The following is a 123,032-nucleotide window of genomic DNA, read 5'->3' as shown; positions in this document are numbered from 1 at the left end:
TGTGCCAAAGATGAGAAGAAAGCATCCTGCTTCATCATAAAGTACCCAAAGTGTGACAGTAGTATCATTACCCCACTGATGACTAGGAAGCTAACAAAGTACCTTAGAAAAAATCTGTACGGCCCAGATGTACTTAATGAACTTCTTTCATACATGCCATTTCCTTTCCCCTTTAATACCACGTGCAGCACTATTCTCAAGACCCACTCTAAAGACTCAGGCTCATAGCTCTGGTTTCTCCTCAAAAAAAAACTCTCTCCCCTATCCCTCCATCCTCTCTCTCTCCCCCTTTTTCCTCCTCTCCCCTCTCCCTTCCCACACATACCCATTCTGCTGCTGAGCCACACCTCTAGTCCATCTGCTTCCTTTCTTACCAGGCCCAGCTCAGAGACAATCTTCTCTTGTAAGATCAGTTTACCCTTTTTCTTAGTCCTCCCCAGTTGCCCTCTCATCCCTGTTTCAAACATCTCTCCTCCAAGTACAAAATTCACAGTAGTTTCAGACTACAGCCCAGCCAAAGTATTAGATACTGAAAATAGCGTAGACCCTTTTCTCATGCAACGTTTCTCCAAAGCACTTTCCTCGCAGTTGCGAGAGAAACCCATACAAACTTGATGTACACTGGAAATGAATATAGCTTTAATTGCCATCCTAAGACACAGAACAAGCTAAAGGTGCACAATAAGGAGATTTTGAGTCATAAATGGTCTAGTTACATGATGGAATGCACAGCCTTTTAGATCACGTTCTTAAGAACAAAAGTATAACCCCTCACCAGCTGCAGCAATCAGAAGAACGGGCCCTGCACCCCGCCTGGGCAGCACTGTAGACAGGGATGTGGGTGAGCCAGCCCTGAGGGTATGAGGGGCATAGCTGGTATCACTTCCCTCATTTTCCATGTGGTGGTGAAGGTGAGGGAAAGATGCCCTCCCCCCTTGCCCTGTCACCTGTGATGGGCAAAGGAGCTGAATCACTTCCTTACCAGCTGCAGCGCTCAAGAAAGTAGGCCCTGCACCTCGCCTGGGCAGCAGAGTAGAACTGATCCTATTGGGTACCGGTGAATCAGCCGGACAAAGCAAGCGGGGGAGATGCGGCCCAGCCCCTCATCTGCCATATGATTGTGTGGGTGGGCGAGAGATGCTCTCCCTACTCCCCCTCATGCCTCCACCCTCCCACCCCTCACCACTTATAGCAGGTTGGGAAAACTGGCCCTGAGGTCATATAAGCGGGAAAGCTGTCCCTGCCCCTCACCAGCTGCAGCCCTCAGGAGAATGGCTCCTACACCTTCCCTGGGCAACACAGTAGAACTGGCCCTGATGGTGCAGGTGTGGGAGACCCAGCCCTGAGGGTGTGAAAGCAGAAGTGGCCCTGCCCCTTGCTCATCGCTTCAAGGGGTGACCCAGCCAGGGCAATGCTGGAGAGCTCACCCTGGTGGTGAGGTAGAACTGGCGAACTGACCAACCCTGCACCTACCCAGGCCCAGAACTAGGGTTATGGGTTGGCTCACCCCAAACATCTACCCCATCTATGATCTACAGGAGCAGGTGAAGTTGTTGGTCCTGAAGACCCAAAGCTGCAGGATCTCCTTAACACAGGGCAACAACAGGATACCAAAGAGGAGTCCCAGTGAGGGCCCAGCATCAATAGTGTAGCAGAAACCAGAGGCCTCAAACTAGACCAAAGACTCTTTGCAATGAATACATGCAAGTAACAGTATATGGATTAAAGGGTTTACTGCATGACTCACTGAGTTACACTACAGCTTCCATGATGAGATTTTTTTTCCTCTTAAATTTTATTCTATTTTGTGGGGGTAGAAGTTGCAAGGACAGAGGGTGGATACAAAGGGAGGGGAAATGAAAGGGATCAAGACGCATGATGTGAAAGACACAAAGAATAAATAAAAAGAAAGTTTAAAAAAGAAAGAAAAAGAACAAAAGTACTCACAAGTGGCTGGAGAGATGAGCCAGCAGTTAAGAGTATACAGGCTGCTCTTGCAGAGGAGCTGGGTTAAGGTCCCAGTACACACATTAAGTGGCTTACAACAGCTTTTAATTTCAGTTCCAAGGAATCTGACACGGTCTTCTGGTTTAGTTGGCACCTATATACACATGATGAGCATAGTATCCATAAAGGAACACACATACTATTAATTTTACTAACTGTATATTTTTAATTAATCTTTAAAAACACAAAAGAAAATCTCACAGTGGTGTATAATGTTAACACACGTGAAATTACAGTCTAGATTTCTAGAATTTCTCCGTAGATTATAACTCTCTTTCATCTGCTTATTTCCATCTTAGAGTTTAGAAGAAACCACTGCCAAATAGAAACCAGAGGGAAGGGAAAACCCCCTTGTCACATTACCTTAACAGACCACTCATTTTCATGACTCCCCATTCATTCCTATACCCAGTCAGTACTCATGCAATACTGTTAGGATAATGTGTGATTTTTTTTTTAGCCTTCTCCTTTATACTTCTCTATATTTTCCTATACAAACTCTACAGCGTGGGACTGGGGAGATGGTTCAGGAGTGAGAGCTATTGCTATACAAGTATGAGGACCAGCGTTTGGTTTCCTAGCACTCATATAAATGTGGGATGAGCATGCGTGGCAGACAGCCTATTGGCAGAAACAACATCCCAAGGACAAACCAGCAAGTCACCCTAGACAAATAAGCTCTTAGTTCAAGTGCAAGGCTGCCATCATTTATGAGGTGATGTGGCCAAGGAAGACAGCCAGTGTTAACCTCTGCCCTTCATACCATAGGCACACATGTGGACATGTACCTGCCCAAACACATGCACACAAACACACCCCCACACACACCTTACTTAACATAGTATCTTATATTTATTGAATGAACAAAAATATACTAACAGAAATTTTTTTCAATTACATGCATGCTCCTTCAACTATAACCCTCAATACACATTTTGCATATGATACTCTTATTATTACCAGTCATCTGGGCCACACTTTGTCTCCACTATAGGATTTCTCAGTAGTTAGCTAAGCATAGTCTCCCACTGACACAGGGGGAGCCTCTCATTCCTACTTCACTGGTGAACTACGGGGCCATGCTCATTTTCCCACAGCTGGCTTGGCCTTCACAAGTGACCCCGAGGGTGACTTCCTGACCCTGACCAAGTTGTCTCTAGGTCCGTCACATGCCTCACTGGTCTTCTTTTTCTGAAGTGTGGACGGTTCACATATTCTCCCCTCATACCTTCCACATGTTGGTGACAAGACTGAGTGACTAGACAGTCTCAAGAGAGTCTCCCTGAATGGCTTCCAAGTTTGATGAAAGACTGGGTATATGACCACTCCTCACTGCTAACAGCGTAAGAATCCTCCTGAGCTTAATAAAGGCTTAGTTCATGACTTTCTCAGAATGTCTGGGAATGACTCATCACTCATGTTTGGCCCTTTCATTTCATTTCCTTTCATTGATTGATTGATTGATTGATTATTTTCTTGTTTTTACTTCCTAACCAAAGCTTCCCCTCCCTCTCCTCTTCCCAGTCCTCCTCCTACATCTGCTCCCCACCCACCCACTTCTCTTCCTCTGTTTATCCTCCAAAAAGAGCAGACCTCCCATGGATATCAGCCAGCTATGGTATGTTAAGTTGCAGTGAGACTAGGCACCTTTTCTCCTATTAAGGCTGGATAAGGCAATCCGGCAGGAGGGAAGGGTTCCAAAAGCAGGCAATAGAGTCAGAGACACCTCCCATTCTCACTGTCTCACATAAAGACAAAGCTACATAACTGTAACATATATGCAGAGAGCCTAGGTGAATCCCATGCAGGCTCCCTGGTTGTTGGTTCAGTCTCTGTGAACCTGTGAGTCCAAGTTAGTTGATTCTGTGGGGTTTTTTGTGGTGTCCTTTACACCACTAGGTCCTACAATCCTTTCTCCCCCTCTTCTGCACAATTCCCCAAGCTCTGCCTAATGTTTGGCTGTGGGTCTGCATCTGTTTCCATCAGTTGTTGGATGAAGCCTCTCTGATGACAGCTGGGCTAGGCAACAATCTTGTTTGTCTTTCTGGTTATGGGTTACCTCACTCAGGATTGCCAGTGAATTTCCAGATGTTACTGTTTTTAACAGCTGTTGTATAAACATACCACATTTTTTTTTTATCCATTCTTTGGTTGAGGGACATCTAGGTTGTTTCCAGTTTCTGACTATTATGAATAAAGCTGTTATGAACATAGTTATACAAGTGTCCTTGTGGTATGGTGGAGTTTCCTTTGGGTATATGCTCAGGAAGGGTATAGCTGGCCTCCCTTTCTTATTTTAGCGACTGTTTCTGAGAAATTAACCTTTGGTTGCCAAGGCTACCTCTTAGAGAAAGTATGTTTATCACTCAGGAATATTGGTCCTAATTATTTGAGGAAATGCTGTACTGGAGACCATAAATTCGTTAGCATATTTTGTTGTTTTAATATTTAATATTTTCAAAGATTTATTTTTAATTATGTGTAGTTGTGTGTTTGCATGGGATTATGTGCACATGAGTGCAGGTGTCCTCAGAAGACAAAGGCATGGATCTCCTGGAACTAAAGTTACAGATAGTTGTGCACAGCGTGACATGTGTTCTGGCAACCAAACTCAGGTTCTCTGAAGTGCAGCAAATGCTCTTAACTGCTAAGCCAATTTCCCAGACCTTATATTAGTATTTTAAAACTAGTATTTTATACTTTCAAATGGTCTCCACATTCCTTAATCTTCTTCTAGCTCAGGAATTGGATTCAGGTGAAGAGGTTCCCGATTTGTGCAGCAGATTCCCATCTGCTATCCCGTTTGTGAATCTTCAGAACACTGGTATATTTTTATTGTGGCCACAGTGACTGCATCCTCCAAATGCCATAGAATTCAACAAGGATAAAGCAAAGGCAACAAAAAGCCACCTCTGCACTCATAGGGAGGGGTTTTGTGAAATGCATGTGGATGGATGCTCAATGCCTCATTTCCCAACACAACACCTCAGGTGACTGTTTTGGTTTTCATTATTTCACAAATGAAGAGACATGAGTTCACATAGTTAATATGCTCTGACATACAGACATCAAAACCTGTAATCTACTTTAGACCTTGTAGAAAGGAAGCAAGTCAGGTCCAGGAGGTGGATTATTGCAGCCTTCTCTCAGAAAATGAGGGCTTAATGAACCAGCGATATTCTGATTGTGGGCAAACCTTTCCAAGGCTCAAACTGAATGGCACTTTAATAGTAATGTTGCCATTACCTGCAGTGTTTCTTTCATGGTACTTTGAGCCTAAGTACAATTTCCACAGAATTCTGATTTCAAGAACCCTTAGTTCAGAAATATGTTGGTGTAAATGACCTTGGAGGTTTGATCACATGTCCACAGACAAGACTCCTGGACCAAGACAATGACTGTTCCCCCTTACTCTCCCAGCCTGGTTTGATCCTTGAAGTTCTCTGAGGGCACAGGCAGTCAGGCCCTCTTCCAGAAATAGTGACAGGTTCTGTCTAGACCTGTCTTTGCCTCCAAGCAACGAAAACACCTGAGCCCATTAAGGCTCTAAAAAAACCAACCACCTCATTAAACAAAAGCTGAGTGTTTGCCACGGTTTGAGTGTGAAGCGTCCCCTCTAAGCTCATGCCTGATTTCCCAGCTGCAGCTGCTGACTGGGGAGATTAGAGGCCCTTTAGGAAGTGAGACCTAACTGTAGGAATTAGGTAACTAGGGGGAGGGAGGGTCTTACATCCTGACCCTGTTTTCTGCCCTCTGTTTGCTTTTCATCTGCTGTCACAACGTAGCCAACCATAGGCTAGGCTACAAACTCAGTCAAGAGCTGCAGCCCCCATGCTTCCCTACACGGAACTGACCTAAAATAAATCTTACTTCTTCTAACTTACTTCTGTTAGCTATTTCATCTAAATCAGAGTGTGGCGGTGTTTGTGTATCTGTCCCAAAACAATCTATGGTTCTGCATGAGTCTCTTTGTGCTACATAAACTATATGAGAGCGGTGCTTTGAATGAGAAATGTCCCCATAGGATATGGCATTTAAACGTGTGGTTCCCAGTTGATGGCGCCGTTCGGTGGAGGTTTAGCAGATGCAGCCTTGCCGAAGAAGTACAGCTCTGGGGGTGGGCTTTGAGAATTTAAAGCCCAGCCCCACTTTGCATTTGCTCTCTGCTGGGGGCTTTCATTTTGAAGATGTGAACTTGCAGCTTTGCCACCAGGATGGATGGTTTTCTGTTTGTTTTTTATTTTATTTATTTATTTATTTATTTATTTTTTGCTTGTTTGTTTGTTTGAGACTGGGTTTCACTATGAAGCTTTGGATGGCCTGAAAATCACTATATAGACCTACTCACTACGCAACTCTGGATATCCTTGTCCGCACAGAGGTCCATCTACCTCAGCCTCCTGTGTGTTGGGATTAAAGGAGTGCACTACCATGCCTGGCTCATCATGGACTCTTATCCCTCTGGAACTGTAAGCCCACATAAATTCTTTCTTCTCTATATTGTTACCGGTCACCATATTTTATCACAGCATCAGACAAGTAATTAATATGATAAAGTTAGAAAGTTGAAAAACTATCTGGAGATTGAAGTGGTTAATTTTGCTTCTGCAAGGGAATGGACAGGAACAGAGGCAGACAGGAACATTAAAACTTTCAATTCAGAGTTACATTCAGCCATTTTTTTTCTTGTTTCAATTCTTATTAAAAATGTGATTCCAATTAGTAAAACAAGAGGCCATGAATTTGAAAGAGAACAGGAGAGGGTATATGGGAGGATTTGGAGGGAAAATGTCATAATTATAATCTCAAAATAAAGTAATAAGCATGCTATTCGCTTCCGGCTTTACTCAGTTGTTCACTATGTAACTCTGCACATACGGCTCTTGCAGAGCTTGGTTCCTGGTACCCTTATTGATGACTCTCAACTCCCTGTCATTCTAGCTTGAGTGTCTGACACCCTCCCCTGAACTCCAAGAGCACCTGCACTCACATGCACATAACCACACACATATACACAGTTTTTAAAAATAAAATCTTAAGGGCTGGATAGATGGTTCAGTGGTTAAGAGCACTGGCTGCTCATCCAAAGGACCTGAGTTCAATTCCCAGCAACCCCATGGCAGCTCACAACTGTCTGTAACTCCAGTTCCAGGGGATCGACACCCTCACACAGACCTACATGTAGGCAAAACACCAATGTACATAAAATCTTAAAAGTGACAACCTTCACAAAAAGGAATTTTGAATTTTCACTCAAAAAAAGGGAAATCCTCATTCTAAAATCAACCATCAGAGAATATCACCAGTGAATCACACCATTCACCATCTTAGCTTTTTTTGTTTTTAATTTATTCTTTGAAAGTTTCATACATGTATATAGCATTTTTACTCATTTTCATTTCCATACCCTCTCTCATACCCCTCCCTCTTCTGTTGAAGCCCTTCATCACAAGAAGTCCCCGTTTTTTTTCTTTATTCTTCTCTCATACAGTACATCCCAACCACAGTTTCCCTTCCCTCCATTCCCCTTAGTCCCCTACACATCTTCCCTCTCCCCCAAATCCACTGCTCCTCCATTTCCCTTCAGAAAAGAACAGGTCTCCCAGAGATATCACCTGAACATTGAATATCAAGATACAGTAAGTCTAGGCACAAACCCTCATATTGAGGCTGGATGAGGCAGCCCAATAGGAGGAAAAGGGTCCCAAGAGCAGGTATAAGAGTCAGAGACACACCACTCCCACTGTTAGGAGTCCCACAAAAACCCAAAGCTGAACAACCACAGCATGTATGCAGAGGACCTGGTGCAGACCCACGCAGGCTCTGTGGTTGCTACTTCAGTCTCTGTGAGCCCCTAGGAGTCCTTGGTGTTCTTCAGGTGTCCTGGACCCCTCTGACTCCTACAATCCTTCCTCCACATCTTCTGCAAAGTTCCCTGAGCTCTTCCTAATGTTTTGCTGTGGGTCTCTGCATCTGCTCCCATCAGCTGCCAGAGGAAGCCTCTCTGATAACAATTGGGCTAAGCATTGATCTATGAGTATATAAGAATATCATTAGGAATCATTTCATTGACTTTTTTCTTTTATCAGTCCTGTTTGGTTCTACCCTAGGTTTTCCCAGGTTACTGGCCATCCAGGCAGTGCTGGCATGGGCTCCCTCTCATAGGTTGTGCCTCATGTTAGTCCAGTCATTGGTTGTTCACTCCCACAAGCTCTGAGCCCCAATTGCCCCAGAATATCTTTCAGGAAGGACAGGTTGTGGGTCAAGGGTTTTGTGGCTGGGTTGATATCCCAGTACTATCACTGGAAGCCTTGTCTGATTACAGAACATGGCTAGTTCAGGCTCAAAATCCTCCATTACTAGGAGGAGTCCTCCCTAGGGTCACCTCATAGGTTCTAGGAAGTTTCCACTGCACTAGGTTTCCACATCATTCCCTAAATGCCATCCCCCAATTCAAGTTGTCTCTCCCTGTACTCTTTCCCCCCATCCCTCCCTTTCCCACCTGATCTCTCCTGTTCCCATCCTCACCTACCCCTAGTCCACCCACAAAATCTATCCTATTTCCCCTTCCCAGGGTATCCATGTGTCACCCTAGACCTCTCCTCTTTATCTAACTTCTCTAGGTCTGTGGACTGTAGTGTGATTATCATTTACTTAACAGCTAATATACGCTTATAAGTGAGCATAAATCATATTTGTCTTTCTGGGTCTGGGTTGCCTCTTAGCCCTTTTTTCCCCCCAAGATACTCATCCAGGGGTTATTAGGATCATTGCTGCTCTTCCAGAGAACCAGTGTTCAATTCCCAACACCCAAATGGCAGCTCACAACTGTCTTTAACTCCAGTTTCAGAAGACCCAATGCCCTCTTCTGACCTCCACAGGTACTGCACATACATGGTGTATAGTCATATAGTTAGGTAAAACATAACAGGAAAAAGACCTATGCACATATAAAAATAAATATTTGTAAGGTACTGATCTAATTTTTAAAATGAGTGAGTCCATGAAGTTTAAATTATATGTAAGTGTATGAAAATAGTGAATGGTGACCTCTGTCTAAATTCAAGTATCACTTCCCAGAAGTAACCAGGGTCAATAGTTACTCCACATTGTTGTCTACATAAACTGAAGGTTAAGGATTTGGAAAAACGTTTTAGTACTTGCTGTACAAGCATGAGAACTGAGTTCTGGTCATCAGCCATCTATGTAAAAAGCTGGATATGACAGCATTTGCCTGGTGCTCCCAGTACTAGGGAGACAGAGACAGGGGCATCCTTGGGGCTTGCTAACTAGGCACTATAGCTGAATCACTGAGCTCCAGGTCTCTAAGAGTATGGTAAAGAGTAGAAGAAATCTGATGTACACATGCATACACACACACACACACACACACACACACACACACACACACACACACACTACACATATTTTTAAAAAATGTGTATACAGGGACGTCCTAAGAAGATAATCAGGAGGCCTTCACGATGGAGAGCAAATCTGGTTGCAGGATTTGAAGTCAGGAAATAGTTCTCTTTATCCTCCATGGCTTCTAAGTTAACCTTGTGCAAATTCCTGCATGTGAGAGGAGCTGCATGCAGCCTATAAAATGCTACAGGAACAGCAGTCATTCATATTTCCTCGGAGGTTCTACTCCTTGTTTTGTTGGTGGTGGTTTGGTTTATGTTTGTGGTATTTCCTGATTTGGTCATACAACTTAACTCTTGTTCTTTACAAAGTCACTGAACCCAGTTAGAGCCCTCTATCCTAATGTTCTTTTAATGATTCCCTATTGCTTCCGGAAGAGAATAAAGACCAGATAAGAAGGTGAAACAGGCCTGCAGGAAACCCAGGCCAGAGGTTCCCAAAGAATCAAACCATTCTCACAGAACAGAACCCACTGAAGGCTCATCCTACTCTGTGCCCTTAATTGGACGAAGACACAGAGGCAAGGATACTATATGACCCGAGAACAATGAAACATTCCTCTCTTCTATGCAGGATGAGTGACTTCTGCTCATTTATGTCACCCAGAAAACCTCTCTCCTACAAAGATGGTTGAGATATACAAACACAGAACCAGCACTTGCTTTCTTGAAACATACAAATAATGGGTCCTCACATCCTTAGTTGGTATCCAGCACTCACCCAAATCCTAAGAAAGCTTCTTTGTGCGCCTGGGAAGGAAATTGGTCTCATTGGTAGAATGCTTATTTAACAGGCATGACATCGTTCTGGGTTTACCTCCGGCAACATAAGAATAGATGAAAGAATGCATGCGTGAATGAATAAAATGAAAACTTCATCCAATTCTTTGGGTATCATTAGTTTTGCTGAAGCAAGAAAAAGTATAATTTTTTTGTACTACAGTGTGTTTCTGATGATGTTCATTGATGCATCTTGATCACACGGGAAAACTAACTTCGTAGGAAGAATATTAAATGGTACTCTGATCTTCCAGAAACCCCTAAAAATGCTTGTCATGGCATGCTTCATATTCTTCCATTCCCAATAAAGAATTTCACTACAGTGTAGTAACTTCTATGTGCATCTTTTGTCCACTTTATCATCAAACTTGTAAAACAACTAAAATTAATGTTTTTGTCTCCAACACATGAAGTTGAGACTTGCCCAAGTTTATTTAAAAAAAAAATGTTTAAAGAGCTGTACAGAGGTCTTCAATTTCACCCCAAGAACACCCTGTCACAGGGAAAATGATCAAGGAAAGGTCCAAAAGCTTAGTTATCCCCTCAAAATATATATTAGAGGACTTAGGAGCTCCTAGGAAATTGACATTTCTTGAGCCATGCAGTTAAGAGCATCCCCAGTCTGGCTCAGTGGTTAAAAGAGTGTACCACTCTTCAGAAGGCCTGAGTTCAATTCCAAGCACCCATGTCAGGTGGCTCACAAACAGCTGTAAATCCAACTCTAAAGGGATCTGACACCTCTGGCTTCCACTGACACCCACACTCAAGTGTACATGTCCACAAACATACACATAATTAATCCTGCATGAAGTGAAGGCTTGCCCAAGTCAGCTATCTGTGTCTTTTTAAAGACCATCCATACATGTTCTCATTAGAGATGACCAGAGTGAAAGAGTCATGACAACAGGCAAAACAGGACCTGGGATCAAGTCCCTCCTCAGCTACAATTGATTGCTTAGTTGCTTTTCCACAGCAAAGGATTGTGGGCCCTCAGGCCCTGACTCTTTTAAACCACTTTTTAACAGCCCCCTTCTCTCACTGTCACCATGTTGGATTCACCTTATTCCCTAAACACTGGCTCGGTCTCATTATGAAATTCAAGTTTGCAGCATCACCTCAAGGCTTCCCAACAGCACTAGCACTTCCTAGAAGGCAAAGAAGCTGCAGCTGTAGAAATAGGGAGATGGCCCAACAGTTAAGAGCACTTGCTGTTCTTGCAGAGGAGCTGAGTTTGGTTCCCAGCACTCACATCAGGGAGTTCACACCGCCTGAAACACCTCTGCAAGCACTGTTCACCGGAGTGCAAAAATGTATGCACACACACACATGTAAAACATCAAAACCCCTACAAAGCCACTGCCCTGATGTGACAATTGTGACTTTGATTTCAACACAATAGGTCACTGTCAGACCCTATGGCATTACTTGACTCACCACCAAAGCATAAACTTTGAGGTTCCAGCTAAGAATAAGTGTACTTCTACCAGATGTCCAGAACTATCTCCTTCCCAAGACTACTAAGGCCTGGGCCTGCCTCCCCAACAACTGCCCTTTTCTTAGCTGCTTCTCCATTTGGGGATAATTTCTATCACCAGAGATGAAGGAGGAATTGTTCTTTGTTTTGAGGTCAGATTTTCAGGTTTGTGTAGCTTAAACTACAGTGGCCTCAAATTCATGACCCTACTGCTTCAGCCTCTATAGTTCAGGGATTATAGATGCGAACTACCACCTCCAGCTTCAGAGATATTCTAATAACAACACAAGAAGAAAAAGGTTCCCGTCGCTTACTCCCAGAGGATTCTGAATCCAATTCTGTAAAGAATATAGCTTAAAAACCATCCAGTATAGCTTAGAAATGATTGACTATTATGTGACTTGGAGTAATGTAATGAATGTGAGATAGAAGTTTGCCACCAGGTAGCTCAGGTAGCCTGGGATAGGCCTTGATGTGTTAATGAACTAACCTCAAGGTGGTGCTGATATGCTAGAGAACCAGCCATAAGCTGTGAGCAAAGCTACAGGTCCAATAAAGTAATAGTCTGTGTTTATACCCACTGGTGAGAGGACTTGAGAACGTGTGCATGGCCTGGCCTCAGTGATCATCACTGACTGGACCCACACAGGCCTGCCTGTCAGCGTTAGCCCCTGGCCTATGCTCTCAAGGATCTCCAGGACCTCTACCAATGCCATCCTCCGAGGGTGCCACAATTGAAGGACTTTACAACCTACATGGGTCGAGTCTGCAAACTTCAGAAGCATACTCACTAGAGAAAATCCCCCGGTGGAACCCTGCAGTAGCCTTCCTGCCCAAACAACTGTTCCTTGCTTGGTGAGATCCTGTTTAACTTTTATATTAACATGGTATTATAAGGAAAGTTTGTGTGAATAAACAGAGCACATTCAAAATACAAATCTTGAGGAGATATCCTAATTGCTGAGTGCCTTACAGCCCACAGGCCCTTACTCCCTCTAAAACTATGCAAATGCAATACAAATCTTGAGGAGATATCCTAATTGCTGAGTGCCTTACAGCCCACAGGCCCTTACTCCCTCTAAAACTATGCAAATGCAATACAAATCTTGAGGAGATATCCTAATTGCTGAGTACCTTACAGCCCACAGGCCCTTACTCCCTCTAAAACTATGCAAATGCCACCATCACTACCTCATCACTACCTGGAATGATGAGGTTGTTAAAACTCATTCCAGGAGGGCTCCTGATGCAAATCACCTTCTGGAGCAATGGAAGGATCTTTCTACTGACACTTGGAGGAGACCCAATCTTGTGTTGGTGTGGGCCCGGGGTTCTGTTTATGTCTTTCCTCAGGACAATGGGGTTCCTCTTTGGATTCCTGAGTTCTGTGCACCCTGTAGCTGCTACTGAAGTAAAACATGGCAGAGACCTATTGGGCCTTCGTGAAAAACTCTCCTCTTCTGATGCCAATGGAGATTGAAAGCCCAATATGGGCAGCCTTGGCAAGCATTAATGTAAGCCTAGGAACTGTAGTCATGCGGTTGGATTCTACAGAAGGTAATGGATGGTAACTGCTTTTTCAAGTATGTTCAAAATCGTGTCACCCAGACACCTTAGAGAATAAGGATAACCCTGAAGGTCACTGACCTCCATTTGTTAACAGTAGCATGCCAACTAAGCCTTTTCATTTTCATAATCCTCTTCAAGCTGGTGTAGTACCTACTTTCCAGGAATGGCTCTGTGCAACATTTATTGGCCTCCTGAAATTCATTTAGCCCCCTTTGAAGATACCTTAAAATTTATGAGCCTGAATGTAGCCATTATAAGACCATTAGTTATGCTCCTTGTGAGCTGCCTGTTTTTTCTTTATAGTTCTTAAGTTGTTCTTTTGCAGAGCTACCAGCTTAAAATCATGCTGGGATCAAGAAAAATGGGCCTTGGCAGTTCATGTTCCTGGAGTGTGTCCATGCCAGTGGATGCCCACATGCTCCAGAAGAGAATTTGACATCGCTGCTGCCATTGTTGCTGTTATAGCAGTGGCGGCCACCGCTGCTATTGTTTCTGGGATTACCATTTCATAATTGCTTGCTACAGCTAGCACAGTGGAGACCCTGGCAGCAAAAGTAGCTACCACAGTTAATTAATTTTTCATTCTATTCGGCATGATAAATTTAATTCAATAGTTATATACATTTCGATTGGCTTTGAAAATTATAAATTTATAAACTCAATTTCCATTTGCTTTTGGTATACCATCTTACAATGACCCCAATTTGCAGTAAGGCTCGTTAAGAAAGGGAATGGCTCAGTTGCCTTTAGCCTACTGGCTATGGGTGGGTTAGGGCTTCTGTTGGTCTTTTCTGTATTGAACACACAGACTGCAAGCCCAGCGCCACTTTGAGATCTTTGGCAACAGTTAATTCTGCAGCTCACACACGATTGAGCCTGTATGATAATGAGTATTCAAAGATGGGTAATGCCTGGGGGGCGCTCACCAACCTAAGACAGAGCACCTGTGTGGCCTGGACAGGCATCTCCGTGACGGGTAAGGTGACCTGCTGATGTCCCACGCAACCTAAGTCAGAAGCTCATTTATTAGTAAAAGGGGGACCTGTAGGTCCCTGGTCCCCCTTTTGGGTAACTGTTGCCTTGCTTGCTGACCTTGACCTTGATGTCCTCCCTATGCTAATTCCCTCTCAGGTTTCAACCTCCTGAATGCTTAAGGGAAGTTCCTTGTCTGTATATCCTACATAATGGGTGTTAACAGCTTAGATGCAAGATTGTAAAACATCGATAGCAAACTTCTGCCCTCCAGGGTTCTCCCATTGTGCTGTAAGCCTGTATTTAAGACCTCCTCCCAGCCAGGTGGTAGTGGCGCACACCTTTAATCCCAACACTCAAGAGGCAGAGGCAGGTGGATCTCTGTGAGTTCAAGGCCAGCCTGGGCTACAGAGTGAGTTCCAGGAAAGGCACAAAGCTACACAGTGAAACCCTGTCTCGAAAAAACCAAAAATTAATTAATTAATTTAAAAAACTCATTCCAGGATCTATGGATTAAAGCCTGTTTCACTAACTCAGAACCTTTGCTTTTTTCCACTGAACCTGCTCGTGTAAAAAACAAGTTTTAAATAACGGCTTCAAAAAGAGGCCACTACAAGAGACCATACAGCTTTTAACTGAGCACTATTGGATGAGTTACATAAAGATACACAATTGCCAAAGAATGTAAGGAAGGTTTTCAGTTCTTTTAATACAGAATATGATATGGAAATAGCTTTTTAAGGTATAAGCATTAAGAGTATCTTCAAGCAGACTCTATTTAGAGCATTACTTACAAACACTATAATTAGCACGTCTATGAACTGTCAATAAATGGATCAAACATTTGCACAACTTCCAGATGAAAATGTAAATGGAACCCTCAGTCACTATTATTTGTGTGTATGCACCTGACCCTGATTTAAAACTCACACATTTGATTCCCCCAAGAACGGTTCCTGACTATAGAAAGGCTTCTTACATCCAATGTAAACATGTTAACTATAACCAAAGTTTGTGGGGGGGGCGGGCAGTAAAAAGAAATGTCTTTCATTCCCACAATCAGTGATGTGGGTATAGCTACTTGGCTTCCCAATGGCATCTTCTCTTGTTTTTTCTAGGCTGCTCCTTCTAAGTTCACTATGTGTTCATGAGGACTAGGACTCAGGCTTCTACTTCATCTTTCTGGGGTTCTAAAAAGGAGAGGCCACATTTTAATGAGCATCTATACCTCAATTAACTTTGCTCAGCAGCTCCAAACACAAATATTCCTATTCTGAGTCTCCAAAATAGTACTACAAAAATAAGCATGAGATTGCAATGGCTGTAGACTCAGTCATCCAACTAGTAATCAACCCCAGTTGAGAGCACAAAAGATGAACATTTTCTTCTTTTCCTGTACATAAAGCTCTTCTCAAACAGCTGCTGTTAGGATGCATACTCCAAGTTCACACAGAAATACTGCCTGCCTTACACACAGGCACTGGGTGTAACTCAATACTGCTCCCTATTCCCCACTCCACCCCAAATGAGATAAAAACCAAATGCCATCCAGTAAGCAGAACACCTACTCATTTAGAGCTCTTGAGTATCTGGAAACCCCCTTACATCATATTGGCAAAGTAGAAAGAGCCTGATCAGAAAAGGAGAAAGCAATGAAATCAGTCAGAATGTTTCAGTGAGGTGCACAGGCTTGTGATTCCAGCACTGGGAAGGTGCAGGCATGAAGGAGGATCAGGAATTCAAGGCTAGCCTGAGGCTACATAGCCAGTTTGCAGGCCAGCCTAGGCTACATGGGAACCTTGTCTTGCAAGAACAAGTTTCTTATTCAATAACGAATTCATAGTTCATTGTTTTACTTTAAGAAAAATTACAGCGAAAACAGGTTAGGAAGGCAGCAGAACCTATAAGACAAAAATACTCAAAGCCATTGAATCAGTTTAAACATCTGAGTACTGATCACCAACTCTGGGGAACAAGCAGCAGTGCATCATGGACAGTCACTGAGGACAATTGTGTCTCATTCTTGAGCCCGATGACAGGAATAGGAGACTGATCCAAAAAGCACTGTTAGATGTTAGACATTTTCTTTTTGTTTAAAAACTTCCAAATTTTTAGAAGCTTGTTTAACACAGTCACTAAATATGTGTGCCCACGTATGTATGTCATTTTTGGTACTTCCCCAGTAAAACACTATAAAAATCTAGTTCAATTTATTATGTCTTCACCACTCACAATCAAACCGAAGCTGTATCAGAAAGGACCACAAGATGGAAATTTCTTGCACTTAGCTAAACACTTTTTTATTCCACAAACATTTTTCTTAGAGTGAATGACAATCATTGTAATGTAATTAGACAAAGACACCTTGACAAGGGGCTCTTGGTTTTCTATCATTTTACATAGCCACATTAAGTGGAAATTTTTAAATGGTTTTCACTGACGTTGTTTAATTTAAAGAATAATTTGGCAGTGATGTGTTAAAACACAAACACAGGCACAGTACTCTAAAGATTTAACATAGTATCAAGGATAGATTAGGATTCTTCTTAGGACCTAATTTACAAACATTCTTTAATACAGGTCACAAGTAATTTACAAAATGAACAAAAAACTTACCCCTGATGCTAAACACAGTATTTTTTAAATGGAGAATGACAATTTTAATTTATAAAATCTTCAAATTTAAACTCAGAAACATTTCTCATTTTAAGCTGCAGTAAAATAGTAAAACTTCCCAAAATATAGTTGAACTTACTCATTTTTTGAGACAACAGGAGGCCATATCAGATCACTAACTGGAGCACTAACAAGGCAGAGCCCTGTGGCTGACAGCAAGCATGAGCTCATGGTTTCTGCCCATGGTTTCCTCTGATCTCTAAAAGGACATGGGTTTGTACCACTCATAACACAGTTCCGAAAAGTAAAGAACACAGCACTGGTGATGTAGCTCTGTGGACAAACGCTTGTATATTGGGCCAAACACACTGGGTGTGGCTCCCAGCACTACAAAATACACAGATTAGTAAGGCTAATCTATATTTTGAGAAACTAAAGACTTACATAAGATGACTATTCAGAACGCCATGTCTGTGGCGAATTTTAAAGCACACATGCATATATACATCTTTAGCTGCTCATTTAACTAAAAAGCTTATGTCCCAAAGATTTATGTCCACTGTTAACACTGGACAAGATGTTGACATATCCCTACACACTTAAGGGAAGTTGATTAAGTTTCTTGTCCAGAAGTCCTAATAATATATGCAATTTCTTGACAACCTGAACATGTCCTGTTCTCTTTGTTCTTGCTTCTCATTTTTATAAACACCAAGACTTAGTGACAAATTATGAAATCATTTCATCCTTTATGAACTTCACTGAAGACCAAAGAAATTTGTCATTTCACATTAATTTAGCAAATAGATTTTATAGCCAAATCATTGCAACATAAAAGACATGGCAGCATGTCACTAACAATTACATAGTGATTCACAAAAACTATACTATTCACTTCAATTAACAAAATAGTGCTTTATAAAAAATACGTTCAGAGGATGTTTACATTCATTTCATCTAAATGTCAAGGTTGTAAGTCACCACAGTCAATGTAAAGACAACATTAACTTAAGGTATGTGACTCTACTAGATTACTCGAGGTTCAGGTTTCTCAACAACTCATTTTGGTGCTTCTGAATGTAACATATGAAAGAAATAACCTGCCTCCCTAAAGTCTTCTGACTTTACTATAAACAAGGCCCAAAGCTGCCACAAGTTTTACAGGAAACAAAGACCTTAGATAAGTTAAAACGGTGCTGTTAAACGACTCTAATTGAGAAGGCATCTCTAGTTCTAACAGCTAATCACCACAAAGCACACTCCTAAAGCTTCTTCAGCTGGTACAGGAATAGCTCAGTCTTAGTTCATGACAACGGAGTCTCGGAACTGGAGATGGCGACAACACAGAGTAGATATCTTCTTGTCAAGAGAAAATTAAAAGGAGTAGGAAGAAAGAGGGTGAGTCCATGCAATTGTTCTACTCTCACATGGGTAAAGATGTCAGTTGTCTGACAGATTCCCTACACAGGCTGGTACACTGACTTTTGGAGCATAGATGCAATCAGATCCAAAAAATGTAGCCCCATGATCTGAACTTAGTTAATGTGGATCTCAGCAAAACTCTCCAGGCTTCATTCCTGACCTGTTTGAGTAGGACTTTAAACTCTAACAAGAGGCCAGGTATATCCCTTAAAGTAACTTCTTCCCACTGAGAAACTTAAAACTGGGGTTGGGCACCATCCCCACTCAACTTTAATTTAGTCACATCTGAGTTTTGTCTGTTTTTTTTAATTCCTCAGGCAACAGCAACCAAGGTTGGGATCCACTTACGGTTAAGGTTTCCATGGGATATGACTTCTGTATACAGCATGTCTACTGTTGAAAGGTAGCATCCTGACACTCTGGGGACTCCTCATCTAGCTGTTAAATGTTCACAAAGCCATTACTGTGGTGAAAGCCTCATGTGACAAGAGTTTTCCTCTGCCATCTGGTACAGTTACTTCAATCAAGACAAGAGAGAATTCCTAAGTTGAAAACACTTAACCTGTACTCAGTTTCCAGTTAAATCTAGACTTGGGCCAATTAAAGGAGTACATACCACTGGGGTAACCACGAAGGCTTGCCTTCCAACAGCACTCTGAAGATTCTCAGAGAAAAGACGGGTGGGGGGGGTGGGGGGTGGGTAGTGGGGAGGAGGTCATGCGAGAGAGCAGTGTGAGAGGCAATCAGAACACTGGGAGTGAGAAAAGTCAGAAATGGTAACATTTCTGAAAGGCAATGGGTCGTCCAGAACTCCTGTGAGAGACAATACTGTGACAGTAATTTATCCGATTAGTTGTACAGAGATAAAAGTCTACCTCTTCAACACAGAATCAGAAAGTCTGAATTCCAGCTCCTACTCTGCCAACAGCTAATACTTATGTCTAGTATTTAATGTCAAAGCTGAAACATACTCTGGCAGCTCTTCTAAAAACACAGTAGAGAGACTGGTCCACAAACACTGTAATGAGCATTTTCAGGAATCTGACACGACCAAACCTTGATGTTCATTAGCTGGCAGCGGTGGCGGGTGAATGTGGGTTTGTGTTTAATGTTTTAAAAGAAGTGTAAGAACTATCCAGCTTTTCCACTGTCCCCTGTTACGCTGTCTTGTTTATAACTAAGAATGCACCTAAGCATGTGGCTCAGTTGGTAGGGTGCTTGCCAAGCATACACATGGATCTGGGTTCAATCACCAGTACAGCATAAACTGGACACAGGAGTACATACCTCTAATTCCAGCACTAGGGAGGTGGAAGCGGGTCAGATGTTCAAGGACATCCTCTAATATATGATGAACCTGAGCTACATAAATTCTGTCTCAAGGAGAATAAGAATGAATATTTAGGGTTGGGTTTGATGTTGGAACTTCGTAAGATGAGGTAACTGGATTGAACATGACTTGTCCAGGTCCACCCATCTACTTAACAGCAAGGCAAAAAAAAAAAAAAGAAAGAAAAGAAAAGCAAGATGGACAGTGTTGCCTATTTCACTTGAATATCCTTATTTTCTATATAAAGTAGAATTCAGTTATTCACTGAAACTGGCCATCAATAGCTAAATCAAACAGAGCAAGGAAATCAACTTTTATGATTTATGCTTGCATGCAGTTACTCCAAGATGGAGAGAGAAAACAGTACAATCCTGTCACTAAGATACATCTAAAAACTTGCCTTCAAAATTACGTCAGGCTATTATATCCAGCAGACCTGACCATCACTAACAGGTCCATTAAGACAGGGCTAGGATTTATTTACTTGGTTCTTGAAATTTCCTATCTGCCAATTTTGGAATAAATTACATTTTCACTGATCTCACTTCCTCTAATAGTTACAAAGAAACAAAATACAATTACATAGAGAAGTGTCCCAAGTAAGAAATGGAATATGTCAAAACAGCCCACACTATCAAGCGGTAACTATTACTATGAACAAAGTCTAAGCAAAAAATAAACAACCTGTAAGGTCATATGATTTGAGGGCTGGAATACACGTAATAGAAGGATGGCTATATCCAAGAAAACCTGGCAGTTGGTTCTTAAAGTCACTGATAACCATTTTCAAGATGAGTCTGTCACCTTGACTGTAAGATTTCCAGCAGCTCAGATGAACTACTATGACATTATCAAGTAAGCAATACAGTACAAGACAAAAATGACCACACAAGAAGATTGACAGTAAGATGAAAATAATCTCTCAATCCCAGAAAGTTTCTATGTCATGTGCAGGTATGTTTTGAAGAAATTATTTTTTTCAGAGTAAAGGTATGTTTTGAAGAAATTATTTTTTTCAGAGTAAGGATTACATAAAAAGACATTTAAGAAAATGCATGAGAAAAACACTAAATACATTTTAATTCCAATAGGTCTGAGATTTGAGGATCATAAACACCAGCAATGTCCAGAATGCAATGACTACAAATGAGCAGCACTTCTAAATGTATATAACCACCTGACCAGTTTTAGAGTATGGCAATAAACAGTGAGCCACAAAACAAACCTCAGGGAAAGAACATTCATATTCTTCCGAATTCCTGCTGTTTATACCAGACATTTTTGCTATAACAGGAAGGGTTTTCTGTATCGAACATGCACTGACACCTTGTCAAGCATTTTATACGGGTTAGTTCCCATTCAGAAATAACACAACTCTCAATCTGCTTAAATCTATCACATCCTCCTGTTAGAAGGAAATACTTTGTTCAGGTCTGGATGTCTGCTACAGAGGGACCTTTCCCTCTTGGTTCAACAGGAGTTCCTGGCTATCCTCTGAACTGGCCAGGAAAGATGATTTCTGCTATATATCCTTTTGTTTTAACACTGAATCCCAAATAGAAATTGGTACTAGGCAACAGACAGCAACCTGAGCTAAAAGCGGGTCTTTTTACTGCCTTTCCCAGGCTTGCATGAATGTCATAAAGAACCTGTAAGGAGCTTTTGGCAATGGTACCAACTCCTGCACTGGCCTTGAACTCTTCCCAGAAGCCGGCAGAAAATGGGCTGGCAAATACTTGACATGAGTTGAGACTTCTGTGCAGGAAGCAATAAGCCTGTCTGCAGATCAGACCTAGGTGTCGTTTACAGCTCTTTCCTAAATAATAGAAATATTTCCTCTCCCACTTAGATGTGGTGGGGATGGATCATGGCTTCTGGGACCGAGTCCTCTGAGCAGGCAAACAAAAAGAGCACATTCTCGTCTTAACCTTTTCTGAGACAGCCTCTTTTGGGGAGAGAGTAAGAACTCTTTCTACACAGCTGCTGGAGCTAGTGACACAAGGCTGGGAGGATCAACTCCTAGTTTATATTAACAAGATGGACGTGAAAAGCATGGCATCTGTATGAAACAGGGTTTGAAAGGCTGACAGCACTCAGGTCCTTCCTGCCATGGCTGTGACATCATAGTCACACTCTAAGTACTTCCATAATAAATTCCTGGTGTTCTACATTGTGGAAGAACCTTACATTTTACTCCCCTAGTATCCTGCCTAAAAGTGTCTAAACAGCTTTCTTATTCCTTTCTATGGTATGTACAGCTCTCCCTCACCCTTTGGAGAAATAAAATTACTTACAGGAAAATTCGGATTCTCCAAAAGGCACACATAGTATGCCATACTGGTAATTAAAGGATGTCTCTAATAGCAAGCAGACAGAAGCCACAGTCACCTATTGTCGTAGACAGACATCAAGAGTTCATACATAAGAGAGTGAGGCAAAAGCAAGAGCAATCTGTCTGCATGTGCAATGGGCCTTGATTATTTACCCATACATACAGACTCTTCATTCCCTTTAATCATGCCTACTCCACACTTAAGCCGAGTATCGCTGCTATGAGAACTCAGATATGAAGGAGCTGCTTCAGCAACATTGTTCACAGCACTGCATGTCATTAACAAGTGGTTTCTAATGAGCCTCAACTGCACACACTTCTTCAACAATAACACATTTATTACTCCCACTCAGTGGTTCCCGGGGGCTTTGACGTTAGGTCATACATAATTCTAGAAATTCCAGGAATCTTCTTTATCTCCGTGACCATCTTTAGCACCACCTGTTTACAAAACAAAGATTACAAGAAAGAATTAATAATAATAATAATAATAATAATAATAATAATACATATGATTCAATAATCCTAAAGGGCTTATTCTTGCACCTTAAAATTTAAAGGAACTATTTTCGTTATCATTCTCCATATAAGAAGAACAGCTCTGATTAAACTTAGATTATTTTTCTCTATAGGTATAGTGACTTAAAGTCAGTAGTACTCCTCAAAGTGTTTGACATGGCAACAGCATCCAAGCAATGTCACTTTATAACATAATTCCAACACTACTAAATGTCACACGAAGCACTCTAATATCCTTTGTCAAAGACAGCTTGATCCCTTGACTGCCTTGAAGATCTGACAAAATGGGCCATAAGAAAAACAGATGCTAAACATTCCCCAACCAGCCATCCAGCAAGACCCTGCCTAGCTCACACTAGAGCACTAGAGAAGAGCTCAACTAATTAAAGTCTCAGTTCAACTTTTCACTGCTGCTGTATAAATAACTCCTTTGGAACACTTTGGTGGAAAGACAAGGAAAGTGGTGAAAAAATGGAATTGTAGGGTTCAATTGCTACAGTGTTTGCCTAGCATGCACAAGACCCTGGCTTCAATCACCCACAAGGTAGCACATTCCTAGAACCCAGCACTTGGTAGGAGAAGGCAGGAGAATCAGAAGTTCAAGGTTATCCTCAGCTAGAAGTTCAAGAACAGCCCAAGATACATAAGACTCCATCTTTAAATAAAAAATATAATTGTTAATACCATCAAATCTCATTCTTGTTTCTTAAAAAGGCCAACTCGTCTCCACTCCTAGGATTATGTCCTTTATATAAGAAAACTATTTATAGCAACTAAAAGTCAGCAGGACTAGGTTACTTTCCATGTCGTAACCAAAATAAGCAGACATTAGGAAGCTGTATTAGATGTAAAGTCCCTTTTAGCTACACTGTATTAAATAATAAATAAGTGAAGACAGAAAGGAAAAATGAGAGAATCTATTTTACAAAAAAATCAATCCTAAAAACAAACTTTGTCACAGCCTATTTGTATCACTGTACTACATAATATATGAGGCATTGGTGTGTATATTGGAAGCAACATAAATTACCTCTACAGGAATCTCATTGCCAGGTGTTGCAGGTATACCAGTCATGAAGTCACTAGTAATAAAGGTTCGAATAACCACAGATCTCTGGCATGAAGGCTGCTTCTGAAGAGGATCTCGATCGAAATGTAGTGGGGTCAAAATCACTGGCATCTGGCTGATTTTCCCAGCATACCCTAGAGAAAGGTACATGAACTGCTTATCATCACCACACTCTGGAGAAATACTCTAACCTAGCTCAAGGAAACCCTGCAAAGAATCTCCAGCATCTCTCTCTCTCCTCCCACCGCTTGCACACATTGAGACACACTCATCACACACAGAATTCAAATACAGCACTGACAGTGGATGAAATAGGACTTTTATTATGCAGATGTGGTAGTTCACATCTGTACTCTTGGCACGTGGGAGACTGGGACAGAAGACCTCCAATGTGAGAGCTACCCGAACTATATACTGAGAGCTCACCACAAAAGAAAATAAGACAAACATAAGCAAAAACATTTTTGTCCATGGCAATGTTGCAGCAATGAGAGACACATAGAGGGAGAGTCAACTTGTTATTCCAAGTAGTCCAGCATTCTATACTGTAAACATCAACTTAGTGAACACCAGTCCACTTTCCCAGGGGAAATATAAGGATAGGAACCTATAAACCTCTGGTCAAATTTTACTCGCTGTAAAACCAAGCTTTAAGTGTATTTCTGTTTAAAGACACCTAATTTAAGATTTACTTTAGATCTATCAACACTGAACTCACAATCAATGACTAAGACACCTGCCTTGACTTATTTAACACATGACTCCACAGCTTCCTCGTGTTCAGGGGTCCAGCTAGCTCTTCAGTATTACACTGCAGGATGATTTCTCAATAGCAAAATCATCAACAAACAACGCTGAAAATGTTGAAAATACAACAGCAAGGAGACAGTGACAAGAACACTTGTCTGCAAGCTGAAACAAGAAGAGTTCTGCTGTGGTCCACCTCAGCTGCTCTCAACACAAGCATGGCTATGCACATTTTTTTTGCTACTCTGGGTGTCTGTAAATGGCCACAAAGATACACTAATTTTATTTGAAAAGCAATATTATAGAACCTCCTATAACAAAAAGCAAGAGCTACATCCTACTGCTAGAAATTATTAAGGGCAAACATCTGAAAACCTTGTTGTAGTGTGCAGTGATAAAGAGAACGAGCCACTTACCAGACTCCCTGAGAATGTTATGGGCCTCAAAGTCAGCTTGGCGTAAAGTACTGAGCACCCCCGTTGTCAAGAAAGTGGGAGTGACATCTGTAGGAGGTTCTTTAACTGGTGGGCCAAAGATATAGACAACTCTAGATGGAAACACATCAGAGAAAACACAGCAAGGTGAGAAATTGTCTTGGAACTTTGGTTCGCCTCAGTACAGTTCAGGGTGGCATGTTCCTGTGGATTTGGAAGTCTGGCTTTCCCAACTCTCTCCTAGGCTTTAACATCCCAACTCTTCCAGATTAACACTAACAGCTACATTTCAAGTTTCTATAGTAAACTAAAACCAAAAGAAGTTGTAAGCAACTCTTGTTGGTTAAGCAAATAATATTCATGAAAAAAACTGGAAAGAGACAACTCTGCAATAAGATTTAATAAGCACTTCTGACACTAAATGAATTTTTTAGTAAAAAATGTTAAATATTCTTTATTTGATATTATTGACAAACCACATTAAACTGCCTTTCTGTAAGAGGAAGCACTTTGAATTCAGGGGATTCTAATTAATTGGCATAGTTAAGAATAATACAGATGGATACTACTTCACCTTGAACCATTGCCTGTGAGAGGCCAATGATCAAACAGACAGACACACAGGGGAATCCTGCTTGGTTCTGAAACAGTGAGACTTCCCCGGGAATTAGTAAGCATATTGACATAACCCATGACATAAAACTAAGTATTACCCAGTCTCTGAGGTAGCATCCTCCATCATTGTGAGGAAGTAAGCATTAGGAGTTAAGTCCAGCCTTATCTTACAAAGAGAAGCAATGACTGTAGTTATAGAAGTAGGATTGCTACTTTGAGAGACCACATTCACTTTATTACAAGTCAATTTCACTGACCTCTAAACTGTCAAATAAAAACTTTCTATAAGCTTTTCATGCTCTGAATTCTGGTGTACAAACAACATTATGGTAAACATTAAAAGACACACAATATTTGTTTTGTAATAAACAGGCAGTAGTTATTAATCATTAGTAGCCTTTTTAAAGATAAGCTGTTAAATCTACATTTTCTCCCTCTCCTGTTCCAAGGATACACTGCTGGAATTCTCAAGATCCTCCATCTGTGTAAGAGAATCCCGTGGCCTGACGTGTCTCCTAACCACAGACCATGGAGATTCCATCTAGTCTTATGCTTCCCTCCCTTTCCCACAGTGCAGCACTGGGCACAATTCTAAATAAAAATTATATTGCCTTTCTCAACATTATTCAATTTTAATTAGCTTTTCCAAAAGCCAACACCACCACAACCATACTGGTCCAAAGCCATACACCCAGTTCTCTAGCCCACAGATGCACCAATCTGCTGCTGTCCTTGTTAGGGTTTCTAATACTATGATAAAACACTGTAACTAAAGACAACTTAGGGAGGAAAGGGTTTATTTCTTATACTACCAGGCAACAGTCCATCACCAAAAGAAGGCAGGGCAAGAACTCAAGCAGAGATGAAACCTGGAATCCAGTAAGTGATGCAGAGGCCATGGAAGAACACTACTTCCTGGCTTGCTCAGTCTGCTTTTTTACAGCACCCAGGATCAACAGCCCAGAGGTGGCCCCTCGATGGGCTGGGCCCTCCCACATCAATCACTAATTAAGAAAAATCAATATAGGCTTGCCAACTGGAAGTCCCTCTTCCCAAATGACTAACTTGGGTCAAATTGATATAAACTAGCTAGCATAGCTATCTTTAAAAAGAATTATTTTTCCAGATAAATATATGTCATATCACATATGGAAGTTAGAGGATATCCTGTGAAAGTTCCTTCTCTCCTTTTACCACGGAGTTCCAGGGATCAAACTCAGGTCATCAAGGCTTAGTGGCAAGTACCTTTCCCCACTGAGTCATCTAGCTAGCCCCCAAAATTGTTTATTCTTCAAATATTTTTCTTAAATAAGCAAAATAATTGTACTGTGATGAATGACCAAAATATGCAATATTAAATATTCCCCTAACCAAGAAAATTAACCAAAGTACATAATTACAAACAGCTGCTAACTACAGAATCATTCATCTATTATTTCTTATATACATGTACAATTAAGCCCTTTAGCCATTAACCAAAGACTAAAATACATATTGTCCCCGCTCCCCCCCAATTATACTTCATCCACACACCCATCTCCTCTGCTACCTGTAGAATGTACCTGTTAATGTTATGACACATTCGGGGTATAAGCTTGGCAAGGAACATAAGAGATTCCCAGTCAGGTTCATCTTTACTGGAAATTCCACACACATAACTGTAGGAACGACAGTCACCCTGAAAAAAAGAAATGTAATCAATTTTAACAGTTAAGTCAAAGATGGGTTAGAAAATTTTCTACAGTGACACTATTAGTAGTAATTTGTCTTTTTCTTTTTAAAATATATCTAAAAAGTATATCCTAGGTATTCATCTAGTGATACAAGTAAGTCCCAAATTAAAACACCCTTTATTAAAACCCATATGGATCAATTCAGTAATAAAGGAACTCTCATGGACATTTCAAGAATTTATATGAAACACACCAGCGGTCCACTTGGATGTCATTCCAAATGGCTGCCCAACTATGGCAAATAAGTACATTTAGTTTGATAGGTAGATCTACCATCTGTATTTATCGATTGGCTAAATAAGTCTTTTTTTAAAAAAATAAACTTAAAGTATTAACTTATAAATAAACAAATAATGGAAACAACTTAAGTATTCAATCAAACTGATTACGAAGGTAACATATGTACAATGAAATACTATTCAGCCATTCAGAAGATGAAATCCTTTTAACAATAAGGGTAGAACTAGAGATCTTCACTTACATGAAGATGGGCACAAAAAGATAATAAGTAGCACAGGATGACACTCGGTGAATCTTAAAACGTTTATCTTATGGAATTGGGAGTGGTTATCAAAAGCTGAATAAAATTGGGGATTCAGGAGATGAAAGAAGGATGAGGATGGGTTGATCAAGGATATAAAGTTACAAAGTTAATGCTGAATAATCTGAATACATAGCAGTAGTAAATTTACATGTTTCAAGAGCATTACTTAAATGTAGTAATACAATGTGTACGTGCATCAAAACTTGGCAGTAGCTGGGTTTGGTGGCAGGAAGGCAGTACTCCTCCACAGCACAGATCTGTACTTGAGAAATAACCCCAAAGAGAGCAAAGGACACCCTAGAACGTACAATGAAGAATCTAAGGGGGGTTGGAGAGGGGGAGCCTACACCAACTGCAAGGTTTAGTTGGTACTACAAAAGGAAGTCCCTGAAGGTGGGCAGCTCTGGATGACATTTGCCCACCACACCTGCTTGACAACAGGAGACATAGAACACATGCTTCGGTACCCTTCTCCAAGCTGAAAATAAGAGTTTATTTTTATCTTTCTAAAACGATTTGCTTTTTTTTTTTTTTTTTGGGGGGGGGGGGGGTTGTCCAGAGGCCACAGATACCCTGAAGCTGGAGTTATAGGGCGTTTTGAATAGCCTGACATAGGATCTGCTGAGGTCCCCTGCAAGAGCAGCAAATGTTCTTGGTTATTGAGTCATCTTCCCAGATAATATTTTTCTTTTTCTTTTTTTTTTTTTTTTTAAGTTTGCCCATCATGGTGCTTCCCTTTTTCTTTTTACTACATTTCAGTAGGTTTTTTTAGTACTTTTTTTTTCAAGGAGTGATTATTTATTTGTTCCTTTTAAAGACTTGTTTTTAACTGGACTCAATCTTAGAAGTAGAAGCTCTTCAGTGAAGGACAGATTACACCTCTAACCTGTTCCTGGCCTTTTTCTTTGGCTTCTTTCATTCTTAGTCAAAAGTTTAACATATTCTGCAGCCTCCTCATTTTTCTTAGTACATTGTTTCTTCAGAGCAGTACATCAGCACTTGTGTTGTAGGACACATGCAGTAATAAGAGAATAAATTTCAGGTGCTTTGGTCCTGGGCTTCTTACCTTCTTTGTTAAAGGACCTCCTGACAAAATATTGGCAGACATCATCTTTAGAGAGATTGAAGAACTTTTGGATCCTGCTAGCTCTTTTAGGCCCTAACCACCAAGGCACAATAGCATCTGTCAGTCCAGGAATATCATTCTCTCCCTCTCTCCCTCCCTCCTTCTCTCTCTCTCCCTCTCTCCCTCCCTCCCCCCCCTCCTCTTTCTCTCTCAATAAACAAGTTGAGAACACTCAGACTAGCATCCACAATGCATCCTCAAACAGACATGTACTTCCTCTCCAGTTTTCCTTAGTCTAAAACAAGAACACCCCTTACTCAACAGCTGGCACACTCTGCTGTGGGTCAAGACAACCTGCTTCATGAAAGGCCCTCATCTGTCATTCCCACCACTGATTCAGGCCACGGAACCCTTCCGCTCTTTACCCAGAGCATCAGCAGTTGCTCTGTGGCCATGTGTTTCTCACAGAATGCGTGAAGTTTGCATTCATCCTCCATTTGAATGAGTTTCTGACAGCCAATGGCAGGGAAGGATATTCAGCTTCATTCATCTTGATGCAGCCCACAGCCTAGGAGGCACCACAAAAAGAGAGCTGTTTCTTCTATTTTTGCCCCCATGTTTTATAGCAGTTATTCTGACCTTGTTTCACTGTGGTTCGGGGCTTGTTTTTCCTTTGCTTTTATGCTTTTTCTTCCTCTATGTAGACTTGGCTGTCCTGGGACTCACTGTTTGTAGACTAGGCTGGCCTCAAACTCAAGAGATCCAGATTAAAGGAGAGAGCAATCACAGCCCAGCTGTCTTTTGTTTTTGTTTGCTTGTTTTATGTTGTTGTTTGTTTTTTAATTCACCTCCTAGTTATATAAAATTGGTCACACATCTTTTCCCTCATTATTAGGAAATCTATTCTTGACTTTTCTCTGCTAGTTTTTAAAATAATCTCTTGTGCTTTTCCCCTTCACAACATTCTTCTCTATTTCTTATTCCTTTTATTTAACCATACTTTTTCTGTTTTCCTCCTTTCCTCCTCTTTTTATCTCATTCACTTTTTTCCTTTACCATAAATGATTTTTAATTCCATTGCATACTATACAATAGTTTTGTCACTTTTTTTCTTTTTATCATCATTGGTGACATATTAATGGGCTTTATTCAATTTTAAATATACTTTTATATACTGTATCATTTGATGTTAATACTCATAAAGCAGTTTGTTTTCTTCTCTAAGTGGTACTAAGGGTAGAGCCCTCAAGAGTAGGTTGCTCAACCAAGTGTGCTGGCACTTTCTTGTAATCCCAGCATTTGCAAGTAGAGGTAGGAGATGGCAAGTTCAAGTACAGCCTCCATTGCATATAGAGTCTAAGGCCAGCCTGGACTTTACGAGTCCCTTCGTCCCACCCACCCCCCAAAAAAAGACAAAACAAAACAAAAACAAACGAGGCTGTTCAGTAAGAAGAGATGCCAAACCAACAAACACATATATAAATACAACACAGGGAGGAAAGAAATACGAAAAAGGCAACACAAATCTTCCAAAAAGATCCAGACTCCTCACCTGCTGAACACAAAGGTACTGAAAGAGATGAAATGCCAGATGAAGATCTCAAAATCAACTAATATAAATGATCAATGACCTCAAGACATGCTGACAGAATTCCATCTGGGGGGGGAAGTACTCAACATAGAGGAAGAAGCCAGGAAAATGGACGAAGAAGTCAGCAGTAAGGAAGAAATACTCAATAAGGAAATGATGTGTAAACCAACTAGAAATGATGGTAATGACAAACTCAATCAAATAAAAGACACAGCACAAAGTATCACCAACAGACTTAGCCAAGCAGAATAAGAGAGAAGGTGGACAAGCCTGAGAAGTACTATATTCAAACACCAATAAAGAAATAAAAAAGAGCATGACGATGTTAAGCAACTCTTAGACATAAGATCAAGAGACAAACATAAGAAAATAGACCCAAGGACAGAAATCACATGAGTATCTTAAACTGATACAGAAAGTTTTAATTTTTAACAAAGAATCCCTTCATGATCTCTGAAGAGACTAGCAATAGAAGGAATATACTTCATTGAAATAAAGTTTATATATGATATGGTGGTTTGAATGAGAACGACCCCCAGACCCCTAGACTCATGTATTTGAATGCTCGGTTCCTAACTGAAGGAACTGTTTTCTGGAAAAGACTAGGAGGTGTGGCATTGTTAGAGGAGGTGTGTCACTGGAGAGGTGTGCTTAAAGATTTCAAAAGCCCATGAGAGGCCCAGTCTCTCTCTGCCTCCTGGATATGAAGGAAATGTGAGCTTTTAGCTACTTACTGCTCCAGGGCCATGCCTGCTACCATGCTCTCCACTATGATGGTCATGGACTCACCCCTTCAAACTGTAAACAAGTCCATTTTTTTTTTTTTTTTACATAAGTTGCCTTGGTCTTGGTGTCTCTTCAGAGCAATAAAAAAGTAACTAAGACATATTGCAAACCTCTAGCAAAGACACTAGAAAGAAATAAAAGGAACACAAACATGAAAGGAAGAAGTCAAATTATCCTTACCTGCAGATGACATGACCCAATACTGAAAAGACCATGAGACTACTGGAATACTATCAGATCTGATCAACACTTTCAGCAGAGTAATAGGATATAAAACCAACACATTAAAATCAGTAGCTTTTTTATATATGCTAATAATAAACTTGTTGACTAAGAAATCAGGGATAGGGAGTTGGGTCATGGGGATGACAATACTGACCCATTCACAGTAACTCCAAAAGAGCATAAATACCTAGGAACAAAACTAAGCAGGAATATATATAAAGGACATCCACAATGAGAATGAAGAGAACAAAGAAACAGATGACACTAACAGGTGGAAAGACCATCCATGTGTACAGTCTTGCAAAATAATCCTGTCAAAGTGGCTACATGGACAGTCAAGAACTTTCTGAAAATGACTCCAACACATGAGCAATAATGCGCACGAACTGACAAACAGGACTACATTAAATTTAAAAGCTTTTATACAGTATAGGAAACAAGTAGTGTGAATAAACAGCTTATGGAATGGGGTAGAAAATCTTAAGTACAACACCACACACACACATACACACACAAATCAGCCACTAAGTAAACGAGTTACTGAATTCAATTTTTAGAAAATTACAATCACTAGTAAATATTCAAAAAGGTGTTCAAAGTCCTCTGCTATCAGTTAAACCCAACTTTTGAAACTATATTAAGAGCCTGGAGTGGGTGGTGAACACCTTTAGTCCCAGCACTTGGGAGGCAGAGGAAGGCAGATCTACATGAGTTCAAGGCCAGCCTGATAAGTGAATTCCAGCACTACACAGAGAAATCGTGTCTCAGCAATACCACAGAGATATTCACACAACAGTGTTTACTGATCTACAATGCACAATAGCCAAGTACAGAAGTAACCCATATGATGAATGGATAAATAATTGATACTTACACACAATGGTATTTTATTCTATTATAACGAAGAATGAAACAATGACATTTTCAGGAATGTATGAAACTGAAGATCTTTACGTTATTCAAACCAATCCAGAGACAAATGTGGCATGTTTCCTCTCACGTAAAGAATCTCCCCACCCCCACCCCCTGTCTCTCTTATATATGAAGGACTGTGATTTGAGAGGGGCAAGAAGCATGTAGCTACAATACTGTCTTAGACATCCAGCTTACTTCTAGAGGCACATACACAATATCTCAGTAGCCAAAATACACAAGATTTTTTAAAAGTATTTACATTTTTTTTTTCCAGCAAGGACAGTTTACTTTGGCATTTAGAAAAAAATTAGACCTATGCCAGAATAATCATAACATGTGACTTTTATCTGGGCCTGTAAGGTTACTTGAACAATAACATTGGGTAGCTAACAACTAAGGCAACTTAACTTTGTTAAGAATATTAGAAGCCAGGCAGTGGTGGCGCACGCCTTTAATCCCAGCACTCGGGAGGCAGAGCCAGGCAGATCTCTGCGAATTCGAGGCCAGCCTGGTCTACAGAGCAAGATCCAAGACAGGCACCAAAACTACACAAAGAAACCCTGTCTCAAAAAAAAACCAAAACCAAAACAAAACATTAGAAGAGCCTGAGTAAATTTTCATTTTTCGGGGGGGTTGGGGGGAGGGGAGTTTATTGAAACAATCTAACTTCGTAGCCCAGATCAGCTTCAAATTCATGGCAATCCTCCTGCCTCAGCTTTTCAAGGGCTGGGATCTCAGGCATGAACCATCATACCCAGTTAAGTTTCATTTCAAAACAGAAATAAGGACTGGAAAGATGGTTCAGTGGTTAAAGAGCACTGGCTGCTATTGCAAAGGCCCCAGGCTCAGTTTCCAAACCCACATGTAGGTTAACAACCATCTGTAACTCCAGTTCCAGGGGAATCCAACTCCCTCTACTGGCCTTCGAGGATACTGAATTCAAGCAGTGCAGACATACATGCAGGCAAAACACCCAATCATATTAAATAATTTTTAAAAAGAAATCAGTCATCAAGCAAATGCCTCAAATGAGTATTATCTTAACAATTAAAAACTTCTTTGAAAAAAATCATAATGGGTAACTATTTTAACTCAATACCCTATCTAGCAGGAGTTGCAAATCCTTCAGGTTCTTGAGTAGACTCTCTTAGAAATGTAAATTTTTACTACTATTGTTAACTGTGGTGAGAATGAACACCATGTGTCACATAAGAACTGAGAAAAGTTTAAAACCTGTCTACACTTTTACTTTTATATTGCAGGCATTTGCCTGTAAATGTCAGAGAAAACCTTAAAATAAACCTATGTATGATAAATTTATCCATAAGCCACTGAAAAAAAAAAATCAGTCACACAATTTCCAAGAATCCTTCATAGTCATTTAAAAACATTAAGGTACAGGTGCAGCCTTTTAAAAGAAAGGAAAACTAGACAAGTGTTCTGTAACCCAAACTGGCTCATCAGCTCTAACAAGTTAGCTTTGTTCATGTTTATCTACATGTGAACACAGCTTTCAGGAGTTTGTTGGTTCTTCTCTTCGACCATTTGGATTACAGGGTTTGAATTCATCATCAGACTTGGGAGCATATGCTTTTCTACCTGAGCCACCATATGAAAGCTCAATATGAAAACTATACATGTATTTCAATAAAGGATTTAAAATCCAGACCAATGCATTTAAGACAGAGTATGCTTTAGCGTTAGACAAAATAGTAAAATAATATGTTCCTATAAATAATTCTACTATAAAAGGACACTATTAAATGCTTGGCCAGCACAATGGCAACCATCTTTAATGAAACCATACCCTCTGCTGTGATTCCTGCTGATGAGGATGACCCTCTGCACACAATGGAAAACTAGAAGGGGAAGGACCATTTTGAGCTACTGCTATTTTTCTAGTTTTCACTGAACAAAGTAACAGCACAGAAGGCTTCTTTAACTTCTTATGACCAGAAACTTCCTGAAGGGTCATGTCAAACTTAATGTGGTCATTTCATGAACAGCATTCTAAAACCTAACTACAATTATCCTCACATGCTTTTACAACTAGAAAGGCAGAAAAGTAACTGAAAAAGCTATGGATCACAGCTAACAAGAGATGCACAAAGATGAGATGATATTGGGCCTATATAATCTTTGATCACCTTACAACATTCAGGCATATCCAGCCTCTGACACTGCAGCACAATAGTAGTTATCGACAAAGCTAAGATTCCAATTACAGACAATTAAATTACAACAAAAGCACAGGCAGCTGAGATGGGTCAGCAGGTAACGTGGCTCACCACCCAAGCCTAACCACCTCAGCTCAAGCCCTGGAATCCATGTCACATGAAGAAAGAAAGAAATATGGCAGGATGCATGTGTAATCTAAGTACTCCTACGGGGGATGGGAAGCAGAGAGAGGAGAATCACTCGGTTCACAGTCCAGTGGTCCTGAAGTATGAAATGTGGCAGAAACAACAGACCCCACTCCACAACATGGAAAGAGAACTGACAGCCAAAAGTTCATCTACACACACACACACACACACACACACACACACACACACACTGTGGCATATGAGTGTACACACACTGCGATAAATCAGTGTGTACACATACACAAAAATTAAAAATAACTTTTAAAAAACCATAGTAAAATCTCAGTGCTTTAAGTAAGATTATGTTTTTGTGTTGTTTTAGTCAGTCTTTAATCACAAAGGCTTGCAGACCACAAGCTAAACATGTACATATCCATCTGATACCTTCTTGCAGCTAAAGAAAGACTTCTCAAGCCACAGTAGATCTCCTAAGTGTCCAGATAATAAATAAGGACCTGACCTTTTGGTCCTGCTTCTCAAAGAGAAATATATCAGCCAACCGTGAAGTAAATGGTTCTCTGAAATTTTTACTTTTGGTGGGAAGGGAAAAAAAAAGTTCTAAAACTACAAAATCTTGGCCTAAGCATTCAGTTCTTAAAAGCTCATTCACTCCATAACCACCTATAAAACTTTTTTATCTTTCTAAACCTGGAATATAATTTCACAATTAATTTTCCAAAGTAACTCCAAATTCAAACTTTGTGAAGACAAACAGCAGGAAGTTCCATCCTAGTGAGTAAACCCACTTAACTCACCTGCACACCCACAGTTTTAATTGGCAGCAAGAAAGCATTCAATGAATGCAAACTTGTAATTTGCATTAGCTTCTCCTGGTCCTCTTCTGTCGTGCAGGCTTTGACTCTTTGTAACAGTGTATGAGGCTGAGAAAACCAAACAGACATTTTTTTTCATGCTGTAAGAAATAAGGCCTTCATAGTCTTATGTACTTATACCAATTAGATTTTAACAGCATATCATGTAGTATGTGCTGTGTGCTACATACTACACTAGAAATTTCTGGGATAAGAAATATAAATTAAATTTACATACATTGAGATTTTTACTTTCCTATCACCCATTTTTTCCCATTTTATATTATTTTCCCCCTTTGTTCTCTTTTGAACTGGTGATTCTCCCAACTCATTTATTTCTCCTAGCTCATTTATTTCTCCTTTATGGGTTTGAAGTTAAATCCTTGATTTCTATTCATACAGTTCCCTTTAAGTATGAACATGGACACTGAAAAAGAATTGACCTTTCTGTCCTTTTGGCAATACAATTGTTTTTAATGCTTTATATTTTGTTAGGTTCTAAACAGTAATAAATATATTACTGTAGTTAACTATTTTATGAAGTCCATGTTTGTGTCCACTTTACTCATTTATAACTGTATTTGCTCACCAATCCCTCTTGCACATTGAAGATCTTCTATCTCACTGCTTTTCCTAAAGCCAGTGCCTTAGCAGTACTTCTCAACCACAGCTACACACCCCAGACTAACAATGTCAGAAATTCTAGAGATGGGCAAGTAGACACTTCAAAAGCTCCCTTAGGGCCAAATGTGGCACACACCTGGAGTCCTAGCACTTGGGAAAAAAAGGTAGAGGAACATGACTATGTCTTATAAAACAATTAGTATTTACACTTAGGCTTTCTTGTTCTCTGCTCCAAGAAAGGCTAAATAGTAGAGATGAGGAAGGACTGAATGCAGGTAACAGACACAAGTAATCAAAAAATACATGAAGTTAATTTGTATTTCATGGACTTCATTTTTTAAATAAAGCTTATTTTTAAAAAAGGAATAAAAAGAACAAATTTTCATCTCCTTCAGATTACTTCAGAACATTAGGAAAAAGCAATGCCTTCAATTTCTCAAGTCAAGGGCTATTGGTAGTGAATGCTCTCATCTAGAAATGACTTTATTTGCTCTAGTTTTTACGACAGCTTGGCCTGCACCATAGTCAACCCTCTAAGCACTGAGCACCTTGCTTTTGGTTTGCTTTCTGTTTTTATTTTCTCCCATACAATACATCCCAACCAAAGTTTCACCTCCCTCCACTTCTCCCAATCTCCCCACCACCTTCTCTTCTCCCCACGATCCACTCCTCCTCCATTTCCCTTAGAAAAGAGCAGGCCTCCCAGGGATATCAACTGAACAGAGCATAAGGTTACAGTATGACTAAGTACATATCAGGGCTGGGTTAAGTAGGAGGAAAAGGGTCCCAAGAGCTTTGAAGGACAGGGGATATGCAGTCTTCTTTGGTTAAATAGACAGCTCTTCCTAGTACTCTCCATGTCATGCTTTCTACACAGTCACTACAAGTAAGTATTGTTTTGAATTTTCAAAAACAAATTCATTTTAAAGCAAGAATATTAACAGCCATCTACTTTGTTCTTTGTATTGACTAGACATGTCAAGTCAATTATTACCTTCTTAACACTTGCAGAAAAATCAGCTACTATTTTCAAAATATTGTTGGTTTCAGGAAAATCTTTACAAATATAAGGTTCTTCAGCACATATTACTCTGATTGCCAGGCCAGGACCTACAGAACAACAATTTTGAGCATAAACTTTATAATTACAATTTTAATAGAAAATGGACACTAACTCTAAAACATAAAACCCTTTAAATAAACACAAGGTATTTAATTTTAATTGACTCCTAGCACTAAATTTCAAGTCTGAGAATGTAGTTCTTTAGTCGAGCCAATGTTTAGGATGTACAAGGACCTGGGCTTCAATCTCAAACTAAACCAAAAAAATACACACAAAGCATTTAATTTTAAGTGTTGGTATTAATTTCCTCATCCCAATTTCCTAACCTATATATTCTCACAAAAATTTTCACCAGGAAATATTTTCATTAACACTAATGTGCCAATTTACTGAAAATCTCTTTATTAAGGGAATTTTCCATCATATATAAATGTAAACAAAAATAATGAAGCACCTTAACTCATATACTATTTAAAATTTTTTTAAAAAGTGAAAATATTGCTTAATGTCAAGATATGAGCTACCACTTCTAGTTATCAATTATGCAAGCCATTAAATAAATGGATGGATGGATGGATGGATGGATGGATGGATGGATGGATGGATGGATGAGTGGCAGGGTGCAGAGACAGCTCAGCAGTTAAAAGTACTATTGCTCTTTAGAGGACTGGATTTCAATTCCTAACACCACACATACAGGGGCTCTGTCTGATGCCTCTTCTGACTTCTTTAGGCACCTGGCATGCCCATGGTGCACACACATACATGCAGGCAAAACACATAAAAAAAATAAATCTTACAAAAAAACTAAAAGAGTAAACAAAAGGCATGAACAAATTTTGTTGTTTTGCTACACAACATGGAAAAAAAAAGTCACTTGAGATGTCTATAAGCAAAATGTAAGCCATATTCCATTAGTTGCCCTCAGTCTCATTCCTAGTTTTAGAATAAACAACAAGATTAGTTTTTAAAGCAGCTAAAGTGTGTTTTCCAATGAAATTTCACCTGATTTAAAAAAAAGTATCACATAAGCCTACCTAAAATGATGACCAGAGGCACAGGGCCAACTTGCACCCACCATCTTCTGCCAGCATACACTTAGGGACTGAAGATCTTGAATTACTAGATTTTTCTATCAAGTGCTAATTATTTCTAACATTGTTTTATGAAGGCAATGTAGCAGTTAAGAGTAAAAACTCTAAAATGGTGTTTTCTGCCTAACTTTTGGAACCACCCTCAAACATAAGTTTTCTTAACCATAAAACAAGATTATTATTTTCGTGTGTGTGAGAGGATCAAATAAGACAGTATTTTAAGAACATTTAGTGGTGTGTGTCACATCACATGGTACTTCCAAAATGCTAGCCCTTATTTTTTGACAAGATCTTGCTACATGGACCTAACTAGCCTACAACTTGGTATGTAAACCAGGTTATCCTTCAATTCATAGAGATCTGCCTGTCTCTGCCTCCCAAGTCCTGGGATTGAAGGAATGTGCCCTCCATGCTGGGGTATTATTACTATGTTTTTAATTAGACCATTCTTCCATCACCTATTACAGAGAGTTAAAACAGGTTTACATCTTAAACCATCTCAAAATAAAACAGATCAAGAGTCATAATGCTACCTTTAAATATCACTATTTTTTCTAGTATAGCAAATAATTATTTAAAACTTTCTTGATGTCCATGAATTAGTTACACAGAACAAACACAGTGCAAAGAGTGCTTTACATATGAATGAAATACTTCTTCCATTCAACAAGATGCATAAGAAAACTTAAGAGAAAGGAGTTGGCAGTGTCTACATGAGGCTGAGGTAGGGAAACGCCTGAGTCCAGGCCATCCAAGAACCTGGGGGGTAAGGGGGAGGGGAATGCAATGCTTTTTAATAGAACATATTCTTTTTTAAGAGACTTTAAAAGGCAGGTGAGGAGGGGCACAAGTTTTAATTCTCTCTTCTTTCCATGGAATACATGACATATATACACACAGTATTTCCGGTATAAAAACCCTAATCTACAACTAAGAATTATATAGAAATGTTATTAAAATCTCTATGCTCCACCGCCTCATCTGACAGCAACGTTACATGCCAGACTCCCAGGAATCGTACAGTATCTAAACACAAACACAAAAGAGAACGAGTCATGTACTGGCATAAATACAGTAGGCACTTCAAAGAATTTGTTCCCTTCTGTCACGTCACATAGTCCCTAAAAAGACAAACGATTCAGTGGCCTGAACTAAATCCACAAGGTCTACAAATAAACAAAACCTAAGTGTATTTTTACCTGGAAAAGGATGCCTGGAGACCAATTCTTCTGGCAGGTCAAGCTCTCTGCCTAAAATCCTCACTTCATCTTTATGAAAATCTTTCAGAGGTTCTATTACTTTTCCCTACAAAGAGAAAAAGGGACCAATTAAAAGAGTAGACTTTATCATTTAAAATATTTTTTCCTATGAGGCTTAGAAGGAATTAGATGAGCATTTTAGCGGCATTCATACTCTTTGGTAAAACATTTTTAAATATAAGCCTTGAAAGTCTTATAGAGAAAAACAGATTTGAGGGCTGGAGAAATGGCTCACTGATGCAGACATACATGCAGACAAAATATCCAAACATGGAAAAAAGAAAATCTTAAAAAAACCAAAAATCTGGGAAAACCCACCAGCTCTCATCTATTTCTCATAGGACACAGAAGACAACTGAGAAAATTAATGCTAGTGTTTAATTTTTCAAATGAGCTGGGTATGGTGGTACACATCTTTAATCCTAACACTTGGGAAGCAGAGGCAGGCAAATCTCTATGAGTTCTAGGCCAGCCTGATCTACACAGAGAAAGCCTGCCAAAAAAACAAATCAAAAACAAGGGGAAAAAAAAGACTTTTCTAAATGGTATCAAAAAAATGATAGGAAGAAATATATATATATTTTATTTTATGTATACAGGTATGCTGTGGAATAATCCTTCTGTACACTCTGAATACATGTCACTATGACTGGTTTAATAAACAAGCCAACTGGCCAATAGCTGAACAGGATAAAGTTAGGTGGGAGAGCCAAACTGAGAAGGCTGGGATGAGGAAGGGCGGAGTCAGAGGAGTCGTGAAAGGGAGAACAAGTCACATAAATGAAACAGAGAAAAGCCATGAGTCTTGGGGCAGCACATAGATGAACAGAAATGGGTTAAATTGTAAGAGTTAGTAACAAGCCTGAGCTATTTTTGGCCAAGCATTTATAATTGATATTAAGTCTCCAAGTCAGTTATTTGGGAAGTGGCTGCTGGTTATTTGGGAGCAAGCGGTCAGGACAGGAAAAGTCCGCCAACGTAGGTATTTTGTCTGCATGTATGTACATGCATCGCTTGTATGTCCATCAGATCTCCTGGAACTAGAGTTATAGAGGATTGTGAACTGCCATGTGGGTGCTGGGAACTGAACTCCAGTCCTCTGGAAGCAGTCAAATGCTCTTAAGTGATGAGCCATTTCTCCAGCCCCAGGAAAAAATAATTCTCATATTAAATTAAAACTCAGTATATGAGCAAAGGATATGAACAGACATTTCTCTGAGATATACAAATGACCAATAGCACTTGAAAAGATTCTGTACATTATTATAGGGAAATGAAGAGCCAAACCACGATGAGCTTAAGTGTGGCAGTGCACATCCGCAAACGGTACTGGGAAGGCCGAGGTAAGGGGAGAGAGCACATTCAAAACCATGGAGATCCTTTCTCAAAGAACAAAAAAATAGCAGAGATCTTACATCTCAAGGATAACCAAAATCAGCAGCAACACAAAAATTAGGATAGCTATTAAATACAAAATAGCACGTTGTAACTGGAGTTTTCTCTCCGGGTCCCGCCAAGCCCCGGGAGTTCCTCAGCCCACTTATAAAATAAACATACAGACGCTTATATTATTTAAACTGCTTGGCCATTAGCTCAGGCCTATCATTGTCTAGCTCTTACTCTTATATTTAGCCCATGTCTACTAATCTATACTTTGCCACGTGGCTCGTGACTTACTGGTACCTTACATCTTCCTTGTCCTGGCGTCGGCTCTAGCAGTCTCCCCTTCTGCCTTCCTGTTCCCTCAATTCTCCTCTCTGTTAGTCCCGCCTATACTTCCTGTCTGGCTACTGGCCAATCAGTGTTTATTTATACAGAGCAATATCCACGGCAGCACATGGTGGTCAGAATATACAAAAACTGCAACTCCTGTGGTACTTTTGGTTAAAAAAGTAAAAAGGTGCAACTACTATGGAGAACATGGAGGGTCCACAAAAGAAAATTAAAAACAGAACCGCCAGTGCTAAGTATGTATATTGAAGAACTAAAAGTCAGCTCTTGAAGCATTAAATGTATACCTGTGTTCATAGCAAAACTCACAATATCCAAATGATGGATGTACCACAAATGCCCACTGATGAGTAATTAAATAAACAAAACATGGTATACACATGCAATGTTGTATTACTTAGCCTTTGAAAAGAAGGCAATCCCACCATACAGTACACAACATTAAACCTAAAGGACAGTAGGCAAAGTATGAAATAAGCTAGTAACGACAAGACAATCCTGAAGAGGAAGAAAGGGAAGACACTTTTGTACAATCCCACTGCATCAAGTACACAAGGCAGTCAAACAGAAACTTAAAGTGAAAGGGTGGTTATAAGGCAGTAGGGCAGGAACAAAAGGGAAGGCGTTTGGTGGGTAAGTTTCAGTTCTGCAAACACAGCAAGTTAGAGAGCTTCTACTATTCTATTCTAGATGATGGGATTTATCTTATGTTTTATACAACAATTTTTAAAAAGACCGATAAGTCTTGATAAGACATGGAAAATGAGAACTTTTAACTCTTTGCAGTGGGAATGTATAAATTCAGCATTTTGGACAACAGTCTGGCAGGAAATCAAAATGTTAAAGAGTCATTGTATGATTTAAGAATTATTTGTTTTTCAAACATCTATAATCCTGGATTTTAACTTGGTATGTAGCTGAAGATGACCATGCAAATCTGGATCCTCCTGCCTAGACTTCCTGAGTGATGGGTTCACAGGGTTGCACCGTCACACTGTGCTACTCTAGCAATTCTATACCCAGGTGTCCACTAGAAGAAAATGCATGTTTACAAGCATTTGTAACCAATATTCATAACATCATTTCTAACAGCCCAAAAGAGCAATGTCCACCAACTAAAAATGTGAACACATATACACAATGAAATATTATTTGGCTATAAAAAGGAATAAGTTAAATTACACCATAGATGAACCTTGAAAATATATTCTAAATTATGGCACTCAGGAGGTAGAGGCTAGAGGGTCACCAGTCAGCCTCAGCTATATAACAAGTTAGAGGCAGGAGATACATGAGACCATCTTTTTAAAAGCAAAGCAAAAGGCCAATCATAAAAGGCCACAAACAAGATGTCTAAAATGAGGAAAACTACAGAAGCAGAAATTAGTGGTCTGAAAAGCATAGTAGCCTTTAATCCCAGCATGTGAGAGGCAGAGGCAGGTAGATAGCTGAGCTTGAGGCCTGCCTGATCTACATAGCAAGTTCCAGGCCAGCCAGAGCTACATACAGACCATGTCTCAAAAAATGAAAACAAACAAACAAACAAAACAAAAAACCCTAGTGGACAGTGTGGTTGTCTAGAGTTGACAGGGAGACGGAGTGGGGTAGAGTCAGAATGAAGAATGACTGCTAATGAGCACAAGATACACTGGGTTCCTTCTGAGGGTAATAGAATTATTTTGTGGAGATGGTTAGTCAACTGTGCAGTACTGGGAAGAAGAAAGAAAGGATGGGGAAAGGAAAATGCCCTGTGTCTGTGTATGTACACACACACACACACACACACACACACACACACACAGAGAGACACACACATCCTGGAAAAGTTCTCACAGCCTTTACCTCTTCCCTCAACTTTCTGATAAGCTCCGTGTCATTGTGGTGGGTTTTGATGAGTTCAGCTTTGCCACTAGCAACAAGGGATGCACTTTCGATTAGATCAGGCCGTAAAGTGCCTTGGGCAAGGAAAACCTCCTCTGGCTTCAAACTCATTTCTCCAATTACTTCATTGGCAATCTGTTACCAACAAAAACAGAACAGTCTTCTAAGAAATCAATCTTTTTAACAAAATTAATGAAATTTGAGTCTTTGCAGTACCGAACAGAAAATTAAAATATCAAACCATGAAAAACAAATTTCTTAAAACATGTACATTGTATGATTCAAAAATATATGTGAACATTCTCTTCAGTACTCCCTGAATATGGTCACTGGTAAACCCAATAGAAGCACAGTGCTAGCAGAAAGGTCCATTCCTAAATATCTAAAACACCAGCTTAGCAACATGCACACTTTTTACATCAAAAGATGCAAATAGGACACAGACCTCACCCTGCCCCCACCCACTTTACGTTTATCTTAAAAAATAAAATTAGCCAATTTTGTTGATAAACAGTAAACATTGCACACATTAAAAGAAAGGTACCTTAGCCAGGTGTGGCAGCATGCCTTTAATCCCAGCAGAGGCAGGTGGATCTCTGAGTTTGAGGACAGTCTGGTATACAAAGCTAGTTCCAGGACAGACAAGGATACAGAGAAACCCCATCTCCAAAAAAGAAAGAAAGGAAGGAAGGAAAGAAGGAAGGAAGGAAGGAAGGAAGGAAGGAAGGAAGGAAGGAAGGAAGGAAGAAAAAGAAAGAAAGAAAGAAAGAAAGAAAGAAAGAAAGAAAGAAAGAAAGAAAGAAAGAAAGAAAGAAAGAAAGGAAGAAAGGAAGAAAGGAAGAAAGAAAGAAAGAAAGAAAGAAAGAAAGAAAGAAAGAAAGAAAGAAAGAAAGAAAGAAAAGTACCTTAACAAAAGTATCACCAATGATTTTTCTTTTCTCCTCAGGACTTGTAGTCATATTTAATGTTTTGCTAATTCTTTTTCGTGGGGTCCTGTCTTCATCTGAGATTGGTAGAGTAGTTGTTCCATTGTAGAAAGAATGAGCAGCATTTATCACTGGGAGAGATGTAAGAAGTATTTTAAACTATTATATTTCTTTACATCATAAATATGTCAAGGCATAGAAAGAAAACCAAGATGGACCCTTTGAGATCCCTTACATTGCCCATATGTTCAAAAACCAGCAATAAACCAGGCAAGAGTTCAGATTTGGGAATTCATTAAGAGAACTCGGTAGCATTTAGATATGAGACCACACCACTGCCAATGGTACTGGTTGCTCTCCCTCTATTCAATGTTCCATAGAACAAGTCAACACTTGTTATATATACATATACAGTACATATGGCCCTAACACAGTCAAATGCAGTGGCTCCTCCACAGAAAACCAAAGTCCTCACAGAACAGCACACTAACCAGCTTCTTTAAAAACTGCTACCTATACATTTACAATTACCTGGATATCTCTGTATTTATTATTACATAAGACCAAAAAATCATGCTAGTTCAATGCAAAGTGTTTGCCTAGTGTGTACAAGGCCCTGGGTTTAATTCCCAGTACTGGCAAATGGGAAGCAGGTAAGGAATTCTGGAAGAAACTACGACCACTATCTGGTAGCAGAGCATAACTGCTGATATGCGTCAACATGAGATGATGAAGCAGCCTGCTATTTTAATCAGGGTCCATCCAAGACCTGTAGGCCCTTCTCTTAACCTAGTGTGTTACCCTCAAGCCCCTGCCTACCAACATTCGTACAGGTGAACAGAGCAAAAGAGGGAAGGAGGGAATCACCTTCAATGTAGCCGAGTTCTGTTTCTATTCTAGAGTAGCACCTCTAACCTCAACTACTGGTGCCAGTGTTGCAAGTCCAAGGTCTCTTAGGAAGCCCTCAGCTTTCTTCAGGTCAGGACAGTAGCAGCATGCTCTGCATTAAGGAAAACCATCTGCTTCCCATGTTTTCAAATAGTTCCTGCTCCTGGCACACACAGAGACTCATTCCTCCCACAATCCAATGTTCCTACTTCCTAAACCTCCCTAGAACTCTGCAGCCTACATCAGCTTGTTTCTTACTGGCTCCCTTCCCACTTTAGCCCAGACTTTAAATTCTCCTGATCCAAGTTTTTATCATTAAAATTTCTCTAACAGGAAGGCTCCCTTAGGAGCTCCCTTTAAAGCAAGTAGGGCAGTAACAAGAATTTGACTGTATACAAAAATGGTTACTACAAACAATACTAAACTAAAACTAAAGGCATCTCCAGGCCAACTCTTCCTCAGCCTGCCCTCAAAATGTTTACAGTAAACCCCACACAACAGAGACAACTAGACTGCAAAGAGGAAATTAAAGCTATCAACCTCTAGTTGCAGAGAGAGAGAGAGAGAAGACCTTAGTTATAAATTCCCAAACTATACAGTCCTGTGAAGACCCTGCTAGGTCCCAGCTGGGACTCTGGAAGAAGAATGACTAGTGAGGGCCCTTCAAAGTTAAACTTCATTAGCTTATCCGAGAGAATCCCCCTCAGACACCTGCATTTGACGACCTAGTGTTCTTCTTCTATTTGCTTATTCCCTCTCCTTGTGTCACTGGGCCTGTTTATGCCTTTGCAGTTTGCTGTGGGATGTTCTGTATGGCAAATGTGTTGCTCTGATTGGTTGGTAAATAAAACACTGATTGGCCAGTAGCCAGGCAGGAAGTGTAGGCGGGACAAGGAGGAGAATAAAGCTGGGAAGTGGAAGGCTGAGTCAGAGAGACACCGCCAGCCGCCACAATGACAAACAGCATGTGAAGATGCCGGTAAGCCACGAGCCATGTGGCAAGGTACAGATTTATGGAAATGGATTAATTTAAGCTGTAAGAACAGTTAGCAAGAAGCCTGCCACGGCCATACAGTTTGTAACCAATATAAGTCTCTGTGTTTTCTTGGTCAGGTCTGAGCGGCTGTGGGACTGGCAGGTGAGAGAGATTTGTCCTGACTGTGGGCCAGGCAGGAAAACTCTGGCGACAGCAGTTGGTCATGCTTCAAAAAGGAAAGTGACAAGGTAGGAGTCATCACCTTAACCTCAGCCTTGTAGCATCAATTCCAATTAAGTTAATAATGTAACTATGTACGTTGCATTTAGTCTACTATACCATAACTGTAGCCACTTATACCTTTTTTAGAGAATAAGAAATATCCATAAATATAATAAAGTTTATTAATGTAAATAAATAAGTTTATTAGTCATCATTGTCCTTTAAAGTAACAGTAAATTGCTGGGTGGTGGTGGTGCACACCTTTAATCCCAGCACTCAGGAGGCAGAGGCAAGTGGTCACTGTGAGTTCAGGGCCAGCCTGGTCTACAGATCGAGTTCTAAGGTAGCCAAGACTGTTACACAGAGAAACCCTGTCTCAAAAAACCAAACAAACAAATAAGTAAGAGTAACAGCAATTGAGGATCTTTTTTAAACTGTGTGTGTGTGTGTGTGTGTGCGTGTGTGTGCGTGCGTGTGTGTGTCTGTAAGCACTCAGGTATGCATGCAGACATTATGTGTCTTCCTCTATCATACCTCACCAATTTTTTAATATAGGGTCTCTCACTAAATGTGGAGCTCACTAGTTCAGCCAGACCAGTTAGCCAGCAAGCACAGGGATTACCCTGTCTCTACCTTCCCAGTTTGAGGATTACAAGCAAGCAGACACATCTGGCTTTTGAATATGGGTCCTAAAAATAAATTCAGGTTCTCATGCTCGTGTGGGAAGCACTTTACCAACTAAGGTACCTACAGTCTAGCTATGTTGCCTAAGATAATTCCAAGCTCCTGGTTCAAATGATTGCCCTGCCTCAAGTCTCCTAAGTAGCTAGGATGACAGGTGCACACAACAAGCATGTCTGGCTAATTACAGACTTTTAATCTCCATTCTCTGTATGAGCTTGGGTGCAAAACAACTGTATTTGTAGAAGAGCTTAGATACTCACTTGCATAACATAACGTTAGTAATGTTATGAAATCAGGGAAGGAGGGGAGATTTTGAAAGGATGAGGAAGACAGAAGAGAATAGAATAGTAGATGCTAAATGGTAACTTACCAATTTCAGTAACCTAGTATAACAGTAAATATTATCTAAGTTTTATATTGGACACTTCTTGATACTACACTTGATCTTAGTCAAAAGGCCAAGAAGCTATTGGACCTTCTTGAAACAGAGAAAATTATATATGTGAACTAAAAGGTATTTTCAGCCTTGACTTTACAGGGAAAACCAGGCTTGAAGAAATAATGCCTGGTATAAATGAACTTCTCATGATTAACTAATACCTTTGACCTGAATTCCAAGCTTTTTGAGGGCCTCTTCAACAGACTGGCTTTCTCGTTTTCTCATAAAGCCATTATCAATGTGCACAGCAATAACTTGATCTTGGTTCAAAGCACGATTCAACAAAGCTGTACAAACAGTTGAATCTACACCACCACTAAGTAAAACCTGTAAATGAGGGGGAAAAAAAATCAAACAGGAAAAACAAACAAAAAATAAATACTACCACCTTGTATAATTACTTTAAAATGTTGTATATATTAAAGATATGTACAGTAACTGAAAAAAGACTCTTAGTGATGTAATACACACATTATATATGTATCTTGTCAGCTGACAAGGCTAAGCAATCCAGCTCTGGTTTCTAATATTTGTAACGTAAGTTTGTAGACCACCAGGTGATCAACTGCTTACCAATACTTTCGATGTGCCTACTCTCTCTTTGATCTCTCGAATGCATTCAATTTCTCGGTTCTGCACAGTAAAGGTCCCACTGCATCCAGCTACATCATACAGGAAATTCTTCAGTATTACTTTCCCATTTTCTGTAAGGCCAACTTCAGGGTGAAACTGTACACCATATAGCTTTTTAGATTCATTGGCTATACCTTCATGGAGAAACAGTCACAAAACAATTTTTGTTCAATATACAACTAATAGTCATGATCCATTCCTCAAAATCTCTCTTATGTTAAATGTAATATGCCTTATTCAACTTTCAATTACAGAGAAAGAAAATATATAAGTAAACCTACATTGCTATAATCTTTATAAAGTATGCAGTACAGGGCAGAAGCTAGTATTTCACTAGCTTCTCACTTCTCTATCATTACTTTGGTTTTCTGATCTATTTAATATAGAGAACAACTCAGTTTTGGTTGTCAGTCCTAATGGCTTCCACATATACTTGGCAACCCCCAATTCCCAACATTTAAAAAAAAAAATCTTCATACATTAAACTTTTCAGTATTTTCCATTATTTCTTTTTTGAGTTCCATTAACTACAAATGCAGGTTGAATAACCCTACTCAGAAATGTCTCGGTTCAGAAGCGTTTAAGGGGTCCTTGTGTAACAGTTTCCAAGATTACAACATTCCACCCCCTTCAGGGAAGCTCTGTAGGCAGTAAGGTAAACAACTCAAAACAGCTTTGGAAGTCCCTGAAATTGACCAGATTCTCTAGACCTGCCAGGGCAAGCAATGAAAGCAGTCCCTCCAAGATGGGAGAGGCTGAGCTGCAAATGGACTGAGACTAGACCAGCTGCCTGGAAGAAGCAGAAACCAGCCCAGCGGCCTGGCCAGCCATTTAGAACAATTTAGGAACCTACAAAAGGCACTGTCCAACCTACTGAGATGCCAACAATCTGTGTGCAGTGTGCTCCAGGTTCCCAGTTTTATGAGGCTTTGGTGATGCAGCTGTCTAAGTTATTTCTATTCTTATAAGTAACCTCTCACTCATATTTCTGTAACCTCAGTGAAACTCAATGGTTCACTAAACTGAACTTTGATGGTGTCCATACTTTGGTCTGTCATGAATTCCCTATTTGGGGCGAGTAGAAGTGTATGCTGTGTCTCCTTAGACAAAGTTTGGTCACACATAAATATTTTGGTATTAACTTTTTGTACGAGACCCAAGTACAAACATAAAATTCACTGATATATATCACAGACAAGTAGTCTAAAATCACACAGTATTTTAAGTGTACTTGCATTCTGACTACAACTTGCCATTTGGGGGCACTCAAAAAACTTGCAACTTGTGATTTCAAGTTAGTAATCAAATAGTTTTGGATTGTGGGCAATTTCAGATATTCAGATTAGGGATATTTACTATATGATTTCACCTACTTCACTACAGGGTTTAACAAATCATCTGCCAAGCAACAGGTGTTGGGCTAGGGGCTTTAAATGGGCATCACTATCCTTACTTTATGCTTCATGCAGCAAGAATTTGCCTCAACTCGGGGCTGGAGTGATGGCTCAGTGGTTAAGAGCACCAACTGCTCTACCACAGGACCCGGGTTCAATTCCCAGCACCCACATGGCAGCTAACAACTGTCTGTAACTCTAAGATCTGACACCCTCCCACAGACATACACGCATACACCAATGCACATAAAATAAAGAGAAATGAGTTGTTTAAAAAAAAAAAAAGAAGAATTCGCCTCAACTCTTTCTTAAGTAACCAACTCGTGCCTGGCAGAGCACTTTAGACTTTATTTGGCTTCCAGGGTAGCACTCTTGGTTGTGGGGTGTTTACCCACCAACCCCACAGCTCCCCAGAGTTTTCTTGAGTGTGAGCAGCATGAAATATTAGATAGAAGGATTTATATTGCGGAGAATATTGTGGAGATAAACAGATAGAAAATAAAGGATAGCCTCGAGAGGGCCTGGAACCTTTTCCAACGGGCCCCAACTGTCTCTGCCCCAGGGTATTTATAGAGATGCCAAGGGGTGGAGCAAAAGACCTCCTCCCCCAGCACAGCCAAGTGCAGACCACCTCAGACACCAGCACTCAGGCCTGTGGTCCTAATTATCCTTTATGCGGACAGGCTGGGTAAAGCCATGAGGAACCCGAAAACGGGCTCCCACACTTGGTATACTTTTATCTCATTGTTTGCTCCTTCTTACTCTTCACCGCTGGTCCCTCTTCTCCCAGCCTATCTCTACATATGGAAACTGCCAGTACTCGGCCCTTAAATGTCTTCTCCATAAACTCTTAAGTGATCTCACATTCTAATAATCCTAATATTCCATTCTTAGGCTCATCTACATACCTGAAGGCTAGATTTCTCCTCTGAAGTCAAGATGTATTAATTGCCTACTAAACACCTTCGTTTTGATGTTTAATAAATCATCTTGAGTTTCATGCGCAAACCCAAAGCCCTGAGTTCTTTCCCATTAGGCAAATAGAAATTCTACCCATCTGTTATTAGAGCAAAAAAAAAAAAAAAAAAAAAAAAAAAAAACCCAGCATTTAAAACTTGATTCTTTTACTACTTGCTACTCCATACTCAATCCTGCAGCAAGAATTCTAATTGGTCTTAATAATAAAAACTCAGAATCAGATATCAGGGTAAATGCTAAAAGATCAGAGAAGTAAAGGAGCAGTCAAAGTAACCTCTTACCTCTCTGAATCCTCCTACCAAAAAGGGCAGAGCTCCTGTCTCTGCCCACCTTATATTCCTCTCTCTACCCAGCCATATCACTTCCTGTCTCCTGTCTATACAGACCTCCAGACCTCTATGGTTAACTAATGCCTATCCACCCTCTGATCTTCAGATAAGCTTTATTTGTTAGAGCACAAACAAAATATCACTATACAACCCAGTAACAAACCTTTGGTCTGTCCATTCAGAGCATTACCACAATCCAAAGATGTGACTAGTCCACTTCTACCAGCCTGCTCTAAACTTCACTTTTTCTCCTCTGATCACCAGAATACACAGCCTTCCTGCTTGTACTCTGACCTAGTTTATTTTTTTCTCATGGTAATATAATCCTGAAATTAGATCATGCCTATCCTTTACTCAGAACACCACCTACCTAGGAATAAAGCCAAAAAGCCTTACAGTCACTCAAAGACCCCACTACCTCATGCTCATGTCAGACTTACTCTTGCTCAGATCATGTGTATTCTACTTGATTTCTCACTACAGCCCCAGCTCAGTACCTCTGTCTGCCCTCACCTCTTCCTTCAATATCTAGGTAAAACAGTAGCATCACTAATCACACTAAGGCTCACTACTGCTTGCTTTTTCAATGTAAATAACCTCTGACATCTAATATATTCTTTGAAGGAGACACACACACACACACACAGTGACAGCTTCCTCCTAAACCACACCCACTTTCACCTGCACGGTCCTTTGCTGCTGTCCTGCCTGAGTCAGAAAGCAGTCACTTGAACCTCTCTTTCTCACTATTCTCGCCTTCTTGGGCTCACACACAGACACATACATTCATATGAATAAACTGTTTTTAATTTAAGTATTTTAAAGCATTATGTGGATTAGGAATAATTCCCTTGGTTAATAATGGATCCACATTGACAACAGCTATGAAAAAATAAGAGTCCACAAGCTGGCTCATGTGGGTAAAAGCACTTGATGCCAAACCCAGCAAACTAAGTTCAATCAGTGGGATCCAAACAGGGGGACGAAAAAACCCTTAAGTGGTCCTCTGACCCTTAGACACAATAAATGTAAAAAAAATAAATGAATAAACATTTTAAATGAAGACTTATTTAAAAGTATCTCATACAGAATCATGACTACGCTAAAAATTTAGTGAAATGTGCAAAATTTAGAACTTTTACCTGCCACGATGTTCCCAGAACGTGCTACAACCTTGAATCCATCAGCTACTTTGTCTACACTGTCTCCATGTGTAAGTAAAACAATTTCTTCCTTCTGAAGGCCCCTAAACATATAAAAAGAAAGATTTTTAAATTTACACACAAATATCTCAATGAGAACCATGATGAATATGTCATTGTCCTGGCGAGTTTTATGTCAACGTGACAGTGACACAGGGTAGAGTCACCAGAGTGAGGGAACCCCCATTGAGAAAAAGTGACAGTGACACAGGGTAGTCACCAGAGTGAGGGAACCCCCATTGAGAAAAAGTGACAGTGACACAGGGTAGAGTCACCAGAGTGAGGGAACCCCCATTGAGAAAATGTCTCCAGAAGGCTGGAAGCAAGCCTACAGGGCATTTTCTTAATTAGTGACTAATGGGGAAGTTAATCCATAATGCAGCCCGTTATGGATGGTGCTACCCCTGGGCTGGTTGTCCTGGGTTCTGTAAGAAAGCAGGCTGCACAACACAGAGGGAGCAAGCCAGTAAGCAGCATTCCTTCATGGCTTCTACATCAACTCCTGCCTCTAAGTCCCTCTAAGTCCCTGATCTGCTTGAGCTCCTGTTCTGACTTCCTTTAATCACAGTGATGTGGGAGCCTAAGCTGAATAAACTCTTCGCTCCAAGTTTCTTTGCTCACTGTGTTTCATCACAGCAATAGTAACCCCTAAGACAGTCATTTTGTTTAGAAATATGTTTGCTATAATGGTAGATTAAGAAAATTTAGGGGGTAAAAGTTATGTAGCAATGTTGTATGATATTTTGTTTGTGTTCTGACAAATAAAGCTTGCCTGGAGATCAGGGGGTGGAGCTAGCCACTAGTTAACCATAGAGGCCAGGCAGTGGCGACACACACCTTTAATCCCAGCACTTGGGAGGAAGCAGGAAGATCAGGAGTTCAAGGCCACCCTGGGTTACATGAGATTGAACAAGTCTAAAAGAGAAACAGAGCTGGACAGTGGTGGTACACGCCTTTAATCCCAGGGAGGTGGAGACAGGATCTTGGCCCTCCATTCAGTCTGAGGATTCACAGAGGTGAGAAATTTCTAGTGGTTGCTGCTCTGCTTTTCTAATCTTTTAGCTTTCACCCTCGATATCTGACTCCAGGTTTTTCATGCTTCATAGCAATGCAACACTGTTAGAATTTATATGTATTCTATTATATATAAAGCCAATAAAGGATATTAAGTAACAAAAAGGGGCAACTAATAAAAATTAAGAACTAGGGGCTGTACAGAAAGCTCACTGTATTGAAACAATCATGAGGATACAAGTTCAAATCCCCAGTATCCACATAAAAAGCCAGTTGCAGCCACATGTGGACACAGAACCCCAATCCTGTGAGTTAATGAAACAGGAAAAGTCACAGCTATCTCCTGGCTGCCAGACTAGCACCAGGTTCAGTCAGAGAACTTGGATCAAAGAGAATGAGGCAAAGAGTAAAAGAGTAGAGTGCCCAACATCCTTCTGTGGCTTCTATATATATGCACGCATGTGGGTACACCCACCCACACAAACACCATATACAGCACACACACACACCTAACAAATAATATTTAAACTTGAAAACTAAAGCTAATATATATGAACCTGATACTCTTAATTATACTAAAACAAAAAAATTACAGAGGTAATAAAACTGATTTCAACATTTCATTTCTAAGATTTTATCTTCAGAACAGATACTTCAATAATGACTTAACAATTCAGTCATATCAATAATGATACTGATACTGTTATTCTGCAACTATATGTACAGTATAAACATATGTAAAATACAGGTTATTATGTAACCAGTAAACAAGATTTTCAGATTAAGAGTAAGAGATATGGGGCTGGAATGATAGCTCTGTGGTTTAGAGTACTTACTTCTCTTCCAGAGGACCCACAGTCAGTTCCCATTACCCACATCAGATGGCTCACAGCTACTTATAGCTCTAGCTTCAAGAGACCCACCTGCTTCTGGTCTCAACAGATATACACGTTCATGGAATACATTCAAACACACACACACACACACACACACACACACACACACACACACACACCAATCAATCAATCAAGCTTAAGAGTAAGAAGCATTAACTATGTTGGAGAGGATGTGGTGTAAGGGGAACACTCCTCCACTGTTGGTGGGAATGCAAACTTATACAGCCACTTTGGAAATCAGTATGGCGGTTTCTCAGAAAATTGGGAATCAATCCACCTCAAGAACCAGCAATACCACTCTGGGGCATACACCCAAAGGAGGCTCAATCATACTACAAGGACACTTGCTCAACTATGTTCAGAGCAGCATTATTCACAATAAATAGCCAGAATCTGGAAACAACCAAGATGCCCCTCAACCAAAGAATGGATAAAGAAAATGTGGCACATTTACACCATGGAGTCTTACTCGGCGGTAAAAAACAATAACATCATGAAATTTGCAGGCAAATAGATGGAAATAGAAAAAAAAAATCATCCTGAGTGAGGTAACCCAGACCCAGAAAGACAAACATGGTATGTACTCACTCATAAGTGCATATTAGACACAAAGCAAAGGATAACTATGCTACAATCCACAGACCCAGAGAAGTTAGGTAACAAGGAGGAGCCTAAGAGGGACACACATGGATTGCCCTGGGAAGGGGAAATAGATGAGATCTCCTAGGTAAACTTGGGGGAGGAGGTGTAGAGGGGAGAGGATGGAGGATGGGAACATGAGAGATCGGGATGGTCAAGTTGTGGGATGGATGGAGAGGGAGAGCAACTAAAAAGACATCTTGATAGAGGGGGCCATTATGGGGTTAGGGAGAAACCTGGTGCCAGGGAAACTCCCAGGAAATCTACAAGGATGACCCCAGCTAAGACTCCTAACAATAGTGGAGAGGGTGCCTGAACTGGCCTTCCCCTGTAATCGATTGGTAACTACCCTAATTGTCATCAGAGAGCCTTCATCCAGTAACAGATGGAAGCAGATGCAGAGATCCACAGCCCAAGCACTGGGCCAAGCTCCAGGAGTCCAGTTAAAGGAGGGAGGAAGGGGTTGGTCAAGATAATGATAAGGGAACCCACAGAGACAGCTGACCTGAGCTAGTGGGAGTTCATGGACTCTGGACCTATAGCTAGGGAGCCTACATGGGACTGACTTAGGCCTTCTGCATGTGGGTGACAGCTGTGTAGCTTGGTCTGTTTGTGGGGCCTCTAGTAATGGGATCAGGACCTGTCCCTGGTGTATGAGCTGGTTTTTTGGAATCTATTCCCCATGCTGGGAAGCCTTGCCTAGCCTTGATGCAGCGGGAGGAGCTTTGTCCTGCCTTAACTTGATATGTGATGCTTTGTTGACTCCCATGGGAGGCCTTATCCTTTCTGAATGGAGGAGTGGATGGGGTGTTAGATGGGAGGTTGGGGGAGGGAACAGGAAGTGAGGAGGGAAGGGAAGCTGTGGTTGGTATGTAAAATAAATGAAAAATTTAATAAAAAATCCTATAATCTCTTATATTAATTAGAAATAATTATATACAGTGATTGTATCTTTCTAAAATATATTCATATTGCCTGACTGTTAACAAAAACACCTAGAAATAAGCACAATCCAGCAGACAAGGTGGAGCTCTAGTGCAAAAATAAAAACAATGGTGTTTAGTTATGAAGAGGAAATGGTTGACCCCTGTAACCCACATGGTGGAAGTAGAGAACCAACTCCCAGTTATCCTCTGACCTCCACACATGCCCCATGGCATGTGCACCCACGCGTGCGTGCACGTGCACACACACACACACAAATAGAATAACAAAAAAATGTATATGTGTTTATTAATAAAATATATGGGATTGGCAAGATAGGTGAGCTGGTAAAGGCATCTGCCAACAAGCCCAAGGAAGGCAAAAACCAACTCCCACAAGCTGTTCTCTGACATTCTCTGACACACACATGCCATGGCATACCCGTATGAGTGGACACAAAATTAAATAAATGTAATTAAAAAATAATACCTGAATATTGAGCACGTATTATCCATAGTAATATTGAAAACTCCATCTTCTCTAACACTTTTTTTATGCACTGTGCCTCCAAAAACCTTATTCATCATCTGTTGAAGAAAGAGTGAATATGTTAATGAGTCAAAAAGAAAAGTTTTTATGATAAAAAATTTATATCCTTTGCTTTCAAAATTTTTTGCTTGTACCATGAATGTATCAAAGTAAATAAGTATTTAATAAATGTAGGTAACTATAATTATTATATATAAAATTATTAAGAGACATGAATTTATAACAAAATTTGGCAAGGAATTTGACCTGAGGTTAATTTCTATTGAACATTGACAGACTTTCCATTTGGTATACTTTAATTCACATTAAAAAGAGAAATTTTGCCGGGCGGTAGTGGCACACGCCTTTAATCCCAGCACTCGGGAGGCAGAGCCAGGCGGATCTCTGTGAGTTCGAGGCCAGTCTGGGCTACCAAGTGAGTTCCAGGAAAAAGGCGCAAAGCTACACAGAGAAACCCTGTCTCGAAAAAAATCCCCCCCCCCCCCAAAAAAAAAAGAGAAATTTCAGCCAGGTGTAATAGCACATCTTTAATCCCAGAACTCTGGAGGCAGAGGTAGGTGAAGCTCAGTAGGTTCAAACCATGCTTGGTCTACATAGTTGAGCTCCAAGACAGCCATATAGCTATATAGTGAGACCCCCATCTCCAAAAAGAAAAAAGAGAAATTTCCCTCAAGTCAGAATTTAATTTGAAAGCACTTGCAAAGGTACTCAGAGATTTAAAAAGCCAGAACAGGTAAGAACTGCAGCAGCAACACAGGAGTTCTAGAAAAATGTCTGACAGCCATGAAGGAAAAATATATAATCCATTTTGATAAAACAAGTCTGAATGGTTGAATTAGAGAGTGACAGACAAGAGGCAAAACTAGACATTAGATAAGGGCAATGCAATGAAAGTCTTGTGTTGAATATAAAGGGCATTTGGGCATGGTGGAGCACACCTTTAAAACAGCACTCTAGAGGCAGAGGAAGGTGGATCTCTGAGTTTGAGGCCAGCCTGGTCTACAAAACAAGTTCCAGGATTGCCAGGGCCGTTATCCAGAGAAAACATGGGGGGGGGGAGAGATATAATTATAATAATAATATAAAGGACAAATATGTGTAAACCACAAAAATGGTCAGCTGCTATGGTATGTATACTTGGCAGAGCCATATCTGAATAGAATGGCAGAAGTCATAAAGCCAGCACAGCTGCTTGACAAAGATCCAGCAAAGCCGAGCCACATGATGGCTGCCATGCCACCTTTGGTTTTCATCTCCACCCGTTGCATACTTCAGAGACTTTTAATATTTCTACAATTTGAGGATATTGGATTGATGGAAAATTCCTTATGAATCATGTGTGCCATCTCCCAGAAATGTTACTTCTAAGCTTCCCCAGAAAAGTCCTGAACATACTATCGCCCCCATCCCACCCCACCCCCACCCCCGTTTCAGGGAGATATCCTTATCTACTTGAGGGTCTTCCTTATGCCTTGGAGGTTGTGGCACATAAAGAAGCCAGGTCTCTTCATTAGGCTATGAGACATTCTTGAAACTTCTGTCCCTGCACTTACACAGGAACAAGATATTCAACACAATGTAAATTCAAAAAGGTCAACAAGATTCAGTGGGCTAGAGGAGTTGGCCACAGTTCAGATTATAAGCTTCTTCCCACTGTGCACTCAGACAATTATGTGGCATACAACTCTGCCCTGATGAACAAAGTATGGAGTGGAAAGATGATGAAACAATGAGGTGTCAGGACTTCCCTCTCCTAGAAAAGTTAGCTTATATAGAGCCACTATAATGTCATATGACCAAGAAACAAGAGAATGACAGGATGAGACATACAGACAAATTCTATAAAGATATAAATGTGAACATTGTATTATGTCAGAATTTGAATAATAACTACAGCAGCTTTAGCCTGAGGAATTTTTCTGGGCGCTCTGAACACTAAGAGTTAATATTAATAATACACTGCTGGGGGGGGGGGGGGGTTTGCTTGAAGATTTTGTTTTGGTCTAGGTCTAGTATCCTTGAAGCAACCAAAGCAACCAGCCTGAGCACAGGCTGTCATATGCCTCTAGATTCTCAAAAATTGATTTATGGGGTTAATGAGTAAAAATGATAACTTTTTTTTTTTTTTTTTTTTTGGTTTTTCGAGACAGGGTTTCTCTGTGTAGCTTTGTGCCTTTTCCTGGAACTCACTTGGTAGCCCAGGCTGGCCTCGAACTCACAGAGATTCGCCTGGCTCTGCCTCCCAAGTGCTGGGATTAAAGGCGTGCGCCACCACCGCCCGGCGATAACTCTGTTTTTTAATGATGTCAAAACTTGAAAAAAAAATAATTGAAATGATAACTCTGTTCTGTCATAGTTTATTAATGATGACTAAAAGATGAACAAAAGGAAGTGAAGCACATGTCCAAAAACAAAAATGATATGATCTATGTTTTAGAACATCATGGATGTATCCCTGCTTACTAAATTCTGTATAAATAAAGAAACACTCTGGCTGCTAGGCAGGCAGGCTGCAAGATTCTCCAGACCACCATGGCCTGGCTCATTTCCTTCCCCCACTGTGGGGCGTTTACCCAACCACCCCCACAGTTCCCCAGAGTTTTCTTGAGTGCGAGCAGCAGGAAATATTAGATAGAAGGATTAATTGCGGAGAATATCGCAGAGATAAACAGATAGAAAATAAAGGATAGCCTCGAGAGGGCCTGGAACCTATTCCAACGGGCCCCGACTGTCTCTGCCCCAGGGTTTTTATAGAGACGCCAAGGGGTGGAGCGAAAGACCTCCTCCCCCAGCACAGCCAAGTGCAGACCATCTCAGACACCTGCACTCAGGCCCGTGGTCTAATCATCCTCTATGCGGACCTGCTGGGTAAAGCCACGAGGAACCCGAGAACGGGCTCCCACACCCCACCAACTCCTTATACCCTCTGCAGGACCCATCCACTGCCATGGATTACTCCCGGCATATACTCAATCTGTTTTAACTTCTCCTTCAATCAAAGAATAATTTTTACCCTTTCAGTAGCTAGAAAATAGTATATAAAGAATAATTAGGGCAGACAAATCAAGAGTTCAAGGGTCTCCTGGCCACAAAGCAAAGGCTTTGAGGCCAAAATGAGCTACATGAAACCCTGATTTTATAATATTTATCTTGTGTCTTTCCTGTAAAAATGTCTTGTTTCTTTTCCTTCATTACATTCTAAAGGCAAAGGACAGGCAAAACGGAAAACATAAGAAGACAATTTATAGCCGGGCATGGTGGTCCATGCCTTTAATCCCAGCACTCGGGAGGTAGAGGAAAGCAGGTATCTATGAGTTCAGGACCAGCCTGGTCTACAAAGTGAGTTCCAGGACAGCCAGAATTTATAATAAATTGAACATGTTAATCCATGGTCATATATTAATTGGGCTTTTTAAACCTCTTGGTGTTCTGCCTGCATGTACATATGTGTACCACATGCATCCCTGTGTCCTGGGAGGTCAGAAGAGAGAATGGCTCTCCTGGAACTACAGTTACAGATGGTTGTTAACTATCCTGTGGGTGCCGGAAATCAAACCCAGGTGTTTTGCTCTAACCACTTATCAGCCCAGCCTCTTGGCTATTCTTGGCATAGAAAAAAAAACCTTAAGGACTTGTTAGTTTAAAAGAAATTTTTTTTAGTTTAAAAGCAAATGAGAATATTAACGAAAGCCTCTAAATGTCAGTCTTAAAGACTTCCTCCCAGAGTCCAGAAAAGGCTCTACAACCAGCAGAGAAAAACCCTATCTGAGGGTTGAGGAATGCATCTGTTTATACCCTATCTCGTTGCATGTCTTTTTATTCTCCTGCTTCTCTAAATCCACATCTTCTTTTCAGCTCTCATTCTTAGCTCCTCTCTTGCCTGACTCCTACAATTTCTAAAAGGAGATTCCTTGCAATCCTGAGAAAAGTATCAAAACCCTAACACAATCCTTGATTAGACATAAGGAGCAGAGCCATTACCTTGGTAACGCAAGGTTCCAAGGTCTCGGGACCAGAGGGACAAACACTGAGACATTGCTTTTTATCAGCAGACTTAGCAAAGAATTGGCAGGCTTTTCTTAAGGTGTTTTGTGTTAGTAACCTTGGTAAGACATCTACAATTCTGACCTTGTGCATAACTGTCAAGTTTTAAACTTAGGATCTATTTACAAAAGCCTTTAGTCTAGTTTGAACTTGCTCTGAAGTAAAACTGAGTTAAAATGTGTGCAGTTTGTGTCAGACTGAGGCAAGATTGTTATTTTTGTTAGTCTGAGTAAAAGGAACTGTAGTGGCATTCCTGCTGAGCTCCTGGCTTGGCTCCAGAGAGCATCACCTAGACCTAACCCTTCCTTTGTTTAGCCCCATCTTTTGTTTCTCTTACCTTTTGTTTCTCCTATCACCCTATGTGAATCTTGTCTGAGAGTCAAGGATCAGAGAGTCCTCCAAGGATCAAAGGCCTATGCAAAACTTGGTCCAGGAAACCTGAAAAACCATGGTACCTGATAAATTTGCACCTGGCGTTTGGTCTCTGGGAGCTCCTTTTGGGTTGCTTTAAAGGTACAGAGATTAACTTTCTAAACCGTAAAATGGAGTAAATAAATATGCCCTAGGCAAAGGGTTAGTGCTTCAGTCCTTCGAGGCTGGACCCCCCTGCAGCCATGATAGGCTAAATTCATTCTTAAGATGCCTCTGTGTCTTCATTCCACGGATCCGCATGAACCCACACACTCGTGTAGCGACCACACAGCTACAAGGAACAAAGCAGGCTTTAAGTGTCTACAGTCTCGTGGGCCAATAGATCTGGCTATGAAGCATCTCCTAGTATATTTTCTATATATCAAAATTATACAGCTAAATGAAAAGTCATCTTCCTGACCATAAGACTGAGATGTAATCATGAGATTACATATACACATTACATGAAGATGTAAGGTAAAGGGGAGATATCATAGAGTAATTGCACAAGAAATCTACAAGAAACAGCTAATTCATTCAAAAGGCAATAATTCCAAAACATCTTGTCTTGGCTTAATCCTCCATTAGAACCCTTGGTTCTGGTGCAGTGACCTCTACAAATGACAGCTGAGTCCCTACTGCATAATGTTGCGGCTCTCACCAGGAGATGATGGCTATTCTTGGTTGTCAACTTTACTACAACTAGAATTAACTAAAAACCAAGTAGCTGGGCACACCTGTGAAGAATTTTTAGTTAACTGAATCATCTGACATAGGAACACCCACCTTAAATCCCGATCAATTGATGTTAAAGAACTCCCCCACACATGCGCACAGAAAATCTGGGTGACCTTCTCCTGTCACCCAATATAAAGGACAAGCAAGAAACTTCTGCCTCTGCCTGCTCACCTCTACTATTGATTCACTGGCGTTAGAGCCTACTCCTTTGGGATTCTGATGTATACTGAAGTCCAGCTGAGACATCCAGCCTCATGGACTGAACAACCACTGAATTCTCAGACTTTCCATTGGGAGACAGCCATTGTTGGATTAGCTGGACCATAGCCTATAAGCCACTCTAGTAAATTCTCTCTCGATATATGTGTGTGTGTGTGTGTTCTCTCTATGTATATATATTCTGTTCCTCTAGAGAACCCTGACTAATATGGGGGAAGGAAGGATGAGAGGATTCTTTTTTTGTTTTTGTTTTTTTTCGAGACAGGGTTCTCTATGTAGTTTTGGTGCCTGTCCTGGATCTCACTCTGTAGACCAGGCTGGCCTCAAACGCAGAGATCTGCCTGGCTCTGCCTCCCGAGTGCTGGAATTAAAGGCGTGCACCACCGCCGCCGCCCAGCCTGAGGGGATTCTTTTTTTTTTCTTTTTTTTTAAAGATTTATTTATTTATTACGTATACAGTGTTCTGCCTGCATGTATCCCTGTAGGCCAGAAGAGGGCACCAGATCTCATTACAGATGGTGGTGAGCCACCATGTGGTTGCTGAGAATTGAACTCAGGACCTTTGGAAGAGCAGCCAGTGCTCTTAACCTCTGAGCCATCTCTCCAGCCCCGGGGATTCTTTTTTAAGTGAAAATGTTATAGTACTCAAGAGGCTTCAGTAAGATTACTCATTTGTGAGTAGTTTGGACTATGTAGCAAAAAGTTCTGTACATAAACAAGATGAAAGAGAGGGAAGGAAGATAGAGAGGGAGAAAGGGAGAGGGAAGGGAAAGAAGAGGGGGCTCATAAATGTACTAATATGCAACTAATAGTAATACATTATTCAGGGATGCTTTCTAGCTTTTATTTCCAAACGATCAAGTAAGACAGTGTTTAAATGCTATAATGTGACAATCTTTTGGCTTACAACCATAGGGAGAACTTTTGAAATTTTATCTGGTTTATGTTTCTATTCCCTTAGATCTTGTTTAGTAAAACTGTGAGACCCTATCTCAGATGATAGATAGACAGACAGGCAGGCAGGCAGATAGATGGATGGTGGATAGATGGATGGTGGTTTCTTTTTTTTTTTTTTTTTTTTTTTTTGGTTTTTTTCGAGACAGGGTTTCTCTGTGTAGCTTTGCGCCTTTCCTGGAACTCGCTTTGGAGACCAGGCTGGCCTCGAACTCACAGAGATCCGCCTGGCTCTGCCTCCCGAGTGCTGGGATTAAAGGCGTGCGCCACCACCGCCCGGCGGATGGTGGTTTCTTAAGTAATTTAGTTACTTACAAACAGGTTTCCTTATAAGGTCGACTCCACCATAGTATAGCAAACAATACACAGTATTAATATGCCCAATTATCTTAAAGAGACAAAGAATGTTTAAATCATAAGAATAAAACATTTAGTAAACTCTCAAACTCAAAATGCAGCTGTACCTGCATGCCATAGCAAATTCCAAGAACAGGCTTGCCAATGGTAAATATTGCTGGATCAAACCAGGGAGCATCCTCTGCATACACAGAATTAGGTCCTCCAGATATGATAATAGCCCTGTGGATTGAAAAAGGAGTCAGTACAGAATGCAAATCTTTAATTAATATCTTCAACATCTGTTCCTTTTGCCCCCTATGCCCAGTTCTTAAAGGTTAACCCAATGCTGTCATCTAATTTAGCTAAGTTACAATTTGCAACAAAACATTTGTATATTAACTTAGGAATGGAATTAGTAATGGAAAGGTGCAAACCGAGGCCACATTCCTCACCTGGCCAGTGACACATCTTATCTGGCCTTCAGTGTTCACTCTAAAAACTTAATGGGACTATCACAAAAAATTCATGTTTAAAGATATTTCCTTAGGGGGAAGGAAAAAAAAAAAAAACTAAAGCTGACTTTAATTATTATTATTTGGTTTGTGTTGATTTGGATTTTTGAGACAGTGTCACTATGTTGCCAAGGCCAACATGGAACTTTATCCACCTCCCCACTTCATGAATGCTGGGATAATAGGTACATGCTGCCACAAGAAGCTACCCATTAAGCATTTACTCCTGCATGACTCTGAACAGCTACAATCAGAGACAAGCAGGCAGAGTTGTGCTTGTCTGTAATCCCAGCACCTGAGAAACTAATGCAGGAAGATCATGGTTGGATGTCAAACTGGCCTACAGAGGAGTACCTATCTAAAAAGAAGCAGGGGAAAACAAACTGTAAGCTAGGGCATTATGAACCAAATGTATAAAATAATCTTAGGGACTGAGTATACAACAATATTCCGTACTGTGACATACAAAGGTTGGAAGAAAAAAAACGTTTGGGACAGCACTAGAACAGATCTGTAACCTAACTCTTAACAAAGCTAAAACTCTATGAGATACACCTAAAGCCTAAGCTATGCCTCAATGGTAGTGCTTGCCCAGTGGCAGAGCACTTGCCCAGCTTATAAAAGGTCCGGGCACCGACAGGAGGAGTGGCAGGGGAAGCAAGCACTTATTAATCAGACAGCTAGGATCTGAATCATGTTCAGATTTTTGTTTTTGAATTTTGAATTTTGTGCATGTGCATGGCATGGGTAGGAGGTGCAAATACCACAGTACTTAAGGAAACCAGAATCTAGCCCTACCCAGTCAGTTCTCTCCTTCCACCTTTATGTGGGTTCCAGGTACTGAATTCAGGTCATCAGAACTGAATGGAAGCACCTTTACCTGCTGAGCCAACCTGCCAGCTCCACAATCACTTCTATTAGATAACCACAGAGCTGCATAGTGAGACCCTATTAACAAAACAATAACCACAGCGCCCAGGATCCTTCATTTGTCTATTTTAGTCTGTTAAACAACTTCAGGCTGTAAGAATCTTAGTCATGTTAAACAGAAAATTTTAAAAAAAGACAGATTCAATAAAGGATAAACTCCAGTAGTTAAGCCAATTATGAAAAGCCTCAGTAACTCCAGTTAACCACACTTTCTTAGTCTTATAATACCCTTGTTATTTTGAAAGTTGCTTGCTTGCTACAATGTATATGCATCATGCATATAACAGGTTATAAACAAAAAGTGGTCAATATGTTTCTCATGTTGACTAAAAGAACAGTGAAGCTGAGTGTGGTGGTACATGCTTTTAATCCTAGCAGTGAGGGGCAAGTGGATCTCTGAGATTTCAAAGCCAGTATCATGGTTTACATACTGAGTTCCAGGATAGTCACAGCTAAATAATGAGATTATGTCTCTAAAAACAAACAAAACAAAACAAACAAACAAAAGAAATGGTGAAATAGAACTTCCAGCAGAAAGGATCAAAGTAATAAAAGTCACAGTGATAAAGTATCTATGCCACTTCTACCAAAAAAAAAAAAAAGGAGGAAGGAAAAAAGAAAGTCGGCTCTATTCTAAACAGGACATCTCCATCAAACCTCTCCTCAGGAGGCTTAGCAAAAAGATTGCAAGAGGGAATGGATGACACCAAGGAAACTGTCTTCCAGACACAACAGGACTGCCATACATATGAACTCACAAAGGCTGTGAGAGCACGCACAGAGCCCACTCAGGTCCCAGAGCTGAGACTGAAAGTGGACATTATCTCCCACCCCTAGCCAAGAAGCTGCCTCCAATTGTCAACTGCTCACACAGGAAAACTTAGTTTCTCCACTGGAGTCTCACTAGGTATTCAAACCACACTTAAGGACAGGTCCCAAGACCAGAAGTAGATGGCCAGTACAAAATGAACTCAGTGGCATTTTTTAGTTTTTTTTTTAAAATTATTCTCATATTGCTTTTTTTTTTTTAACCTTACTGGTCTTTTGCTTGTATATTATAGTTTCCAATTTTGTTTTTATGGATTTTGAGCTTTTTTGTGTCTATGTGTCTCTATGATTCTATTATTATTATTATTATTATTATTATTATTATTATTATTATTTTATGTTTTATTTTTCCTAAAGAGAGAGAAAGGTACGGGAGTTGGGGGGGGGGGGCTGGAGGACCTGGAGGAGGGGAAACTGTGATCAGAATTTATTATGTGAAAAAAAAATTATTTTCAGTACAAAAAAAAAAAACACAAGCAGCTCTGAGGACCTGAGAGATGGCTCAGCGGTTAAGAGCACTGGCTGCTCTTCTAGGGACCAAGGTTTGATTCCCAGCACCTACATTATGGCTCACAACCATCTGTAACTCCAGTCCCAAGGGATCTGATGCAGGAGCACTAGGGATGCACGTGGCTGCACACATACAGGGCAAGCACCCATACACATAAAATAAATAAAAAGATGTTCATTGGTAGTAAACAGGTAAACAAAGACAAGGTGGTATATACCTGAATCCCCAACACTAAAGAAAGAGGCAGGAGGGTCATGAGGTGAAGGCTCTTGGTATCGAGTAAGAACTCTCGGAGACCAACGCTGAGGATGTAACTTAAAAATACTGAGTTTGGGGGGCTGGAACAGTGGTTAAGAGCAATGGATGCTCTTCCAGAGGACCCAGGTTTAATTCACAGTACCCACATGGCAACTCACACCTGTATGTAACTAGTTCCGGGGCTTCTGACACCCTCACAGACATACATGCAGGCAAAACTCCAATGAAAATAAAATTAAAATAAATTATATTTTTTAAAAAGTATTGAGTTTTCTCCTGTCAAAAATTTGATATGTGGTGGCACACACCTTTAAATGTCAGCACTCTGAAGGCAGAGGCAGGCAGGATCTCTGAGTTCTGGACCAGCCTGGTCTACAGAGTGAGCTCCAGGACAACTAGGGCTACACAGAGAAACCCTGTTCTTGAGGGGGGAAAAATGACTCCTGGGAAGGCCATAAGAACTTGCCGTACAAGCCTGGTGACCTGAATTCCTTCTGTCATAGTCCAAGAAAAGAACCAACTATCTTTGAAGTTTTTTTCTGACCTCCACACATACTGTGGTAAGCATGTGCCCGAACTCACACACTCAATAAATAATGAACACACAAATGAATAAGTAACTGAGCTAGGCCAGGGAACTGAGGTAAGTAAACACCCACAGGTCAGAAAATTTCAGTTTGCCTTGCCACAGCCTTGTGTGGGAGAAGACCCAGAGAGGCAACTGTGGAGAACAGGAGAAAACACAGAAACAAGAACATACAGCAAAGAAGGGTGTAGGCTGGCTCCAGGGGCAAAGTACTTAAGGATGGCCAGGAGCACATCACTAATGGAGAGTTAACTCTGAAGTCTGATAATGGAGCCAGAAGCCAGCACGTAGATCAAACTCTGAAGCCACTTGCTAGTCACTGCTGTTGAGTCCAAGTATGAGTCCTAATATAATGCCGCAGGTGTTTGAAACCCCCGGCTGCAGCTGTCCAGTACAGCCAAGGTGATTGATATACACGAGGTCTTGAAGGTACTAACACAGATCCTCTGTCTGAACAGATCTCAATACTGTAGTTGTTCCCCACACTCAACACACTTAGAAGACAGCACTACATTAGCTACCCTGGGAATGTGATGAAGGGAATCTGTATAGGGTGAGAAAATCTGCCTAGACCACAGACTGAAAAGCTGAGTGTATAGCAGAGGCCTCTGGTATACAGAAGGAAAACCTCCCTTTATGGAGGAGAGAGAAGAGTCAGTGGGAGGGAAATTGAGTAGATGTAGAACAAAGTATAATGACACATATGCATGATGATGAAACTCATCAAGACAGTCATGGTAGTACATGCCCACAGTCCTAGCACACTTGGACATGGAGACTAAGGCAGACACATTCCACAAGTCTGGAGGCCAGGCTAGCCTACAGAATAAGACTGTCTCAATGCACACAAACATGCATAGCTCTATGGAAGAGCAATTGCCTTACATGTGTATGTCTTGAATCAATGCCAGCACCATAAACAAACAGGCAACAAAATGCATTTATTCTGTACTATAAGACTAGCATACCAGGCAGATCTCTATGAGTTTGTGGCCAGCCTGGTCTACAGAGCAAGATCCAGGACAGACACCAAAAGTACACAGAGAAACCCTGTCTCAAAAAAACCAAAAAATACTAGCATACAGTTAAATTTAAATTGCCCTGTACTTCATAAAACAAGAAGTCTCAAAATATAGTAAACATGTATAAGAAGCCTTTAAGAATTCTTTTAACCACTTTTCAATTTAAATAAAAAACAAAAACTGTTTTTAAAAAAACTGAAACAGGCTGTTGATATGGCTCAGTAGTTAAAAGCACTTGCGTTCTTCCAAAAGACATGGTTCAGTTGTCAGCATGCTGTGGGATTCTGTACTCTGTGAATATGTGTTGCTCTCATTGGTTGATGAATAAAGCTGCTTTGGCCTATGGCAAGGCAGGACAGAGCCAGGCAGGAAATCCAAGCAGAGACAGGAGAAGGGCAGAGTCTGGAAGACACCATCCAGCCACCCAAGGAGCAACATGCCAACAGACTGGTAACGCCACAGCCACGTGGCAAAATACAGATTAACAGAAATGGGTTAATTTAAGATGTAAGTGCTAACTAGCAATAAGCCTGAGCCATAGACTAAACAGTTTGTAATTAATATTAAGTCTCTGGATGGTTATTTTAAAAGTGGCTACAGGACCTCAGGACCAGGGCGGGATAGAGAAAAATGTCCAACTACACCAGCACCCATATTGTTGCTTACTATCATCTAACTTCAGTTCCAGGAGATCTATCTCCCTCTTCTAGCCTCTGCAGGCATCAGGCATGCATGCAGTACACTTACATGCAGTCAAAACACTCATTTGACATAAAATTAAAATAAGTAATAAACAGTGTATTCTAAACCCAGAGAACAGCACAAAGCTTCATCTAAAATTTTAGGGGAATAGAAAAGAAAAAAAAAAACATAGGTTGATCTCTATGAGTTTAAGGCCAGCCTGGTCTACATAGAGAGCTCTAGGCTAGCCAGGACTACATGGTGAGAGCCTGTCTTTTTCTTTGGGGGGGGGGGGGGCTAGACCTGGGGGCATAAGCCTTTCATTTCAGGACAAGGAAAGCTGAGGCAGAAGGATCTCTTTGGGGGTCACTTGGACTACATAGGGAGCATAGTGACAGCCTGTAGAAGGAAGGACAGAAGGGAAGAATGGAGGGAGACAACCAGGTAGGTGGTTGTGTGGCTCAGCTGGTAGAATACATGTCTAGCATTTACAAAGCCCTAGACTTGATCCTCAGCACCACATAAACTAAATGTGATGGAGCACACCTATAATCCTTGGGTTACAAGGCCAGCCTGGACTACATAAAAGTCCTGTCTCAAAGAAAAAAAAACAACAACAAAAAACACCTAGCTAGGCCTTGTAGCTCATGCCTCTAATTCTAGCAATTGGGAAGGAAATTGAAGCAAGAGAATCACCACAAATTTGTGGCCGGTGTGAGCTACAACATTGAATTGTATTTTGTTTTGTTTTTTTTAAAGAAAGAAAAGGGAAAATATACTCAGTGGCCAGCGATTCGGCTCGTGAGGTAAAGGCACTTGCTATCAAGCCTGAGTTTGATCCCTCAAACTAATGTGGCAGCAGGAGAATCAACTCCCACAAACTGTCTTCTGACTTCCTCAAGCTCACATGTATATGTACAAACACACACACAAGGTATAATTTTGAAAAATAAAACATATTTGAAGAGAAAGATAGCATACCTAGTGTTAGGTCTCAAACCCCAGATGGCTTAAGTGTCTACTTACCATATCAAAGCAGACACTGGCCACCAGGTTCTCCCGGCATCCCCCAATCCCTACCTTTACAGGGTATGGCTGGCATACCTGGGCCCCTACCCTGAACTTCTCCGGCCCAGGGGCTGGGTTGCTCTTCATCGTCGCCCCCCCCATCCCCCTTCCCTATATGATCTAAGCCATTTTGATTATCTGCCCTTTTGGTCTATTCTTTACTTTCTTGACTAGTCTCTTGGCCCAAGCTGCCCCTCTTGGTCAGTGGCTCCTCCTTCCTCTCCCCACTCTCCTCACATGGCTCAGGGTCATATGCACTCTGGACTCTCCCAGATGTCTCTGCCTCTGGCTATGCTCTCCCTTTTATCTATAATAAACTTTCCCATCATACGTAAGAGCAGTCACATCCTTCCTTTTTATTTGTTTTAATTCACCTACTGTAAAGGTCTGAGAGTCAATTAAGGATGGACACTGAAGTCCCTTCTAGGAAAAACCTATCTAGCACTAATCCACAGGAAAAGACAGAGCATTAGCCATAGAGAGATAGCTGCTGAACCAAAAAGCCTCACCTAACTTGGCTGTTTTGATCATTAAGAGATATGAACCAGGCCGGGCAGTGGTGGCGCACGCCTTTAATCCCAGCACTCGGGAGGCAGAGTCAGGCGGATCTCTGTGAGTTCGAGGCCAGCCTGGGCTACCAAGTGAGTTCCAGGAAAAGGCGCAAAGCTACACAGAGAAACCCTGTCTCGAAAAACCAAAAAAAAAAAAAAAAAAAAAGAGATATGAACCACTGGAATTAGCCCAACTTGACATAGGAATGGTTTTGTCCTTTAGCAACTAGTTATTCAGGGTTAGAAACAAAAGGGACTTCCTACATAAATACTTCCTCCCTTTCAGCTACTCTACCCAACTATTTGTCCATATTTCTTTTGACTAAATGCTATAGGGTCAATGAACAAATGACCACTAGAACCACACCTAACTCTGACCCACAAATCATATAAACTACTCAAACAACATACTAGCTGTATAATTACAGTCAAAGTAAACTCCCCAGCATCATTGAAACAAAAAAATTAAGACGTCAAGGTAATCTTTTTGACTAAAAGTATAGATTATTCCTTTTAAATTCCAAATCAAAGCTATAGGCAATTTCTTAAAAAACCATATTGGGTTTTTATAGAAAATCCACAATGTTCAAGTAAACTAATCACAAAATATTCCAGAATCTAAAGTCAAAGGCTACCGAAATCCTTGTTCCTTTATGGCGAAGGCTGGTGTTTCCAAGGGGAAGATTTCAGACTGTACAAAGAGCTCCCGCACTCTCCGGTCGATGATCTTCCCATACTGAGCCCCAGCATCCAGAATGACAACAGCTCCTTCGTAGTGTTGACAGCCATCCTTGAGGTCTCCTCCAGCATTCTCTGGCTATAAGTAAAACAAACAAAAATTCTTACTTACAAAAACTGTATTACTTAGGGGTAGTAAGGTAGCTCAGCAGGAAAAGACTTGTAGCCAAGCCTGAGGACCTGAGTTTGATCCCTGAGGCCTACACAGCAGGAGAGAAGTAATTCCTACAAATTTTCTGTCCTCTGGACTGGGAGGTGGTGGTGCACACCTTTAATCCCAGTGCTCAGAAGACAGAAGCAGGCAGATCTTTGTGAGTTCAAGGCCAGTACACTGTGTCTTCACATACACAAAATAAAAGTAATTCTTTTTTAATTACACCTTTTAAAAAATAGGGAATCACTGTTAGCTCCAAGACCACCCAGAAATGCAACCTGTTAACTTTCATTGCCTTTCTAAGCTATGGATTCAGTTCTTTTAAGTGAAAGATGTTGGTACACACCTACACATGGATACATGAAGATGAGTAACTGACTGATGTGGTCACTCGCGCTAATGTGCTTTATGTACACAGCAAACAGTCCTGTTCTGCTAGAAGTCCTGATTCCTGCCTGTTATACCGGTATTCCTATTACTTGTGCCTCCTCTATATGTTGCCCCAATAGGCACAGCATTCATTCTTCTGTGAAGCATATTAATGAGGTGATTAAAACCTGCTGCTAGAGTGTAAGTATGGCCAAATTCACTTTAACTAAAATCTTTTGCAATAGACATATCTAACTTAGAATACTAACATTTTTAACTTTTTCACTTTTATCCCTGTCAAGCATAAATTTTTAACACTTCTAGAAAGCAATTTAGCAAACAGAGATGCCGTTTGGTTTTTACAGCCAACTTAACATAACCTAGAGTCACCTGGGAAGAAAGAACCTCAACTGCCTGTATCTGATTTGGTCTGTCAGCTTCTCGATTGGGGCATTGTCAGAGGACTACTTCACTGAGGATGGCCCAGCCCACAGTAAAGATACCATCCATAACTAGGCAGGTGGTCCTGGGCTAACAAAGCTGGCCAAACAGAAGTTTGGAAAGAAGCCAGAGAACAAGAAGCAAGCCAGAGAAGCAAGTAGCCTTCCTCCTGCTTCTTGCCTTGACTCCCTCAATGATGAAGTGAGACCTGGACTGTAAACCCTACTCTTTACCAAGTTGCTTGTGGTCAGAATGCCTTATCACAGTAAGAGAAGGAAACAAGAACAAATGTGCTATGAAATATCCACCTGGAAAATAATGCAAAGGTAGGTGGAGTAGGCACAGATGCAACAAAATTTTCCAATGTTCTAAAATCAAGTTGGATGATAAATCCAGTGTGCTATTTTAGTCTAGTCTCTTATCTTGGTTTCTTTTTATATGTGTGTTTCAAATTTACCTAAGGAAGTATTTTTAAAATGTGCATGTGCTCTGGAAATCCATGCAGGGACTGCATTTACAATATAGCCCAATCAGCTGGGCAGTGGTGGCACACACCTTTAATCCCAGGACTCAGGAGGCTGAGACAGGCAGATTTCTTTGAGTTTGAGGACAGCCTGGCCTACCGAGAAAGTTTCAGGAAAGCCAGGGCTACACACAGAGAAACCCTATCTTGGAAAAAGAAAAAGAAAAGAAAGGAAAAGAAAACAATACAACCCCATCTTAATACAGTCTATCTAAAAATTCAAAGAGTGCATTTTTATCAAAAACCAGAGAATGGGTGGATTTTTATATCTTGATGCACTTTCTTCTCTTTAGGCTGTCTCTGTCTGTATCTGTAAAATGTCCTACAGGCTTCCTCAACGGGAGACAAAGCAATACAGTGTACAGTAACTAATCACCACTTTCAGCAGATTCTGAAAGAAAAGATGTGACTGGTCATGATCAGTTATGCAGTCATTTTTTAACTGAAGAACTGACAATGAAGTTTGTACTTTATGTAACCACAGTTAATATATAATTGAAATCCAAGCCAGTTAATTAAAACTCTTTGTAAATCCAATTTAAAAAATTGGTCCGGCCTGGTAGCAGTGGTGGCAGCACACACCTTTAATCCAAGCACTCTGGAGGTGGAGGCAGGCGGATGAATCTCTGTGAGTTTTGAGGCCAGTCTGGTCTACAGAGCAAGTTCCAGGACAGCCAGGGCTACACAGAGAAACCCTGTGTGGGGAGTGTTGCCTATCAGCACCATGTAAAACAAAAACTTCCTGTAATGTTAAAAAGTCTATTTACTTGCTCTTGGTAAAAAAACTTAGGAATGTGCTACTTAATGGGACCGAGTGTAAAATGTATACAATGTGGCCGGGCGTTGGTGGCGCACGCCTTTAATCCCAGCACTCGGGAGGCAGAGCCAGGCGGATCTCTGTGAGTTCGAGGCCAGCCTGGGCTACCAAGTGAGTTCCAGGAAAGGCGCAAAGCTACACAGAGAAACCCTGTCTCGAAAAACCAAAAAAAAAAAAAATGTATACAATGTACTCTAGTGGTCTTTTAAAAGCACTTCACTGTTGGGCTGGGGAGATGGGTCCGTGGCCAAAGCACTCCACAGAAGCAGGAAGACTTGAGTTTAGACCCCAGAAGTCAACACAACAGAAAACTAGAACAGTGTGTGCCACCTGTGTGCAGGTGCCCAGAGAGTCAAAAGGGGGCATCAGAGCCCCTGAAACTGGAGGGAGTAGCAGCTTGTGAACTGTATGACGTAGGTGCTAGAAACTGAACCACTGCTGGCTACCAACCTTCCTATCCAACCGTTTTCAACAACTAAGGTATCGCAAAAAAAAAAAAAAAAACAAACAAACACACCCAGTAATGACAGTAATGAAAGCAAGTTCTTTTCCCTCCAAGCTCTGTACTATTCACAGTCAAGTTTGGCTTAGTAATTAATTTTTAAACTTTTAACATATTGCAGAAACTATTCTAGTTAATTATTCATGGTGGCCCAGGTCTTTAATTCCAGTACTCTGCAGACACACAGCAAATCTATAATGCCAGTACTTTGTAATAGCAGATCATTAGTTCAAGGTTATCCTCAGCTACACACTGAGTTTGAAGCGAGTGTTGAGGATGGATTGGGACATATCCACACAAAAGTCTGTCTAAACAAACCTTTCTGGATCTATTTGAAGGATTATATTCTGTCCTGGTGTGTTTTAGTTTATTCATATGATTCTAACTGTAGTTGACAGCAACATAGTTCTTCTTACATAATGCACAGAGTAGCTTTAGGAAGTGGTGTTGGTACCAGAAGTCAGACAGCCAAGTACAGTAAGTAGTGTATTACACAGGATCTGAGATCATCATCTCTGCCTCCTTTATCACAGTACCTAATGCATGGATTTCTATTGCAATTATTTTAATGAATCACTTTTTTGACATTCCTGTATTTATTCTGTGTATAGGTGTGCACACATGCCACAGTACATGCGAAGGTCAGAGGACAACTTGTGGGAGTCAGTGACTTCTGGGGATCAGAACTCAGCTTCTCACACTTGGGTGGCAAGCATTTTTCCCACTGAGCCATCCGTCCAACGCAAAATATATGTTTTTAGTTATAGGAATCCAAAGGAGGGGCTAGAGGTGGCTCAGTAGTTAACAGTGTTTGCTGCTCTGCCAGAGGACCCAGATGTGAGGGACCCAAGGGCTCATTAGGCTCCTCACGTGTGCTTTTGTTTATAATTTTCCAGACTCATCTCTGGTCCTCATTCTAAACCATTCCTTGTTATGTATGCCACCTGGCATTTGACTTCAGTCAGACCTCCTCTTGATATTTTCTTACCTTTGGCACTGAGCATGAGGATTGTTTTGGCCAATGTCTTGAGAGCAGAAACAATACCATGCTGAGTCTTAAATGTTTACAATTGGCTCTTGTACTTTTGCCACCATTAAGAGAACATCAAGAGCTTACTAGCATTGGAGTAGACAAGATAAAGTGGGGCTAGACAATGAAAGGTGGCCCACAAATTTCTGAATGAGGAATAATGATAGTTTCAAGTTCCTTATTTTTGTGACTATTAATTACCATTCCTGTGACTATAGCTAACTGATATGTCATAGTAACATTTAAAGAAAATTCACTATAGAGTGTAGTGGTATAGCACTTTGCCTAGTACATATGAAGCCCTTGGTTTGATCCATAGCATTGTTTTAAAAAAAAGTATCAAATGCCTTTTTGAAAGAGATTTTGATTCTGCTTTTCATAATCGTATATACCAGAAATATACAATTTAGTCAAAACTGTAAAAAATGTTTATAGATAGCTCTGTAACCTTGTCTTTTTTAATAATTTATTTTAAGGGGCTGGAGAGATGGTTCGGTGGTTAAGTAGTTCAGTGGCTGCTCTTCCAGAGGACCTGAGTTCAAGTCTCAGCACCCACATGGCAGCTACACCTGTACGTAACTCTAGTTTCAGGGGATCCAAAACCTTCACACTTATATACATACAGGCAAAACATGAATGCACATTAAATAAAAACAAAAAATAATTTATTTAAGATTATATCATTTCCCCCTTCCCTTCCAAACCCTCCCATGTGTCCACCCCTTGCTCTCTTTCAAGTTAATGGTCTTTTTCTTGTTACGTGTGCGTGTGTGTGCGTGTGCGTGTGCGTGTGTATGTATGTGTGTGTGTCTAAATATATGAGTACAATCTGATTAGTCCACAATGTAATTTGTATGTATATGTTCTCAAGGCCAATTTCTGTGCTCTTCCCTAAGGAAGACTATTTCACCTGCTTTCAGAATTCCTTAGTTGCCTGTAGTTCTTTGTCTGAGATTCAGGCATCGTGAGTTAGCATGTCTATTGGTGTTTTCCTTGTTCATTGTTCCGGTCAGTCATGTTGGTGAGACTTTGTGGATGTGGCTTTGTAACCTGGTTTTTATGATATACATCACACTGAATTCCTCTTTTTTTCTTTCAATTTTTTTTAATGTGTATGAGAGTGTTGCCTGCACAAATGTATGTGTACCGTGTGCATGCCTGGTGCCTGAGGAGGTCAGAAGAGGATGGATTTTAGCCAGCTGTGACCTGCCCTGTGGATAATGGGAGTAGAACGTGGGTCCTCTAGGAGCAGCCAGGAAAAGCTCTTCAGAGCTGAGCCATCTCTCCAGCCCTACTACACACAGATTCTTTAGCTTTGGACATTAAAATGTAATGCAGACTTTAGTTTCTTTCTCTCTTAATAAGAGGCTTTAACTAAGGAAAGAAGGACATCAGACAGGAGGAGGAATCACTTAGAGGAACTAGAACTTCTAGAGGTAAGCCAGAATATCCCACACTCCACAGGGTAATAAGCTCAGCAGATAAACTGAGAACATGTCACATTAAATAATTGAAAACAGCTTTTATTTCACTTAAAAAAGAAAATCCAACTTAGGTGCTAGGGATGAGGCTTAGTTGATAGATCTCTTGCCTGGAATGCAGAATCCTTGAGTTTAATCTCCAGTACAGCAATCCCCAGTGCGGCATAAACACAACTTTGTGATGCAGTGATGGAAAGCAAATGGCTTGGTCCTTCAAGGTCATCCTCAGCTATATAGCAGGCATCTAGCCTAGGCTACATTAAACCTTGTTTCAAAATAAAAACAAAATAAAATTCCAACCTTATTAAATCCACTATCTACATGCTAAGATTATCTGCATGGCCATCACCACGCCTAGCTTCAAAGGTTTTTGTTTTGTTTTTAAATCTTGTTTTAGCCTGGTGTAGTAGTACACATCTATAAATAACCCTAGCACTTGGGAGGTATAGGCAAGAAGAACAGGAGTTCCAAGCTATCCTCAACTACAAATCCAGTCCATGCTAGTGAGACTCAGCCTCAAAAACCAACCAACCAACACTGGATTGCTACAGGTGCCAGGATGTGCATCTGTTAGCACTGTACCTCTATATCCCAGCCCGGGAAATGGGAAGCATCAAAACCTACTCAAAGCCATCCTGATGAAGCAGTTCAAATTAAGCAGAAAAATCAAATGGCTATCAAATTATGAATGGACAAGACAAATCCTGAGATATACATATATTGGAAAAACCACAATAATAAAGAGAATAGAGGCTAAAGAGATGAATCAGTAGTTAAAAGAGCATTGACTGTGCCTCCACAGGACCCAGGTTCAATTCCCAGTACCTACATGGCAACTCATAATCAGCTCCAACTCTAGTTTCAGGGGATCAACATGAAAGGACCAAGTAGATGCCATAACAGGCTGCTCCGTCTTCTCTCAGAGATCAGGCCTCAATTTCAGTTTCCTGAGACTTGAGCAAGCAGTTTCTGAGAGGGCCATGAACAAAAGACATAGTCCTTGAAGTAGCTCCCTTTCTGCACGTACTCTGACTGCTCAAAGTTCAGCCAGATGTTTACTCTCTGGGGCCCCTCACCAACTTAGAGTTATGTGCAGTATGTGTTTGGCCAGCCAGCCCCCATGGTGGCTCAAGGACAAAGAGTTATGTGCAGTACGTGCTTGGCCAGCCAGCCCCCATGGTGGCTCAAGGACAAAGCCTGGGACTTGTGCTGGACTGCCCCCAAAGTGATAAATTGTAACCACCAACCAGTAAATTCAAAGGTTACATACCCTCACCCAATTAAAAGAGAACAGAGATAAAAATAAACCAATCAGAGTTGCACCCGTGCAAAACTCCCCCAACCCCCCTGAAGGGCTTGTGGATTTTGCCTTTAAAAAGCTAGCCACACAAAGAAAAAGCAAGTTCCTCCTGGCCTCACGGTTACTACGAGTGAGTGCTTTGGATCAAGCTTCCCTGCCCGCGGCTTGTAAACAGAAATAAACCTTGCTTTTGCATTCTGTACCTAAGGTCTGTGGTGGAATCTTTGGGATCACAATCTGGGCATAACAAACACCCTCTTCTGGCTGCCATGACCACCAGGCACACATGCAGTGCAGATACTCATGCAGGCAAAACACCCATACATATAAAGTAAAACTTAAAAAACAAACCACTGGCATATACATCACCACATTTAACAATGCACTGCACTGGGTGAGGGCATCATCAACCAATACACGACTGATTATATAGGCACCACTACAGATTATTGTCAGAGTGTGCAGGAACTTCGGGAGTGATAGAAATGTTTAAATACAACTATTGGGGTGGTTGGTGATGACATTTACTGTCAAAATTCAACCTATATACTTGAAGATCTGTACAGGTTACTACATAATACATCCAATCTTAATAAAATTTTAAATTAAAAAAATTCCAAACTATCACCTAGCTCCACAAACCAAAAGATGCTGTCTCAATGAATAACTCACCCTCAATCTTCAATGGCATTAGCTAGTGAAACTCTATGCCAAGTCATTAACAGAGCCAATATTCAAATCTAAGAGCCAGTTTGCTTGCTACAAAAATCACAATTCTGAGCTAAGGTTGTACATGACTAACATGTTCAAGACCTGGGGTTAGGGAGAGGATCATGAGAAGGCGCCAGGAGAAAGAAAGAAGAGAAGCAGGGGGAACAAAGAGGAAGATATAGTTCAGTAGATTGTCTGGAATGTGGGGCGCCTTTTATTGGTCTAGCATATACACACACAGTAAAAACTATAAAATTTCATCAACCATTTGCTGAGCACCTGTGGCCAGGCATTGTTACCTGGGTAAAATCAGTAGCACTGCTGTATGTAAATAACAAATTAATTCAAACATGTTTTTAAAGACTGTATCTACTGTTGGAGCCCAAGTAGGTTTCCTAGTGGCTGTACCCAGCAGGACTGCATAAGAGGATGATTGGACCAGGGGCCTGAGTACCAGGTGTTTGGAAGAGTCTACACTTGGCTGTAACTAGCAAGGGGGAGGTCTTTTGCTCCTCCCCTTGGCATTGTTATAAAAAGCCTTTTTTAATAAAGTTCTGGGCTGGTGGATAAGGATCCAGGCCCACCCAAGGCTATCCTGTGTTTCTATCTGTTGTTTCTCTCCGCTCTAAATTTCTAAGTCTCTTATCCCGTCCCTGGGGGAAATAAATGGGAGAGCTGGTCTCCCACAATTCACTATAGTGGGGAGAGCACCTAGAACAAGTGAAAAACCAGTTGGGGGTGGGTTCGCAGATTTATAATTCCAACACTCAGGAAGTGAAGGCAGGAGGAAGTTAAGGACAACCTAAGATACATGAGACCTCTCCCTTCACACCCCTTCAGTCTCTCCAAAGTAAAATGCTGAGGGCCAAAGGAATTTTTCCTAAGAACTCAGCTGGTTATGGTAAAGTCACTACCTGGAGAGATCAAGGAATTCCTCCAGAGGAAGCCAAATTCCAAGGAGCTTTTGGTGTTACTTGGCTTGTTATATATCAGCGGTCTTCTGTTATGAAAATCATGTGTGCCTTCATAGTTTTCCCAATTGACTTTTCCCTAAGAAGGGCTAACAGTGCGGACTGATCACTCTCTGGACATACACATTCAAGGTATTTGGAGAACAGCCTCAGGAAAGGCTTCCTCTGGAATCAGATATCTCCCTTGACCACTTTCAAGGACTAACAGTAATAACAGTCCACATGCTAGTCTCCTGATTCAAGGTAAATTCCACAAGGAGACACCGCCTAGATAGCTTTACACAATTTAGCTCGGACCCTCCTTTCTTACAGCATTACTAACTTTACAGACCTTTACCTAACCACTTCTAGGAATATTCAGATAACTTTCTGTGCTGACAGCAATGCTCAGCCAGAACCCCAGTTCAAGCCTCCCTGTATTTATCATCATTGGCAGCATACGGTCAGGTCCATCCCCAGTTGGAGGAAAGTACCTTATCAGAGATACCTCCATAGTTTCTAAGAACAGACTTAAGCATCCAGACTCCCCGTTTGAGAAGGCCTGGTGGATGTGCCAATGAAGCTTAACTTCCTCCTTTCACAAATCTTACCTCTAGTTCCAGATCTCCCTTTAACTATCACCAGAGGCATCTGGCTGTACCCAGGTTGCCTAGCGACCAAGCACACTTTCCCCCACCCTGCAGAAAAACAGCAGATAGCTTGGACAGATAGGAGCCACAGAAAAAAAGAAGGCAGTTTTACTTTCTCCCATTGACCTAGCAACTTATATATTCTTAACATTTTCTACCAATCACGTTTAAGACTAAAGTGGAACACATAAGATCCCTCTTCTTAGATATTACCTGAATTTAGCCTTTAGTTAATTCATTTCCCCATTGGTCACTTCCCCTTTGGGTTGCAAATAATTAACAATTACTGAACCTCTATGTGATTCTTAACACCCCTCCGTTTGACCCTGGAAGCCTGGTGGTCACTGCCTGAAGAAAATTCTTATCTACCTTTATGACCCCGTAGAATTCAAGCCTGGTGACCTTGTTCGACCAGGGGATTGCTATTGCTTGGGTTTATAAGTGGACTCTGGAGAGACTTGGAGAGGACAGAGCAATAGAGAACAAGGAGGAATAAGGATTTTGACCAGAGAGTACGTGTGGACGAGATGGAAGATGAATGAGGAAGAGTCAGATGGGGAAGTACTAGCTGGATAAGAACAAGAAGAAAAGGACCTAGGTGAGGCAGAATTAAGACAAGAGAATTAAGATAGAACTTAGAGGGAGCAGTAGATGAATACAGAGAGAAATCAGGCAAGAAAGGAGCTAGGCACGAGAGCAGAACTGAAGGTGTGTAGAGAGAGAACTCACACAGAATAACAAAGTATATGGACTAAGGAGTTTCGTGTACATAGATTCATTTCTTTTCATCAAAGATTAATTATCAGCTGGTTGTAGATTCTTCCTGGACTCTGGGAGGGGACTATCGAGGGGCTGGACCCCCGTAGTCCCCAATAGTAAAAAGTTTTCACAATTAATACAAGATATAAGAGAATCTGAAATGTAACCAAACAAAAAAATGAAAAGCAGCCAGGTAGTGGCACACGCCTTTAATCCCAGCACTCGAGAGGCAAGAGGATCTCTGAGTTTGTGGCCAGCCTGATCTACAGAGTTGAGTTCCAGGACAGCTAGTGCTACATAGTGAAATGCTGTCTCAAAAAACAAAAAAACAAAATGGGAGAGATGAAAGAAATGGGTGGGGGGGGGGAGCCAGCATATTCAAGGCTTTGAGTTCCTCCCCCATGATTAAAAAAAAAAAAAAAACTACATGGATTAGAAAAAAATCCTATTGAATTATGGTCGTATGGGAGCACAGATACAAAAGAGACTTTTTTGGTGAAAATTTGGCCCACTCCAAAGACACTCTCATTTGGTTCATACAGGGCTTTTTGGAAACTAAGCCCATACTACATTTTTTTTGTCTGTAGCAACTATATTAAAAAAGTTTTAAAAGGTAAACTGAGTGTTGTTGCTTATACTCCTAATCCCAGCCCAGCATTCAAGAAACTGGGGCTGGCCGGGCAGTGGTGGCACAAGCCTTTAATCCCAGCATTTGGGAGGCAGAGCCAGGTGGATCTCTGTGAGTTCGAGGCCAGCCTGGTCTACAAGAGTTCCAGGAAAGGCATAAAACTACACAGAGAAACTCTGTCTCAAAAAATCAAAATAGGCCGGGCGGGGTGGTGGCGCATGCCTTTAATCCCAGCACTCGGGAGGCAGAGGCAGGCGGATCTTTGTGAGTTCGAGGCCAGCCTGGTCTACGAAGCGCGCAAAGCTACACAGAGAAACCCTGTCTCAAAAAACCAAAAAAAAAAAAAAATAATCAAAATAGGAAAAAAGAAACTGGGGCTGGAGGATTGCCATGATTTCCAAGCAAGCCTGGACTACAGTGTGAAACCCTGTTTCCAAAACCATATACACTGGGGCTGGAGAGATGTCTTGGCCATTACGAAGAGCATTGGTTGCTCTTCCAGAAGATCCAGGCTCAGTTCCCAGAACCCACATTGTGGTTCACAACCATCTATAATTCTAGTTCCGAGGATACAATACCCTGCTCTAGCCTCCACTGGCAAACATCTAGGTAAGTAACGGGAGTGCAAACAACATACATACAGGCAAAACACCAGTTTCTTAGCTTTTTAATGCTGTATGTACGAAAATACAATGACCAAAAGCAACTTGGAAAGGAAAGGGTTTATTTCAGCTTACAGGGGGTAGTCCATCATCAGGGAAGTCAGGGAGGAAGTCAAGGCAGGAAAGAACATGGAGTCTGGAACTGAAACAGAACCACAGAGGAACACTGCTTGCTCCCCATGCTAGGACCACTGGCTCCAGGGCTAGTACTGTGCACAAGGCTGGGCTCTCCCACACATATCAAAAAAAATACACTACAGACCTGCCTAAAGACAATGGGGCGGGGGAGGCATTTTCTCAACCCTTCCACCTTCCCAGATAACAAAAAGCCAACCAGAAAACCATTTACATAAAATAACAGAATTTTTTAAAGTTCTAAAAACAGGGCTGGAGAGATGATGGCTCAGTGGTTAAGAGCACTGGCTGCTCTTCCAGAGGACCCGGATTCAATTTTCAGCATCCATGTGGCAGCTCAAAACTGTCTGTAACTCTAGTCCAAGGGGATCTAATGTCCTTTTCTGACCTCCACACAGGCACACACATGCAGGCAAAACACTCATAAACATTTTTTTAACAAAATTTAAAAGTTTGTGCATGTAGAGGAGGCTGGTCTTCGACTGATGCTCTTGTTTCTACCTTGAAGGTGCTGGAATAACATCTGTGATGGTTAATTCTAATTGCCCAGCTTAAGAATTAGTTTTTGTTTTGTTTTTTCCACTTTATTTTTAAATTTGTATAAGGGTGTTTTGCCTGCATGTAATGTCTGTGCCATGTGCATGCAGTATCCACAGGGGACCCAGAAGAGGGCGTCGAATCATCTGGAACTAGAGTTATAGACAAACTGTAAGCTGCTCCCCGCCCCTTCCCATCACCTTGAAATAAAATTTAGCTAATTCACCTTACACTCAAATATATCTCGTGAGCCGGGTGGTGGTAGTGCACACCTTTAATCCCAGCGCTTGGGAAGCAGAGGCAGGAGGATCTCTGTGAGTTCGAAGCCAGCCTGGTCTACAGAGTGAGTTCCAGGACAGGCTCCAAAGTCACACAGAGAAACCCTCTCTCAGAAAACCAGGGGGGAAAAAAAACAAAAACAAAAACAAAAACCCACGATGATCAAACTTCTGGTCTTAAAAAACTTAAATTATGCTCATACTGTTGAGATAATTTGAAAATTGAAACTTTAACTTTCTGATGTGAATATTTCATGAAAATACTCTTCTCAATTGCAGAATGTATTTTTCAAAGCTTGTAAAGCAGGCTTGTGTTCTAATACCTAGGCGGATTCATGAGCCATAAAGATGTATTCTTCCCCTGAGTTGTAAGGTTCAAAATTAAAGACAAATGTACATAGATATATGATGAGATTAACTCTTCAGAGCATGTCAAGTGCTAGGTTTGAGAATTTAGGCGCTACCTCACAATGTTTATTCATTTGTTCAATGCAGGTTTTGAATGATTACTAAGTATTAACAGCCATTCACGAAGTCGTGACACTTAAGCTCCATCTTTGTAACTGTATTGAAATTATGCCTGGCTGTAGAACACCGAGCCCCACTCCAAAGTTTGGAGTTTCATACACCCGAAGAGAAATTTAACCAGTTCTAGGCCACAACAACGCAGAGGGTGATTGTACACCTCGTTAAAGTAAATAGCATTTCAACACTGCAGTTTCCCGCTGACAACACTGGCTTTTGTGAAGGTCGTTAAAGACCTCCAGACCAAAGACGACTTTAACTCGGCAGAGAAAGGGGGCCAATTCGGAGGCTAGGCGAGAAAGAGGTCTAATAAGGCTGGGAGTTGGAGACGACGGGAAGCGCATCAACTGCCCAACGCTCTCGCGTTTTGGCTCACGCAGTTAAGTCAACTTTTCCTGCACCCGGGGAGACCTCGGCTCGCAGCCAGAGTCCCCAGAAGCGGGGGAAAACGGGTCTCCCAAAACTAGCACGTGAAACACGATGCAGGGTGCGCAGGAACGGAACCTGGCCACACACCCTTCCCCTCCGAGGATGGCGGGAGAACCGGGCGACAAAGCACACCTGGGACCAGGAACAGAGGCTGCGGTCAGCGGGGCTCGCTAGGGCCCACCGCGGCGGGAAACTAGGGCCCTCACCCAGGCGGGTGAGAAGAGCACAGGCCCGCCCAGCGCGACCGCCGCACGCGAGGCTCCGATCCTGCCCTGCGGCGTAAGGGCCTCGGCATCCCCAAGAACCGGGGCCCACGGCCCGGTCGCCTCTGAGCTGGAACTCGGCGCCCACGGCCGCGGGGGTCGCTCCCGCCGCTCGTATCTCTCACACTAGCAAAGCCAAAAAGGTGCCTCCGATACCGGGAAGCCGCGCCGCAGGTCAGGCTGCGACACGCCGAGCGCCGCTGCCCCGGCCAAGGGACGCGGACGGTCCCCCAGGTCTCGCTCAAGCTGCCTGAGGGCGGCAGGGACCCCAAGCACAGACTGACCTTGGAATCTCCGTTGCACAGAGCCATCTGGGCAGTCGCGGCGGGGGGGCGCCGGAAGAATCGGTGCCGCGGGCGGAGACGCTAGCGAGGCCTGGACGCGAGCAGCACAGCGGCCGGACCAGCTAACTGTGGTAAGCGTGCAGCACAGCAGCAGCTCGGAACGCGGCCGCAGCTCCAGAACACAGCAGGAGCGAGCTCTGCTCCCGCCTCCGGCTTCCGTCCGGCCGCCGCCAACCGGCCCGCCCTCGGAGGCGGGGCCACTCAAGCCCCGCCCTCGCCGTCGCCCGAGGAAGGGAGCCTCTAGCCTACAGGAATGGAAAGCGTTCGCCACGCGGCTGCGGCCTGGATCGCCTTACTGCTAGGAGGAGCCTTCGGCGTAGCGTGGCTTTGTCACCAAGGCCACCACAAGAAAAACTCCAGTCGGGAGGCCCCTTCCGCTGAAGGACCACCTGACTTCAGTGGCAGCTGGTGGCACGGGGAGCAGGCCTCCAGGGGCCTTTTGGGTAGCCAGGACGCAGTTGCAGGACATAGGAGAGGCAAAGGTTTAGGTTCATCAGGTCTGCAGCGCCTGCAGGATTTCGTAAAAGAAGGGAGTTTGAGAGCAGCACTGATTGGCAGCTGCGCCAGCGGGCTGGTCCTGGAGCTCAGTATAGCAAACAGTGCTTTCATTAGAATTGTTTTCAGGGAAGGAACTGTACTCCAGCTAGCCCCTTGGCACCCCTCAGGGCTAGTATTACTTTGAAGTGGTTATCTGAAAGCCTGAATCAGGGTTGAGGAAAACAATAACAACCTGTAGCAAAGTGTCCTGGCTCACTCCTGAATAACAGCACCAGGGAAGCTGAGACAAGAGAATCGCCACGAGTTTGCGGCCCCAACACCTGTCTCAAAACAAAGCAAAAAACAAACAAACAAAAAACTCCAACTTGGAATGATCACTTCTAGTAAAACCTTTCAACAACTATCCATCTATTAAAAAACACTAACATTGCCACGCTCTCCTGTCAGGCTCTGGTTCAGGTTATGGGGAGTGACATCGAGCAAACTGGAACCACCAGAACTTACTCTAACGGTCGGTCGCTGTCTTGAGAATAGAGAAGGATTGTTCTTGTCACATCTTTTACAAACCAGAAAACTAAGACACGGTAAATAATTTGCCACTCAAGTAGCCCTGTTTCACTTACCTTTCTGTTTTTTGGTTTTGTTTTTGGTTGGAAAAATGAACAGTTGAATTTTCCAATGCCATGATACTGGGTTTTCTTGGTGGGTCTGTATGAACAATCCAGAGTGTAGTTAACGATAGAACAGTTTCAACTTGTATAAACATCCACCCACCACCCCCACCCCAGGCAGTGCAGTAGAATGATGTGATAACTGGCATTAAGGACTGGCTACATACCATTTCAACCTCAAATCTTTATAAGCTGCAAGATACATTTCAATAATGGATTCATGATGTCACCCGGGGGTGGCTCAGTTTTTTTGTTTTGTTTTTAGAGACAGGGTTTCTCTGTGTATTCCTGGTTGTTCTGGAACTCACTGACTTGGTTTTTAATAAGCTATAGACTTCTCACAGAGCCCTACCTTGTTGAAGAAATTCTTTTCTATTTACTAGCTTGCCTGGTTGCTGTTGTTGTTTTTCAAAAATGGATGGTAGTTGGCCACCACTTTTGATCCCAGCACTCAGGAGGCTGAAGCAGGCACATCTAAGTTCTAGACCAGCCTGGTCTACAGTGTGAGTTCCAGGGCAGCCAGGACTACGGGGGTGGGGGGGGGGGTTGGGGGGGGTGTAGACGGTGTTTGGATGGGGAGATGACTCAGCAGATAAGAACTACCCAAACATAAGGACTGGAGTTCAAGTCCCAGCATCCACATAAAATCCAGGTGTGGCTACATTTACCTATAAACCCAGAAATTCAGAGGACAGAGATAAGAGAATCACATGGGCTTGCTGGCCACCAGCCTAGCCCCAGGCTCAGTGAGAGAACCTGTCTCAAGAGAGTAAAATGGAGGTTGATAGAGAAGAACACCCAACATCCTCCATGGTCTCTGTGCCCATAAACACTTGTGCACATATCACACACACACACACACACACACACACACACACACACACACACACACATGAAATAAGAGCTTTTAAAAACAAGGAAAAAAAAGAATGAATGACACGCAGAAGTCATATGTTACGATGTCCAGTACTTTCTGAGGCATCCCTGGGAGTTGGAGGCCAGCCTAGCCTACAAGCTGAGTTCCAAGTTAGCCTGGGCTACAAAAAATAAAAATAAAAATAAAAAAAATAAAAATAAAGAAAGTAAGTAAATAAAAGAAAAACTTAAGAGGCTCTGACATCTCTTCTGAGCTCTAGATGCCTGTTATGGGGTGATGGTTAAGCTTGGCTGTCGGTTTAACTGCATCTGGAATCAACTAAGAGATCAGCCACTGGGCACAAGTGTAGTAGATTTGCTTGATCAGGTTACATGAAAGGGGAAGACCCCTTTACATGTTAGCATCATGTTCCCATGATACCCAGATAAAAAGGAGAAAAGTTTGCTTTTTGGATGATTTGACCTCTTGTTGCCTTCCTGTCTTGCTGTGAGTTCATTTACCTTGTCGCTGCTGCTACCATTCTTTACTGATGGACCCGGCTTTTTCAGCCTTCTAATGTGGACCTAAGACAAGTGGCTCTCCAGGAATCCTCTGTATCCTCAGGCTAACTAGCTGAAGTATCTGAACAGCTAATAGGTTCTCTGGCTCCCCAGGATGTAGACAGCCACTGCTCAATGACCCAGACTACATCAGGTAAGCCAGTCTAGTAAATTCCCTTTGCTGTATATTCATTCTCAGTTCTAGTCTACTAGGGAGCCCTGACTAACACAGTATGTCGAACTGAGGACTGGACATAGGGCCTCACACATACTAGGCCAGCTCTTTGCCACTGACCTATATGCCCAGCACTCTTATTTTTTATTTTTACTTGGGTCTCACTACATTGCTCAGACAGGTATTGAACTTACTTTGTAGCCCAGGCTGGCCTTGACCTTGTGACCCTTCTGCCTCAGCCTCCTAAATAGCTTTAGTTTCAGTCTTGCGCCACCAGCAGCAACTGAAGAGCAAACTGCTGCCTTGTCCGTTAGGTGTGTAGAGATCTGGCTCCCGCTAGCCTATTGCTGCTGCAGCTTCACACTACTCCTTCCTCTGCACTCCTCTCCAAACAGCTGCAGTCCCGCAACTAGGATAGGTTCTTTCTTGTCCCCGGCCTTTTGCACAAAAGTATCTTTCTCACTGTGTTGCCCTGACTGCCCGGGAACAGTCTATGTAGACCAAACTGGCCAGCCTGGAGTACATGGTGAGACACTGTCTCAAACAACAGAGAAGAGAGAGGAAGGAGAACTGCAGCCTGAGAGGTGCACAGACAGGCTTTACAATAGGCTGTCAAGTAACAAAAGCTGGAAATACTACAGAAACATTTTCAACCACCATAATAATAATGAGTTCAGACGTGAAATACCAATGAATGCTAAAATTAGTGAGTAAAAGATGAGAAGCAGACTTATACTGTCTCAGAGTATCTCCCCACATAACAATCATTAATTATACAAGGTAAAATAGCAAATTTTACTGTCTTTGGTTGTTTTTGAGATAGGGTCTTACTGTTAACTCTTGCTAGCCATGAACTAGACATGATCCAACTACATCAGCCTCCCAAGTGTGTATACTACCACATCTGACAAAATTAGCAACTTTAGAGGTGCCACAAGACACCACCTTATTTGAGTGACTAACATGAATATCACCAATAACAATAAATCAGCATCATGTGTCACTTGATGGTCTAAGTAAGATGAGCATAATGTGACAATAGTGATGTTCTGCCCAAAATGCATGAAAGAAATGGGAATCAAATGCAGGCATATTCCACAAAATAACTGGCCTGAGATTGCATCCAGTTATTTATTTCTTTATGAAAACAATACCCCTAAACCTGGTCACTAAAGGGAAATTTTTTTTTCTGCAATTAGGGCAGAGTTTATTCATTATGAATAGCTTTTCTCTGCTTTATTGTATAAATCAGAGCAGTCTAAAAGCCGGTCTATTAGGCCTGAGATAGAGGGGTCCAAGGGCTGGGGCTTAGAATAATCTGTTCTAAGGCTTTCTCACTCCCCGCTTTGATACCTGTGCTCTGGAAATATCCCCTGAGGGCTGGAACACTTTGACCCTCAGGGCATTGCCACCTCTCTGTGGCCTCTCTCTCAAACTGCTTAAGGATACCTGGATTTCCTCCAAACTAGGTCAGAATTCCCAGGAGAGTATTCCTGGTAGAAGCTGTATAGTCTTGTCTGATTTCCTTCTCTGTTGGCATACCAAGGATGAAGTCTGGGGTTTTGTAAGCAAACACTACTCTGAGACGCATGCCCAGCCCCTATATGGCCGTTTCCAATCTAGCCTTAGATTGCACATAGAATTGTTTCTCTGCCATTTATTCATTGGATGATCCATAATCCTAGCCCAGATTAATTTCTCAGTGCTTTAAAAACTATATGGTTTATGGAACCATGTAAGACCCTAGGCAGCCAAAACAATACTGAGCAAAAATAGCAATGCTGGAGGGATTGCCATCCCAGACCTCAAGAAATATTTTAGAGTCATAGTAATAAAAAACAGTATGGTACTGGCACTAACATAGACATGTAGACAATGGAACAAAATCAAAGATCCAAACATGAGTACACATAACTACAGCCATCTGATATTTAACAAAGATGCCAAAAACATACTGGGGAAAAGACAGCATCTTCCACAAATGATGCCAGGAAAACCAGATATTCATATGTAAGAAAAATGAAATTAGACCCCGACCTATTACCTTGCACAAAAACTAATTCCAAATGGATGAAAGACCTAAACTTGAACCTGAAACACCAAAACTGCTAGAAGAAAACACAAGCAGAACCATACAAGATATAGGTGTAGGAAAGGACTTCCTGATAGGACCTCATTTGTCCAAAAATTAAGGCCAACAATTGACAAGTGGGACTTCTTTTTTTGAGTCAGGGTTTCCCTGTGTTGTTTTGGTGCCTGTCCTGGATCTCGTTCTGTAGACCAGTTTGGCCTCGAACTCATAGAGATCCACCTGGCTCCCGACTGCTGGAATTAAAGGTGTGTGCCACCACCAGCCAGCTGAAAAGTGGGACTTCTTGAAATGAAGCTAAAGAAACAACCAACTAAAGCTGGGCGGTGGTGATGCACGCCTTTAGTCCCAGCACTCGGGAGGCAGAGGCAGGCGGATTTCTGTGAGTTCGAGGCCAGCCTGGACTACAGAGTGTGTTCCAGGAAAGGCTCAGAGAAACCCTGTCTTGAAAAAACAAAACAAAGCAAAACAAAACAAAAATTAAAAAAAAAAAAACCAACTGGGTGAAGAGAAAACCCACAGAATGAGACAGAACTTTTGCCAGCTATTCATCTGACAGAGGTTTAATATCCAGAACATACAAAGAGTTGCCTAGAAGGGAGCATTATGATCCTGCTTTCTCTAAGGACTGCTATTGGCTTAGATGCTTTTCCCAAATGGAAATGCCATCATCCCAAGCATCCTTCCCCTTTACCTGAGGTACCCTCAATAACTGATACTGCCCTGCTAAACTAAGTTTTAAAATTCCAAATACTATATTGAGTTATAGTTCACATGATAGCAAACTGCTGAGAAGAAATCCACAAACATGAAATTACAGGAAGGAGCCACTAGATGGTGGAATTAATTTTTGAAATGGAGCCCAGGAAAAAGAAACCAGAGGCCACAAGCCTGGCAATAAAACACTCCGTGCTTTTGAAAAATATTCTGCAACCCACAGCTGCAACTTCTTGCTATTTAGAATTTCAATGACCTTGGTTTCTGTTTTTCTCTATGCCAAGTGCCCTAGCCTTTCAGAAACCATAGGAAGCCACATATATATTTCTGTTAAAATTTTCCAGTAAACTAAATAAAAGCTTATTGGGATTTCTAGTAGCTAATAAAGGGGAAAAAACAAATATTGTTTTAACATTTCCCTCTAGATTCAAGAAATATTAGGAACTTTTTAAACTGAAACATAATCACCCTGACTACAAGAAAAATAACAAAAGAAGTTAATACATCCCAATGTGCTCTTTAAAATAGTCCAAAATAACCCAATTGCCTTTGGTTATTTATAGGCTGGCCAAGGGAGTCTGTATCATATCAAACATGTCAGTGATCACAAAAAAAAAGTGGAGTAATCAATATTTTGGTAAAAGCCACTTGGTTAATTAAACTGACCAAACTGATCCTTGAGGTTTATTCTGGCTAGGCAAAGGATGACTAGAAAATTAAATACAGGATAATGCCCAGTGTTTGAGCATGGTGACTCATACCTAGATTCCCAGCACTTGGGAAACTGAGAAGATCGCCATGAGTACCAGATCAGCCTGGGCTACATAGTGAGGTCCAGACAAACCTGGGCCACAATATGAGCCCCTGTCTCAAAATAAACAGCAATAGAAAAAAAAAAAAGTCCATCAGTTGATGACTGAGCAAACCAAACAAGAAATAAGCAATGATATGTGAGCAGAGCACAGGCTAGACTGGGCTACTTCAGAAATTATATATACATTTTCAAAGCCAAGCATACTTCTACATGCCTGTAATCCTGGTATGTAGAAAACAGAGGTAGGGGATCGTTTCAACTTTCCAAACATCCTGGTCAACACAGTGGTTTTTAGGCCAGCCAGGGCTACATGGTGAGACTGCATCTCAATGTCCCCTTCCCAAACAGACTTCTGTTAAGATGGTAGACTAGAAGCTGCCTCTGTATTAGTTGGTGACCTTTCTCTTTTGAGAATCAGAATAGGAAAAAAGTATATTTTATATCAGAGAGGAAAAGCTTTAGAAAGTCACAAAAGAAGTGAGAAAATACAGTTAAGAGTAAAAGTAACATTGCACAAGCAGAGAAGTAAGCTAAACACAACCAAACAACTCCCTGGACAGAAAGGAGACTGGGGAGCTGCTTCCCAAAGCAGTCAAGAGGCTAGCCAAATGAAAGCCCTGCAGCCTTCCCTTAGGAGAAGCTACACAGCCCTCAGAAAGTCTCAAATTCAGTTATAGATTTGGTGAGACAGTGATACCTCCTATAGACAGGGTAGCAGCAGAGAGAAATGGCGTCTTGTTGTGTTATTTCACTTGAGAGATGCACTCTTTAAAAGCTGTCGGGGTTGGGGATTTAGCTCAGTGGTAGAGGTGCAGTCCTCAGCTGTGAGGGGGAGAAGCTGAGTTGTCTGAGTCCTGAGATCAGGGAACATTCCTAAATTTGGGCGCCTCAGTTTGGCCTCTGAGTAAGGGAAGGCCTAGAGAGACAGCTGTGGCGAGCAAGAAGGCCAGCGCTGACAAGAAGAGTGCAGGTGTCAGGAGGCTGGCTCAGGCTGAGAGGTGCATGCAGAGAGATGGTATTACTCTCAGTGGAAACAGGTCCATCCACCAAGAATTCCCTAGAAATTGACAGTCTTGGATGAGAGGTCAGTGGATACACAAATTCTATAGGACAGCTATCCATCTGTCACTCACAGATGGGCCAGGGAGATGGCTGGACATAAGAGCCTATGCTGCCCTTACAGAAAGGGCCTATTTTCACTCCCACATTAGTTGAATGGCCTGTAATTCCTGTTTTGGGGATCTAATACCACCTTCTGGCCTGCACACATGTGGTACACACCCAGACAAGCAAACACACACAAACATACACATAAATGAAAAATAATTTGAAAAAGAAAGGAAGAAGAGCTATAGAGAGTTGGCCAGTCTTTCCACAGAATACTTAAGTGATTCTGAAGAAAATGTTGGTGTAAATATAGATAGTAAAGGGCATTCTGAGCAAGTCTCTGATGGAAATGAAAACCATTACTACCAGAAGAGGCAAACCTTGCAGTAAACTGGCAAAGAGCAATCGGGTGTAGTGTTCTGCAAAAGGTGGAAATTGTGAGCAGTAATACAATTGGATATTTATGAGCCAGGCATCATAGTATATGCCTGTAATGTATGCACTCAGAAGGCAGAGGCAGGAGAAGTGCTGTAGTTTGAGGCCAGCCTGATCTATACAAGTTCCAGGCTAACCAGGTCTACATAGAGATACTATTTTGAAACAAAACAAAAATGCTATCACTACCACCACCACCAATGAAACAGGATATTTATGAATTATGACCTTAGGAATATTTTGCTTAAACCACACCTGGCTTTATCTTTCTTTTAAAAGACCAAATATGACAAGACAAAAAAAAAAAAAAAAAAAAAAAAAAAACCAGGCGGTGGTGGTGCACGCCTTTAATCCCAGCACTCGGGAGGCAGAGCCAGGCAGATCTCTGTGAGTTCGAGGCCAGCCTGGACTACCAAGTGAGTCCCAGGAAAGGCGCAAAGCTATACAGAGAAACCCTGTCTCGAAAAACAAAACAAAACAAAAAACAAACAAACAAAAAAAGACCAAATATAGCTAGGGCTATATCCCAGTTGGTAAAATACTGGCTTAACATGAACAGAGCCCTGGGTTTGATACCCAGCACTACCTATATTAGGTGTGGTGGTGCATGCCTGTAATCCTAGTCCATGGGACACAAGACAAGAGGATAAGAAGTTCAAGGTTATCCTCAGTTACATAGCAAATAGTATGTTGAGGGCCAGCCTGGACTACAAATAGACTCTGCACAAAGTTGCAGGGCCAGGCTGCCTGGCACAGCACTGGGGAAAAGTCTCTGCTAGGTAGATCTGCAAGGGCAGGAACTCCACCACAGACAATCCGAAGGCCAAGAGGAGTGTGGTGGTTTGAATGAGAATGGTCCCCATAGGCTCACAGATTTGAATGCTTGGTCACCAGGGAGAGGCACTATTTGAAAGGATTAGGAGGTATGACCTTGTTGGAGGAAGTATGTCACTGGGGGTGGGCTTTGAGATTTCAAAAGCCCATTCCAAACCCAGAGTCTCTCTCTTTGTGCTGCCTGCATTTGGATGTACAACTCTCAGCTCCTCTCCAGCACCGTGTCTGCCTACATGCTGCCATGTCTCACGCAATGATGATAATAGACTAAACCTCTGAAGCTATAAGCCAGCCTTAGTTAAATGTTTTCTTTCATAAGAGTTGCCATAGTTATGGTGTCTCTTCACAGCTCTAGAACAGTGACTGAGACAAGGATTATTCTCAAGCCTTAAGATTTCATATAATGTGCCTTGTAATTTGTACTTACCTTAGACTTGCCATCTTTTTCTTTCCTATTTCTATAGATATGAGATATTTGCTCTATTCCTGCTCTATAACTACTCATTTTTTTTCCCTTGGGACTGGATCTTACTCGGTAGTCAAGGCTGTCCTGGAACTCAAGTTATGGGACAACAGGCATGAGTCATCATGTTGGGCTCCATAACTCAATTTTGAAAATCTATAGCATGTATCTCACAGTTTCACAACTGGGGAACAATTTCCCTCAAAATTAATATTATATATATATATATATTACTTTATCACCTGTTGCTGTGATAAAATACCTTGACAAAAGCAACTTAAGGGAGAGAGGACTTGTTTTGGGTCACAATTCAAGGATGCATCAATCGTAACAGGGGAGTCCTGGTGTTAGAAGCTTGAAGCAGGAGTGACGTTGCATCTACAGTCAGGAAGCAGAAAGAGATGCATGCTGGTGCTCACCCAGCTTTCTACTTCAAGAAAGCTAATCAAAATAATCCTTCACAGGCATGCCCAGGAGCTACTAGCTTTATAAGAGATTCCTTTACAGGTGTGCTCAGAGGCTTGCCTCTTTAGTGACTCTAGATTCTGTCAAGTTGACAATCAATATTTACCACATTACCCATATCTGATTTAGATGATATTTAGATGAGGTTTTGTATTTACAGTTGATGCCATAAAAAGTAGGATGGGGGGTGGGTGGGTAACTGGGATGTAATGAGTATATTTTGTATGTGAGAAGGAGATGAACTGAGGAAGCAGAAGTAGAATGATTATGATACCCCATATTAATACCCTTAAACCTAACCCCTCATCTTTGAATGTGGAACCTTTGGGAAGTGACTAGGTCATGAAATGGAGCTTCCAGGAAAGGAATTAATGCCTTTATAGAAAAGACTATGAGTTAGGTATGGTGATGCAGGCCTGTAATCTCAGAACTCACTATGTAGCCCAGGCTAGCCTGCAACTTATGAACCTCTTGCCTTGGTCTCTTCAGTGCTGTGATTACAACACATGTGTCACCACATCTGGCTGAAGGCTTTTTTAATTAGAAGGTTGTTTTTTGTTTTGTTTGTTTCATATTATCACTGTCCATTGAAAAACAAAATTATATACAAAACATTATGTGTACAACATGGAATTAGATAAATACAAAACTTTTCCCTAAAATATTGTACTAGTAATTTTCCCCTGTTGTTTGTATTTTTGTTTAGTTAGGTACAGAAAATTAACATTCAATAGAATGGTAATTTAACTGAAGTAGAATAAGGCAGAAAAGGCCAATTATTAGCACTGCTTGTCCTGCTCATTTCCAAGTGTGACTTCACTTTGACACCTGGAACAGAAGGACCTGGAGAAACAGCTAAAACACAACAGGTCATTACCTTTAACAACCTGACCACAAAAGCTTACACCAGTCAACTATAATATATGTCTTTAGGAAACAAGCTGAGTACTAAGCAGGCTCCTGTAAAATCTCAATTGCTTGCTCACTTCACCTTGTGGTTTTAGAGTATAAAATGAAAATGCAAACTGGACCCCATACCAAGGGCTTTCAGAAACTGTCCTGGCTTTGGTGACATCTTTTTCCACTCTTACTGGTATCCAAGTACTTATTCAAGAGAGATTACCACAACATAACCACTAAAGAGAAATCAGTACTATAGCTAAGGAATAATATTTGGTGCTGTGGATATCACCCTGTATGCTGTGAATATGTTGCTCTGATTTGGTTGATAAATAAAATGCTGATTGGCCAGTACCCAGGCAGGAAGTATAGTATAGGTGGGATAAGCAGAGAGGAGAATGCTGGGAAGAGGAAGGCTGAGTCAGGAGTCGCCAGCCAGACACAGAGAAGGCAAGATGTGAAGGCAGAACTGGGAGAAGGTAACAAGCCACATGGCTAAACATAAGTAAGAATTATGGGTTAATTTAAGTGTAAGATCTAGCTAGCAAGAAGCCTGAGCCATTAGGTCAAACAGTTATAATTAATATAAGCATCTGTGTGTTTATGTGGGTCTGAGTGACTGCAGGCCCAGGCAGGACTGGAGAAAACTCCAGTTACAATTTGGAAGAAATTATTTAAGACACTGATAAAAGCCAGGCATAATGGCACATCTGTAATCCCAGAACTTGGTAGTTGAAGACTATCCTTGACTACACAGTGAGTTTGAGGGCTATATGAGGCCCCTTCTAAAATAAATTAGGTCTTGTCTAAACAACAAAAAATTAAATAAATAAATAGGCTAACCAGCTACTTACTGATTAGATCTGCTATCTGCTTTCCATAAAAGGAAATTCATGCCTACTATTGAAAGCCTAGTCAAAAGCCCATCATTGGAGAGATCAGAGGTCCTGGGAGAGGAAACTCATTATTGTTTTGCTAAATGGACATGTCAAACTGCTTTCTTAATATTTATGATTATCTCCATAGATTAGTGCTGCTCTCAACCTTGGTCCCAGAACCTTCTTTCTACAGTGGACAGCAGTCCATACACAGACCCAACTGATCAAAGTGCTGAAAACAAGTGATTGTTGAGTGCTCAGCCTTAACTGAGACATTCATATTAACCATTGCCTGCCACGCCAACAAGACTCAAGGTTCCATGTAAGAGCTGGAGGATGGTAGAAACGCTATCTTCTGAACATGCCACCATTGCACTCATGAACTCCCAGCAGCTGTGGTTACCTGAACAAGATCAATCCAGTCAACGTTACAGCATGGATGGGAGAGAGACTCAGAAGGTTCCACCTCCAACTTAGGAGCTGTTGACAGTTGTCGGATGCTGGGAGAAGAGTCACTTTTCTTCCAGAGTATGGCTGCTGGTAGATTGCCCATGTCCAGTGGTTAGCCCCAAAGCCACGCACATGCAGGAAACGACACTAGCCAGAATCAGTGAGCTCTAAAAAAAGGAAGATATAAAGGTGGGAGGGAGCTCCAGTGGGGAAAGTGTGAGGATTGGATATGATCAAGATAGACTGTATACATGTAAGGTATTGTTAAAGAATAAAAAAAATTTAGAATCAATTCTCTTGTTCATTTGACTCTACCATTTTGGAGGTCAGTCTGGGCTACACAGTGAAACTCTGTCTCAAAACAATTTAAAGAAAAACTCCACTGATGTGGCGCCCATAAAATGAATTACTGTTGGCCAGGCAGTGGTGGTGCACACCTTTAATCCCAGCACTTGGGAGGCAGAGCCAGACGGATCTCTGTTTGAGGCCAGCCTGGTCTACAGAGTGAGATCTAGGACAGGCACCAAAACTATACAGAGACACCCTGTCTTGAAAAACCAAAAAAAAAATGACTATTATAATTAAAAAAGAACAAATATGATATCTACAGATGATATTGATATATATAAACATCTTATATCTACAGATGATACATGATGATATATCTATTGATATATAAACATCTTATTTTGGTTTCAAGGATAATAATGCTGGGGGGTGGGGAACCTGATCCCAAAGGTCACATATTATATGATTCTACTCTACAATTTTTCAAATGACACAAATATAGTCAGGAAAACATTAGGAACTCCAGAGAATGAGGAGGAGAGAGAGTCAGTGAAACTGTAAAGGTATGATATCAAACAGGAATAGCACTTAAAAGTAAACATAGTACACACACACACACACACACACACTAGTACATGTAAAAAAGTGAGATCTAAATAAGACTAGCTATTAGTCTAGAAGCTACTTATAGGCATCTACTTCCTATGTTTTTAGTATTAATATATTATCTTACAAAACTCAATGAAATTGCTTTTGGTGAATATCAGGCCAATATGACTCTGTCTCAAAATGGGGTAGGGGAAGAGAAGTGGACAGCTCCTGAGGAACAACACCCTAGGCTGTCTTCTAGTCTTTATATGTACATGCACTCATGTGCACATTCACATACAAGTATACTCCCAACACAGGAACACACACATAAAAGGTCTGGGATTAGCTCAGTGCTGTAGAATTCTTGCCTAGTATGTATGGGGCTCAAGGTTCAATCTCAAACTAAAAGGAAAAAAACAAACAGAAATGCAAACTTATTATTTTCTCCTCAAACAAAGAAACCAAAAACCCGACCAATGCACAGCTTTTGTCTTAGTCAAAGTTCTATTGCTGTGAAGAGTCACCATGACCACAGCAACTCTTATAAAGAAAAGCATTTAATTGGGGCTGGCTTACAGTTTCAGAACTTTAGTCCATTATCAGCATACCAGATAGCATGGTGACACACAGGAACACAGCACACAGGTGATGGAGGAGGAGCTGAGAGTTCTATACATCCAGATCTATAGGCAGCAGGAAGAGAGAGAGGCACTAGGCCTGGCTTGGGCCTCTGAAACCTCAAAGTCCACCCGCAGTGACACACTTCCTCCAAGAAGGCAACACTTCCTAATCCTAAGCAGTGCCTCTTATTGATGACTAAGTATTCAAATCTATGAGCCTGTGGGGGCCATTCCCATTCAAACCACCACAGACTTGTAGGCTACTTCCTGAGACCCTTGCAATGCAAAAGTGGATGTGATAAACCTTATTCTGTATTCATTGAAATTGAGACTTTCACAGGAATGACAGCACATGCCAGTAATGCTAGAACCTGGGAAGTGGAAGCAGAAGCATCAGGAGTTCAAAACCATCCTAACAGGTACATATCAAGCTCAATGCTGGCATGGGCTACATGAGATCCCTTCTCAAACAAACAAAAACAAATAGGAGGGCCAGGCAGGGTGGCCCATGCCTTAATCCCAGCCCCTCAGGTCAGAGGCCGGTGGATCTCTGTTGAGTTCAAGTCCAGCTTGGTCTATAAGGTGAGTTTCAGGCCAGTTAGGACCACACAGTAAGACCTTGTTGCAAAAATAAAGAAAAATAAATAAATTGAGACTTTTGGTCTTACTTAGATAATAAGACTGTAAACTGTTTTTCCTCCTTTTTTTTTTTTTTTTGTTTTGTTTTGTTTTTTGAGACAGGGTTTCTCTGTGTAGCCCTAGCTGTCCTGGAACTCTCTCTGTAGACCAAGTCGACTTTAAATTCAGAGATACAGCCTGCCTCTACCTCCTGAGTGCTGGGATTAAAGATGTGTGCCAAGGCCGCTCAGCTGGCTTCCCCCCACTCTTCCAATTTTTGAGACAAAGTTTTGCTATGTAGCCATGGATGGCCAGGAACTTCGTTTATAGACTAGTTTGGATTACAAGCATGCACCACCACATCCAGCTCTATTCTTCTCTTTAACAAAGATTAGAAGACGTCACGGTTGCCATTTTCTGTTATTTAAATATATTAAACTAGGTGTGGTGGCTCGTTTATACAAACCCAGGACTCGGGAGATTAAGGCAGGAGGATGGCCATAAATTTGAGAGCAGCCTGGGTTATAAGGGCCACTATGAGCTACAGTGTGACGGAGGACCCAGTCTCAAAACAACAAAAAAGATAATAATAATAATAATAATAATAATAATAATAATAATAATAATAATAATAGTCTCAAATGCCTGTGCAGGTGCAAGGCCTGGAGAGACGGGTCAGTAGGTGAGTGCTTACTGCGTCTTCACCAACATAACTCCAGCCCCAAAGTACTCTTAACTTTCTCTCTCTCTCTCTCTCTCTCTCTCTCTCTCTCTCTCTCTCTCTCTCTCTCTCTCTCTCTCTCTCATACATACACACACTCACAGGGGAAGAAGCGGGACAGGAAGGAGGAGGGAGACAGACAATATGAGGAATCAGCTAAGTGGTTAATGAGCTGTGGAAAGTAGAGAAAATGTAAAGGCAGAAATGCACAACAAAATTTAAAGCACTTTAAACTGAAGAAAGCATGTATTATTATGTTTGCAGTGATGTTTGAAAACTGGCCAATTATGGATTCATAAAATTTTTGGAAAACCTATTTCTTTGGCATCACTGAAAATACTAAATCTATTATCTCAACATTTCCACCTCCAAGAGCTTCCAAGGATTCGTTTAATAAAAAAACAAAACAAAACAAAACAGGAAAGGAAGGCCACTTAAAATGCATAACCCTGGATGCCAAGAATGGTGGCTTCTAGAAGTTTCCAGTGGCATAAAAATATGCTGCAGCAGATTGAAATTTATCTCAGTCACCCTGTGTACCGAGCGGTCCCCTACACTTATTCCATCACATTTGGGAAACTGGACCGCCTCATTCGTTCTGTGTAGAAGGTACCGGGGTTTCCATTTAGTCGGGTACAAAGCATCCTGATTCTAAAGCTTCGTAACCTCTCTGGCGGGCCCACAAAGCGGAAGCGTTACGCAAGTGCCAGCGGGAAGTTATGTACTGAGGTCGATAAATACAAAGGCAAACTCTGCTACAGTCACTGCAGCCTCCGACCCTGCACAATATTATTACCAAGGAATGGGTCAGTCCGCAAAAAAAAAAAAAAAGCCGTGCTCACGTGGCGACGAGGGCCCAATGGCCTAGGCCCACGAGTTCCACGCAAGCGCATGCGCAGACGGAACCCAGGCATTTGCGTCGCTTCATCCAGGACGCACGGTACGCAGGGGTTATTCCTCCCTTGGCGTCAGAAACGAGGGAATTCATGGTTCCTAGCAAACGTTGTTTGCCGACGCCGCCACCGGAGCTTGTCCTGATTGGTTGCCGCGGTCTGGAGGCGGGCAGGGGACTTATTTGGGAAGGGAACCACTTCCCGACGCGCGAGGCAGGAAGTCATCCTGTGCCTCTGTGTGGGCTGAGCCGGGTGCTGGCTGCAGTGGCCGCCGAGACCTCCTGGCAGCGGGTAGGCAGGCGGGCTTTCGGGTCCCGCCGCACTTGCGACCCGCCACCATCGCAGCGCCACGGCCCGCTCCACCAGCCTCGAGCCCGGCGCGCCCGCCGGGAGTGCTCCTGCAAGCTCCCTGAAGTTGCTCCTCCGGGCAGCGACCCAGGCTTCGCCTGGGTCACCGGCCGGGGATCTGGCTCCGTGCTGCAAAACAACAACTAGTCTCCCCGCGTCCGCCCTCCTGGCGGTGAGCCTCCGAGACCCTGGTCCAGAGCGGTTGCCTTGGACCTGGGACTAGACTGATCCAAAAACGCCAGCCTCAGGCCACCACAGACCGGGCTCTGCGTCGTCTCTGATATGTCACCGACCATCTCCCACAAGGACAGCAGTAGGCAGCGGCGGCCAGGCATGTTCAGCCACGCTCTGGATATGAAGAGTGGCCCGCTGCCGCCGGGCGCCTGGGATGAGAGTCACTCGGACTTGGTGGGCGGGGAGGGGGACCGAGAAGCTCTTCTTGGAGATGCCGGCCCCGGTGACATCCCAAAAGCTCCGCGGAGCTACAGAGCCGAACTAAGTAGCATTTTGTTACTGCTCTTTCTTTACGTGCTTCAGGGCATTCCCTTGGGCCTGGCGGGGAGCATCCCACTCATTTTGCAGAGCAAAAATGTTAGCTATACAGACCAGGCTTTCTTCAGTTTTGTCTTCTGGCCTTTCAGCCTTAAGTTACTCTGGGCGCCCTTGGTTGACGCTGTCTACTTTAAGAACTTCGGTCGTCGCAAGTCCTGGCTTGTCCCTACTCAGTATATACTAGGAATCTTCATGATATATTTATCCACTCAAGTGGACCATATGCTCGGAAATACTGATGGCAGAACACCTGATGTGGTTGCTCTCACTGTGACATTCTTTTTGTTTGAATTCCTGGCCGCCACACAGGACATCGCTGTGGATGGTTGGGCGTTAACTATGTTATCCCGCGAAAATGTGGGCTATGCTTCCACGTGCAATTCTGTGGGCCAAACAGCAGGCTATTTTTTGGGCAATGTTTTGTTTTTGGCTCTTGAATCTGCTGATTTTTGTAACAAATATTTGCGGTTTCAGCCTCAACCCAGAGGAATCGTTACCCTTTCAGGTAGTATACTTAAACTATTACACTGTTAGTTTATTTTATGCTTGTGAATGCTTTTGACAAACTTTTGATGGGATCTTTCTTTTGCTTGCATTTGATTTTTTTAATGATGCACAAAGTATTTTACTTCTTTTCTCTTTGAAATTAACATACACAATATTGGCTTTCATTATGAGATTTTCATACACACACACACACACACACACACACACATATGTACTTTGCTCATGCTCTCTTCTGTAATACACCCTTGTTCTCCTCCCCCCTAGTCCTCTTCCTTCACATAGTTCACACACACTTTTTTTTTTCTTTTTAGATTCTTTGTAGGAGAGAAACCATGTGACATTTGTCCATATGGGTTTGGATTATTTCTGAATTCTGTTTACTGGATTTTTTTTTTTAAAGGTCTGCATAGCCAACCTCAAACTCAGTCCAGCTTCAGCCTCCTGAGTGCTGAGATTACAAGCATGTGCCACTATATCTGGCTTCTTTAAATTTACCAGGAATCTATGTGGTAGATGACTTAAGTATGTTTTCTGTTTTTGTTAAAATGTGCTTCTTTCAAGTATCACTAAAGGCCAGTCCATGACATTAGCACAGTCATATTGATCAGTAATCTTCAGTGAATGGAGGAAAACAACTGATAAGATAACAGAACCCCAAGTTAAAGATCCATGGGCATTTGCTTGATGCCCAAGTGTACATTTTAAAAATACTCACATTTTAAACAGGGTTCACATTTTTCTTTTGTGATTTGGCGGATTGAGATTTTTAGTCTCTTGCTTTCTCTTTCTCATCTTTTCCCATCTTTATTGTTTCACGAATAGTCCTTATCTGGCAATCTGTTGAATGGTACGGGTGGTTAATATAAGCTTTCTGACATTGGCTAAGTGACAGGATTCTGAGGGCCTCCTGCAAATAAAAGAATGCCTGCCAACTGGGAACAGTAGAGATGAACATTGGAGAAGCCCAGAATAGCCAGCCATTGACTGTGGTAGAGATAACAGTTGACATTATTCCTGGTTGGATCCTTACTTAGGCTGATGCTGGTTTTCTGAATAGCTCTTTGAATAACTGGAATGTGAACTTTGTTCTCCAGAAGATTCTAAAATAGCTTACTTTAAAATTTAACTTTTCTATCTGTAGTGGACTTTTGATTTTGTTTAAAGCATTTTTTTGGGGGGGGTTCGAGACAGGGTTTCTCTATGTAGCTTTGCGCCTTTCCTGGAACTCGCTTTGTAGACCAGGCTGGCCTCAAACTCACAGAGATCCGCCTGCCTCTGCCTTCCGAGTGCTGGGATTAAAGGCGTGTTAAAGAGTTTTTAATTTTAATGCTAACGTATGTCATATTACTAGTTTTGAGGTTTCTGTAACTTGGTAATAATGAAACCATATTCTCTGGATTCTGTTTCTGTTTGTGTGTCCCTGGTGCTGGGAAATGAACCCATTTCTCCTGCATAAAAGGCAAACTGTTTTCCACTGTGCTACGTCCCAACCTCACTAACCAGTGGGAGTTTTTCCTTATCCCTCTCAGTGCTAGGGTTCTACTGTTAACCTTTGTCTAGTCCTTAGTTTCTGAAAGGAGGCTAAACTGGTATCAAACCTCCATCCTTCTCAGGATCCACATACTTAAATTATGCACCACCATGCCCAGTTTTACTAGCTAGTGGTTTTGAGCAATTTAAAGAACATGGAATCATATAAAGGCAATACCATTGCCTAGGTAAATAAAGAGGAGATAAGCACACTGTCTAGAACTGTGTATTAGAATCTGTAACTTAAAAACAAACCAAACAGCCAAGGGCTTGAGAGATGACTCCGGTTAAGAGCTCTTGATGCTCTTGCAGGGGTCCTGAGTTTGGTTCTTAGCACCCATATGGTGACTTATAACCCTCTCTAACTCCAGTTTCAGGGGATGCAGTACTTTCTGGCCTTCATGGACACCAGGAACACAAAGTGCACTTACATACATACAGGAAAACACTAATACACATGGAAGAGAAAACAAACCTTTAATTTTTTTTTAAATTCTGTGATTAATTACAGGCACTGCAGAAGGAATATACCGAGAAAGAACAGTTTGGACATTTAGAAAGCAGTAATCTAGACAGCATATTGAGAGCAGGAATGATGGGATGAGATAAAATCTCCAGGAAACAAAACCTTGGTTCTACGGACTGGCTTTTTCATAGCTTCAGGACAGTCCTGATCTCAGAAGTAGGCCTTTTCTCTTCTTAAACCCTTTGTTTCCCCAGAACCTGAACAAAGAGAGACCCTTTAAGCAGCAAGGGATGAGAAATCCAGAAGGGCGAAAAGATGATGCATTTGTTTCTTCATATTTATGATGAGGAAACTGCTGTCAAAGGACTGGAGACACGTACTTAGAGCTTAGGTGTGGTGATATATTGTGCACCCCAATAAAGCTTGCCTGGGATCAGAGGACAAAGCCAGCCATGATATTAAACTTAGAGGTCAGGCAGTGGTAGCACACACCTTTAATCCTAGCATTCGGGAGGCAGAGAGCCATCCTGATCTCTGAGAGTTCAAGGCCACACTGGGAACAGCCAGGCGTGGTGGCACACGCCTTTAATTCCAACACTAGGAAGGAAGGAAGATGGCAGGGCACGAAAGGTATATAAAGCGTGAATAAAAAAGTTTCTTTCTTGAGGCTGAGGATTTAGTAGAGGTAAGAACATGGCTGGCTTGTTCTGTTTCTCTGATCTTTCAGCTTTCACCCCAGTGTCTGGCTCCGGGTTTTCTGTTAATAAGACCATTTAGCAATTTGGGTTACACTTAGGTGTTCGTGGCCTTTAATCTAATATTTTGCCTCTATTGCTAGGAAATTAGGAAAACCCTCAAGGAAAACCTTAAGATCTAAATATGTGCTGATGGGGCTGGTTTTGTTTTTTTGTTTTGTTTTGTTTTGTTTTGAGACAAATACAGCATTGTGACTCCACCTATCTGAAAAGATCACCCACTTTAAGAATGCCTGGTTCTTAGAAGTGATGGGTTCAAGTTTTTATTTTTTAACTGACCTAGGCTGAGTCACCGTGTGGGTGCAGGGAACCAAATGTGGGTCCTGTAGAAGAGCAGCCAGTGCTCTTTATTGATGAGCCACCTCTCCAGCCCCCACATGACTTTTAAATTTGCTTTAAAATAAGATAAGTATGTACATATAGGAATCAATCAGAGAGAAGGGGATACATTTCTCTGAAGAAAAACTAATGGATCTAAATCAAACTAGTAAAGTTCTAGTAAAGTGCTACGTATGAGGCATACATTTTTGAACAGGAAGAAAGCAGACTAACGTCTCCGTAGTGATAAATTAGTCTTGCAGTACTCATTATCATTTTGTGTAACTAGAAATGCTTTTTAGAATTTAAGCAAGCGTACTAGGCTCATTACTGAATAGATAAAATTTCTCTTTGTTTTTCTAACATTGGCTGTAATGCATCCTTTAGCACTCGTGTTAGGCTTAAGATATTGCAGTGGAAGACAGCTCAGCATGTGCGAAGTGCTTGCATCTCAAGCCGAAGACACGATTTTGATTCCTGGAACCCACAGTGGAAGGAGAGAACCAACTCCCAAAAGTTGCCCTCTGACCTTCACGTGTACTCTGTGACATGTGTGCCTGTGCACATGCATGTAGACAATCGTAAGAGCAATAATAAACAGAATATTACCTTTCATTCAGTTGTGTGGGGAGAAGTTAGGTGACCCTTGGGGAATGGTAAGGGTTTTTTGTACTGCTAGGGATTAGTATAATATTAAAGTGTTCTCTTATGTTAGAATATTAAGACAAACCAGATGGCTCAGTGTCTCGGGTGCCTGCTGCCAAGCCTGATGACCTGAGTTTCAATCCCTGTGACCCACACGGTAGAGAAAGAAAACTATCTCTCACAAGTAATCCTCTGACCACCACCACACACATACACATACATGCACATGAATAACTAAATATCACACCAAGAAAGTGGTGCGGATATAACCTATAACAGATTTCACTATTTGAATCTGATGTGCTGTTTTGGTTTTGGTTTTTGAAACAGAGTCTTAGGCAGTCCTGGCTGGCTTGGAAGTAGCTGTGTAGACCAGGCTGACTTCATATCCAGAAAAATCCACCTGCCTCTTCCTCTGCCTCCCTCGTATTGAGATTAAAGGTGTGTGCAACTGTGCCTGGTCACAATGTTTCTTACTAAGCTATTTGTCCCTAAGATTGATGTTGGAGACTATCTATACCATGAAGTACCAGCTACTATAAAAATACACCATGAACTCCACAATGATACTATATTAGGATATATAAGATGAATTCTTCTAAAAAATTTTAAGATTGATAATATTGTTTATTTATTTATGTGTGTATGTGTATATACACACTTATGTATATGTATCTGTGGAAGTCAGAGGACGGCTTCATGGACAGTTCTCTTTTACCTTATGTGAGTTCCAGAGATTGAACTCAAGTGGTAAAGCTTGAACCATCTTGCCAGGTCCCTAACTTTGAGCTTCAAATGAGCTATACTGCTTTTCTCCTGAGCGTATAATGGATATTAGTGTGCCAGCATTTATATTGTGTGTATGTGTATAAATTTTTTTTTTTTTTTGAGACAGGCTTTCTTTGCATAGCACTGGAACTTGCTCTTTAGTCCAGGCTGGCCTAGAACTCATAGATGCACCTGCCTCTGCTTCCCGAGTGCTGGGATGAAAGGCATATGCCACCACTGCCTGGCCAGCCTTTACATTTTTATTCATCAATGGTAAATTGCTACATGCTCTTAATATCTGCATTCATGGGTGCATTAGGCAAGTTCTTGTAGGCACTTAGAATATTTAGTCAAAACTCACGTTTGTGAAGGTTGGACATGAGCTTTGCCATCTTGGTTGTGCATTAATATGCATCATGCTGGAGAGCTGATGTGTACTGTCACAGAGATTGGTACACTGTACTCTGGAAGTGATGTTAATAACCAACAGGCATGGGCAGTGTATGTAATGGTTATGCTGAAGCAGGGATTAAGCCTTTATTTCTGAGCTCTTGGCTTTTCATTCTTCTGTACATGTGAGGTTCAGAGATTGAATTATGGTTCATGCTGTTATTTTCCCCCCAAAGCACAGGGAAATCAGAAATAGACTTACCTGTGCATATAACATCTTTCTGTGGGCATTGGCATAAAGAAATTTAAATTCTAGATGATAATTTTTTTTCATTAAAATCATTAAGATGTACTAAGCAAAATTATTTTTCCTTGAGAAATGAAGCTCCTAAACCTAAAATATAACTGAAGAATCTATACTTTTATTTAATTCTTTTTTTGTTCATTTGTTTTTGTAGGTTTTTTTTCCAAGACAAGTTTCTTCCCCCCCCCCCCCCAAAAAAAAACCTTTTAATTGGAATTTCTGTTGGCAGCCCTTACAAACCACCAATAAAAGCTTTCTTAATGAAAATACTGCTGTAAGTGAAACTCTCTAAACAAATCATCATTCATCTCATTTTAAGATTCATTTTTACTATTTTTAATTGTGTATGTGGGGGTGGGTGAGTATATACATGAGAGTACAAATATCCATAGAGGTCAGAGGCACACTGGAGCTGGAGTTACAGGCCACTAGGTGTGAGTACTGGGAACACTTTGAGACAGATGTGTTTGGGTCTGAATCGAGGGACAACTCCAAAGCCAGCTTCTTAGTGAGCTCAAACAGCATTTGGCAGTTTATCATATAATGTACATTACAGAGGGGCTTGTGTAAAAATGCTTTGTACATTTATATCATGTGGTATGTGCTCTATTATTGCTGTTCCTTCTGGCTGTTAGGAAGATTCTTCTAGGTCATTACTCTCTCCCCCCTACACATTTGTTAAATCTCTTTCCATGAAACAATACAGACAGGACACCATGTCTTCATTTATCATCTACAGATACTGAAGAGAGGTTCATCTCAAAGAGATTAACCCTGGTAAAAAGTTTAGAAATAAAAACTTTTAAATGTGAACTGGCAAAAAGAGCTCAGTGGGTACTTGCCATGCACACCTGACCATCCGTGTTCAGTCCCTAGAGCCCACAGTGGAAGTGGACTCCCCAGGGTCCTTTGATTTCTACATGAACTTGCATCTGCATTCTGACACACATATATTACACCCCCCCCCCCCCCCCACACACACACACACTCACACTCAGTGGGCAGGGGATCTAAAGCAAATAATCATGTGGTTGGTTTGGGATGGAGAGTTTAGTTTTTTGTTTTGTTTTTTTTGTTTTGTTTTTTTTTTTTATTTAAAAACAGGACTACATATAGTGGCTTCGAACTCACTGTCTAGTGAAGGATGGCCTTAACTGTTGATCCTTCTGGCTCTGCCTCTCAAGTGTTGGGATTACAGGAATGTTCCAGCACCCCTGGCTCTGTATCTCTGGCTGGCCTTGAATTAACTTTGTAGCCCCAGTTAGCCTCAGACACTCTTGTCAGCCTCCCGAGTGCTGGGAGTGCAGGTGTGCATCACCCTGCTTGGTTCAGTCACACATTCTTTGTCACCTAGACTGTCATAGTTTAGCACAGGAAAAGTTTGGGTCTATAAGTATAACTAATGAACCTTATGTGATGTGAAAATCATTTCCTTCCCCTACCTAAAACATTTTAATTACATCTGTAACCCATCCCCCAAGGTAAGTATCAGTCAATTTTGTGTCTATATGTTTAAAGAGTCAGGGCTTTTTTATTCATCTGCTATGTCTCAAGCAAAGTTTATAGCATAAAAGTTTAATTTTTTTTTTTTAGGTTAAGGAAAGTTGTATTTTATTTAGTTTCAATGAAGTTACATTTCAAAAATTAATTATAGACTAAAACATTCTTAATTTCAGATTTTCTTTTTTTCTGGGGAACTGTGTTTTTAATAACAACGACATTAGTAGCTCTTCTGAAAAAAGAAAACAAGGAAGTGTCAATAGTAAAAGAAGAAACACAAGGGATCACAGATACTTACAAGCTGCTGTTTGAAATCATAAAAATGCCAGCAGTTCTGGCATTTTGCCTTCTGATTCTAACTTCAAAGGTAAGAGATTTTTAAACAAATTTATCATTATGATGGAATACTTTCAATGTCTTCCCATAAGTCCCCGTCTAATACCATAGGATTTAACAATGAAAAGCAGTATTTCCTGCATACTAAATATATTTTTTAAGTGATGTTATCAAATATCACTTCTAAATAAGCTATACGTCTTGGGATATTGAAGTTATGTCCATATGTAGATACTGTTAACGATATTAATGGTTGGAATGAGATATACACCTTGAAGTAACAGAGCTTTCTACTATTGTAAGGAACATGCCCTTAATATTGGGGTAGTAAAATCATTCACTGAGAATGTGGCTTACAAAGATAAGGAAGTGTATGAATATTTAAAAATCCATTGAATTATTTTTTAAAATACTGAAAGGAAATTACCGTGAAACAATTGGGATTACTGGTAATTTACATTTTTCATTAAGATATCTTTGCTTAGCCAGGTGGTGGTGGCGTAAGCCTTTAATCCCAGCACTTAGGAGGCAGAGGCAGGGAGATCTCTGAGTTCAAGGGCAGCCTGGTCTACAGAGCAAGTTCCAGGACAGCCAAGGCTACACAAAGAAACTCTCTTCTTAAACCTCTCCCACACCCACTCACCCCAAAAGTCTCTGCTTAGCCAGATGTTGTGGCTAATGCCTTTAGTTTCAGTACAGCGGAAGTTGGGACAGGAACATGGATGTGACATCAAGGCCAATCTGGGTTATAGTGTAAGGCCCCGTCTCAAAAAACAAAACAAGTCTCAGTTCTGTAGCTCTAAAACTTTTGAAGATATTATGCTAGAAGCAGGGTAAGCAAGTATATTTTGCTATAATAGGCTGTAGCATATTCCCAAAGTCTAAACTTACAGTATTTTTTTAAATCCATGTACATGAACACACTACAGCGGTCTTATCAGAGGCATAGAGTAAATGCTGTAGCTTCATTTCTTTCATTTTAATAATGAGTTACTCCTCTTTAATGATGATGGAGAAGTAGTTAGAAGAAAGGTTCAGGGAAGATGACATTGTATTCAGTCACGTCATTTAGAAATGAACATTTTTTTGGCACATTCCTTTGTTTTCTATTGTTTTTGAGATAGGGTCTCACTCTACAGCCATTGCCTGCCTATAACTCAATATGTAGACCAGGCTGGCCTTGAACTCACAGAGATCTTCCTGCCTCTCTCTGCCTTTGGAGTGCTGGCTTATTCTTTTTTAAGCTCCTTTTCTCTGTTGTATGTGTGCATGTAACTATATATATACATACTTGATATATGTGTTTACACAACAGTTTAAAAGTAGAATTGAATCATATTATATATAATTTTGTAGTTCTTTTTGTCTTATTCCAGACATATTCCTGTATCATTCAGTATTTTTAATTATGTTTTTTTTTTAAAGATTTATTTATTTATTATGTATACAGAAGAGGGTGCCAGATCTCATTACAGATGGTTGTGAGCCACCATGTGGGTGCTGGGAATTGAACTCAGGACCTCTGGAAGAGCAGTTGGTGCTCTTAACCTCTGAGCCATCTCTCCAGCGCCTAATTATGTTTTAATAGCTACATTAATAGTCATAGTATGTAAATTTGCTATGGATTTTTTAATGAGACAATATCATGTGCCTAGGGGCGGCTAGCTTCAAACTTAGTATGTAGCTGATGTTGATGTTGAATAGTTTTTAAAAGATTTATTTATTTTTATTTTATGTATATAGGTGTTTGGCTTGAATGTATGTCTGTACCGCATGTATACAGTGCCTGTGGTGGCCAGAAGAGTGCATTGGATCCCCTGGAACTAGAGTTACAGATGACTGTGAGCTGCCTGCCACATGGGTGCTGGGAACTGAGCCCATGTCCTCTGGAAGAGCAGCCAGGGGCTCTTAGCAGCTTAGCCTTCTCCCAAGCTCGGTGTTGAATGTTTCAGCTCCCTGCCTCCATCTCCCACGTGTTGGGACTGTGGTGTGCATCACGTCTAACTTAGGTTTTATTTATAGCGAGTTTGTTCATCTCATTACCCTAAATCCCATTTTATGAATATGCCAGTATTTCTTTTTCAAGACTTGTGTAGGTGATTGTGGTTTATTGGGAATAGTGCTTCTGTAAATATTCATGTGGGTGATTTTTGTGTGTGTATGAACATCTGTTCTTATTACTGATAGGTAAATATTGATGAGTTAAATCACCAGGTTATAGGAATTACATAGTATATACGTCTAGGCAGTTTTTTTTAAAATAGTGGCTCTGTTAGGATAGTGAAGTAAGGCCAGAGAGACCTCTCTCTGCTTCCACCTGTAGCAGCCTGAGGAGTTTCTTTTCAGAGACCTGTCTATTCAGGTGAAGCTGGAAAAAAATTTTTTTTTTTGTCTGTTTCAGGGTAAGTCAATATAAAACAGAGTTGAAAAATTGGAGGTGCTTAGGGAAATGAGAGTACATGCTCATATGGGGGCATAGGCTTCTTAAGGGTCTCTCTAATAGCCATATATGATTTTGCTTCTGAATCTACATCTGAAAGGTTGTAAAGGAACAGAAATGAGATCATAGAGTGATACCTGAGGTGCAGTGGAGAGAAGCAAAGCTGATAAGGTAACAACCTAGTCACAAGGTTTGCAGTGGGGGTTGAGATGTTTTTACAATAAACAAAAGTCAGTAGTCTTGTGAGATTCCCAGGAAGTATCTGGGAAAGGAGTGGGGCTGTGCTGGAAGGTATTATAGATTAGTCGTTATCTATGCATGGTTCATTGTATCTTGACATTCTTATTTCAAAATCATTGCATAAAAGGAGTATTTGCTCTGTGTAGGGAGTCTTCACAGCAAGTGTTGTTAGTTGTGTTAATTGCATAGTAATTCTTTTTTCCTCTCTTAATTAATATTTTCTTTTGAGAGCTTTAAAAGTGAGTCTGAGTCTGCATTACTTCTACCCCAGCTCCTTCAAAGCCTCCCAAGTTCCCACTTCCAAATTCATGATTTCTTCATCATCATCATCTTCTGCTTTCTCCTTTTCTTCTTTCTTCCTTCTTCCTTTCAAAACAGGGTTTCACTGTGTTGTCTATCCCTGGCTGTCCTGGATCTCACTCTGTAGTAGACCAGGCTGGCCTCGAACTCACAGAGATCATCTTTCCTCTGCCTCCCAAGTGTCGGGATTAAAGGTGTGAGCCACTGCTGCCTGACTTCATGATACCTTCTTTATGATTGTAACAGGTATATACATATGCACACATGTTTATATAATCTACCGAGTCCATTTAGCTGTACTTCTGTGTACGTGTGTCCATGGCTGAGCACTTAGGATTGGACAACCTGTGTGGGAAGTTGTCCTGGGAGGAAACTACTTCTCCCTCTCAGCAGCCATTGACTACCTGTAGCTCTTCATCTAGGAGTGGGACCTTGTGGAATTTCCCTTGTCTATGCTGTCATGTTAGCTTGTGTTGTTTTTATGCTAGTCTTATTTAGGCAACTGTATTTTTTCCTGTTTTATTTGTATTTTATGTGCATTGGTGTTTTGCCATGGGTGTCGGGTCCTCTGGAACTGGAATTACAGTTGTGAGCTGCCATGTGAGTGCTGGGAATTGAACCTGGGTCCTCTGGAAGAGCAATCAGTGCTCTTAACCACTGAGCCATCTCTCCAGCCCCTAGGCAACTATATTTTTGATAGTTTCCCTGTCATACATCGAAGACTCTTTCACAGCAGATGCTCTGTTATTTTGAATCTTAGGTTCTTTCCACCTCCTCGCCCTCAGTTTGCCCTGAGCCTTACTTGTAAGTAAGATGTATCAGTTGGGGTTGTTCTCTGCATTTTGACTAGTTGTGGATCACTCTCTTAGTCTCTGTCTGTTGCAAAGAGAAACTTAGTTGATGAGGGGTGAGAACTACATTTATCTGTAGGTATAAGGAGCCATATTCAGAATATAGTTAGAAATCATATTGATTTAGGAAAATGGCAGTAATAGGTTTTCCTCTCAGGTTTTAGCTCCGTGGTCTCTCCATTCATAGATAGTTGACTAGGTTTACAGTCCCAGGTGTGTATTTCCTACTGTTGAGTGAGCCTTAATTCCAATTAGATAGCTGCTTATTACCTGCTAAATAAAAGTGCCGCTATTGTATGGGAGCCCACAACTGACTAAGTTTCCCAGTTTGAATCTGAAGTCAATTCTGAGTCAGTAGAGTTCAAGCTTGCTTGCTCCGGGGCTGTGAGAAAGTCCTGATTAGCCCATGGGAAGGAACACACTATCTATCTAGACACATGCTGCTGACGCCAGCCAGAGGTGCATTGAGATACAAGAGGAGACAGCCTGCTCCTTGACTCAAGGACAGGATAGATAGGGTTGAATGCCTGTGCTGTGCATTGTTCTACCTCTGTCCTTCCAGACTGTTTATAAACTGGCTGTGAAATAAGCTCGGGACTGTCCGGCATTGACCGGCAGACCTCTCGACTCTTTCCTGTCTTCTTCATTGTCTCTTCAATCTGCACGCCTCTACCCAGCTACCCAGCTGACTGTCGGCAGGCTCCGACGCTATTGCACCGCTGCAGATACCTTGCCAGTCCAGTTACTGCTGTGGTTCATAGGCTTTACAGCGGGGTAGGACAACAGTTGCCCCTCTCCCTTGGCAGTTTGCATAGCACTGTCTGATACTCTGAGAGCCAGCCCTCAGGGAGGCGTCTGGGTCAGTTCTTGTGCCGAGTGTTTTGGTTTTTTTCTTTTTCTTTTGTTTTGTTTTGTTTTTCTGGCAGGATCTCACTATGTAGTTCTGGCTGAGGTAGAACTCCCTGTGTAGATCAACTGGCCTCAAACTCACCTTCCTCTGCCTCCCCTGGATTAAAGGCTTATACCACTATGCCCAGCTGTGCTGGACTCTCAACAGACTCTGGGGTAAGGGGATTCTTTCCTTTTCCACGTCCTGTTAGTTTTCCCTTTCTGTCCCCGGTTTCAGCTTCCTACTTCCAATGGTGTGAGTTGATTGTTTCACATCCTTGAAAACATGCAATTTAATTTTTGCAATTCTATTGAGTATGTAGTGGCACTTTGTTATGTTTGTAATTTTTATGGCTATTTGATTATCCAAAGTTGTGTTTATCTTTAAATTGTAAAATGTGTGTGTGTGTGTGTGTGTGTGTGTGTGTGTGTGTGTGTGTGTGTGTGTGTAACACACACTGGGCATATTGTTTTGTTAGATATATGTATTACAAATATTCCTATCATAAACCTTTTAAGAAGAAATGTTTAGTTGCTTTACATACCTGTCATACAGAGTGAATATAATGCAAATGAAAATTATGCACTAATTACAGTTAACTTGATCTTTGACCTTTCTATTGTGTTTTTTTTTTCTTTTATGTGTATAGGTGTTTTGCCTGCATGTTTGTCTGTGCACCACATGTGTGCCTAGTGACTGGAGGTCAGGAAAGGGCATCAGATGCCTTGGGACTGGAGATAGTGGTGGTTATGAACCACATGTGGGTGCTGGGAATTGCACCCAGGTCCTCTGGAAGAGCAGCCAGTGCTCTTAACCACTGAGCCATCTCTCCAGCTCTGATCTTTAAATTTTTATCGACACAGGGTCTCATATATCCTACACTGGCCTCAAACTCAATTCATGTGATATAATTGTCTTCTTTCTGAAAATTTACTAGCAGTAAAATCTAAATAACTCTTTTTTGAGATTCTTTAATTGATAACATTTAACTCTGCTCTACTTTGATCTGTAGGTTTGCTATTCTATAGTATGATTTTATTGTTTTTCTTATTTTTTTGTATGTCTTGTAGCTAAGACTGGCATTGAACTCCTGACTTTCTGCCTCCACCTTTACCTCCCTAGTGCTGGGATTATAGGTGTGTCTCATCACTTCTGGCTTCCTTTTTGTTGGGGAGTGGCTTGTTGAGATAGGGTCTCACTATGTAGCCCTGGTTATCCTGGAACTTGCTATGCAGACCAGGTTGTTCTTGAACTCTCAGCCTTTACTTCCCAAGTGCTAGGATTAAAGACATGTACCACTATGCCCAGATGGCTTGTTCTTTCCTTAACATTTATTTTTATTTTTACTTACATATATTTGTGTATATATGTGCATGTGGGTACCATAGAGACCAGAAAGAGGATATCAGATCCACTAGAGCTGATGCTACAGGCAGTTATGAACTGCCCAATATGGATGCTGGGAGCTGAACTTGGGTCCTTTGGAAGAACAGTAAGCACTTTTAATAGCTGAGCCATCTCTCCACCCCAAGAGTTTGTGTGTGTGTGTGTGTGTGTGTGTGTGTGTGTGTGTGTGTGTGTGCGCGCGCGCAGAGTAACTGGTGCATATCACAAGCTCCCCTAAATAACTTAAGTGTATATTTCCTGAGAGCAAAACATCCTTAAGAAAAAATGGTAGCTCACAGTTGGGTGTGGGAGAACACTTGTAATCCCAGTACAGAGATCAGAAAGAGTTCAGGATCATCCTCAGCTTTATAGTTGAGGTCCTTGGCTTCATAGAACCATTTCAAAACACAAATCACATTCAGTATAGTCTAGTGAATAGTTAAAACCTTTTAAATTGAGATAGTAACCTACCTGTCTTAGTTAGAATTTATTGCTATGAAGATATACTGTGACCACAGCAACTCTTATAAAGGAAAGCGTTTAACTGGGGTTAACTTAAAAGGGTTAGAGGTTTAGTCCATTATCATCATGGCAGAAAGCCTGGTAGCATGCAGGCAGACGTGAGGCTGGAGAAGGAACTGAGAGTTCTGCATCTGGATCCACAGGCAGCAGGAAGAGATGGTGACACACTGGGCCTGGCTTGAGCATCTGGAACCTCAAAGCCCAACCCCAGTGATACACCTCCTCCAGCAAAGCCACACCTATTCCTACAAGGCCACACCTCCTAATAGTGCCACTTCTTATGAGCCTATTGGGGTTATTTGCATTCAAACCACCAATCTAACCATAGCTTATCTCTTAGTTTTCCCAGTTGTTCAGATAACAGTCTTTCTCAGTCCATGTTTCCTGGCCGTGATCCAATTCAGGATCTACTTCAGCATGCTGTAGGGTAAAGTTTGACTACAACTTCGAAATTATTATTACTTCTTTTTAGAGATTTTTAAAAATTTATTTATTTTTATTTTATGTGCATTGGTATTTTGCCATGGGTGTCTGGTCTTTTGGAACTGGAGTTACAGACAGTTGTGAGCTGCCGTGTGGGTGCTGGGAATTTTACCCAGGTCCTCTGGAAGAACAGTCAGTGTTCTTAACCGCTAAGGCATCTCTCCAGCCCCCAAAATTACTATTATTTTTAAGAATGCAGAACTGTTTTATTTATTTATTTATTCATTTATTTATTTATTTTGGTTTTTCGAGATAGGGTTTCTCTGTGTAGTTTTGGTGCTTATCCTGGATCTTGCTCTGTAGACCAGGCTGGCCTCAAACTCACAGAGCTCTGCCTGGCTGTGCCTCCCGAGTGCTGGGATTAAAGGCGTGCACCACCACCTCCTGGTTTAAGAATGTAGAACTGTTTAGAATGAGGCATGGTGGCTCTCATGTCTAATCTCAGTATTCAGGAGGTTGAGGCAGGATAGTTACTCTAAGTTCCATGGCTGTGAGGCCATTCTGAGTTACACAATGAGTTCCAAGTCAGTCTGTGCTACAAGAGAGACTCTGTTTCAAAAGAAAACAAAACAAAAAGACCAAATAACCCAAAACCTCACCAAAAAAAGAAAAAGAAAGACCAGATTTCTATGGAATGACCTTCTGTTTATGTTTCAATTTAGATAATGTTAGGTTCAGGTTATCCATAGGTTAGTAGGAACCTCACAGAAGTAATGTTTCTGTGTCTTCGGGGAATTACATGGGATCCTTATCATGCTCTTATCTCCTGTTGTTTTGTAACTTTTAATTGCTTTGTTGAGACTGTGAAGTTAGTTTTTCCTTTTGTAACTAAACTGACTCATAAGGAGATCCCTGAGACTATATAGCTGTCTTATTTCAAACTTACTGTTTATTGATGTCTTTAAGAATTAATCTAATTAAGTATATGTTTTCTTTTTCCACTACCCCCCCTTTTTCCCCCTAAAACAGAGTTTCTCTTTGTAACCCTGACTGTCCTGGAACTGACTCTGAAGAGCAGGCTAGCCTTGAACTCAGAGATCTACCTGCCTCTGCCTCCCAAGTGCTGGGACTAAAGGCCTGTGCCACCATGCCAGGCTCCTTTTCCATAATTTATTCAACCTTTCCAGTATACTGTTTTCTTAGAATTGATTTTGAAATGTAAGATGCACTTGGAAATTTTTATTTTAATTTATGAAAATTTGCCAAAAAATAATGTGGCAGTGTTTCTTCATTTGAATCAAATTTATATATAGTTAACCAGAAACTTTTCTTTTAAATTTATGATACACAAAGCAGTAAGTAGAATTTTAAACTTATAATAGATTGAGATGGTGTTTGTTTTTTGTTTTGGTTTGTTTGTTTTTTGAGAGGAGGCTCTTTCCATTGCCCTGGCTGTCCTGGAACTCTCTGTGTAGACTAGGCTGGCTCGAATTCCCGGAGAAATGCCTGCCTTTGCCTCATGAGTGCTAGGCTTAAAGGCGTGCCCCTTCAACCAACTGGTTTCTACTTTTTGAGACAGAGTCGCTGTGTAGCCCCGGCTGGCCTGAAACTCATCATACAGACCAGGATGGTTTAGAACTCACAGCAGTCTGCCTGGTGCTGCTGCCTCCTAAAGGCTGGGAGGAAAGGCCTGGGTTAAATTTTTTCAAAGTGGAAATTTAGTTGTAATTAAAACCATCTACTGTTCTACCAATATTGCATTTTCCATTGTTTTCACCACATAATAGTAGTAAACCATAGTGCAAAATAGACCTTCTCTAACTTGACAACTATGTACTTGTGACTGGGGGGTCAGTGATATGACTGAAGGTTTTATAGCCTGTGTGTTTCGACATAGACATCGATCGCATGTGTCAGAAGCTAAACCACTTCTGTTTGTATGTTGCAGATTGGCTTTTCAGCAGCAGATGCTGTGACAGGCCTGAAACTGGTCGAAGAGGGAGTGCCTAAAGAGCATCTGGCCTTACTGGCTGTTCCGATGGTCCCTCTGCAGATAATACTGCCACTGATCATCAGCAAGTACACTGCAGGGCCCCAGCCACTGAACATATTTTACAAAGCCATGCCCTACAGGTAATGACAGAGCCTGCCAAATAACAAAGGTTGTGTTCAGGATTGTGCACCTCGGGGGAGAGCGTATGGGTGGGACTGGGGGAGGCTTGATGCAGCCTTGATATCAGTGTCATTTAGGTGACTTTTCTCTTTTCAGATGCTAGCATGTCCTTTTGTTGTTGGGGACAGGCAGTATTTTTGTTTTGTTACTGTTATTTTGAAGCAGTGTCTCACTATGTAGCCCTGGCTGTTCTGGATCTTACAGTGTAGACCAGGCTGACCTCAAACTCAGAGATCCATTTGGCTCTTCCTCCTGAGTCTGAGATTAAAGACATGTGCCACCATGCCTGGCTCTAGCTAGTTTTAATACAGGTTATTCTTTAACGTAAAATGGGTGTCATCTTGGTGTTTCTTTTTTTTTGTAGATTATTGCTTGGATTAGAATATGCCCTGCTTGTTTGGTGGACTCCTAAAGTAGAGCATCAAGGAGGATTCCCCATCTATTACTATATTATAGTGCTGCTGAGTTATGCCTTACATCAGGTAAGCTGAGAGGGAAGTTGTGTGTGTGTGTGTGTGTGTGTGTGTGTGTGTGTGTGTGTGTGTGTGTGTGTTATAGGCACAGGATTATGGAAGTATGTGGACCCTTGGACACACATGTAAAGGCCAGAGCAGGATGTTAGGTGTCTTACTCTATCACTTTCTGTAATGTCTTGCAACAGGGTTTCTCACTAAACCAGAAACTTGCCATTTTGCCTAAGCTGGCTGGTGATCTGCCCGTTCTGCTCCACAAGCTGGAGTAAGTTACAGGCACTCACTCATTTACCGGTGAGCATGTGAACTCTAGTCTCCATAGTTGCAGAGGAAGTTTCTTATGTATTGCGTCATCTTCCGGTACCTGAGGAAAAATTTTCACAGCTACTTTAATGAAGTTGAAGGTTTTCACATGAATCTGACAATAAAGTAATTTGGTGGTGAATTGAAGTCTAATATCGTTTAACTTAGTGAGTGTTAGTCATGAAAAAGGAGTTTATCCATTCATTTTTTTTAATTGTTCATTTATCAAGAATTTATTATATTTCAGAATTTATTCCAATGCTAAGTTTGCTCTTACTAAGTGTACCTTGGTTTATTCTTAGATGTAGGGGAAGGTGTTTGGGTTTATTTTTGAGACAGGGTCTTCCCAGATAACCAGGCCTAGGTTTAAACTTACTATGTAGCTCACACTGGTCTGAAACTGGAACTCCCATTGATTTTCCTGGTCATCTCTGTCTTCCAAATGCTGGGATAACAGGTGTAATCATCTCTACCTGGCTCAGTTTTGGATGTGTTCTTTAGTTTCTGCTGTCTTTTCTTAAGCTGGAGAGGCAGATGTAAGTCGTCTTAGGCTTAGATTTTGGATTAACAAACTTAGGCTGAGGTTTTGGGCAGCTGTATGATAGACTGCCTCTGTGTGTGTTCTGTGTGCCAGCATCCCCAAAGGACGTGAGCTCTGCTCTGCTTTACCTCACTTGAGTTGCTCTTTCAGAGTGAGGGTTTGGTTCTGAATAGAAGTAACTCAAGGAGGTGGCAGAGGCCCAGCAGTAAGGTTTGATATTCAACTGTAGTTATCGCTGATATATATTAAAGAGTCACTGAATTTCTTAGTAAAACCTAGTCTAATCTTTTGAAAGTAAGATATATACTAACTTCTGGGTTTTTGACTGAAACCTTAACAGTCTCAACAGTTTTTCATTTTGTTTTGTTTTTTTTCTGTACAACTAAATAATTTAGGATCCAGGTGTGGTAATATGCTAAAATGCCAGCATTTTAGAGGTAGGGGCAGGAAGATCTGAAGATCAAGGGCAGTCTTGGCAACACAGTGAATTGAGGGCTAGCCTGGGCTACGTGATACTGTGTCTTACAAACAAACAATCAGTCAGTCAGTCAATAATGAATTCCATAGTGAATCATATCTAACCCACCATAAGCTTGTAAAGGCATTGGGGCCAGTGTGTCAAATACATACTTCTGTTTTGCACAAAGTTAGTGCCGAGCACATAATAGACATTAAAAGGAAGCATTTGGTTCGGTCAGTGGCTCTCTGTCCACCTAGGGAACGAAGTGTATGGACTAACTATGTCGTTATAGTCCCAAGGCTGTGTTTCTTGGAGAACTTCTCAAAGTGTAGTCAGAGAAGCTTAGGCAACCACACAGGCCTTAAGGGAGAAAGAGATTCAAGCCTCTTAGACATGAGGAATGATGTAAGATCTATGATGTGTGGCATCAATGTCACCATTTCTGATGTGTTAAGTGAGCTTGTGCTGTGTGACAGCAGCTGTCCTGAGTGCTGAATGTGACTGAGTCAGTCAAGCCAAAATTTTTGCCTTTTCTGGAATTTATGTGTTAAGGATATCAGGAAGCTTACCATGAAAGGCACCTCCTCAGTGTCATGGAATGAATTTAATGTCTTCAGTCTAATGTGGCTTTGCTCCACCACTGAGCTGCCCCTACCACCTCTGTATTTACTTTGGAATTCCATTGTTTATAAACACTCATGGAGCACTGCTCAGAGGAATACTGTCTTAGAAATAATTTCTATCTTTCTAATGAAGGATTAATTAATTTTTGCCCCTTTCTGGTTATGTTTGAGACACTGTTTGTCTGAACCGGCTTTACACTTGAAATCTTCCTAAGTACTAGGATTAAAGATGTATGTCTCTATTCCTGTCTCTCAGTTTTTATCTCCTAAGGTGTTTTTTTCTTTCTAGATTGTCTTATAAATTTCAAAATGGTATTCGTTGATATCATTTATCTCTATTTTTGGAGCATACTACATATCCATGGTTTTGGTTTTTTTTTTTTAAGATTTATTTATTTATTTTGTATATAGCATGTATGACTGCATGCCAGAAGAGGGCACCAGATCTCATTACAGATGGTGGTGAGCCACCATGTGGTTGCTGGGAATTGAACTCAGGACCTCTGGAAGAGCAATCAGTGCTCTTAACCTCTGAGCCATCTCTCCAGCCCACATATCCATGTTTTGTTGTCTACTTCTCTACTATAGATGTAGAAGTGTATGTACGCATCTGTGATGTATGTGGGTACAGTCCACACAGGAACTTTGTGTGGCTCAGTGCCACCTGACCTGTCTCTCTCCCTTCAGTCTCCTTTGACTGTTTATGGCGGAAGAGTGTTTATCTTTGGCCTAGGAGCATAGTGTGTGCACTTCTAGTATGTTTTATCTTAATTCTTCATTTCCTGTTTCTCCAGTATATAATATATTCAAGGGAATAGTAGCGTTTTAAAATTCATCTTTATACCATCATGTTCTTGTAGTATGTTTATTGAATTGAATTCAGTAAAAATTATGAAAAATTAATTTTGCGTTTTATGATTTCAACATTCCTAATTTAAGGCATGGTTTGTAAGTCTGACCATAGACATTAGAAAACTGGGCTCCATAGTTTATGCTTCCTGCTTGGTGCCCCATACTCAATCCCAAATACCCTTCACACAAAAAACAAAAGCAAAAAAACGAAAAAAAGAAGAAAACCTCCTTCCACCATTCCAATGTTCCCTTCTTCTCACAGGTCACGCTGTACAGCATGTATGTGTCGATAATGGCTTTCAATGCCAAGGTCAGTGACCCTCTTATTGGAGGAACATACATGACCCTTTTAAATACTGTGTCCAATCTCGGAGGAAACTGGCCTTCTACAGTAGCTCTTTGGCTCGTAGATCCTCTCACAGTGAAGGAGTGTGTAGGAGCATCAAACCAGAATTGTCGCACACCCGATGCTATTGAAGTAAGTGTGTTTTTGTTTCAGATAACAATGAACAAGTTTTGAGATGTGCTTACTGTGTCTAAAAATCATATATCCCCATAGCTTTTAGTATGAAAATGTACATATTTGAGCTCTATCATAAGTAAAAGTAATTACAAATCTGAATCAGTAAGACCAGCTCAGGGAAAGGTGCTTCTCAGCAAGAGAGCCATCTCTCCCATACTGAGGTTGCTGAACTGCCTTTTACAGTGCTGCGAAAGAGCACCACTGGCCCTTTATACACAGCAACTGTAGCTAAAGCCGAATGGTGAGTGTTTCGTTGGTAAATTACTTCAAAGTAATATTACTTGTGGGCCAGGCATGGTGAGGCAGAGGCAGGCAGGTCTCCATGAGCTCCAGACCAGCCTGGTCTACATAAGGAGTTCTAGACCAGTGGGGACTACATAAGGAGACCCTGTTTGTTTCAAACAAACCGAATTAATTTTGTCTACTTTTAGAATAAATTCATTGGAAATTTCTTCACATTTTTAAATGTGAAAATTCCATTTTGAAAATCAGTATTGTTTGCAGTAAGTGCTCAAAGTTGTTTTTAATCCTGTTAGTGGGGTTGAAGAAATAAACGTAATGAACATAGCCGGACACCTTGACATATGCTTATAATTCTGGCACTTGGGAGCCTGCAGCAGGAGAATTGTGAATTTGAGGCCAGTCTGTTTTCCACATAAACCTGATCTTGTCTAAAACCAAAGAAACAAAATAAACAGACATTAGTATAGCTTAACATTTGAAATAAGTGAAACACTGAATGAAGTCTTTTCTCAAAAATGTATTTGATTATTCTCCCTAGTTACAAAGTAGAAACATAAATTATTGAATACTTCCATAATGAAATCACAGAATATGGATCCAAGATATACCTCAGTTGGTGTAATGCTTGTCTAGTGCAAAGTTCTGCGTTTTACACATGAAAACAAACTTAGTGATATATGTCTATAATCCCAGCACTACAGAGTTGTAAGGAAGAGATTCAGAAGTTCAGGTTATCCTTAGGTGTACATAGCTTGAAACGAAGCTGTCTTAGACCTTGTCTCTATAAAGCAAACAAGAAAAAAAAAAGAAAAAGTTATAGCGTATTTGTTATACTGTTACACTTTTATTTTTATAGCTCTGCAAAAAACTTGGAGGCTCGTGTGTGACGGCTCTGGATGGTTATTATGTGGAATCCATTATCTGTGTTTTCATTGGATTTAGTTGGTGGTTCTTTCTTGGTCCAAAATTTAAAAAGTTACAGGATGAAGGACCATCTTCATGGAAGTGCAAAAGGAACAATTAATGCCAACATTACTGGACATTTTAGAAGGTAATTGTAGTTTAGTTTTACTGAGAAAGCTATGATAATCATTGTATAGGAGTATAAAATATTGTTTAATTTTAACTTAAAATGTCAAATAGTTGAAAAATAGAAATTTCTTTGTATGTTTGATCATATTTTTCCTTGCCTTATTAATGTATTTAATGTTTACTTAATGTTAAGGCCAGGAAACAACTCTTTCGGTTGTATTACTTGGTTTCTGTTAATTTACTGACCAAAGCATATTTTAAGCTGCAATGGAATAGTCGTGGTTGGTCACCATGCTGCCAAGTATTGTTGTTAGTACCTGTCATTGAGTTATATTTAACATTTTGGTACAATGTATCAAGTGGGACAAAGCTTAATAATCAGGTACTAACTAGTTTGACTTTATTGGAAGTTAATTCTCACTTTAAATTGTAAATTTGTAAAAATTTATGTGGAATCTGATGCAAAGAAAATGTAGACTATTAAAACATTGAGTTGTTTTTCTGACCATAACCACATTGTACAAATGAATCTGTTAAAAATAACTATTTTAAATGTAATTTTTGCTTTTGTAAGCATGAAAGATTTATAAAAAGATTATTCAAACTATTTTTTTATAAATGAAAGCTATGGTTTTTAATTTATTGATTTCCCTATCCCTCCCTTTTGCGAAGCTATTTTGATTTCTTGTTAACTCTTGCCTTAGTTTACGGTATGATTTTTGTCACAGTGCGTCATGGCACACAGACAACCAGTGAGGGGATCAAGTTTGTGGTGTGTGTGGTTGTGGCTGAGCTGTAAAAATAAAAACTTATGTAGTTTTTTTAATTACTGTGAGAAGAAAATGTAAACTTACAATTAAATAAAATTTCAATGAGTTAACACCACAAATCTTAAAGCTACTGTTTTAAAGAGAGAGATTTTGTGCTTTTGACAATCACCCTGTCGGAGATGATTTCTTAATTATTAACTAAGCACTTTATTACTTTATGCCAAATCAGGAATGGTATTTCTGTTTCTTTTTCTTTTTTTAAGATTTATTTATTTGTTAAATATACAGTGTTCTGCCTGCATGTATGCCTGCATGCCCAAAGAGGGCACCAGATTTCATTATAGATGGTTGTGAG

At 41.1% G+C, this 123,032-nt stretch overlaps 2 protein-coding genes and 1 long non-coding RNA gene across 4 annotated transcripts; 2 read left to right on the top strand and 1 right to left on the bottom strand.

Moving 5' to 3' along the window:
• Positions 1–16,500: 16,500 nt before the first annotated feature.
• Gmps (guanine monophosphate synthase) lies at positions 16,501–83,703 on the bottom strand. Its single transcript, XM_052730209.1, has 16 exons — positions 83,512–83,703; positions 69,981–70,162; positions 62,524–62,638; positions 55,634–55,731; positions 51,612–51,715; positions 47,709–47,902; positions 47,297–47,462; positions 43,906–44,057; positions 42,962–43,135; positions 39,329–39,434; positions 36,967–37,082; positions 35,292–35,417; positions 26,873–26,988; positions 24,678–24,808; positions 23,476–23,648; positions 16,501–22,367 (listed from the first exon to the last, which is right to left on the bottom strand). The coding sequence occupies exons 1-16, from the start codon at positions 83,536–83,538 to the stop codon at positions 22,266–22,268; spliced, it is 2,082 nt and encodes a 693-aa protein (XP_052586169.1). The 5' UTR covers positions 83,539–83,703; the 3' UTR covers positions 16,501–22,265.
• A 194-nt stretch (positions 83,704–83,897) lies between these two features.
• Positions 83,898–95,744, top strand: LOC128105234 (uncharacterized). The gene is made up of 3 exons (XR_008216295.1): positions 83,898–84,653; positions 86,166–86,310; positions 95,182–95,744. It is a non-coding gene; the product is annotated as an uncharacterized LOC128105234 (long non-coding RNA).
• Positions 95,745–99,449: 3,705 nt separating this feature from the next.
• Positions 99,450–122,787, top strand: Slc33a1 (solute carrier family 33 member 1). 2 transcript variants are annotated; one of them, XM_052730917.1, is made up of 6 exons: positions 99,450–100,619; positions 107,474–107,664; positions 116,633–116,817; positions 117,222–117,339; positions 120,372–120,587; positions 121,732–122,787. In XM_052730917.1, exons 1-6 carry the CDS (start codon positions 99,845–99,847, stop codon positions 121,897–121,899), a joined length of 1,653 nt encoding a protein of 550 aa, XP_052586877.1. In that variant the 5' UTR covers positions 99,450–99,844; the 3' UTR covers positions 121,900–122,787. The 2 variants fall into 2 exon arrangements, with proteins under 2 accessions (XP_052586877.1, XP_052586878.1); XM_052730918.1 differs by lacking the exon at positions 107,474–107,664 and having other exon boundaries at positions 100,479–100,619.
• The last annotated feature ends 245 nt before the right edge of the window (positions 122,788–123,032 follow it).

Source organism: Peromyscus californicus, unplaced genomic scaffold, assembly GCF_007827085.1.
Source record: "Peromyscus californicus insignis strain IS unplaced genomic scaffold, ASM782708v3 Scaffold_9__1_contigs__length_137607984, whole genome shotgun sequence".
Lineage (NCBI taxonomy): Eukaryota > Metazoa > Chordata > Mammalia > Rodentia > Cricetidae > Peromyscus > Peromyscus californicus.
Note: the sequence above shows the minus strand (reverse complement) of the source record. Positions and strands in the feature narration are given on the sequence as shown.

What these genes read in the sequence shown, in the direction of transcription:
- Gmps (XM_052730209.1), bottom strand. Translation starts at nt 83,538, where the DNA reads ATGGCTCTGTGCAACGGAGATTCCAAG. An exon ending in TTCTGGGAACATCGTGGCAG is followed by an intron (nt 47,903 to 51,611) that starts GTAAAAGTTCTA and finishes TTCTCCATGAAG; the next exon opens with GTATAGCCAATGAATCTAAA. An exon ending in TAACATTCTCAGGGAGTCTG is followed by an intron (nt 23,649 to 24,677) that starts GTAAGTGGCTCG and finishes ACCTTTCTCTAG; the next exon opens with GGTATGCTGGGAAAATCAGC.
- Slc33a1 (XM_052730917.1), top strand. Translation starts at nt 99,845, where the DNA reads ATGTCACCGACCATCTCCCACAAGGACAGCAGTAGGCAGCGGCGGCCA. An exon ending in AGGAATCGTTACCCTTTCAG is followed by an intron (nt 100,620 to 107,473) that starts GTAGTATACTTA and finishes TCTTAATTTCAG; the next exon opens with ATTTTCTTTTTTTCTGGGGA. An exon ending in TTCTGATTCTAACTTCAAAG is followed by an intron (nt 107,665 to 116,632) that starts GTAAGAGATTTT and finishes TGTATGTTGCAG; the next exon opens with ATTGGCTTTTCAGCAGCAGA.